This window comes from Drosophila busckii, chromosome X (assembly GCF_011750605.1).
Source record: "Drosophila busckii strain San Diego stock center, stock number 13000-0081.31 chromosome X, ASM1175060v1, whole genome shotgun sequence".
Taxonomy (NCBI): domain Eukaryota; kingdom Metazoa; phylum Arthropoda; class Insecta; order Diptera; family Drosophilidae; genus Drosophila; species Drosophila busckii.
Genome location: NC_046608.1, coordinates 9,068,151 through 9,207,309, shown reverse-complemented (window position 1 = coordinate 9,207,309; position 139,159 = coordinate 9,068,151). Strand labels below are relative to the sequence as shown.

Sequence of the window (139,159 nt, the reverse complement as noted above, 5' to 3'; positions counted from 1 at the left end):
AACGTACGTACGTGTGTGCGAGTACGCTGATCCTAGAGCTTCTCGGCTCTGCTTGTCCAATCTGCCAACGAAGCCCCATTATGGGTAATTTATAATTTGTACATTTCAATGATTACAATGCAAGGCAGTGAACACTCGACTGTCGGCAGCATGCTCAACGGACAGACAGACAGACAGACAGACAGACGTACAGACAGACGTACAGACAGACGCGTATACATATGTGCTATGTGCTATGAGAACATGCCAACATGCACTTCAGACAATTACAAAAAAAAATATACTTACATACATGTGCATGTTACCATGTATATAAATTAATAAATAATATGAAAAATATAAATATGCGCACTGATTGAATAAAGCTATTTAATATTTTAATGCAAATATTTGCTTGTTGGCTGATTAAAGCTTTTATTGTCTTAACTTGGCTGCTGCTTTTCAAGTTAATCAGCAGCAGATATAAAATTGCTTGAGCAATGATCATTATCATTTAATTTAAAAGTTGCAACATAAGCAAGTAATTTAATCAAAGCGACATGCAATTGCTTGACATGACAATGACAATATATAACAAATTATTCTTTATTATGCTTGCTTAGTTAAAATTAAATTAATACAACGCCGAGCTTTTGTATTATCTACAAACACTTCTTTAGTTTATTTCAAATAATTTTTTATGACAAACTTGTATTATTTTTCAACTAATTGTAAGCGTATTTAGCAATTGATTATCACTATTATTTTCTACAATTAATTTAATGACTTAGTTAGCTTTGTTTGTCATTACACTTATAATTTTAATCCTTAGCTTGCAGCTCAGGCAATTGCAACAAGCTTAAGGCAATTTCAAATTTGTTATATTGCTAATCTTTTTATGCCAACAATAGCAATGTAAGCCTCGCACATGCAATTAGTTGAGTTTATTGTATTCCAATTCCAAATAATTACAAGTCAAAGCCAGCAGCAGCAGCCTAAAAAGTCGAACATGCAATTAAATACGCTTGATCGAATTGCAAGCCGATTGATAACAGATTAAGCAACAAATAAGCTTGGCAAGCAGCCATATTTAATATATATATACATTATATTTATATAGACTTGAACTAGAGGCAGACTTAATTGCTTTTAATTGGCCAATTACAAAAAATTTTGCGCTTTGGCAACGAAGTTTCGCACACGTGTGCAAAATTGTAAAATTCAATAAAGTTCAAGCTGCACACACACACACACACACACTGTTGCAACTGCTGTTGAAAATGATTTTATTTTACTTTGCGTGTGTGTGTACAAAAAACATTTTGTGAGTGCTTGTTTACAGTTTTGATATCATTTACTCTTGAAATATTTTTGATCAAAAATTGCTTAAGCACTTGTGTTTAATAATTTAAGCAAAATGCAAAAAAATTTTGTTGTGGCAATGTTTGTGAGCATTGCTGTTGAGCTTGTCAAATAAATAAATGCTGCATGTTGCACAAAAAGGTGGCAAATAATAATAATGAAAATGCCAATGGAAATATTTCGCTGCAGCTCAAATAGTTTTCAAATTGATTTCACAAGTGGTAATCAAACAAGCGGCCAGGCAAGGGGTGAACTCAACTTTATTGAAATGCAGCAGACTGTTGCTGCTGTTGCTGTTGCAAGAACGTTAAAGTCTTGTAAGGCAGGCGACGAGACATTGCATTGGCTGCCACGCAACAAGGTAATCAAATGCAATTGAAAAGTGCAGCGCAAAAAGTTGATCCTTTGCCTGCGCCTGAGACGCGCTCTGGCTTTATATCTAGCTGTGCTTGTATCTGTCTCTGTGTGTGTGGCACGTTGTGCGATTTCCTGTGCAGGCGAATTTAATCAAAAGTTACAATTTCAATTGTCCGCAAGCGGGTCACTCGTGTTGCGTATTAAAAAAGTTGCAGCTCTGCTGCTGCCTTTGGCTGCCAACTGTTGCAAGCTGCGATCAGCGTGTATATGTGGCCTGATTTTAGCTGCTTAGTGGGTCAGTCTTGCTGCAACTTTCGCCAGCTTGAATTTTAAAGCGTTGCCAAGTCAACTCAAACAATCGTTGAAGAGCTTCAGACAGTCGAACAAGCAGCAGCAAATGGCAAACTGTTGTAGACTGTGCCGCTGCCAAAATTGAACATGCCTAGCCTTTATATATGTATGTGTGTGTGCGTGTGTGTGTGCAGTTGACAGAGTTTTGGTTTTTGGGGCTTACCACTTGATTGCGCGACCGCATGCAAAACCAATTTGCCTACGCCCCCAAGGAGCAGCTTAGCTTAGCTACGAACTGAACTGAAGCTTTAATAAAGTATTGAGCGAGCCGCTGCAATTATTAAACAATTTGTGCTGCAATAAATTCTCTAGAGCAAAAGGAAGCTACGTAGAACGCTACGTAAGAGAAATGATTAAAAGGCGAGCCGAAAATGCAAACATAAATGTTGCTAAGGATGCAAACGCAAAAAGCAGCCTGACTGATGACTGACTAGATGGATGGATGACTAGCTAGCTGGGGCAGGGCTGGGCTGGCTGGCTGGCTGGCCATCTGGTCTGCCTGCTCGCTTATTGTTGGCTGAATGAATGGCTAGCAAGCAACACTTGTTGTAATCTAACCCCACACACACACACACACACACACACACTCTGTTGCTGTGTGTGTGAGTGCGACAGAGACCGCGTCCAGTTGTTGGCAAGTGCATGGCTACGATAGAGTTGATGATTTGTGGCGCAAAATGCGCAACTGACAGCGGCGCTTCCGCTTAAAGGAAATTGAAATTCTTATTTTTCGCCAGCGCACAAAATTGTTGACGCATTTACACACTAAAAATATTCGGCGCATAATTAGCAGCAAAACAAAATTATACGCAGCACGCTTTAAATACAAAAAACAAAAAACAGCGCGCGCTGTTTGCAGTTTGCAGTTCGAAGTTCAGTTGCGCAAAATTAGTTAATTAATGAACAAATTGCAGTTTGCGTGTGTGTTAAATTTGCAGCTGCAGCTGCAGCGGCCAAACTGTCTGTCAACTGGCGCCATACAAAATTTGAATTTCGAGTTAGTTGAGTTGTTTAGCTGCGAGCTTTTGTGGTTGCATTTAACTGACATATGTTGATTATAGCGAACGCTGTTGTCTTTCATTAGCTGCCAAATGTTTCGGTTGCACCCCAAAACCTGCAACACCTGCTACACTTTGGTCAGCTGACGATCATTATAATGCTGCTGCCACTGCCACTGCCACTGCCACTGCCACTGCCGCTGCTGCTAATGACGAACTAACGCCGGACGACGACGACGACGACGACGGCCACAAATGTGCGTATGGACGAGCAGCCAAATGTAAAGCAAACGATGTGAAAAAATGCTATTTGCACTGACATTTTAAGCTAAACGCAGTATGCAACGATGCGCCACAACCAACTCTAACTGCAACTCAAATATCCATACCTATGCTATGCACATGCTGCGTATACTTGATATATGGACAAAAGCTCGTGTGGCTGGGCGGAATGTTTTTTGAAATAGTCGCTGACATGCAGGTCATCTAATTGGTTGCATTGCACGCTAGACAGGATATGGCAATCAACGAATGTCCAGCGGCTTATGTGTCGTATACGTGTTGTTGTTATTCTGCTGCTGCTGCTGCTGCTGCTGCCTGCGTGTGCATGTGTTTGTGTGTGTTTGTCGCTTGCAAAATTCTGCTGTGTGTTTCTCTGCCTGCAGACAGATGCTCAACCCTTCTAGCTCCCCTCGCCCCGCCCCGCCCCGCCCCGCCTTACCCTTTGTGCTGCTTTGCTGTGTGCTTCAGTGACAGGCAGCAGCTTAATATTTTTATTTTTATACATATTTTTGCAGCTCGCCCTTGACAAAGGCAAACGACGCTAAGCGACTTACTCACTCCACTGCCACTTGAAGTTAACCCTGGTCAGCAGCCATTACTTGGCTTAAACTCACTTATGGCTATAATAGAAACTAGGCCAACATTTTGACAGCTGCAATTATGAAGCGCGTAGTATTCAAATAAGTTGAGGGCCCAGCACTATATACACTTAGTATTAATCTATATACAAGTTTGCATTTTCAACATCTAAAAGGCATTAGGCTGCTCTCGCTTGCTTTTATCCTTGGCAATTACAAATTTTGCAATGCAATGAAATTTTTTATAAATAAATGAGCCAAGTCAATTAACCAGCCTTGAGCTGCATTTAAATAAAAAGCAAGCAGCTGTTAATATATAAATAGCATTGAAAAAAATTCATTGACAGTCTATAATTATTTGAAACTAGTATTAAACATTAATTAGTTTCTTGCATTTTATTTAAATTAATTGCTTATAAGTTGTTGCATATGCAGTGCATAAATGAATAATAAATTATGCATTAACTTTATATTTATTTTAATTCATAAAGCAAAGTAATTTGTAATAAAAGTTGTACTAAAAGCATTTAATGCGCGCCAAATAAAAGTCAGGCTACCTTTTTGTTCTCATACATAGGTAACTTTTTTCATAAAATGTGATTGAAGTCAGAAAACTTTTGAAACAGTTTAAATTGAATTTAAATTAAACACAAATGTGATAAAAATAGTTTTGAAATTAATTCATGATTGCAATGCAAAGCAGCGAACAATGCAAATAATGAACTTTAAATTAAAAACGTGCAGCTCGCTGTTTATATATTTATCAAGTATACGCAAGCGAGCAAGTGCAAGAGCAACATTGAATTTGAAACTGCATCTGTGGTATATTAAGTCGCCAGATTTGTAGTTCATTCAATGGCATTTTGTTGGCCATTGGCCGTTGGCCATTGGCCGTTGGCCATAAGAACCCGTTTTAATCCCCCTTTGCTGCCAATACGCCAGTGAATATTGAGCAGCTGAAAGGATTTTTGTTTTGTTTCAACTTTGCCTTTTTATGTGTGTGCTATGTGTTTGCTGTGCTATGTGTTTGCATGCCAGGTGCGTAGTTTACCAAAGGGGGGGTGCTATTGATAAATGTTTTAGCGACTGAGCCACTGATGCGCTTGGCTGAAGCTGAGCCGCTGCCCTCAACTGAGCAGCAGCAGCAGCAGCAGCTTGCTGCATATCGATTTGATGTGATTTTCATTAAAAACCCAACACAGGTACCACCAACTAGCAGACCATAAAAATAAAAAAAAAATAAAGTAACAGAAGAAGCGAAGCGACTAGCGAACGATCAATGGCTAAAAGCTGTGCTATGTGCAAACCACGTGACTGGTTTTGCTGCTGGCTTTGCTCGTTGTGGACGCAAAGGGACTGTGGCACGGCCACCAAAAAAAAAAAATAAAAACTCGAAAAATCAGCTTAGCATGGCTACAAAAATGACAAATCGCAATGGCAGGCGAGGGGCGGGAACGGGCGGTGTCGAGCATTAGGCAAATGCAGTAGGAGCAACGCCCAAGGAAATTAAAAGCAAGCAAAACAAATCGCCTGCGAAAGAGTTGAGCGCAAAAAACGTAACAAAAATAATAGTAATAATATTAAAAATACAAAAAAAGTATATATATAAATAAAAATACGCTTGTTGTTGTTGTTGCTGTTGCTGTGGAAATCTGTTTGCTGTTTTCCGTTCGATAAATTTACGCATGATTTATGACCCCGTTAACAAGTAAAAGTCTCAACGTGCGGCCGCCAGCCCAAGCCCACACACAAAATGAAAAATGAATTTCTTCAGTTTTTGTCCAGTTCGAAAATTCGTTGCCCCCCCGCACAAAATGAAGTGGCCCAGGCCCCAGCACGTAAAAACATGCTGGCTCCCGAGTCGTGCTCGCAAGCTTTTCCCTTATTTTATACCATTTTCTTTTTTCTGTTTTCTGTGTTTTGTAGCAGCTTGACGCTTCACGCTTGAGGGGGGCGTAAAGTTTGCCTAATATCAAGTCTAATTTAAAGGCAAACATTTGCTGCAGCGACAAACAAAACGCCCACAACCGAAGCAAAGGGCCAAGTTTAGAGCGCGCCTAAATCGTATCAATAGACCAAAGAGCAGGGCGGCTCTGCTTTAAGCCCACTATGCTCATTAAAAGCTTACACAGCTCAAACTCAAACTCAAGCTCAAAACAATGCACAAGTTGCTTGAAATGTATTAGATTAGTATTACGAATTCAATATTGCGCATACGCAGCTACTTACAATTTATTATACAATTATTTTTTATATATTTTTAATTCAAATTGCTTTTGCATTTATTTAATTTTAAATAATAATTCAAGTCAAAAGCAAATTACGCATACGCCGTATAAGCAGCAAGCAGCTAAGTCAGCATTTTAGCTAGCATTATACAGAATCAATTAAATTATCGATAAACGTTTGTTCTAAGCAACAAACTTTGTTTAGCGTAGAGTAACTTGAAGCTGTTCGCCTGGGGCACAACACCGGCAACTGACGCTTGCTGCAAGCGCTTGCCGCATGCCACTGGCTGCCGCATCAATCATTTTCGGGCTGCGTAACACTAACGCTAACGGTAACGGCAACGGTAACAGCAGGCCCCACGCACAGGAACTGTAACCAGGCTATGGAGACAGATACAGAAACTCGGACGCGTCACGCCGTGACGCTCGAACTCCGAACTACCAAACTCACTCCACCCCACCAAGCCACAGAGCTATGCGTTCCAATGCGTTGAGTTGCGTTGCTTTGCTTTGCTTTGCTTTGCTGTGCTTTGCTTTGTGTTTGGTTCATCTTCATAGTTTTGGCTCGCTGCCTACGCTTTATCATACATATTTTTGTTGATTTTTTTTTTTTGGTTGGTTTTTGGGTTTTCTCTTGCTTTGTGTGCTGGTCGCTTAATCTTTGTAACAGTTTTGCAAAATGATAGCATTTGTGTGGGCCGTGGGCTGACGCCTCAGACCAATTGCCCTGGGATAGAGCATGGAGAGTGGAAGCTGCACGCGTGCTGTTGATGGGCCTACAGCTGCGCCTCGCTCAGCTTTCACTGCCGCTGCTGCTGTTTGTTTGGCTGCTGCTGCTCTGGGGCGGACGCAGTGTCGTTGTCTGGGCACTCAACCGTGTCAGTTACCTGTGGCAAGCTGTTAACTAAGCGTATGGCAAATGTTTGCCAGCAGGAAGACGTTTAACCATGATTATTAAAACAGCAGTAGACCCAGCCCCACCCACTTTCATTCGCAGCACCGCTTAGCCAAACAGCACACGCAACCAGCTGCTGGCAGCGCACACAGTCGCTGAACCCGACTCGAACAATAAAGCCACAGGGGGCATGTCATACTTTTCGCTTTCGCTCTCAACGGCGATTTGGCATCGTTAGCGATACACTCTGCGCCCAGCCCAGCTCAGCCCACCCGCTTCACCCGCTCTCCACCAGCATCAATATTTATGATGTTAGTTTTAAATTAGCAAAGCCAAACAACGCGCTCCCGTTAACGTTAACATTAACGTTCGTACCCATTTTAATTCCCATTGCGTTGCCGCTTTCATTTGTCAAATATGTGAGAAATGCAACCCGTTGAGTCCAACTAAATACAACAAAAAAAATATATATATAAGCAATAAGCTCTCAGCTCCCTGTTGCACATACGCCACGTAAATATGTGTGATCAGCAATTAGAGCTAGAACATTAGACAGTCTACGAATTGAGACTAAATTGAGTCTTGGCTGCAATTGAAATAAATTAGCTAGCGAGCTGTTAAATTAAAGCTGCAATTATGCAACAATTATAAAGCATTAATTTTGAATATATTGCATATTTTATTTTGCATTCATTTACTTTTTAAATTTAAAACAACATTTTGCTTGTCATAAATTCTCAAATTGAATTGAATAAACTTTTTAAAATGCAATTCATTTTACATATATTTTCTTAATAGTTGCGGCTTTAGCTCTTAGTTTTTGCTTTATAATAATTATAATACATCTAAGCTTTTTATATCAAATTAGCGAACAATTTTGCTTCAATGTTGTTGCTGAAATGCTTCAAGCTGCTGCATTGCTTGTTTTTTTTTTTTGTATTATATGTATGTTATATTTTGATATTGTATTATAATAACAAACAATATAATATTTTGCATATTTTACTTGCCACTTTCTTTGTTCAAACAACAAGTTTGCTTAGCTTATGGATTTTTTTCATATTAAGTCCAAGCGCTCGCATTTATTGTTGTCGACAGCTTCAAATTAAGTCTCGAACATATGTTTGTATGCTATTGATAAGCAGCTATAAAGGTGAAAAGCAATTTATTAGACATGTTCAAGCCATTAAGCTTGCCTGATTTGCTATAAAAATAGACAAAAGCAAAAATAAATATTACATAAGCTCTTTGGCCAAAGTGCGAGCGTAGCTACCTAGCAATATACATATATCATCACACACACACACACACACACATACACACAGACTACTGTGTATGGAGTAAGGTCTACAATTTAAGTTTAGTGAAACTGCGAACTAGAAATGGCTTTGGCTTTGGCTTTGGCTTTGGCAGTTAACATTTTGTGGATGTTGCGGTCAAAGTCAACTAGGCTGACCACTAAACTGAGAGCTGCAAACAGCCAAAACAATTTTTACTTTAATGACTCTGACTTTTTCAAATAATTTATATACATACATATATATATATATATATATATTTTTTTTGTCTATCTGTATATGTTGCCATCTCGTTTTCGCAATTGTTTGTGCGGTTCCCCCAAACCATTTGGGTTATTGATACGTTTGCGATGCGCACCACAAATCACAAGCCAATTAAATGGACAGTCGAGGTTCAATTAAAGCTACACACATAGAGAGCAAGCTAACGTTGTAGTTGTAGCTGAAGCATGTGGCGACACTGCTGGCCAAGCAGTGGAAAACTTTGCAGCTGCCTCGCAAAACTTTTGGACGTCGCTTTGTCGCTGCTCGACAAATAAAGCTGCAGCAAAGTTGAGCGAAGGCAACGGCAACGGCAACGGCGTTGCGACGTGACTGTTGCCGAACGTGACTGCAGAAATTGCAAGTGTACACACACACACATGCGCATACTCACAAAATAAATGCACACGTATATCAGACGCTGATAATAACCGTGAATTGTGCACAGGAAGCAATACAGCAACTGCTATAATCAAATCAACATCAGTGCATATATCCTTAAGCAGTCTATAAACGAAAGCTGCCCAGCCGTAAGCCGCTCCCCCTCTCTTTCACACACTCCTGCTGCTGCTGCTTCTTACTCGCAGCATGCTGTCAATCACTTTGACAGTGCTCGGTATGCTAACATACAAATATTTTTTGTTGCCAGCGAAGTGGTGGAGAAAAAAGCGATTACACTATGCAACAAAATTGAAATTTTGAAATATAGAATTAAATCAAAATAATGTGACTTTAATACAAATAAACGCACAACATTTTTTATAGCTCAAAGTATTTGTAAATAGTCATTTATTTTATTGGAAATGTTTTGTTTTATTTTTGGCTTACTTTCAATCAATTCCAACATATTTAACAATTTGATTTTGACTTGACATAATTGCAAACAAAATAATAAATAGCTTGCCAAATTATTATTATTTTATTAATGAAAATCTACACATAATTTTTTAAGTAGCGCAGAACTTCTTGAGCAAACGCGAAATTATTTCTGCTCCATTATTTTTTCATTTCTTTATTTGCTTAATCATTTGATTGTGCGTAATTAATTGTTATTCAATCAGTTCGCTCACCTTCGATAGGAAAGTGGTTCAAAGTAGCAATGAAAACAATTAGTTATCATTAGCAGCTATGTTTTCACTTTTCGCACTGCGAAACAATCAAGTATATATCAAGTGTGCGCAAACTTTTATTTTCAACTGTCAGTCGCAGTATCAATGCGAGTTAAAAGCGTTGTTTGATTTTCATTTCAGGTTTTTATTTGGGTTAAGTAATATTGATAGCTCTGTGTGCAGCTTACAATAAATACTTTCAACTTGCCGTTCAAGCGTCTCCTCACCGCTCTCCAAACGAAACGAAAGTCTGTCAGAGAAACTTGCTGCTCGCAAAAGACGCATTTAAAATGTAAAATGAACTATTTCAACATTTGCTAGTTGCTGCTTGTTCTTTTTGTACAACAATTTTTTGTTGTTGTTATTGCGAAAAATTTAGACAGTTTTTGAACAGCTCCCAAAGTCAACGATGCCGAGAGCGGCAGCAGCACCAGCAGCAGCAGTTGACGCTGGCATCGAAGCTGGCGCTTAAAAGCGTAAAATTCATGGAGTTTATATAAAGTTTGTTGTAACAGAAAACGTTGAACTTTTTGATGTTTTATTAATTAACTTTTTGCATTTTACGCTCGGAGTTTGGGGCCGAAACTAAGGTAAAGGCAGTGCAATAGTTTTTATATATATAAAGTCTATATATTATATATATATAGAGCAAGCGTGTGGTTAAAACTTTGATGCATTTTTACTGACGTACGGCACACACACACACACTCACACAATTTACACTTAGTTACTTGGCAGCGTATTAAAATATTTATGTTAGTGGAATGCAGGCCAGTTGGCATGATTGTGCAACTTTTTTAGCACTGCTTGCTCGTTTTTTATGCCACACGTTGTTGCTGCTGCTGTGTTGCACTCCAAAATGCTTGGCAAGTACTTTCGCCATCTTTCAACTAATTGCTCGTAAAATGTGCAAAGCCCAGCACACGCACAAGAAAGAGAAAGAGAGAGAGAGAGAGAGAGAGAGTGCGGAGGGGGGCAGCTGCTAGAAGTTTTTATCAAACAGCAAATTGCAGGCAAACAAAGCAAGTAAATAAAAATTATTGTAAATATATTGCGCATACGCACAATGGCTCGGTCGCTCGGTCGCTATGCGCAAGCCAAGCCAAGCAAGCACGCGTGCTCATTAATATATTATTGAGTTGAGTGCAGATGAAGCTAGAAAAGCTGCTGCCAACAAAGCGGCAGCGACTTCATTATAAATCTTCGAAAATATGCTATAAATAATGCAAACAATTTGCGGAGCACAGCCCAAAATGCTATACAAAAGCACAAAAAACAAGCGCGCACACACGCACACACACACGCATACATATGTAGGCGCTAAAGCTGCAAAGCACAAAGAAACAAAACGAAAATATAGCAAACAACAAATGCAGAAAATTGCGCTATTGGCCGCCAAAGCAACAAAGCGAAAACAACAAAAGCGGCGGCGGCAAAAGTCAAAAGAAAGCCTATAAAAAACAGCAAAAACAAACAAACAAAATCATATATATACCCCTAACTGAACAATGGCATTGAAATTAAATGAATTTTCGGCATTGAGCGGCGGCGGCGGCTTTGATATTTTTCAAAAGTAATACAAATAAAGCAAGTGCAAAAAAGTGTAGCATAACTTTAAGCGCATAAATTTTTTTGTATGAACGAATGAATGTTCTAAGCTCCCCAGAGTCTCAATATATGTAGCTAAGCTTCGATTACAAAGCAGCGGCAGCCGACTCCAGCTCCTTGCATAGGATCAGCTTGCTTTAGTTGGCGCATTTGCTTTTGCTTAACAACAACAACAACAACAACAACAATAACAAGAGGCAAAGCGAAAACTTGAATTTTGGTGCGGTAATAAAAAAAATGTTTTGCGCTTGCTTTGCGTTGAATTAACAGACACCGAGCAGCAGCAGCAGCAGGAAAAACAGTCAAGTGGCAGCAACAGCAGCGGCAGTGTTGTTTGTGTTTGTGGCAGTGGCAGTGGCATATACGGGGAGCTTAACGACACAACAAACGCGCGCACCAGGCACGAGTACAAAAGTACAATAAAATTGCATACGAAATCAGTTTACTGCAGACGAAAAAATTAAATTAATGAAGAGAAATGGTAATAAAACGTTAGTCACGTGTATCTGCCCCAACAGCTACAGCCAACCCCCCACCACACCAACAACTTTTCCACTGCTACACTATGGACGGCGTTATAAACACCAAAGCGCAGACACTACACTGCGCGAGGCCATGAAGCCATCATAGGCGCATAAGCTAACGCTGACGCTGACGCTGAGGCTGTAGCATCTTATTCAAATTACGCTCTAAACTGAGTTGGCAAATCAAGTTGCAAGTTGTGCATGGCGAAGCCAACAAAAGCAAATGAAGTTGGCAATTTGAGTTGCCTGTCCGTGCGAATAAACTGCAAGCAGCAAGATCCACTCTAATCCATCAGACTTCAATCAACTGCATCACTGTTGGGTGCGGCTTTATATTTCTGTCTCAGTCACTCGAGATCAAACATTCTTAGTTTTCAATTTCAACATCAGCAGCAACAGGATTATTAGCAATGTGCGCTTGAGCTGTTAATTCGATTGGCACACAAGTCACTACCACAGGCCTTAAGCCTTGCCTTATGTTAATTAAATTTCAAAAAGTCTTGAGTTTTGTTTGCTGTTTACTTATAATTTTATATTTAATAAATAGTTAAACATAAAATTTGATTTTTCTATCAAAGTGTGCATTTGGCATTTGCTTGTGTCAAACTATTGGCACCTCGATTTTGTCAATTTACAAGCAACAATGAATATTAAAATAATATTTTTATTAAGTGCATTGTGCTTGGCCCACAGCAGCGCAAGCCGAGCCGAGGACCAATGCCAGCTAAGCGAGCGCACAAAATCAAATAAATATACGCAACTCGATGATGATTGCTGGGAACTCTTGCTGAAGGGCGAATGGCTGGTGGGCTTCTGTGCTCCATTCATCATTCCCTGTGTGACGTTCGATCGCGTGTGGACGCAGCTGGCCGTGGAGCTGCAGCGGGAGAACTGCAGCGTGCTGGTGGCCAGCATGAAGCCGGAGTACACGGAGATTGTGATCAGACGCTACTCGCTGAGCAAGCTGCCCAGCATATTGCATGTGAAGAACGGGGTCTTTCGCCTCCTGCCAGTGTCCTATGACTTGCAGGAGCTGAAGCAGCTGGCCTATTGGAAATGGAACGCTACGAAGCCGCTGCCGTACTGGCAGGATCCGAAGGGACTCGTCATCAGCGCCTACATTGCCTACATCAAGGCCATTGAGCACATCTACTATGCGGACTGGTGCACCATGGACTACGAGCGCGTCACTTGGCTGGTGCGCTTTGCCGTCCTGCTGTTCTGCTGCATGTTGCTTACTCTCATATGCAATGGCCTTGGCTATCTTTGGTGTAAGTGCGCTGCGGCCAGGAAGGCCAAGAAATTTCTGCCCAAGCAGTCGTCGCTAGTTGTGGAGCAGCCTGGCGAGCCAATCATTTGGATTTGAATTGATAATGTTGCCATCTTGTACAGCAAATTAATGAAATCCATATTTAGTGAATTATATTTTTTTGGCATATAAATTTGTTCAATGATGTTAAATAGTTAACTGCATTATCACGCAGCTAAATTCATTAATAAATAAATACGCAATATTATTCATAAAGTTTTAAAAATTAAAAAGCAAAGTGCGCCTAATACTTTAAAATAACTTAAAAAAAACCTTAAGCTATTTGTTAAAGACTTAAGTTTAGAAGATTCTAGAACTAAAGCTGAAATGCTCGAAAGTGTTTTAAGAAAAATTGTTTGATATTTCTTAAACTTTTCTTTATACTATAGGCTAAAAGTCGAGCTTAAGTCCAACAAATATAACGACTGTCTGTTATTTTTTTAAATTTTGTAAGCTGGGTAACTGGTAACTAACATCTGGTAACTCATCAGCCTTTGGCATCAGCGTAACCTTCGGAATGAGTTCGTCATAAACAAATCAGTCCAAAGATATTCACCGAATAGAAAAGAAGAAATGAAAGAGCGTTAAATGTGTTAAAAATGCAAATGTTGCTGCATTTTGGCCACAAGCGTTTGCATCCTGCAAATAATTAAATAAATCAGTTGTGTGAATCCTTCGTCTATTTATTGTATGCTGTTCATTTTATTAATGTTATATGCCCATGCTCATTGCATCTGCGAAGCCTGCAGCTCATGTAGGGAATAAAATATTTTTCAAAGAAAATCAAATCGCAAATTTTATTGTTGTGTAAAAATGAATTACTAACAATTGTTATATTTAAGAGCTATTTTTATTAATTTAAATTAACTAAGCTTTGTGCTTTGACTTTGACAATTTATTTGTTGAGTTTGCCTATGCCAAAACAAATTGTGATTAAAGTCGCTAAGCTATCAGCTGAGATTTATTTAGTTTAATCAATTCGAAGCCACTTTAGCCGCAATTAAGCCAATCAAGCTGCTGTAACGCACAAATTAATAAATAAATATTAGCTTTGACCACTTTTATAGATTACAATATTTAAAGCCAATTTAAACGATTACGAGCTAATTAATGAGCGCGCTTTAAACGCGCGTTAATTATGTCTACAAGGCAAATGAAACACACACACACAGACACAGACACACGCATACATATGTATGTTTGTTTGTGTTTTTCATGCTTGCTAATAAACTAATAATTTTTGTTGTTGTAAACAGTTGCTGAGCTGCTTATCGTTTACATAAATGAAACACAATTGGCCATATGGAAATACAGGGCGGGAGTGGGCGTGGGCGTGTGACTGGGTGTGCGTCTCAAATTTCCACTGTTTACACCACAAATATGGCTCAAAAGCAAATCAAGCATAATCAAATTATTTCCACTCGATTGCTGTTTATTGATAAATTATACCACATACAATATTTTGATAACATCAATTATAGTCGCAAATGGCAGCTGCAGTGACGAGAGAACATTACCCCAACTCCAAGCCGCAAACAGAACACAAAAAAAAAAAGAAAAGCTAACCTTAGGCCAGTAAGCCAGAAGAAATTACGTATACGGCATGTATAACTAAATAGCACGACAATTGAGCGAACAATTTGTGTGTGTGTGTGTGTGTGTGTGTTATACGCGCAATAAATATTTATCGGATTGTTTTTAGCGATAACTACGTTATATACTAGCTCTATATATATATGTACATGCTATTTATATATTAAATTTGCATGCTTTTCATTTGGGTCACACACATGCGCATGCTATGCAAATACCTTAATAAATGTTATGGTAATTTTGCAATATTTTCTTTTTTTCTGCCGGATATGCATTTTTTTTTTATCTGCGCTTATCAACAATTATTTGATTATAGTCACGCTCTATTGTGCGGCAGCAGCAGCGATGGCAACGGCAGCTAAAATGCAAAAACTATAGTTCATTAAACACTGCATTAATCCGAAAGGCTTATGCGTTATCAGCGTTTCAAAAAAAGGCACATAAAGAAAGGTCAGCAATGCACAGCATGCGTATACGTAATTTTCAGCAGCAACTTAAGCCAAGTAAACGTTTTTGCTGACAGGCGCAGGCACTTTCTGTGTGTGTGTGTGTGTGTGTGTGTGTGATAAGCTAGTGCAACTGCTGTGGCGGCCATAAAAACTTGTGCAAATATATAAAAATAAACAAGCTATTGCAAAACTTGTGTGCGTATGCGTAATATTTGTATGCCACAACTTGTAGCAGGCTCTCTCTCTCAAATGCCAGTTAATAAGCTTGTAGCAATAAACAAACAAACAGACAGACGGACGGACCGACAAGCCAGCATTTGTAGTTTTATGTGACTTTAATTTTGTTTATTTGTGTGCGTGTTGTTTAGGGGCGTCGTCGCCCCATATACCTATGAAAGAGCGATTTGTTGTAGCCCCATGTGTTTTTATGTTTGGCCACAATTGATTTGTAATCTTGGGTAAACAGGATTTAACAGATTAGACGTGTAACAAGCGACCGATAATCACACAACACGCACCCAAAATACACAACACAGCGTGCGAGCGAGATAGAGAGAGAGAGCGAGAGAGCGAGCGCGCAGCTACACGTGTCTGCGTAGCTCTTCAATTTTGGCTGCCTTCGTTTTGTTTTTTTTTTTTCTTTCTGTTTTTGCTTTATTTACGCACACACAAATAAAGATAGAAAGGACAGCGACAGAGCGAGAGAGAGAGAGAGAGAGAGCGAGAGATTGTATGATTGATACTTAATGCCGCTTTTAACGTCGTTAGGATATTGTGTTGTCCTGACTGGGCATACATAGCTCTAATCGCCAGCTTTACTGGTATTTCTTTGGCTTTTGTTTGGCTTACAGCTCTGGCTGCCAATTAGCCGCCTAACGAGTGAGAACTAAACGCATAAAAAATGTCGCCACTCGTCTCGCTCGCTGCTTCTCTCTTTCTCTCTCTTATTGCTATTGCAATCTGTAGCTTTATCGCGCTGGCCTACAGTTTGCATTTGTCCATGTTAATTGATGATGAGCACTCATTTAGCAGCAGTCAGTCAGTCAGTCAATTGGTCAGTCGACTGAGCGAGCGACCTTTCGTTTAATTTATGTCAATGCCTCATTTTGATAACTACCACACACACACGCAAATTTATGCAGGCAAACACACGGCAGTTTGCCTCTAATGTAGCGGCAACCTGGCATATGCATTTAAATCCATTCAAATTGCCATTAGTACATACCATTAGCAATTTAGATTATGGCCGTGAGCTACTAATTGAAAATTTATTTGTCTACCGAAATAGGCACAGCATTATTTTTACTTTCATTGCCACAACGTAAATTTAATTGCCTTCGAGTAATAGCTGTTATAATTAAGCATTCACGATAAGCAAGTCGACAAGCTTAGTAGATAAAAATTAGTTCAATAGCAATCAAAGTTATAATGAATTGCATAGCAGTTCAATAATTGCAAAAGGAACTGTCTGCAAATTTAGTACAAAATTAATATTAATTTTAGTATAATAGTAATTATATAGCTTACGTATTGTTGATAATAGCAGATTGTAAATAAGAGCAAACAAATATTTTTTATTTATTTAATGTCGACTGAAAGCGCATAAATTTAACAAATATTTAAATGAAGTATACAAATGTTTATTATATTTATTATTGTAATATTCGTTTGCTGCAATGCTGAGTGCATAATTGTCTTTAAATTAGCTGCAGGCCGTTTTGCTCTCATGCTCAGTTGCTGCCCGCCAAATCGCCCAACGTACGATAGACGCTCGCTCCACGTCGACGCTCGTTCGGCCGCCGCTTAGAGCGATCGAATGCATATGCTCTCGCTCGCTCCGACAGCACTTAAGCTGATTACAAGCATTGGCTGTCGCTCACGCTCAAGCGAGACGCTTACGCTCTCTCTCACCTTGCACTGCGATCAATTTCTGTGGGAAGTCGTGCTGAAACTGTGGGCGCGTCCACATGCAGTGAAGTGGGTGGGTGAGTTGTAATAATTAATAATTTCATTATATTTAACAGCAATCGGTTGAGTTGCAGACATTAAATAAAATGTTTTTATTTGACAGTTTAATTGCTTGGCAGTAATAATAAGTATTATAATTTAATTCAATAATTTGCATAATAAATTAATAACAAATAACAAATAAATTACTCAGCTGATATGTATGAACAATATATAAACAAATAGCTGCTGCAAATTATTTGTCAAACTAAACAAACTATATAGCATAATATATAATAAAGCAAATATATATTTATGATTAACAAGTCAGCCGATTTGTATATATATATATATTGTAATTATTTTAATTTTATTTTTGCATTTAATATATTTATATTTTTATTTAAATTTGTATTGCTTTGACGCACGCCCATATAAGTATGCTATGAATAAAAAAAAACTCATTAACTTTGTCATACGAAATTGCGGCTGCATTCAAATAGGTATGTATTAAATAGTATTGCTTTGTTCAATATATAATTGGAAGGAAGCGCAGGAAAATGTGTTTAGTTGACATTAAAGCGGATGCGAAGCGCGCCCGCGTACCTTAAAAACGGAAATAGCAGCTGGCCAGCAGTTCGACAACAAGGATATAAACACTGGCGAGCGAGGCCCATAAGCGCTGCTATAATCACTTCAATCACGTTTGCATAATTGTTCAATTATGAAGCAATTACTGCAAGCCGAAAGCTTCGTGCTAGCATGCGCAATATTGTTGTTGTCGCTTTTGTTGTTGCCGCTGCAGTCGCAGTTGCAGTTGCAGTTAGCCCAACGTCCATTGGGCCGTGGCTGTTATCAGTAATATGCCAAAAACCAAACCAAAAACGGTTGCCAGGCGGTTGCCACCAAAAATCAGCAGACGGTTGCCAATTGCCAATTGCTTCACTACCCACACACCCCCCCAACACCAAACAGTCGAGCAGCAGCCTGTGCGCTGTCTCGCTTGCAACTCATGCAACTTGCAATAGTCCCACGCAAACTTTGCTGCTGCTGCTGCTGCTGCGTGCGTGTGGCGATGTGTCATATTAATTAAGCGTTTGATTACCAGCCACACGTCGTTGCTGCCCAAATTTTCTGCGACATACGAACCTCAAATAAATGTATATATAGCTATGTAGGTATACATCATCCACTTACAGTTGCATGCATACGCACTGAAGCCGTAATTGGAGTCACACACACACGAGAGAGAGAGAGAGAGAGAGACGCTGTCGATAATTGCCTGAAATTTTTATTGCTGCTGCTGCTGCTGCCAAAGGGTAGCTCAAATTATAGCGAACGCTGATGGCTTAATTCACTAAATAAACTGCGCTCAATCAGCAAGCTGCGCAATAGAATTATAGCCCATTGACAATCGAATTAACCAGTGCATAAATATATAAAGTATACGTCGCATTGGCAAATTAAGCTGTTAGCTCTACGCTTTAAGCTCAAACTCAAGTTATTTGCTGTCTGTAAGTAACCCACTTAGGCAAATGTTCACAGCTAGACCAGAAAACTCTAAAACATATAACTTGACTTATGTGCAGGAAATTCGTTATGCGCGACAAAAACCATAAAAAGCGAAAACCCAAGAGCAACAAAAACAATTGCAAAATAGCGAATCTAAGCGCGACAAAACACGCCCAGCTAAGACATAGAAATGGAAATTCGTATAAATTGGGCAACTACGAGCTGGAACTTGTAGCTGCTACTGTGACTACAACTGTGACTGTGACTGTGACTGGGCGTTGCAGTGCGCGAAAATAAATAAAAACGTAATAAATAGAAACCCCCTTCTTTATGTTTGTCGCATGCTTATTTTTTATTATTTCCACTATTATTACTGATACTTGGATTCGGTTTTATTGCTCAAATTGTTTATGAATTGGAAAATTAAATTTCTAACTGCGCTTTTCTCTCTCTCTCTCTCTCTCTCTCTCTCTGTCTCTCTTTCATATGCATATGATGCTGCGTATGTGGCTGTGTGTATGTGTGTGTGAAAGTTTATTTGCTTGCGAAAAGTTCAATTCAAATTGCATGCTCCGCAGCACAGCACAATCAAAAAAAAAAAAAAAGAGGCAGACAGCACCCCCAACCACACCCCCACCCACAGTCAGCTTCAGCTAGTGGCCACACCCTTTACAACTTCACGCTGCCTTCATTTGAATTTGACTATTGTTTCCTTAGACGCTGCGCTGCAAATGCAAAACTTTTGTTTTTCCTTTACTGCTTGCTAGTTTGTTTGTTTGTTTGTTTGTTGGCTTGCTTGCTTGTTTGCTGGTTAGTTCGTTTGTTTGCCGAAAAACAATAAGAGCAAAGTGCAAAGAAATTTGTTGTGAGCCTGATCAACTGGCTGCCTGCCTGGCTGGTTGGCATAGGTAAGCAGCAGGCAAATGCAAAGCCAATTGACCAAGGTATGCTGCCCATGTAGACAAGCACAAATAGCAGCTGTTGATTTACAACAAGAGCAGCAAATGAGTTTTGATTCATTGAACAGCAGCAGCGGCGGCAAAAGCAACGGCAGCGGCAGCAACAAGGATCATAGCCATATCCAACTAGTTGCCAGACACACAAATCTCTGCATGCCTTGCTGGCTGTCGTTGCTATTTGAGTCAAGCATTCAACTGTCATTTCATTATTTATACTGCTGATTAAATTTCCGCTTATACTCATTAAGTTCCATTGTGAAACCACTTCCGTTGCTTCCAAAGCTACAGTGGCTGCCGCTCTGGACAGCAGCAGACGAAAGAGACAGCGCTCTGTGCGACGGACGACTGACTGACAGTGGGAACAGCAGCATCAAAATCAGTTTTCAAAATCCAAGTGCTCTAGTTAGTAGACTGGGCAAACGCCGTTGTCGTTGTCGTTGTCGTTGTCGTTCTCGTTGTCGGTGTCGGAGTTGGGCATAACAAACTAATTAAGTCGACAGCAGAGCTGTTAAGGCAAAATGTTTTGTAGGTGCGAAACTTACCAGGCACTTCAAAATTACAATTGAGCTCACAATTAACAAGATAACAGAGCACCCAGACCACAAGACACCGACTGAACTGAAAAGGGAGAACAACTAAGGCATACAGACAGAGAGAGAGAGAGAGAGAGAGAGGCGCACGTACCAACTGACAAAAGACAATCTAACTTTAGCAATGATTTCTCGGGATAACGCCAGGCACAGGTATAGAAAATCACGCTGCTCAAATTAATTAAATAAACAAAAAGCAACAAAACTCACACACACACACACACAAACACACACAGCCTAATGCAGTGAACACGAACTGCAAACAACACACAAAGTGCAGAGACAAAAAAATATATACGCGTGACAAATACAATAAGCCAAGTTTAGCTAACTTTAGAGCCTATGCATGACTTCAATATACACTTTGACATTTTTGTAAAAAATCAACCTCAGCCAATTGACAGCCCAAGCATATTATAAAGCACGCAGTATGCTCAAAAATTCCAGCAATTAATTCAACATTGAATATAATGAAAATGAATTTAAAAAAATATTTAAACTAACATTTCATTTATCTTGCGCGTGAGTCGCACATAGAAATATGTATATGGCAATAATCATAAATAATTATTAGTGTCAGTTAATTAAAAATAACAATACTTGGCATTTTATTTTATTTGAACGCTGACTGCTTTTATTAATAACTTTTGCAGAATAAGTAATTATTTGCGTTTTATTTAATTAGGTTAGTATATTTCTTTTTATTTTTACTCTTTCATATATCTTCCGTGCCATTTTGTGTAGGCAAGGCATTGTGCACCTAATCTTTTTAGGCTTGGCTCAAGAAACGACCGCATCCTATCGATGGCGAATAAACCCTTATTCTGAAAATAAATTTGTAAGATTCGAAATTATTATATTGTCTACTGTCATATACTTATTATTGAATATCACTTACCTTATCGGCGTCAAAGAGAACTCCTCGAAGTATTAACAAATTTCTCTTATCTACATCTAACTCATTTTTAACTTGAGTTGCGAGCTCGCTGGCATGTTTAATTTTTTCATTAAGAGTATTGAAGAACAGTGGAACAATGCCTTGGCGCGATTTTTGGGTAAGTATTTCGGATAGCTCAGCTCGGTGCTTGCCATAAAACCCATCAGGACCGAAATCATGTAACAGATCATGCAACATGGACTCCAGTGAGTTTTTCAAATAAGCCATATTTATTTGCACTACCCTTAATATGTCCAGTGAATCATAAGTAGTCTTTCCTTCATTCAAATATTCCACAATAATATTCCATATGGCATTTCTATCGTCGTCAGTTAAATGTACATTCAATTGACTGATGACAAGATCAAGTGTGCCGTTACCCTTTATACACCACTCAAAGACAGGACGAACACATTCTACGTATTTGATTCGTGACTTACTAAACAAATAACGTACTTCATCCAATTTATTTTTCGCCGTGCCTTGGTAGTCGAGCATAGATTCCTCAATTGAGGTAGCTTGTAACTTCTTGTAACTGAGCGAACTTTACTTTCGTGTTAAATTCACTGTGATATTTGTAAACCACATTCGACATACTATCAAGAAATGTTGTAAACTTGTTCGTTTCACTCTCGACAAACAGTACGCTGCTGAGAATTAATAGGGCTGAGAATACGATTGCTCTCATCTCAAAAAAAATATTGTTTGATTCGGCACGCGGCTCAAGCCAAACAAGACTGAGTGAGACTAACTATCTGAACTATCTGAATGGTTTATATATATATAGTTTAATTCCGGTATTTTATATCTGTTTTATGCATACAACGCACAGCCAGAAAAAAAGGTTTAATTTTTACTTATATTAAAATTATGGCGATTCCGGCAAACTGCTGATTTGAATTTAAATATGATTTAATTACTATTTAATAAGAAAAATAATATGCTAATGAACTGCTCTTATCACTTCATGTTCTTATCATAAGCTCAAGCTAAATTTCGACAAAATGTAAATTTCGTAGAAAAGAATAGAAACTAAAAGTCCCATGAAAAACATAATTCCATGAAATCATTGAATAATCAGCTTGACAACAATGGCACTTAAAAGACCAAGTGGCGGACCAACACTAATTAATTTGATTAGCAGCTACATGTGTATGTAGAAAAAAGTACAAAAAAATAAATAAAAGTGCCACACAAGGGGCTCAGTGTCATTACCCTTATAACTCAGTAAGGCTAAAGCCATTGCCAAAAACTAAAACATATACTTGTGTTTGTAGCTAGACGCACACAGACACACACATACACACAAAGAGGGCAAGACGGAAGTAGAGCCCGAGCTTTAACTGCTTGCGACGCGACGCGTCGTGACATTAGCCAAAGGTGCAGCGACTTTGTCGCTTGTCTTCGAGATGCGCAGATGTTATCTGGCGACGAAGCAATCGTTTGACTGAACCATTAAGCCATTTAATTCAAAGTTCTAGCATTAGCATCTAAATATGTTGCATTATATTTGTTTAATAATATTTTAGATAATTGAGTGAGCAAGTGTCGTGACGCTTGCTGCACATCGCTAGCGAAAGGAATCGCAGCCTCCTGCTCTGCCCATGCTCTATCTCTTGTACGCTGTCGTCGATATATTTTTCATTTAGTTTTGTTCTGATTTGCCGCCTTATTCATTGCGACAGCATTGCAGTAGTCGTCGTGCTGACGGCCTTTGCAATTGCTGCCGCTGCTGCTGCTGTTGTTGTCGCTCCTACTGCTGCTTACGTAATTTCCAGGATAAGCTGCAAAGTTACAACATTTTCAGCCTGCAGCAACCGGGAAATGGTTTTGCTGCAACACGCAAAGAGCAAGCCAGAGAGAGAACACTAGAGACAAACAGAGAGAGAGAGAGGGAGAGCGAAAGCGAGAGGAAGAGCAAGCGCCAGAGAGAGAGAGAGAGAGAGTGGGAAAGCTTTTGGCTGTGATTGCACTAAAGCGCAGGCAAATTGCAGCGCTGCTTACTGCGACGCTCTCTCTCTCTCTCTCTCTGTGCTCTGCTCTGCTTATGTTAAGTGACAGCAGCCGGCTATGTTATGTTAACAGCAGCTGTTGACGTATACTTGATGACTTGACTTAGCCGCAACATGAAGAAATAATGCCAATGCCTTGCGTAGTTGACTTTTGATTTTGAATTAATTAATTTAATTGCAATTGCAATTTCATATTTGTAACTATAAGCTAAAAATTCTTAGCTATGTTGCTTGCTGGTCAGCGCTTCAAAACTAAAAACACAAGCAATGCTGAGAAAAGAAAAAAAAGAAAACTGCGAACCAAAACTATGGTTAGAAGTGATTTATTTGATGTCACAGAAAAGCAGTCATGCATAAATATTTAGCATAACCCACAGTTCGCCAAAGATATTTAAATCAGCATTGTACAAACACACTCACAAACACACACACACACACACACACACACAGATTTACATACACAAGTACAGATGAGAATAGCAGGCACTACAAATATATCGATGGCAGGCCAAAAGTATAAAGATATGCTTTATAACCATGTAAGCTGGTGCTGGAGGAGCTTCGCCTTCAACTAGATGGTTATCTAAATGTATATGGCTCTCTCAATGCTTAATACATACACATGTCTGTGTGTGTGTGTGTGTGTGTGTGTGTGTGCGTGTTTTCTTTCTTTTTTATTGGTAGAAACAGTAAATAGACGTATGGGGGCAACTGATGTAGGTAAAAAGTTTTGTAGCTCCAGAATGGAGTCCCGTCTGGGTTTGCGTTTGTGTCCGTGTCCGTGTCCGTGTCGGCATCCGTGTCCGTGTCCGCCTACTTCAATATGCTTCACGTGGCAAGCAAAACAAGGCATATAAAAAGCCATAAGGTTGCCCTGGACCTAACCCTTTCTGCCAAGCAAATCAAATATGCGCAAATAAATAAAAATGAAAATTCAAAGCAGAGTGCATGGAGCTGAATCAAGGAAATAATATATATATATATATATATATATATATATATATTTACATGATGGTAAAACAAATTTAGAAAAAAAAAAATAAAAGAATCTTTAACTGTTGATACATTACGAAGCAAACAGCAGGGCGAATATATGTGACACACACGCACACAGAGGCAAACACATAAGTGTTTAAGGTGAGAGCATTGGCCATGCTTGAAAAACACTTTACGGCATTTTTTATAGTTTTGATATATTCATTGAAAGTGGTATGCTTTTCTACATTCTTCTTCTTCTTCGTTGTATGCGCTTGTGTATGGAAAGAAAAATGTTTTGAAATATTTATGATTCAATAATAACGATAACAATAACTACAACAACAACAACAACAATAAGGCTGCTTATCAACTGTCGCCATGCATATTGAAACACATATTTATAAATTTAAGTTGCCAAATGTTCAGTTATATATGTTTATTAGCTGAGCTTAGTTAAACAATTGTTACTGATCGATACTATTGTTGTATTAATTGTTTGAAAATTTTTAACGACTGGCAAACTGTTGGCTTAGTTGCTGTATATATATAATATATACATAAAGTATATATGTATATTCTTAATCAAGTGACTTTGTGCGATATAAACATTATAGACGTTTGTCTGTCTGAATATTTGAGCAGCAACAAAGTATGTATAAGATATATATGTATGTATATATAAACCACCAAAAATTATATTTTCTTATCAGCAAAAATAGATTTCGCAAAAACAAGCTTTAAATTAAAAGCTTTTGTATAATTCGGTTCAGTCATAAAGCAACCGCCGAGATGAACATAATTGTTGGAATTGTTCTATTCATATTTGCTGCTGGTACAGCTAATGGACAGGATTCAGTGAATAGTGTTGCAGTAATTTTGGATTTGTACAATGAAAAGTTGAATTTCTTTGATCTACTATCGCCCAGTGGACTTGACGAGCTGCGTCGTTCTACAGAAAATATAACACTGGAGACTTTCGAAAAGCTGCAATATGCTCGAATATCGTTTACATCGCTGAGTGGTGAAATTCTCAAATGGTGCACATCCTTAAATAATACAGTGGTAGTGGAGGACATCAATCTGGATTCAAGTACGGAAGACTTTATCTTAAAATATCATGTGACCGATGAATTGAAGAAGATGGAAGCATATTACGATACAATAAAAATGAATGGCATAGAGCCAAAAGCTGTTGAAGACTTGGGCGTGTTGATTACAATTAAGGGCGATGTTCTTAAAATGGAAATCACTGAAGGTCATATAACGGATCACGTAGAGCAGCTGCTGTTTGCCTATCTGCCGAAATTGAAAGAGCAAGGTAAAATTAAGGAATATATTGTGACAACCACATTTGCTGGCGAAATAGGCTATGCCAAGCGGCTAATTAACGAATCGCTTGCTCTAATTGAGGCTGGCACCACTTACGCTTATACTAGAAACGATTTAATCGCCAAGTGCAAACCTATTCTGGCTAACGTGACAGCTCCACAGTAAGTACAAATATAAATACGGTTAAGCGTAAGACTCTCATTTATTAATTTCTTAGACCGATGAGAACGCGGCTTCGCTCAATCGTCATATCAAAGGAAGACAAGTTAGTTTTAACCAACACAAAGACATCATCAGTCTGTCAAGCTGTTCTATCCAAATCGAGTGTATCTCAATTAAAAATGTACTACCAGGATGAAAAGTATATTGCAAACTTTTTCGACAAAATCAATGGATCCGGTGTGCAAGAGTGCAAAAGTCAAATGACAACGTTTATACGTAATTCTTATTTATCATGGGGCTATCTAATAATGACAGATTCGCAGCTTATGAAAATTTCTATTCTACAATCCAAGCCAGGCTCAAATCCTAATGTTACTATTGAAAACTAATTTTCGCATTTAATAAAAACGAAACAAAAATGTATAAAATTATTTGTTTTTTTTATTTTTGAAATGACTGATTTCTATTAAATTATATCTGTAAGCACATTTTATATATAAGCGCTTATTTATATTTAAAATAAAAATATTGAACTCTACAAGAATGGCATAAAATCGGATGTGATTCAGCCTCAGTATTTAAATTCTCTTTTAACCCAATTAAGTCCAAGCCAAACTTAGCTAGTTTATATATATATATATTTTTTATTATTTTTCTAAGCACTCGATTGGAAATAACAAAACTTTGAATTTTATTTTATTTTAACGCTGGCTGCTTTTATTAATAACTTTTGCTGAATAAGTAATTATTTGCGTTTTATTTAATTAGGTTAGCATATTTCTTTTTATTTTTACTCTTTCATATATCTTCCGTGCCATTTTGTGTAGGCAAGGCATTGTTCACCTAATCTTTTTAGGCTTGGCTTAACCATCAACCGCAAATGATTCATGAGGAATAATCCCTTAATCTGAAAATAAATTTGTAAGATTCGAAATTATTATATATTTGTCTATCTACTGTCATATACTTATTATTGAATATCACTTACCTTATCGGCGTCAAAGAGAACTCCTCGAAGTATTAACAAATTTCTCCTATCTACATCTAACTTATTATTAACTTGAGTTGCGAGTTCGCTGGCATGTTTAATTTTTTCATTAAGAGTATTGAAGAACAATGGAACAGTGGCATTTATGATTTTTTGTAATCCATCATGGCTAATGCCTTGGCGCGATTTTTGGGCAAGTATTTCAGATAGCTCAGCTCGGTGCTTGCCATAAAACCCATCAGGACCGAAATCATATAACAGATCATGCAACATGGACTCCAGTGAGTTTTTCAAATAAGCCATATCTTTTAGCACTTCTTCCCTTAATATTTCCAGTGAATCATAAGTAGTCCTTCCTTCATTCACATATTTCAAAACAATATTCCACATGGCATCTCTATCGTCGTCAGTTAAATGTACATCCAATTGACTGATGACAAGATCAAGTGTGCCGTTACCCGATATACACCACTCAAAGACAGGACGAACACATTCTACGTATTTGATTCGTGACTTACTAAACAAATAACGTACTTCATCCAATTTATTTTTCGCCGTGCCTTGGTAGTCGAGCATAGATGTGTCAATTAAGGTAAGAGCTTCTTGTAACTGAGCGAACTTTACTTTCGTGTCAAATTCACTGTGATATTTGTAAACCACATTCGACATACTATCAAGAAATGTTGTAAACTTGTTCGTTTCACTCTTGACAAAGAGTACGCTGCTGAGAATTAATAGGGCTGAGAATACGATTGCTCTCATCTTAAAAAAAATAATGTTTGATACGGCACGCGGCTCAAGCTAAACAAGACTGAGTGAGACTAACTAGCTGAAAAGTTTATATATACTTAGTAGTCTAATTCCGGCATTTTATTACTCTGTCTTATGCATACAAGCAAGAAAAAGTTTTTTTTTTACTTATATTAAAATTATCGCGAATGCGGCAAACTGCTGATTTCCTGTCCAATATTATTATCAGTTTAGTAGCTCTGCAACACATTTGAAGCTTTTTGTCATATATACTAATGATAATAATTCAATCAAGATTGGGGTGTGCTTCTACTCATTCTGGCTGCTAAGCACAAATCTCATTTAACTAACTTGTACGGTCCTCTGTCATTTTCTGTACAAGCCTCTAAAAATCTATAAAAAATTTGCCAAAAATAACAAGACTTGTCATTTTATTTGTATTTTAATGCTGGCCGCTTTTATTAATAATGTTTGCTAAATATGTTGTTAATTGCTTAAAAATTCGTCTAGCCACGTTGGTTGCTTATTCCGCAACGATGGGCGACTCACAATCGATTGTGTTCACAATGAAATGGGCCTTGGAAGCCAAATCCTCAAGTGTGATAAGCGCAGGATGGGATCCAATCGTCTTGGTCATTGCATTCAATCGCTGATGCTGGCACTGCTCGCTTGCCTGACGTCTCACTCGATTATGAGTGAGTTCCGGATAGTTATCGGAATCAAAACCATGCCATTTTGCGTAGGCAATGCATTGACCACTTAAGTTTTCGAAGCTTGGTTTAAGTAACGACCGCATATGATTATGGAAGAGTAAATGCTTACTCTGAAAATAGATTTGTACGATTAGTGGTTAGCTTACTGTCATCTACTTATCGTTAAATGCCACTTACAGTATCGGCGCCATTGAGAAATCCTCGAAGTGCATACAAATTTTTCTTATCTACTTCTAACTCCTTATTAACCTCAGTTGCAACTTCGCTGGCATGCGTAATTTTGTCATTAAGAGTATTGAAGAACACTTGAATGGTTTCCAATTGTTCTGAATACGACGGCTTCTTTTTTTCTCCATTTATGACTTTTTCTAATCCAGCATTAATAAATATGGCTTGCAAAGACAATGAGTGGCCAACCCTACTTTTAACAGTTATAATGATCGCATCAAAGAGGCCTGAAATGAATATCGTATAGCGAACTGCTTGTCGGACTTTACGCTTAGCTAGCTCATTTATCTCAGATCGGCGCTTGCCATAATACCCATTTGGACCAAAATCATCATGCAGATCATGCAACATGGACTCCAGTGAGTTTTTCAAATAAGCCGTTTTCATTTGCACTTCCTTTAAAATTTCCAAGGAATCATAAGTAACCCTTTGGCCATCACTCAGAGTTTTGACAGTTATATTCCAAATGGCGTCTCTATCCTCGTTATTTAAATCTGCATTCAATCGACCGATCACAATTTCGAATATGCTATTGAGCGAAACACACCACTGGAAGACAGGACCAACACAATCTTCGTATTTGAGTCGCGCTTCACTATTCTTATCTCGCACTGAATCCAATTTTTTTTTCGCCGTGCCTTGGTAGTCAAGCATAGATTTGTCAATTGAGGTAAGAACTTCTTGTAACTTAGCGAATTTAACTTTCGTATCAAATTCACTGTGATATTTGTAAACCACATTCGACATACTATTAAGAAGTGTCGTAAGATTACTCGCTTGCGTATAGTTTATACTCTCGACAAACAGCACGCTGCTGAGGATCAACAAGGCTGAGAATACGATTGCTCTCATCGTAAGAAGAATATATTTGATACGGCACGGCACGGGACGACGACCAAGACTGAGATTTGTTTTAGCTGACGGAGGCTTATAACTTATAAATTTTTGTTTCCGACTTCACACACACGCATATATATTTAATAATCTCTTCTCTTATCAATTTTGTTGAAGTATATGTATATATATATATATATATATGTATATGCCTGTATATGTATTCTTCTGCTTGTATTTAACGTTATGAATAGCACATATATATGACCGATCATTTCTGTGTTTCGTTTAGTAGCTTAGAAATAATTGAAATGAATTCACTTTATATAATACTGTTGTGCTTTGTTGCTGCTGCTGCAGCAGGAAAATCTTCAAGAAAATTAAATCATTCTCCGCAGGAGAGTCGTGAAGAATTATTACTAGACTTATACATTGATAAATTCAAGAGTTTAAAAACTTTTTTTTCACAAGATGAAATTGATGTCTCACCGGACGAGGTGCGACCAAATCTACGTTTTGCTGCGAATTCCTATACAAGCCTGGAGGGCCAGTTGTTAGAGTGGTGTCTCTCTCCCTCTGTTGGTGGGGCAATAGTTGATACTGTGAAGACACAATTGGCTCAGATAAACAATTATTTGGATGCATTGCCGTCAGTGCCAGCGAAAGCAAAAATTTATGACTTCAGAGCAGTCATCACATCATATAACGGAATTGTGCAATTAACTGAAGTTGAGGGGCAGCCGCCGCAACATCTAAATAACCATGTGTGGGAGTTAATAAAACAATTGCCCATTGGACCAATCCCGGCAAAAAATACAACAAAGCTAAATTTTGCTGACAGCTTATTGAAAGCAAATAAAATAATTACAGAGTCCCTACACAGCATTAATACATCAAGGAATGTCAATACTCTAAACATAACTCCAGCTATATATAACAAATGCGAAACGATCCACTATATATTGTTGCCACATAACCCAGGGTAATAATATTTTACTTTTATACTGATCTACTCATAAGTTTACTACTATTAATAATTTCTTTTGCTATCTTTTTATTTAGTCAACCGCTAGCAACGAGCTATGCAACTCGACAATCAACAAATCCAGAAGTAAGAAGCACTCATACAACAACAGTTTCGGGAGAAAGAAGCCAGTTAACGGCAACGCAAGATACCAACTACCAAAAAACTCACTCTACTCAACCACCGAACGTCTCGGGTACAAGAAACGGGAATAAAGGAGCGTATTATACGAGACACGCAACATCTACTCCACCACCAAACGATATTGGACGAAGATTCCCCTACGAGACCACTCCAGCAACAGATTTCTCGGTGACACGCATATGTCAATCGGACGCTAATTTGATTCAAGCAAATTTAGCGAATAATGATTTGCGTATCTTATACAACGGACCTCAACACGTTGTCAGCGCATTGAATACACAAGTCGGTGCTAACATTAATTTACAGGAATCTATCACAAGAGTTGAAAATATTATAAAGTATCGATTCTTAACTCCTGGAAAAGAAAATTGGTCATCAGCACAATATGTACAGTTTACCCTTTGTCTAAACGAAAATAATACTCATCTAACTTTTAAAATGATACCCTATTCACAATAAAGTTTGCAAATGTATTTATGTCATTTTTTATAACACTTTATTATACCAATGCAGATGCACATACATAAATAAATGAATATTGCCTACAGCCAATCTAAGTATATTAAATTTGTCAAAGCTGAATCTGTGTCAAGTAACTAAGACTAAAAAAAATTAAATGCTTGTGTTTTTAACTATAAAAGCACAAATTACAATAGTTAGCTACAAAAATGTTTAGAGTGCATTTTCAAAAAGTTTTGCTTTTAATTTGTCAATCGAATACAGCTAACTTTTTAATAGAAAAAATTATAATACAGGCATTGTCGTTCAAGTTCAAAAGGTATTGGAAACTGCCGCTGTTAAATAGAATGTTAAATCTTTCAAATTTAGAATATCGTAAAACATTTTCTTTGAGATTAATAAGCTTGAGTTTCAACCATTAAATGAGCAATAAATATTTGAAGTAAAAGTTTATTGATATAAAATATATATGTAACACTCAGATAGAAAAAAATTAAATACAATATTTTGCTTTGATTTAACTTAAATAAATTAATAATAAATTATTCCAAGTATATTTATTAAATATGTATAATTACTAGAAAACCATTTTCATTTGAATAAATCTAGATACGCAGCAGGATGTGCAAGATTAAAGGGTATCGGTTGGTTAGTTAGTTAGTTAGTATACTAAACAAAATTTAAAGGACTAAATTCAAAATAATTGCTTTGATTTAAATTAAGTAAATTCAAATTACCAAGAATATACATTAAATATATATAATTACTTATACTAAATGAATAAATTATTTAGAAACCCCATTTAATTTGAATCAATGTAGATACGGAACAGGCTGTGCCAGAGTAAAGGCTATCAGTTAGTTAGTCAGTTAGGTAGTTAGTATACTAAGCAGAATTTACCAAATTAAATAGAAAATATTTGCTTTGATTTAAATTGAGTAAATTCAAAATACCCAGAATATACATTAAATATATATAATTAGTTAAACAAAAGTGATTAAATTATTTAGAAATCCCATTTCATTTGAATCAATGCAGAAACGGAACAGGCTGTGCAAGATTAAAGGCTATCGGTTAGTTAGTTAGTTACTAAGCAGAATTTAAAAGACTAAATACAAAATAATTGCTTTGCTTTAAATTAAGTAAATTCAAAATACCAAGAATATACATTAAATATATATAATTAGTTAAACAAAAGTGAATAAATTATTTAGAAAGCCCATTTCATATGAATCAATGTAGATACGGAACAGGCTGTGCAAGATTAAAGGCTATCAGTTAGTTGGTTAGTTAGTTAGGTAGTTAGGTAGTTAGGTAGTTAGTATACTAAGCAGAATTTACCAAATTAAATAGAAAATATTTGCTTTGATTTAAATTGAGTAAATTCAAAATACCCAGAATATACATTAAATATATATAATTAGTTAAACAAAAGTGAATAAATTATTTAGAAAGCCCATTTCATATGAATCAATGTAGATACGGAACAGGCTGTGCAAGATTAAAGGCTATCAGTTAGTTGGTTGTGTAGCTCCCGGGTAGTGTAACGGTATGTTAGGCCTATACTAAGCAGAATGTACCATTAGAAAGAAAATAGTTTGCTTTTGATTTAAATTGAGATAAATTCAGTATTTAACCATGTCTTTATGCTATACTTTACATTAAATATTATTTAATATTGTTTAACATTATCAATTGAGTTTTTAGAAAGCCCATTTCATATGAATCAATGTAGATACGGAACAGGCTGTGCAAGATTAAAGGCTATCAGTTAGTTGGTTAGTTAGTTAGGTAGTTAGGTAGTTAGGTAGTTAGGTAGTTAGGTAGTTAGGTAGTTAGGTAGTTAGGTAGTTAGGTAGTTAGTATACTAAGCAGAATTTACCAAATTAAATAGAAAATATTTGCTTTGATTTAAATTGAGTAAATTCAAAATACCCAGAATATACATTAAATATATATAATTAGTTAAACAAAAGTGAATAAATTATTTAGAAATCCCATTTCATTTGAATCAATGCAGAAACGGAACAGGCTGTGCAAGATTAAAGGCTATCGGTTAGTTAGTTAGTTAGTTAGTATACTAAGCAGAATTTAAAAGACTAAATACAAAATAATTGCTTTGATTTAAATTAAGTTAAATTCAAAATACCAAGAATATACATTAAATATATATAATTAGTTAAACAAAAGTGAATAAATTATTTAGAAACCCCATTTCATTTGAATCAATGCAGATACGGAACAGGCTGTGCAAGATTAAAGGCTATCGGTTGGTTAGTTAGTTATGTCTCCATGCGACAATTCTGCGCTGATAACTTGACCTAATGACCTTGACAATAAATTTTGAAATTGAATTGCACTTAGTAATACTTTCTATGTATGGTAAATACCAATAGATAAGCAAGTGGGTCAGCAAGCTCGTTAATCAATTCCATTGAAGTGAGCAGATCGCCAGCCTTATCAGAGGCGGCGTAAACTTTTAACGACTTTCTATTGAAATGGAGCTAACCTTGAACTTAATTTTTGGCACATGCGATGCCACGCGCTGACGTCTGACTAAAGAGACAACAAGATTACAGACTCTTTCGCTGGCAACGAAACAGATTAGAAATTAGAGATTCTTTCGCTGGAAACGTTTTCTCTGTGCTCAGTGAGCACAGTCAATCTTTGACGTGCCATTGAGATGGATAGAGTTTTGATGCTGTTGGCTTTTATCGCGGCCGCCGAGGGCGCAATACTTGTTCAAAACAATAGCGCCGAAGTTGTGATTGAGCTATATAACGAGAAACTGGATTTCTTTGCAACATTTCTGTCGCCAGACGCAGTTGATGCACTAATACATCGCCCAGAGAATATTTCGTTGAATACAACAGAAGCGCTGCGCTATGCTTGGATTCCATATACAACGCTAAAAGGTGAAATCGAAACCTGGTGCATAGGTGTTGAGAATACCATTCCCATACTGGATGACAGCCATTCTCGAGTCGAGCGTGGCAGATTGCTGGCTCACCTTGTGGCCGCTGAGCTGAGCAAAATGCAAAAGCTGCTAAATGCCATAGTGTTGCGCAAAGAGCCGAGCAAGTTCTATGCCCAAGTGCTTAAGGCTCAGAGCATACTCAAAGAGGCGCTCAGTGAAATCCATGCGGCGACAAATAACATTTACAATCGAGGCCAAATGCTGGCCACATGCAAGAGATTCATGTATCCACCTCCAACGACGACGACGCCGACGACTACAACGTAAGTTGCCACATCAAAGTAATCAAATAAATATATATATAATTGATTTCTTTCTATTAGTACAACCACAACGAAAGCCCCGCTGCCGCCCAAGTCTGTAGATAAGTTGAAAAAAAGCAAGAGCGCTGCCGGACTGACTAAACCACATTACATTTTCACTACTCTTTTCACTACTTTATGCCTGCTTGGCTATTTTGCAATGTAGCAATCATAAATAAATAAATGACATAACTAATAATTTGCACATGTTTCTCTCGCTCTGTCTCTCGCTTGCTTTTGCTCTGCAGCGCTATTTGTCTCTTTTTAATGGCAAGTAAACATTAAAGCTGCATTTTTTGTAAAGACAGCTTTCATTAAAGCTTAACGGCTCTAATCTAATGCTGCACTGACGCTGCAATTGCCCACTCTCTCTCTCTCTCTCTCTACCTATCTCTCTCTTGTTCGCTACTTGGCTGAAAGTAGGCACACAAAATTTAAATCATTTACAAAATATGCAGCAAAAGGAAAATGCAAGTCAAAGAGTAAAATAATACTACACGAGAGTACAACGACAACAACTAAGCAACAACAATGCTGCACACTATCTATGTGCCTGTGTCTGTGTATGTGTGTGTGTGTCTGTCTGTGTGTGGCCTGCATAATATGCAAGCAAGTAAAACAAGAAATTATACACAGCTCGCTGCGATTTAAAGGACTACTTGATGCTCTCAAGCAAACTTGATTGCATTGCGGAAAAATAAATAAATTAATAAAAATAAGTAGCAATAAAAACATGAGCATTGCTTGCTGGGCTTGCCAACAAAAATATATATATATTAACTTTAATTTAAAACTTTATTGTATTATAGTTAAATTATATTATTAGTAAATTAAAAAATTGACAAGCAATTGTTGCTACTTAATTTTTATTTAATAGCTTTTAGCAGTTCTCGTTGCTCTTAAACAATTAACAAAAATGTTAAACAAATTGAATTTGGCGACAAAGGTGTGGCGCTTAAGTTTTTGCTTAATTTGCAAAAGACAAATGTGTGAAATAAATTGAGATTAAGCAAAAGCTTAAACGAATTACATTTGGCTTGAAGGGTATGTAAAGTAGGAGGTCGCAATATTAACTACGAAATAAAGCAGACTAAAAACTGAAGCACGAAGTTGTGTGTGTGTGTGTGTGTGTGTGTGTGTGAGCATGTGTTTGTGTGTGTGCGGCCTGACTGTGACTGTCATGTGCCACAAACCCACTAAACTAATGAAAAATGTGAAGCGACGGCACAAAAGGAAGCGCAATTTTTGCACACACACAGATACACACTCACACACACAAAGACATGCATATGTATAGAGCCGTAAGTAGATGAAGCAGAGGCCCAGCGGCAGAGTTCGTCGCCCATATGCAAAGAAAGCTAAAAAGAAAAAAAGAAATTTGACCAAAAAAAATAAAAAAAAAAAAAACAGTAATAGCAGAGCAGCTGAAGAAGTAGAAGAAATATAGAGAAAAAGCAAGCGAGCGACAAAAAGAAATGTTAATTCCATAATACTTTAAATGCGGCAGGCATCGAATGACATTTGCACTTTTGCTGTCGCACGGTGCGCACAGTGGGATCGCCCAAGCGAAATTTTAACTATGCCACACACACACACACATACACACAAACAAACAACGTGCAACGTGCTGTGGAAGTGAAAGCGTGGTTGCAAATGTATTGGTGTGCAGGCATTTGTTTATACAATGTGTGTGTCGTTAATATATATTTGTTGGCTAACACACACACACACACACACACAGACAAACAGAGCGACATATATATGCATACAGTAGGTGCAAAAAACAGGCGCAAGAATTGCACGTGCATGCAAGGTGCGAAAGAGAACGAGATAGAGAGCGAGAGAGCGCGCGCGTCTGTCAGCTACATATGTATGGACAGACAAAGACTTAAAATGGAGCAAGCTGACCGCAACATAACACACAATACAACAAAAGCAGCAAAAGGACTAACAACAAAGTACACACATAGAGAGAGAGAGAGAGAGAGAGAGGGAGAGAGCGCGCGCTATACGCAGTAATATTTATAACAAAAGAACTGTGGGCAACCTAGTCTAGGGGTCAGTTCGCACCTTCATTTTGTTGCTCTCGTTTTTAGCCCCGTTTTGGTGAACAAATGTGCGCGCTGCTTTCTTTATTTATTTTGCTGCTACTACTTTTTTTTTTTAGTCATTACTATGACAACGCTATAGAGCACAGTGCTCGACAATAGCATAGAATATGACATGTAGGCGATAAAATTATGCCCAGAGTGCAGACAAGAAGCTGCAACTTCAACTTTGATTTCGAATTGCAGTTGTCGCAGCTGCAGCTCGAGCTGTAAGGTGAGCAATTGCACTTCCTAAGCGCAAGTGTGAGCACAAGCCAGAGAGAGACAGAGAGCGACAGAGAGGAAGAGCGCAAGCGTTTTGCCGCAGTTGTGCTAATTTGTTTGTTTGTCGTTATCATTCCTGGACCTGAAGATGAAGATGGGTCACCATTGTCACAATGCCATACAAAAGCAGCTCAACGAGCATTGCTGCCATAACAATGTATGCCAAAGCGACAGCCAGCGCGAGCGAGATAGCAAGCAAGTTAAGAGCGAGCTAGCATGCGCCTTTTATGCTGGCAAAACACAATGGGAAATTTATTAGCAAAACAAGCGCCGCACTAGTCGACAGCACAAATGTGCGCAACTTGCCCATAGTACACACACACACACACACAGTCATGCAAACCCTTTGCACTCACAAGTGAGGTCAGCTGTTTTCAACAATTGTGGCTTAAATGGCTTTAAGCATTGCACACTGTTTGTCCCGCCTGCTGATCAAATTGATACGAATTGTATTATTTGCTTAGCACATTACATGTAATTATAGTATTTAGTTAAGCTAATTGTGTAATTATTAATATACAATAAATGGCTAATTAGCAGCTTTTAATCAAATACAAATGTAGCATTATAATAAATTAATAACCAAATAAATTAATATTGCTGTCGGCACTAGGCTACGAAATTGTCATTAGACAAATTTAACAAACACATATAATAACTTTTAGTTACTTTTTGCAAACACTTTAAAAAAAAACTTAAAAAAAAAACAAAGCTTAATGCTTTGTTGGCATGAAATTTAATTGCAACTTGCGATCGCTCAGCACCGACCAGTTCCTGCTAAATGCCTTGACACATGCTAAATGGATGACACTGTCTAAAAATGAGATCACCAAAGCTTTCTGTATTATTTTCTTATCAAATTGCGATCACACTGTTCATAAATATATAAAAATATATTTCGTCATAATTTTTTGTTGCCGTTGCAGCCAGTTGTATAAAATATACAAAAATTATTTAACATTGAATTAATTGCCCAGCAACAAATAATTCAATTATACAACTATATATACAGCACAAATATATATTTAAATAATTGTTGCTTCAATGCTGAGAACATAAGCTAAGACATATAATAAAAGTAAAATAGCCAGCTCTGAGACCTGAGACTGAGCAAGTGTAAATGCTTATGCCCAGCTATATATATTCTATTATTGCTAAACAGATATTTTCTGCAGCTGTACTTGACATTTAGAGAAACAATTTGTATGAAGTTCTGCTGCACTGAGTTCTAAGCAGAGCAGCCTTTAATAAGTTCTAACTTAATAAATGGAAACAAGCTTATTTTTTTTTATGAACTGCTGCACAGATGATTTGCTGACTATCATGGCACAAGTTTTATTAAGCAGCACATGCCTAAGATACACGCACACACATATATATATATACGTTTATGTGCGTGTATATGCTCGTGTACAAAAAGTATTGCCTACTTATGAGCGCAGCACTGAGCATTAAGTTATAATATGTGTGCCCTTGTGTTGCCGCTTCGAATGTGCCCAACTGACAATCTCACACACACTCTCTCTCTCTCTCTCTCTCTGTCCCCCTAGCACTCTCTCCCACTCTGTCTCGCTTGCTCTTTAGACTCTTGGTTCGCCCTGTCCAACGCTGCGGCTGCTTATTTATCGTGTATTTTGTGTTGTCGCGCATATTAATCATAAAGCGGACACGCGTCGCTTTACGCACGTTTGGCGGTTGGCGGATGCGGACAGTGCCAAGAAGACAAACCAGCGAGACAGTTGTTACAGCACCAAAGACGAAGGCGAAGGCGAAACGAAGACGAAGCGGAAACGCAAGACGCAGACAAGACAACGACATTGAGACACTGTTTGTAACCCAACTCTCGCCATTCTGTCGGACATATCGTCGCATGAACGCTGTGACGCTGTGACGCTGTGACGCTGACGCTGCGTGCGAAAGAGACAGCAGCATGCGTGTGTAAGCGAGAGAGCGCATTAGATTTAAGCGCGTTATAAATGAGCAGCGCATATTTTGGTTTTCCAACTGTAACTCATAAATCAAAATTTTCGTTTTTGGCATTTTTAAAGGCAACATGAAAAAGCATGAACAAAAAAATACGTTACCCGCTAGCCCTTTAGCAAGCCCACGGTTCAGCAGCAGCAGCAAAGATAAAAAAAAGAAACTGAGCATGAAGTAAATCGGAAAAGCGTCTGCTGTCTGCTTTTCCATGACGGATGATTGGATTTTATGTTGATTACAAAAATGTGCAAGTCGAATTTGGCTTTTGGATTCAGTTCAGATACTCACAAGTTGTGGCCTAAGTGCGGTATAAACGCCTAAATATTAAGTTAAACGCTTGCTTAGCTACAGCGCAAAATGAATTAAAAATGCAAAAAGAAAAGGCTGCAAGAAATGAACAACAAAAAATTAAGTATACGCAGTATCCAACATTTGTTGTTGCCATTTTGGCTATTTTGCTGGCTGCTCCTATTACCCAGCACTCGCCCAGCCATGGGCTAAGCATGCTGATGATTATTAGCATAATGATCATTAAAATGATGAGCAGCAAGTCCATGGTTTTATTTCTAGCTTGCTTAGCAGCCAACAGAGATTTGTTGTGCTACATGTTTGATTTATTTATGTGTTTATTTGGTTTTCTGCTTGTGCTTAGCAGCAAATATGATTATTATATCAATTCGTTGCTGTTGTTGTTGTTGTTGTTGATTACGCATGGAGCATTTGCTTTTGCTATTTTGAGACGTTTTTGCATTTTATTTGCATGGAACATAATAATTTAATTTTATTTGTTTTTGCTGCATACAACAATTCACACACACACACAGCAGAGCTTGAGAGCATTATTCCAACTGTGATGCCGATGCCGTGTCTGATGCCCAATGATTGTTTGTTTTTGTCTAATGGCACCTTGGTGGGTCGCCATTGATTGTGTTGAGGGCGTCGACATAACCAACTGGGCCTAATGCATTGCATGCGTCTATGGGGTACACTTAATGCCAGGACACGCCTATACACACACACACACACACACACACAGGCATGCAGTATAAGAGTGTGTGTGTGTGATTACAAACATAGTTTTTGCTTTCGAAATTTCTCGCATTTATTCTGATGGTTTACTTGCAACATATTTATATGCCCTGTACAGTGAGCAACAAAAGGGTTTGCTTGCCATAATTCAAACTCTTTCTCATATATAATTTCAATTTCCATTTAAGTACAAAACTCAGCCAAGTAAAAGAATTGTTTAGTTTTTGTATATTTATATTTTAGATTATAAATGAACAGTTTTGCGTTTTTCTTATTAACTACTAGCATAAATATTTAAAAATCTAATTTATCAAGCCTGCAAGTTAATTGCTTCGTTCACAAAAGATTTATCCCATCATTGCATAAACTTAGTTTTGTTGTTGTTGTTCTTGTTGTTGTTGTTCATGGCCCGCTTTCATTTAACAACGCGCACTGTGGCTTGCCCTAGTACAACGTTGAGGGTCGGGTCGACATTTGCCGCAGTCTTTGGAGAGTGGTCGCAGGAACTCAGAGGCCAGTCAGTCGTAAATTAGTAGTAACGCCACACCGCAGCAAGCACCACCTAGACTAGGCTAGGCCTATGCTAAAAGCCACAGCAACAATTGCATGTTGTATATAAGTACAATGCACATGCTAAAGCAAATGATATTATAGCAAAGCGAAAATGCCCGAAATATAAGCGGCAAGTGCAATTTAAATAAATGCAAATAAAAAAATGGATCCATAAGAAAAATGTGGCCAAATTCAAATGGCTAAATAAAAACAAAAGAAAAAGTTGCTTATGCTTAGCAAAAATGCATTTAAAGAGCTAAATAAATAAATTGTATACACATTGATAGTTTCATTATTTGATGCTTATTAAATTCAAATGCCATTTGTCTAATGATATTTTGCAACAACTTTATATCAATAATATTTACCATTTTGATATATTTATTTTGGAATTTTGAACTCGTCGCTTGCACTCTTTTGTCACTCTATAATATTTATTAGTACGCTAAATGAAATGCACTTGACTTCATTCAATTTGATGACCCACTGGCATGCACACACACACACACACTCACACAGAGAAACGAACAGACTGTCCTTAGCCTCATGTTAAATGGGGACATGTTTTCCATCGATGAATTGTCGCATGTTTGCTGGTCGAAGCGAAAAAAAAAGGAAAAAGAGAAACAACTGCAAGCGTCGACTGGACGAGAACGCTTCATTTGTCGCAAACGCGGCCGCAAATATGCAAAAGAGCAAAATGCGTCAATAATGAAGATGCCACTTGCACGCAACGGCGTGCGCGGCAGGCACAGCGCGCAAATGAAAGTGCAAAAAAAAAAGAAAACACCAAACTGAAAAAAGTTTTATTGTGTCAATGCTGGACGAGTGCAAGCGAGAAAGAGAGCGAGCGAACATTGCTGAGTTGGCAAGACCCAAGGGGCCAAAACAAAATGCAGACCGTGTTTTGTGCTCACTATGCCATATGCGTGTGTGTTAGTGTGTGTGTAGCTCATTATGCTTGGGCTGTCATTAAAAAATAAAAATAAAGAGCAAACTCAAATTAAAGCAAATGATCAAACAAAACTTTAGCTGCCTCTCTCTCTCTCTCTATCTATGTCTGTTGCGCTTAGGCTGCAACTGTCGCCATTTGTTGGACGTCTTTCGTGTGCAATCTGTTGCCAAAATGCATGGCAAACAACAAGGCATGCCACCTGCCAGTTATGTGTGCACAAAGCATCAACCTTATTGCCCCAAAATATATTGAGGTCAGCCGGCAAGAAGGTCGCCTTTGCCTCGCTTCAGCAATCGCAGTCGCCGTTTGTCGATTCAAGTCAATTCAGTGACGGCCACAACGATAACAGCCACAAATAATTGGCCACGCCAGCAATGCCCGCAAAAAAAGAAAAATAAAAGCAGCAACAGCTACAACTAAAAAAAAAACATTGAACAGCACAGAGAATAAACCCAAATTGCATTGAACGTTAAGGTTCTCTCCCATAGCTCGAGGCAGCTGCAAGCGCAAACGAGCGCAAAGAACTTGCAAATGATGGACACAGCAGCAACAACAATAAGCCTCGAAAATAATATTGAAGCACTTGCATATGTTTTATTTGTATATGCAGCTAAATAGGCTAGCAGGTCGTTGCCAATTTGGAGCGAAAAGTTTTAAGCACTCGCCGCACTTTGTGTCGGGAATCGCACATTGTGGCCAACCCAAGTCATTCGCCAGTCTCCCAAGTCTTCCAAGACTTTCAATTTAACAGCTTTAATAGGCAATAATAAAGTTTTGGTATTTTTAGTTCCCAGTCACTTTTAAAGTTAGCAGCATGAGCGTAGCTAGTATGCAAATTAGAGGGGCTGAGTGACAGTCTTCCTCCCATGCTCAGAGTCTAGCGCTCGCTTAGCAACAAAACAGCGACGCTCTCGTTTAGTCGCAGCTCAGAGCGATCGAGCGAGCGGCAGCCAAACGAAAGCAGCGCTGCTCTCGCTAGCAAAGACGGGGCCGTGGCCATGGCTATCGCTCACGCTCTCTGCGAGGCGCTTGGGCTCTCAGCTTCGATCAATGCGTGGGTGGCTGGCTAGGTAAGCGAGGCCAGTCGAGGGCAGTCGCGCTAGGATCGTTGGCGAGTAAACAAGCAACAGAATTTAGTGCAGTGCATGGAAATTTTATAAGACAACTCTAATGAGTTCTACATTGGCCTAAACGGTAAATATGTTTAAATAAGCTGAGACATAACATAAAACATATTTATATAACTTTAAAAAAATTATATGTAGAGCTTTTGTTTGCTTTTGTTTTGCAAAAAAGTCATAAGCTTTACTTTTTATGTTTAAGTTAATTAATTTATAATATTTTATTACATGTTTCTTTGCTTAAATTATTAATTTTCTTAATATCTGTTTTGGATTTTTTTTTTGTGCATTCAATAAAATTTTGTATATGTTTGCTTTGTTTTTTTGTCAAGTGATTTCTAATAATTTAAAAATTAAAAAATGCCGAGAGCTGAGCTAAAGCAGCAAATGCTGTAGAATCAACTGCCAAGCAACAAGAACAAATTGTTGCTGAGCAATTGAGTGAAACAACTGAATTGCTGCCTTAGCTCAGGCTGCAGCATATGATTCTAATTCAGGATCGGGCGAAAACTGGGAAGGAGTGATGCCGCTGGAGCGATTTGACATTTTGTAGCGCAAGCGTTTGCTGGCCACCAGTTGCGACATTTTGCGTAGCGTCATATAGTCGCGATTGAGCATGCGACAGAGCTCAATGAAGGTGCAGAGTTTGGGCGACTTGAGATCCTTGGCCAGCTTATAGGCAGCATCGAGCACCTCGGACTGGCGCTCGTACTTGCAGAGCACGGCATGCGACTTGGCCTGCAGCATGGTGGCTAGAAATTCCCAAATGATGCTGTTGCACTTGCGTGCCTCTTCAATGGCACGCTTAGCATAGACCAGGCACTGCACCAGATGATGCTGACCCATGTGACTGTCGGCGAGCTCATAAAGCAAATAGCTGCGCTCAATGGGCAAAGTGGCAAAGTACAAACGTTTCTCCAGGCGATCCTTGCTGCGCCTAAAAGCAAAATGCAGAAATGTAAGCAAAGTTATATGCGCACAAAGCTTGAGCTTACTTGTACGCCTTGGTGGCTTCAAATTGTGGACCTGAATCGTCGTAGACATAGGTGGAGCGATCACCAAACACCACTTCGATCGGCTCTGTGGGCTTGAGCGAGGGCATGCCCAGCAAATGGCACATGGCATCGTTGTCGTAGGGTGAGAGCTTTTGCTTTGGCAGCCGAAATCCTTGGCACAAGCTCAAGGCCAGATGATTGTACACCTCGTTCATGAACTCTGTTTTCCAGGGCATCAGGCGCAGCGTCTTTATCGTATTGTAATGACCCATGACATCAGACACATATTTGCGCAGGCGCTGCCAAGACAAAAGTTTAAAGTTACAACTCCTCTCAAGCTTCGACTCGTTTGACTTACCAGCGTATCCTTTTGCTTGCGTATGGAGCGTATGGTGCTCAGTATGCTGAGCATGTTGCGACGCGTCTGATACTGTATGCGATACATGTTCGCCTTGTGGAACGCATCGTTCTTCTGCCAGTCATCGATGTTCTCCTTGGTCTCATTGTACACAGGGCTGCGGCAATGCAGCATTTGGGTAAATGTCTTTACGCGATTGAAATTGCAGTTGAGATAGTTGGCGCGCTCTTGGCCGGACTTGAAGTATTTGTTCAGCGTTACGTTGGGATTGTGGCGCAGCTGTTGCATGAACGCAATGTCCACCCAGTTGCGATTAAAGTAGTGCTGATAGTAGATTTTTGCTTTGCGTTGCCGTCTGGCTGCCTGCAGTGGCGAAATCATATCCTTTTTTATCTCCAGCACACTCTGCGTATCGCACTCGTGTCGCTCGCGCAGTATTTTCCAAATGGGACGCATATCGGGTGGCTCACGCGACTTGATCAATTCCTCATAGTACGGCCGCAGTTGCGAAGAGTTCTTCAAAAAGAACGGACCCAGACTGTCGCCCACGCTGTCATTAAAGTTGGAATTAACCAGCGAGACGCGTCGCTCGAACGGCACCTTGGAGTGGCCCACACACTTGGCCATATTATCATGCAGCAGCATTTTGTGCTCCTCAAAGCGATTCAAATCGTAAAGCGCATCCGATAGTTCAATATTGACCGCTGTGTCCGTAGTCTCCGACACTGCCACGGCGCGCTTGCTATCCTCCAATGCCTCCCCGGCCAGCGCAATCGAACGATGAAATTTACTGCGCAAATATAAAGCTTGCCAATCATCACCGGCGTGCTCATCGATGCACTTGTTGAAATATATCCTGGCCGCTAAGTTCTGCCGCTCGGCAGCAAAATATTGCGCCCAGCTGCGATACATGTTCCGACGATGCTGCTCTGGCCAATCCACTAGCTCCCAGGGCTGCACATTGGCTACTAGCTTGCCAGCGGGCGCATTCTCATCCAGCTTCATGGTTGTCTTGGAATTTGTTAAAAGAAACCGTTCAAGTGATACAAAAAGAAAAATTTCCTAAAAAGTAATAGTACAAAATGGCTAAAAGGGTGCGAAATTTAACTAAAACTAAAACGTAAACTTCAAAATTAATCTAACATCTCAACTAAAATTGTTACAGCCTGCTGTAATTATATAAATTATATAAATAATAAGCTAATGTATTGCCTTAACGTTAATTCAAGCCATGTATTGTAAAATATTCCTCTAACAATATAGGGCATGCATTATATTCTCAAACAATTTTTAATGTGTTACTCGATTCAGAATTAAATTCACTTGGACTTTTAAACAAATTTACAGTTCACGTCGAAGATTTTTAAGAAGCCTTCCGCTTAAGTACGACATAAAAAACATATATAAAACATAGCTTATTGCTATTTATCCTGGAACGGATCCTTGCGAATAAACTTATCCAGCTGCGCTTCGCCCTCCGCCTCGAATTGCGATAGTTCACCAAAGCCCTCCTCATCCACAAAACAGATCTCATGACCATCTGGATCCGCCAATATAACCACTGTAACTGATGCCTTGCCAGGCGTATCCAGCTTTATAAGCGGCTTCAATATGACTCCCTTGCTGGCCTCCACAGCTGCTTGTATTTGTGGCTGCTCAGCCGCGGGCACAGCAAATGCAATGCGTCCATAGGCCTGAGCACGATCCACCTTGCCCTGCAGCTTGAGCAGACGCAGCGCAGCCTGATTATTGCCATAGCTAAGCAGCACCGATTGTTCGGTCTGCTCCAACAGTTTCATTTTGAGCAGCTCATGCCAGTACTTACGCGATGCAGCCAGGTCGCTGACATGCAGCTCCACCTGCTTAACTGGATCTGTGCCAGCCGCTGGCTTTGAATTCACCACATAAACCTTATAGCCATCCGGCGAGGTCAACACACTGCGCTCATCTTGTTTTTGTGTGGGATATGAATGTTCAGCAGCGCGCTTCAAAATTTCATTGGAATGTATTGTTAAGCCACCGAAATCGTTGCCTGAAAATGTTCATAGTTATAGCATATATTATGAAGAGTTAATCTGTAATTGCTTATGCACCCAGCTCATAGGATTTAACACCGTAATTGTAGGTCAGCTCCACTACAAAATGAGCGCTCTCGGGGCCATAGCCCATCATGGTTTTGCTCCAGCGATTGTCATAGGGGCTGCAGGTGGGTAAACAATTAATATAAGTACATACATTAACTGTTAACACTGATGCTTACCCATTGCATTGGGCCTCGCAGCCCTCTTTGAACTCCTCATGTCTCAGCACCTATGGAGAATGGCAGTACAGCGTGAGAATGTTAACAAGCAATTACTAAGCAAGAACAATAATAATTATAAATAACTTGCAAGTCATGTGCTGCTGATAAAACAATGTTCATCTGTTCTATGTGATCTTATGCGCTATCCAATGGAAAGCTACCAAGTCGGGCAGCAGTATAGGATTTTTGTACGTTTGGGCCACTTACTTGCATGCCCAGTATGGTGCGAAAGAAAAATATGTTCTTGGCACGATCTCCGATCTTAAAAACATAGTGAAGAGCGCGTCCAGTTACGTTTGCCATAATTAAAGCTTAGAAACTTATTATTTTGCTGTTGTGTTTAACATTCAAAATGTTGAACTAGAGATGGTGACACTTGTTAGCTTATTAACAGCTGTTACGCGCAGCTGTGAACTGTGAGGAGCATAAATGTTAACTTGAATTATTTTCATTTAATAGCAGCTAACAGTGTCATCGATAATTTCCTGTCAAAGCCAACACATCTCTAAACGTCTGGGTCGCTATTGTTGTGTAACTGAAACGCGTATATTTCGTTAAAAGTATAACAAACAGAAAGTTTATTATAAACAAAACTACATATTTTACATTTCTTGCAGGCGCTCAACAATGTCAGCCTCCGCCGCCCGTGGTTCAACATCGCTGCTAAAGCGTGCTTGGCACGAAATTCCCGATATTGTTGGCGGCTCTGCAATGGCCATCGCTGGTATTGTTATGGCTGGCATCGGCCTGGTGAACTACTACTCCAAGGATGGCGACAATCGTCGCTACAAGCAAGGCTATGTAGTATATCGTCATGACGATCCACGTGCCCAGAAAGTGCGCAATGATGAAGATGATTAAACCAAACTCATTCATAGTGTATAAAAATATTTTATTTTTTTTTGTTTTTGTTTTCGTGCTGCTTCGGCCGTAGCACATACATGCATACAAAACATAGCTAAGTAAAACAATTACAAATTTACTAGTATATGCGTGTAGTGTACATATCTTAGCTGGGACTAGGCCAGGTGAACGGTAAATGGCGATGCTTTACTTTATGGTGCTTCTGACAGGCCGCCAGAGTATGATAGCGCTCATCACAGAAGGAACACATGTAGCCACCGGACTTTACATCCTCCAATTCGACAGCTACAATGATATTTACATACTTATACTGGAAACCAGGGAGAAGTGTAGTAACTTACATTCATTAGGCTCGAACTTGAACACAATGTTGTCCGCCTTCGCTAGCGGCTGATCGTTTTCATCTACCACTGTATATGATGCTAAGGGCAGCGGATCCATGGCGGATACACTTGTCTGAGATTGACGACCGCGTTTGCGTCGCTGCTCAAATTTTAATGCCACATTGAACTCATTGTTGGCTGTAAGCCATTTATTATTGAATTCATAAATAATGGCTAGTTTCTTTACACAAATACGGCAAATTTGTTTCGGATAATCATCATCTTTGTTGAGCGCCGTCAATGCAGCGTTTGCCGGCAGGCAAGCCGATATTATATCCGAGATGGGTAATTTCTTGTCCAGTACCATGGCGCTATCTTCATATATATTGAGTGCCTCCAGGCAGTCGTTGCCGCAGGTCCGGCAAATATTTTCAAATATTTCCATTATAGTTTTTTTTAATAAGTAAACAAATTGATATGCATCCTTTTTGTATAAAGATGCTATTAAAAGTAAACAGTATGGCCATCGGTCAGCTCAATAACATAGCACATAACACTGTTAAGTTACTTAACAGTGCCCATTGAGTTTTCGTTGAGCCTAACTAAATTTACCAGCACTTGTGCATTAACAATAACAATTGCAGCCACAGCCAAAATGCAGCATAGGCTAATATTATACAGTGTTTTAATTACATTTTTAATACCGAACCTGCTGACCGACGCAATACAGGCACGTAGTGACAAAGAGCAGCCGCAGACCCAAGTACAGTCTGTGGTGCCCGTGCAGGCGCAAGCACAGTTAAGCTCCAGTGCGGCATCTGCATCAGGGCCTAGCTCGACTTTTAATCCGCTGGGGCCAAATGTGATGTGCTCGTTCCTACCCCGCGACTTTCTGGAATGCAAAGAACCCATTGATCATCGCAACAATGAAACAGCATTGAAGGAAAAGGGATACGGCTGTCTGCGCTTTGGCGGCTCATCTTATGAGGATGTGGCGCACACCAAGGTGCAGTGCACCGTTTTCACAGACATCGACTGTTATGGTGCACGCACATTCTTTCGGGATGGCGAACCCTGTGTGCGATATACGGATCACTATTTTGTCACCACGTTGATTTACAGCATGCTACTGGGATTCCTTGGCATGGATCGCTTCTGCCTGGGACAAACTGGCACAGCTGTGGGCAAACTGTTGACAATGGGAGGCGTTGGTGTCTGGTGGATAATTGACGTCATACTGCTCATCACGAACAATTTACTACCTGAAGATGGTAGCAATTGGAATCCCTATGTCTAAGCTAAATATAATCATTATAACAATGTAAATAAGTCATACATACATAAGGATATACTCATCATAAGTAAACAAATATTATCCATTAAGAGCTGTTTGCCTAAATGTTATTTAACAGTTATCGTTTGGTATTTTTACATGTCCATCAGTAGTGCTGCCAAGATAGAGAATTGCACTGCGCACCATAAGCTGCCAGTTGATTAAATTTCTCTCTCTCTCTCTCTCTCTCTCTCTCTCTCTCTCTCTCAAATTTATCATACTGGCTCTCACAGCAAACACATTCTCTTTCGAACTTTCATGTACTCTCGAGGATAAGAAAAAGGCGCTGAATATGAAAAGTCAGGTCAGTTCTGTGTTAGCTGTTGCTCCAAGCGCTGGTGTAGTGCTAGTCCACAGGTAGAAAGCTTCTCGAATATTGCGTGCCCAGCGAATCGTCCACAGTTCAACGACTTAATACGCTGCAAGTGGTTGCAACAAGGTTTGGGCTATCAACTTGCCATCATAACCATGCCCGAGCAGGAAGTGGGTAATATACCACTTGGGGACAACATGGAGGCTGAGTCCATTTCAGCACCAGCTGAGGAGCAGGTGGCACCTATCGTTGAGCCGCGGTTGTTACCTGTTACTGCTGTGCGAACAGTGGAGCCAATGAGCCCGGAAGAAGAGAATGATTTGTTCAATCCTCTTGACATGGGGGATGTCAGTGATTTCTATGGCTTTGACGAGCATGAGCCGCCTCTGCGTCTGCCCTCCGAGTATCACGAGGATCTACAGTTGCCGCATCTCGAGGATAACGAAACTGGGCCTGATATTTATCAGGTGATGCAACAGTTTCAGCCACCCGCAGGCATTGTGCCTGTGTCCGTCTTCATGGCCCGTCGACCAGAACGGACTGGTGGCTAGAAGAGAAGAGTACTCTGGCTTTCGCAGCTCAATTTAACCAATTAAATCTCATACAATATCCACATAATAAAGATTAGGGTTAAATGATTAAATTAAAGATAGCGATTTAATAATAGCACTGAAGGAAAAGGGATTCGGCTGTCTGCATCATAACAATGTAAATAAGTCATATACATATATGTACAAGGATATACTCATGATAAGTAAACAAATATTATCCATTAACAGCTGTTGCTTAAATGTTATTTAACAGTTATCGTTTGGTATTTGTACGTATCCATCAGCAGTGCTGCCAAGATAGAGAATTTTTTAGCTAAATCTGGATATTTTCAAAATATGCGCTTTGGAAATAATGTATGCAGTTTTATATCGAAAGAATATGCACTTGCACTAATACCATTGCATTAATTTTGTCACTCTCGAATAAAATTTTCTCGCATACACATTCTCTCTCGAACATTCATGTACTCTCAAGGATAAGAAAACGGAGCTGAGTTAGAAAAATCAAGTCAGTTTGTATTAGCTGTTGCTCCAAGCGTTGGTGTAGTGCTAGGCCACAGTTTAAAAAGCTTGCCGAATTTTTTCTGCAACGGGATTCGGGATAATACGCTGCAAGTGGTTGCAACACGGCTTGTACTAGCAACTAGTCATCACACCCATGTCCGAGCAAGAAAAGGTTGAAATAAGTGGGGATAACATGGAGGCTGAGCCCATTGCAGCACCTGGTGAGGAGCAGGTGACAGAAACGGCGACTATCGTTGAGCCGCCTGAGCCCATCGCAGCACCAGCTGAGCGAGTAAGGCGTCCATTTATACTCCCGAGAAGAACTCCGGAGGAAGAGGAATGGTTCCGTCAATTTGAGCTCGCCAACGGAGGCGAAGATTTCTATGGCTTTGATGCTGATGCACCGCCTCTGCGTGTGCCCACCGAGCGTATAGTTGATGTGGTGCCCGAGAATTTTCCCAGAATTGTGCTTCCAGAATGGGTTGAGCCATACCCCCTACCAGTCATGCCACATCAACCAGAACGGTCAGGTGGCTAGAAGGCTTTCGCAAGCAGGAAGCCACCTGGCGTAAGTCTTGCGACAGGATGGGCAGTGCTTAATTAAACAAATTTAACCCCATACAAGATTAACATAATAAAGATTTTGGTCACATTAATGAAATTGATTATTGACAGCGGTTAAATAGTATTTAAAGAAAAACGTCTAAATTTAGCTAGTTCATGTTATCGATTGCTGCCAACACTGCACAGCAATCGATAGGCTACTAATCGCAGATTTTGAAAAGAAAAAAGACAAACAACAAGCCAAGTCACAACACTAAGTCGTATTTAATTTTAATACTCAGCAGTACGCATTCATTGCTTTGCTGACAGATAAGTCAGAGCGCTTAACAATATCAACGAGTGCAGAATATTGCACATCACAAAATATTTACTTAAACAGTTAGTGCTATTTTGCTTACTCACGGCCATTTTGAGTAAGAATTAAAATGAAACTCTTCGTAGCTGCTGTGGCGCTACTAGCCACACTAGCCAACACCACAGCCACTGACAATGAGCCTCATATGCTAAGCGATGAATTTATTGAGCTAGTGCGCAGCAAGGCCAAAACCTGGACGGTAAATATAATTACTTTGAAATAACTTTTGCCTGTGCTGCTGACGTGACAACCTGAATTCTATTTAATCCATTGTCTAGCCTGGTCGCAATTTCGATGCTGCCGTGTCAGATCACCATATACGCGGCTTGATGGGTGTGCATCCAGATGCGCACAAGTTTGCTCTACCCGACAAGCGTGTGGTAATGCCAGAGCTGGTTGAAGACGATGGTGGCGACTTGCCCGAGGAGTTTGATGCGCGCACTGCTTGGCCAAATTGTCCGACCATTGGTGAGATACGTGATCAAGGTTCCTGCGGCTCCTGCTGGGCCTTTGGCGCCGTTGAGGCAATGTCCGATCGTGTAAGTAAAATAAAAAATAACAACCAAAAACACAATTAGCTGACGCAGTTCAGAAAATGCTTATCACTCTGCTTATCGATTACTGTACAATTGCGTTGCAATGCTATGTCTATGTATTTGCATGTGTGTGTGCGTGTGTGTGCTCTTTGTTTAGAATCGTAAACATTTGCTGAGTTGAAAATCTTTGTAGGTTTGCATACATTCCAAAGCGGCCGTCAATTTCCATTTCTCTGCCGATGATCTCGTATCCTGTTGCCATACCTGCGGTTTTGGCTGTAATGGCGGCTTCCCCGGTGCCGCCTGGAGCTACTGGACACACAAGGGCATTGTTAGCGGTGGCTCGTACGAGTCTCATGAGGTTTGTTAAGAACACAGCTCTGTTGTGTAAGCATTAAATACAAATTGCCATTGTTTTTAAAGGGCTGCCGTCCTTATGAAATTGCACCCTGTGAGCATCATACGAATGGCACTCGGCCACCATGCAGCCAAGGCAGCACACCACGCTGCCAGCATCAGTGCGAAGCCGGCTACACTGTGGACTATAATAAGGACAAGCACTTTGGCAGCAAGTCCTACTCGGTGAATCGCAATCCACGTGAAATTCAACGCGAAATCATGACGAACGGACCCGTCGAGGGCGCTTTTACAGTCTATGAGGATTTGATTACATACAAGACAGGCGTCTATCAGCATGTCCATGGACGTGAGCTGGGCGGTCATGCCATACGCATACTCGGCTGGGGTGTTTGGGGTGATGAGAAGATCCCCTATTGGCTGATTGGCAACTCGTGGAACACCGACTGGGGTGATAATGGTTTCTTCCGCATTAAGCGCGGCGAGGATCATTGCGGCATCGAGAGCGCCATTTCCGCTGGCCTACCTAAGCTATAAACTGCAGCTGCTTTTAATTGCTTCTTCACTTAAATACACAATAAAATAACTATATATTGAACAGTTAGTGACGATTTAGTTAATATAAATATTCACGCTTAATATACAAAAATGCTGTTAAAAATTTTTACAATCATTACAAGAGCTATAAGAATAGCTTGCTTCAAATTATATTATATTAACTTGTAGATTAAAATAATATAAAACAAACAAAATGCGTTTGAATGTGAATATGTATAGTTAAAAAATTTCAGTTGCTGATTGCTGTATCAATTTGTAGACTAGACTAACAACAACTTGTTTTTATGCTTTGGCGATTTCTAGACACGCCCCATATGCTTAATGTCGGTCGGTCATGTGATCTGCTGGATTTATCAGCATCGGCGGCACAGATTGCAATTAATCAGAGGGCATTCAATTAAACGATTCGTTGATTCCACAGACTTTAACTGGTTGTAGTTCAAGCACCCCCGCTTTATTAACTAAATAAATAAAACGCTCTTTATTTTTTCACATTTTTATTCATAATATATATAATCTTTTTCATTTTCAACATCAAATAGAACATTTTTGGCTTTTTTTTTTTATTTTTTTAATGAACCTTTTTTTTTAAATGTTTATCTTTTTTTCTTTTAGTTTTATGCACATTTAATTTATTGTAACTGCCTATCGCTTTGCTCTCCATTGGCGCAGGACATTCAACAAACAGCTAACATAGATCGAAAAATATTCTGAACTGCAATTATGAGCACTAATTCCACAAATTGTTTATTATTATTGTTTCATGCTGAAAACATAAACATACATAGGCATGTTTAAATATATATATATATGTATGCATTTATTATGGTATGTGGGCATAGTTTGCAGTTTTTGCTTGCTTTTAAATATTACAATATTTGATTTTGTGTAAATAGATTGTTTTTTTTTTAGTAATTGTTTTTCTTGTAGAATTTTACGTCAATAAATACATGTTTAATTTATGCGCTCTGTTTATTTTATGGTAATTGTTGTATACACATAAAGTCGATTGCTCGATCTAGAGTTTATTATTATTATTATAATCGCGCTAACGATGTTTTGGACTTTTGCACTTTATATAGTACACACAATACATTTGTTTAACAACTGTTGCACACATTTGTAGTATAAATATTGTTTTTCTTTTTACACATTTAGTATATAAGTTGAATGTTCTTTGTTGTTGTTGGGTTCAATTTGTTTCTGTGTGTGTGTGTGTGTGTATGTAGGTCTGTTTGTTTTTCACATAAATCGTATATATAGTATATAAACAAACGCAGCTGGGGCTTATCAGCTAAATGGTGGGTTTAAAATATAAATATAATTCAGATTCTTTTCTATTTGCGCTGCTTGCAAGCAAATAGTCCAAAGACCGTGCAAAATATGTAGCAAAGGGATTTGGGGGAGGAACTTGCTGCTTATCTTGTAAGGCAAGTTACAAAAGACTGCAATTTACCATTTGTTTAAATCTAAGAGGCGAAAATGAATAGGCATACATCTACACAGAGCTATATATTCAGATATTTTGTGTAGCCAAATGAATGTCGAGGAACTACTGTACTGTTTAAAATGTAACTACTTTGTTTTCTTTTTGTTTTTTTTTTTTGTTTCTTGGTTCCATGTGATTTCTCATATATGAATATATAGAAATATATAGTTTTGCTTGTTAGTTAACATATGTGTGGACAACTAGACAGCATATGCATGTTTGTTAGCTGTATAATATATAAATATAGGCATGTCTATATGTAGAAATGTATGTTTTGCTTTTACCATTGCATTATCAGGTCGCATAGAGTTTAGGATCAGTTTTAGAGATGCTTTCATTGTATGTTTTGGTACTCAATTATTGTTTATCACAAATGAGAGTATTGAGTTTGTTTTAAATGTTTTTACATCTGGTTTATGGTTAATTGCGAGTAGCACTCGCCCTAAGCTAAGTATAAGATATATATATATATATATATATATTGTATGTATGATTTATAACACTAACTGTGTTACTAAGCGTTTATTCTTTAAACACAAACATTTAGCTTACGAGACATTTTTGAGTAGCATGAAGAAATAAGCGTGTAACAATTTTTATAGATTTCTCATTTTCAATAGCATTAATTTATTTTTTTAATCTTAAGTAGCGAAAGACTATCACAATTATAGAGATTTTTGTTATGGCTTGCCGTAGATTTAGATTTTAGAATTAGCTGTATAGCATCAGATTGTTTTTCGAATAAACATAGACACACACAATATAATTTAACTAACTTTCAATTTAATTTTCTTACAATATTATTATTATAATTTTGGTTTTTAGAAATGCATTTAATTTGCCATTTGATTTTGCAACGCTTTTACATTTTTGTTTCCAAGAGATCTTTTGCTTTTGTTTTTATTTTTATCAACATGTATCTTTTAGTTTGGGTTTAATCTTCGAAAATATTGAACTTTGTTCGCTTGCATATGTTAACGGTTTGTTTTTATAGTGAATATAGTATTTGTAAATAATATGAGTTTGTTAGACAATATAATACACATTTTGAAATGTGACTCTTTCTTTTAGTATTAGCTTTGTTTTTTGTGTGGTAGAGTTTTTCCTTGATTTGTTTTTAAATATTTTTCAAGTGGTTTGGAAAACCATCAAACAACAGGAGGAAACAGTCTTTCTTTCCAGGTACCTGCAGCATATAGAATATAATATGTAATTAATATATAATATAGAATAAAGTGCAATGCAATTTATCCAATTGATAATGCTAGTAAGAATTTGTTGAAATTAGTCAGCTGATAAATAGGAAAAGCTTTTTCGAATATAAGCATATTAATAATTTTACTTACCGCGTGACACATTTGACTTTAGTTTTAACAATTGATTTAACTTTTGCTTTTGTTTGTATATAGTATGCAGATTATCTTATATACACAGCATATAGTTTTGCTATAGATCGCGCATTATATAGTGTTTTTTTTTTAGTTTATGCATTTTATACACAGATGCTGATGTCTGGTGGTTGCTGCAACTAATGCTGAGATCCAATTGCGAGAGATTATAGTTTGCAATGTCATCGCTATATATGCCTTGATCGAAATGCTATATATTCAGGTTAGTTCATATATGTAGTATGTATAGTAGTATGCCTATAGGGTATATAGTATGCACATATAGTAGTAGTAGTAGTAGTAGTTGACTGTATAAATTGTCCGTTCTTTTAGTTTTATAATTAACTAACTATTTAACTATGCGCGCTTTTGTTGTTAATGTTGCTGTTGCTATTGTTGTTCTTGTAGCTTAATGATGGCTCAGGTAGGTCTTGCGCTTGAGGTAACCGCTGCGTATCGGCGATGATAGGCCCGTCTCATTGCTAGATAATCATGTATTATGTAGATGATTGCGAATGAATTGTTTTTGTTTGAAATAAAGTTTGCGTTGGGATTTGTTTGGTTGGTTAAAAAGAAGAGACAGAGTTTGAATTAGGACAATATTTTTAATTGACAGCGCTTGTACCAATAAGTACCAATAAATTTTGTAAATTATTTGCATACTTTTGTTTAATTTAGTTTTTAATTTTCGGTTTTGTTGGATTTTTACTTTGTTTTTTGTTTATTTGCAGCACAACATCAATTCACTTGCAGCTAATGCTCAGCTAAAAATGCAAAATAATATCAAACACATTAACTCAATCAAAATAATAACGTTCTAGACATCACACCACATAAAAGTTCTCTTTTGTACACTGCGCGCCTTGCTGCTCTCTCGCTTGTGCGCGCTCTCTCTCTCTCTCTCTTTCACTTTCGTGGGCGGGCAGTGTGGGCTAATGTACAGTTTTTGCTCAGCTACAGTGTTGGCTAAGTGTTTTTGTTTTTAAACTTCATTCGTTGCTTGTTCATGCAGCCTTTGGGGTATATGTATATATATAGTAGTATATAGTATATGGAATATGCAATTTTGTATGTGTGTGTAATACGTTTGGTTGGTTGTAGGCGTGAGAGACGTGTGGGCGTAAGCGTTTAAGCGTCGGTATTCAAATCAAAGAACAAACAAAGAAAAGAAACAGTTTGATAACGGTGATAATAATATTATATGTATATACATATTTAACTAATACATACATTCGAATAGCAGTACTGCATGTATATATAATTTGTATGTTTTTTTTTATTTTTATTACAATAGTTGTATATAGTATGTGTGCTTGTTGTTCTTGTTAATGCTACATAAAGTTTGCAATTTTGTTCGCAGTAGTAACAATAATAATATCAATGCAAATAATACAGAAAATAATTTAGGACTACAGAATAGAAACTAATGTAATAATACGGCATTTTGTATATAAAGCAATATATAATTTCAAATTATAAATTTAACGAGACTTGAGGCTGTAGACTAGGTAAAGTGTTGCTGCTGCTGTTGAGCTTGCAGTTGCTGCTACTGCTGCTGCTGTTGCTTATAGAGCGTCGGTAGCCTAGTGGGTGAAGGGGTGGAGGTGGAAGAGTGTGTGATTAGATTCCTGTGCTATCCTTGCTCAGCATGGCAGCCAATGTATCATGCTTGGGCTGCTGCAAATCAAACGCATACTCAGCGCTAACGCTCAGTTGACGCAGCTGGCCATTATGATGATGTGGAGTAGTCGGCGTCAGCTCAAAGGCGCTGCTGATCATTGGGACCGTAACGGGAAGGAAGGATAAATACACGATGCATGATTAGCCGATGGCAGCGAGAGAGAGTTTTGCACATGAACAACAGAGAGTGAGATTCATCACAGGTTGACAGAGTTTTGTAGCAGCTTATGGTGTATGGATTGGTGGCAAGTTAGACAAGCGTGGGGTGGTGGAGTGAGTGGCATGCAACATCAGCAACACAAATTCATAAATTAAATTACAAATTAAATTACAAATTAAATAACAAAACATAAACAGAAACAAACTTAACAGCGCCTAGCATAGAATACACATTAACATATAATAAACAATAAGTTAACAATTCGTTGGCTATTAACACTAACTTTAAAATACCACATTAATATAGTGGTATATAATATACGGCAAGGATAAATAGAGGCATTAGAAATACTTTGTGCAAGTTATGTGTAGATTTTTAACAGTAACTTATTATTCAATATTAATAAGTGTTTTTTTAGCATGCGCTTATATACAGAAAATAAGGCCTGCGGCAGTCATGGAGATTTAGTGATCATTGTTCCCCGGGCAAAGTATGAAGAAAATTTGACCGCGATCCGCGCGTATAACCATGCGCGCATTTCCTTTAGCAGGACGTGAGCCACCCACTGCTTGGAGTCCAGCCAAGTGAGCGGCATAGCCCTCGCTCAAGACTGTTGCATTTGCCTGCAACTTCTTGCTCACCTGCAATCGTTAGATATATATTTTATGCATATATTGATTGTATTGCTAATTACCTTGCCCACTATAAAGATCTGTTCGGGTCGCATGCCCACATTGGTGTAGACACTGATGTCCTTGCTGCTGCCGTAGGCGGCAGTAATTGAGATTCCATGATTTTGCACAAGATTGTTAAGATAGGCGGTCTTGTGACCCAATGGATCGGTGGATAGACCGTCTGCAAATGAGATCAGGCCATGTGGAAAGTTATGCTGACTCAGCCAGCTCACCACACGCTGCTGCTGCATATCCGGCCGTCCAGTGATATAGATCAGCAGATAGCCCAGCTCCTGCCAATGCCGGCAGACATCAACAGCGCCGGCACGCACCTTGGGATCGCGACCAGTCACCGACATCGATGCCGTAAAGGAGCCATCAATGCTGAATACGACGCACTCGGTCAGCGGCGGCACCACGGCCATATAACAATCGACTGAGGTGTGATCACCACGCACCACCATCTTAACCGGATAGATGCCATAGCCGAGCGACACCTGATCGGGTATGCTATACGAGATGCGTCCGTTCTTGTCGGTCATGTCGGTGGTCAGGAACGTCCATTCGCCAGCTGGTGGATCCTTCATTATATGCACATCCACCTTCTCGCCATGCAGCGTTATCATGTCCAGCGGTCCGTACATAAAGCGCGCATTCAAGCGCTGCTCGCGTCCCTCCTGCACTATGACATCATTCGCTCGATGATTGGCGGCGACATTCTTCAGCTTGACCGAGGTGCGCTTCTTGATCCACTTCTCGCGCGGCTGGCCCGGATGAAACGAGGCGGCGTCCTTGTCGTCGTGCGAGCCCACAAAGGGTATGCCCTCGAATTTGCCAATTTGACGCAATATAAATGCGATTACGTCGGGCGATTCCCAGTAGCTGGCATGGAACAGATGCGGCAAAGCGTGCGCTGGAAAATTGCTCAAGCCCTCGGGACAATACAAAGCGTAGTCCAGACGCTTGCTGCCCCACCATTTGTTTTGAACTGCAAAGCAAAGCAAAAATTAATATAAAGTTGCTTAAGATCATTTTCAAACTACTTCCAATAACAATTCAATTTCACCGGTGTTTTCAAAAGCTACAAAAAGATAGAAAATAAAGGCGAATTTGGAAGATCTAGATCATGAAATATTAATTAGAATAGAACTGAAATTTAAGTGAATTTGGAATTGAGAACTGTGCCTAACTCTTCTTCTTTTTCTTGAACTTAAAGCCTGAGTGTGAGTGATTCATGGGCTGAAATGCGGATGGGATATTCTCTAGCTCACTTACGGGAGTGTATGGTACTTAGCGACACATTCTCAATGAGGCCCGATATGGTGCTCTGCATGGAAGCGTCGGAGAGTCGCCTACCGGCCAATAGCTGATGGCCATCATTGAAATGCTGCGGATGCGATTGGATCACCTCCACTGCAACGAAACGAAAGAGGAGCGATGAACTTCGAGTTCCTCAGTCTGATCTTCGATTCACTTACATAAATGCAGCGGCTGTCCATTGCCTAGCGGATATTTGGCGTAGCGCGGCACATTAACTGGCGAGAGTATTGAGAAGCGTGCACTGAGCAGCGGTTCGAGGCGCGAGGCAATCGGATCGGTTGGATGGAACAGATTGTACACCTGATGGCAATTGGGACGCGCTAGCGCGGCCTTTGCATCATGCAATTTACGCGCCGCCAGCACCACCGACAGCGGTGAGCCGAACATGAAGAAATCGCAGACCTCAAAGTCCAGTTTGGTGGTGCGCGAGTCGCTCGACGAGCTGGAGCGACGACGACGCGGCGAAGGCGCCACCAGCAAGCGCTTGGCATCCAAATCGGCATCAATGAAGCGCTCCTCATCGTCCAGGCGCGACAGCCGATGACCATCGCTAGCGGTGCCGACAGTGCAGCCGCCGCCACTCTGCGCCAGATTCGGCGTATGAGGATGCGCGCCATTGGAGCGACAGAGCGCCTCGTAGGCCAGCAGCGAGCCCATGGAATCGCCCAGCATGACAATTTGACCGGAGAAGCCGTGACCCTCCTCCGACTTGAGGAACTCCTGGTAGACAATGTTGGCCGACGCCACCGTCTTATTGACCGTCTCCTGGAACTCGGGCGAGGCCACCGCCAGCAAGGGTATGGCGCCAATGGGCACATCCGCTATATTGGGTATATCCGCTGCCGAGGGCGAGGCATCAAACGAGTACGGACTGAGGCTGGAGAGTATGCCCAGCGCATCGGTGCAGATCGAAGGACATGGCACCATCTTGATGGTCATGTGCGTCAATAGACTGGGATAATGCTGACGCATGACGGCCTCAAAGGAGCCACGGAACGTAGTGACATCCGACTTCTTGGCTGTCAGCTCGCTGGCGGCATCCAGCACGCTGCCCGCATGCACCACCAGCATGAGTATGGTGGTGGGGCAGGAGGGTGTGCTGGGCGAGCCCGGCGGCGATGAGTCATGGCTGCGATCAACGCTCGCCGAGCTGCGCAGCTGGCGCTTATTGCCGCGCTCCGAGGCAACGCGCATGAGAAAGTCCTGATTGAAAATGCTGTCCTCCTGCTTATGGCGATTGATGCCGCTGCCGCTGGAGCAGCTGACACCACCATGCGGCGGTGGGCTGTCGTCGCCCTCACCCAGCAGCTCCAACGAGCTCCACTTGGCCAGCGAGTTCGTTTCATTGGTATCTACAAGGAAAATGTAAGTTATGCCAAATTTGTGCCAAATAATTGCAACTTACCCAAACAATCGAAGAACTCTTCATCTGAATTGGACTTGGAGTCCACTTCGAGGCGCTCCATGCGCCAGTTGGCCACCTAAACAATTAATATATGATTAAATTGCATTCACTTTAGTTTATTACAAACAGCAGCTGCTAATTTAGCCTTTAGTCTAAAGCGTCTAAGTGGGCAAACACTAAATGCAACGCAAGCAGGCGGAAAGTAGGCGTGGCTAGTAACCGTTCGAATGGAACTTACATGTCTGTGTGCTGGCGCTGGCTTTGCATGCGATTTTTTGGCCTGCCCCCAAACGTTGCACGTTGCACGTTGCGTTGATTGAGGTAGAGTTATAGTTGGTTGGATTTTAACAATATAAGTTATATATATAAAGAATTGAATTCGTTTTTGGTAAGGCAAAAGCTAATTAAAGATTATTGAGGATAATAATAATGAGGACAGCACAAGTAAAATGATATAAAAAGGTTTTCGAAAAAAGATTTGCAAAGTTGGAAAAGTTAACAGCAGTGCCAATTAATAATCAATTGAGTTTTTAAACACTCACATGCCTGCAGCTCAAAATTTGCTAATAGAACTGAATCAAAGCGAACTTGAAGTGAACATAAATTTTAGTAGAACTTAAAGCTTAAAGTTCTTACACTTTGCATTTAAATACAAAGAAGAAAAAAAACTAAGTTGATTGCATAGCTAAATGCTAATTAACTGTTCCTCAAAGTATTTGAACATTTCCATAAATTGATTCATTGCAAAACAGAAACTTAGACAGACACATAAAGACAAACGGACAGCAGCTTAAATAACAGACAGAATGCAATTTCAGCTGCTCTCACCTGCAGATCGAAGCTGTGAGCAGAGCCCACAGGTGAATTGAGCGCACCCTTGGAGCCAAATTTCGTCTTGTTGGCCGCAGCCACTTGAATGCTCTGGGAACGTGAGCGCTGCGCATTGTTCTGGTTGGTGGCAAGTTCAACGCCGCTGCCAACATTATCATGCTCATCCTCATCCTCCTCGTCGTCATCGTCGTCCTCCTCCTGGGAGCTGTTCTCAGCGCTGGGCGGCTGTTGGGTAACAATAGGGGGTACAGCTGGCGCAGATTTCTTGCGTTCACTCAATGCTGCTGTCGCGGTGGCCGTGGAGCTTACATAAGGCTCCGAGGTGCTGTCAGCTGCAAAATCAATCAATTATATAATATGCTTTTATTTATTGTTGTTGTTGTTATTACCATCATCGCTGCCCTCGTCGCCGCCGCCCATTTTCTTGGCCAGCGCCAATTGCGTTTGACGCTCCAGCTCGCGTATATCTTCAATGGTTAGGCCATGCCATTCGTCCTGCCAGGCCCAGGCCTGACGATGGGCACGCAACATCGTTTTGCGCAATGCCACATCGTGTATAAATTTCTCCAGTTTCGTTTGCATGCCCCAATAGCGAAACTCGACACGGCAGATTTTGTAGGCCGTCATTAGCGACATGTTGCGTGCCGTTGGCTGCTTCTTGCCTTTGACCTCGCGCCAGTATTCCTCCACCCAGTCCTCGCCCAGTGGGCCGCGTCCTGTTTTGTCCGAGACAAACTGCTTGGGATCCTCCTCCTTGACATAGTCGCCGCCATACAACTGATCCTTGACAATATCAATGACATCTGCTTGTCAATTGAATTCAATTAATATGCGAATTAAGAAAATTTATTGTCAACTTGCCTACAACGCGATTGCGCAAATCGCTGCCTGAGAGCTGAAATACATTATCCTGATAGCCATTGTCCGGATGATAATACGTCTCAATGTCCAGCAAGAATTTCTCCACAAAGGGACAAGTGTAGCGTGTGCGGGTATAGGGATAAGCATTCCACGCCTCCTCCTCCACAGTCAAAGCGCTCTTGGGCAAGAGACCTGCAGAGCAAACAGCAAATTGTAAGTGAACTTTCGAAATATATTCCATGGATTTACTTACTCTTAATCCAGCCAGGCAGATGGCTGCCAACATGATAAATCTTTTTTGTATATTGACCATTGCCACCGGGTCCATCTTTATAAGGTTCATTCACTATAATCTCAACACCGCTGCCCTCGCCATGGCTCTCCTCGCGGCTCTTTTTCTATAAATATTACAACACATACATATATATATAATATGTGAAAAATTCTATTTGAACTATAAGCTCATAAAACTAATGCCCAAGCACTTAAAGATTTCGCGCAAGCTATTAATTTATTTTTAAACATTATACGCACAACAATTAAAGCCGTCAGCTGATTTTTTCAGAATTGTTGAAAACAATAAAAATATTTTATAATGTTTATAGAGCTTATACTAGTTAGAGCTATAGAAAATAGCTAAAATAATAATAATATAGATTAATTACATTACATAGAAAATAGCAATAAAAATAATTTATTATTATTGTTGTGAAGAAATATTTGAATTAAAAGCTTTGCTTTAAATAAAGACTATACTACAATTAGTATTATTATCTACAATTATTCTACATATATATATCTATTTTTATTTATTATTTTATTGAAGGCAACTTAATCTAATTCGTATCAAATTGTTTCATAGTCTTTGCTTTAAGTCAACTTGTATGCAATTGAATATAATAATAGCGAATAATAATAAGTAGTTTATTATTATTTAATTGATATAGTATTATTTACCGCTATCATAAAAAGCTGTGCAATGCGATATTCCTCAACGGTGAGGGGCAGCGGTATGCGATATTCCTTGATCAACATTTTGATATTGTTATTGTGTGTCTTTCGATTTAAATAGCGTATACGTTGTGCTTCTCCCTCTTTGTAGCTTGCTTTAGCTCTTCGTTTGCTTTCACTTGCGTCTGTGCTGTGCTATGTTTAAAATTGTGTTTTAGGAAATCATCGATTGTTGCTGTTGCCGCCTTTGTTATTGTTGTTGTTGTTGTTGCTGTTGTTGTTGTTGCTGCTGCTGCTGCTGCTGGCTGTTGTTGTTGCCGCTGCTGCTGCTTGTGTTGCGCATGGCTGGGGCGTCACTAGCGTCTATGACCTGTAAATGTGGCAAGGTTAGAATTAAATTGCTGGCTTACGTTTGCCCTAAGCGCAACGCTACGCTACGCTACGTTAGTTGGCTTCCCACCCCCTCCCACCGCTCCAAGAAATCACCTGATATATGGCACATACAATATACGATATGCAGAACAAAGCAAATAAAAGTGAATTAGCGTAGTCTAGTTGCAAATTGCTTCAAGTGCAGGCCCAGGCCGCCTGTCAATTAGAACAGAACGGCAATAACGTTAATAAGCGGCCAGAAGTGGAAGCATGTAAATGCCCGATAAGGTCAGCGGAAAGAACAATAACAATACGGAATAACAACAATAAGATTATACTATATAAAACAAGTATAGACTGGCTGGCTGGCTGGCTGACCAAAACATTTTCTTAGGTTTATCGCGCATAATTTTCGCTGCTTGTGTTACCTTGAACTGTTTTTTTACTAATTGGATTTATTGTTGACTGCTGACAACGGCAAAATGCTAGAGACATTGTGGGTGGTGGTTGGGTGCTTAACTGCTGACGCATTTACAGCGCTGCAATTGACCAAAAAAAAAAGCAAAAACAATAACAACAGCCACATGTAAATTACTTTTATCAGCTGCAGCCTTCGTGTTCATTTTCACAAAATTCGCCTGCCAATTATAATAACTACTTGTAGCCATATAAATATTTACAATTGTCGAGCTGATATAGCTGACAGACAGACGGACGGACGGACAGAGCTATTTGTGTATTTTATATGATGCGTTGCAGCAATAACTGCGATTCATTAGATTAGAGCCCCCAGAGCAAAGCAATTTAGCAAATAGTAAATTCGTTTAACGAGCAAAAAAATAATTCATATGAATTCAGATAAACGAATTAATTGCATTTTAATAGCAATAGAATATGACAAAGCAAAATTCCAAACCACAGCAGCAAATTTGTAATGCTAAAAATAATAAATAAGAAAAAATCATGACAAGCTTTTTTGCATTTGATAGAAATTATAAATAATTATTTAATTAAAATCAGCAGCAAACATCAGTAATAATTATTTTCGTTGCTTGTTAAGCATTTATACTATATACTATCTATTTATATTCAATAAGTACATTTTTACTTATATTTATGAAATTTCCTAAAGATTTAAAAGCAAATAATAGACAAGATATTAAAGCTTGAAGCCTGTTATCTATTAAATAAGAAATGAATTGTATCTATATAATAATAAATATAATTCTTCAACAATTTCTGAACATATGTTTGCCAGTGCATTTGGTTTTGCTACCCAGCGCCACCCACAAGTTGCTCTATTTGCATTTTGCGCGAATTTCCATGCATATAAATTAGACGGGGCTTTAGTTTAGCATATTGATTTAACACTCTGCAGCTCTCAATGGGTATTTTATCACATTTACATGCTCATATGCATAGTATACACTATGTACTGTATATATGTGTACACATGTTTGCTGATTACGCTATAACCAACGCAACGACTGGAGCTACGGACTGAGCCGCTTGTCAGTTTAATCTTATCATTTTATCTGCGATAAATTGTTTATGCAGCTTGTTATTATGTAGTTTTTGAGTTAGTGGACTTTTTCAAGTGCCAGATGCGCAAGCTATAGCCATAGGGCTGACCTTGTAGAGCGGACCGAGACCAGCCGAGCCGAGCCGCTGGCAATTGGAACGTAATTAATGACATTACATTGATTGACAATTCGGTCTTACTTGCATTCCTTTGAGCCAGAGCCAGTAGCAACGTAAGCTTATATACATATGTGCATGTGTGTGTGGGTGGGTGTGTGTGTGTGTGTGTGTTCGCCCTTGTTCGCTCACGTGATATGACAGTTTGCAACCCTTTGGGCGCTTATGCTTTAGCTCCGAGTGTATTGGATATGCGCCCACTTAATAATAAAATTGTGACAATCAAAAATAATGTGGGAGGCAAGGACTGACAACAACAACAAAGACTATGAGTGATATGGGGCTGATAAATTTAAATGGGCTCAAAGCACAAGGTTAAGCTTGCTGCTGCTTGAGCTAAACTATAAATAGAATGTATAATTTAGGGCTTAAAGCAGCAAAGATTAAGATTAAGGCTGTGATAACAGCACTAACTTTAATTTGTCGTTTGCAAAGGTCAGAGTCTGCTACAAATTAAAACTGTCCATCAATTAGAAATACATAATTGGAACTGACATTACAAGTGAATGGAATGGCAAAATAATAAAGAAATACATTAGGCTAATTTTTATGTAATTAGCAGTAATTATTGTAGAGCAAGTTAACAACTAAAATGCATTAAGCCCACTCTCATAATATGAATAAAGCTGCGGCAGATATTAAATTCATAGTAAATTGCTTTGCTTGCTTGTCTTATCCCCCCCCACTGTACATAGTATGTGAACTATAAACTTTTAATTAACCTGCTTCAAGTGTCAACACTTTTGCTGTACCTTTTGTTGCAACAGTTTGTAGCTAAAACGTTCAACCTTCAGTCGTGTGTGTGTGTGTGTGCGCGTCTGAACTTTTGTAGACTTTGACATAAACAAAATGTGTATGTTTATAAACGCTATAAACAAAGCAAAAATAAATACACACACACACGTACATAATGTATGTGTATGTATGTATGTATGTGTTTGTAAGCTGTGCACTTTGCACGTAATATGTTTTACCTACGGTCCACGTTTTATAGCTTGTCTGTCAGTTTACAGTTTGTTTTTATGACGCTGATCAAACCCCACACACTGTCAACAAAAGCGGACAACGGCAGAACACTGAAATTTTTTTATTTATGTGCGCCAGCGACAAAAAGTTAGCTTAGTAACTGCATAACAACCATAAACAAACAAAAAAAACAAACAACAAAAGCCGCACGTAATGCACTTATTTGCAAAAGATGTTGATGAAAACAAAGAAGAAAGAATCAGCAATTAAAGCAGCTGCTTTGCTAAATCAAGTATTACATTGTTGCTTAATAAATAAATTGCCATTGGCGTTGCTAATTAAAAAAAAAAAAAACAAAATAGCAATTGGCAATTATTGTAAACGTAAAAGCTTTTCCCCAGCCACACTCAGCAGGTGAGAGCGCCTAACGCGCGCTCGCTCTGCCTCTCGCTCTCTCCCAATTAGTGCTTGCTCATACATGATCAGCTATTTAATTGGGCGCTGCTTGGATTTTTTCTTCTTCTTTTCATTATTGCAATTCATACGCGGTAAATTACGCGCTCTTTAGCTTTGACACTGACACCATCTGCTTACTTATGTTTGTTTGTGTGCGTGTGTGTGTGAGTTTTGTTTGTGGTTCGTGTCGCTACCGAGTGGAACCGAGCAAACAAAGCACCTAAGGGCAAGTAAACGTATAGAGAGAAGTGCAAGGTACAAGCTGTAACGAGTTGAGCAACAGCCACAAAAAGTGGCAAAAGTGTTGATACAAACACACAGCCACATAAACTTATGTACACACACACACACACACACACACACATATATGCATATGTACATTGACCAAGCTGCAGAGACAGTCGGACATACATTGTAGTTGCGAATACGCAAGGGGTTCGAGTGTTGTTCGCTCTCTTCTGTGCACACACCTGTGGCGCGCTTTATGTTTATTAATAATTTATAAATATACCACACACCAGGAGCAGCCAAAAAACAACAACTAACACACACACACACACACCTACGCATACAGCAGCATACAATATGTTTAGCTCCAATGTGTGTGTGTGTATGCGCGCGCACGCATTTTATTGCGTTTGTTTTTATTTTTGCCCTAGGCTCGAGAGCTCTCGAGCAATGACAAACTTGTAGAAAAGACACTACACTTCAATTTTACATCTGGGAGCCACAATTTACCAAAGCTTATGGCCCAGTGCGTCCGTTTTAATAGCTTCAATCACACACGCGCACAAAGCGCACTAATTTCCAAGCTGGCCTGGCCATAATGTGTGTGGCCTAGTCACGCAAACTTAAAACTGTAACTGGCCAAGGGCAAACATTTTAAAGGTTTTTCCTCCCCCCAAGAGCTGCAGCAGCAGTAGCAAAAATTCTTATCAGATTGCTATACATATGTACATAGCTACGCATACGCTTGCGCTTCGCTATGCCGTTGCAGCATGTTGTTGTTGTTGTTGTTGCTCTTGTTATTATTGTGCTCCTGCTGCTTCCAAGGTTTTCATCCCAAACAGCAGCAGCAGAAGCCGCGGCAGGAGTGAGAGAGAAAGAGCGCGCGAGAGTAAAGCTCTAGCCCAGGCTTTCAGCTTACGCATTTACGTTTACGCACTCACACACCAACGCACACACATACACGCAGCTTGCAGATACTGCCAGAACATTCACACAGGCAACTAAATGCAGAGTACCGTTATCCCAATTTGCCCATTTCATTTACATATACATACATACATATATTTTCTTGCAACAATTTGAAGCAACAACCAAACAACAAATATCCGTATATATCTTCACACACACAAAAACAACACGTCCATACATAGATATAGTACAAAGATGTGCAAAAAAACTCACATATTATCTATTCGCTGCTGCTGTGCTCACACACACACACACACAATAACAAAACAACAACAAAAATAAAATAAAAACTATCTTCCGCACTTTAGATTGACGCTTTTTTATTCAACTTATTATTTTTTTCAAAAATGTATCTCTTTCGATCCGCTGCCAACAGACGCACATTCGCGTTTGCAAAAGTTTGTTTGATTTCTGTTTGTGCAGGCCAATCACTAAAACTAACGGAGGACACACACTGATAAGAGTTACAATGCAGTGTGGCCAATTAATGTAATTCAAACCGTTACTTTGATATATCTTGTATGACCGTTCGAGCTAGCAAGTCTTATCCACAATAAAAATAACATTGTGCGAGCAGGTTAGCTACAGAAATTCATTGGTGCGAGCAGGATGCAAGCAACACAACTCCAACTAGAATTAGCAAGTATTATCCATCATACTTGGGCGCGAGAGTTGTGAATGTTTAATTCACGCGCGAGCAGCGTAGAATTCAGTCATTCGAGCTTATATTAAGAGAAACATTTTTACAATATCGTCCACATAAAATTTTAATTAAAAATTATCAGCTTGCAACTATCGACAAGCGAATTTCGAATATTATGGACAGTTTTTCAAATCTTGCACACATATCGATAGACACACAAAGGCTAGTAATAAAAAATAGCACACTAATAACAGAGCTAATCGATACATGAAAATACTGACGTCACAGCTGTTCAACCGTTCGTTTGATATAAGCTGAATGAAAATATAAAGCAGTTTACTTGTAAATAAAAAAGTTTACATTTCTGCTTAGCCCAAAAACAAGTCCGGATTGTTTTTTAAATCTGAAAGAATATATTTAAATTTTGGAGCAGTTTAATTGTAATCTGGTTAACTCTTGTACTTGCGCTCGTGAGTGTCATCTTATCGATACGCTGTCAATATCGTCAACTCATCTCTAGTTTTCAAGTCAAAAATGGCGAAGTGATTGCTATTGCTCTTTTTCTTTTTGTTCGAATTTCATTTTCGCGTCGATATACTAGAGCAACCGAATAAATTATATAAAAACCGCGCCAACGCCAAACAAATTGTAAGTATGCTGCCAAATTATGTGCACAGCATTCAAAACATTAATATATCTATTTAATTTTAAAGACAGCAGCATGTGGAATCAATGGTCGGTCGGCGGAGCGGTGCCAACTGTGCCAATGGCTGGACTGCCACCACAGCCGTCCGTGCCACCGCCACTGGAAGGCAACCGCCGCCGCCACCGCCATCGGATAGTTCTTCCGCTGCTGCGCCCGCAACTGCAGCTTATCCCGTTGCTACGACTACCGCCTATATGAGCAGCGCGGCATCAGCACAAACAAGCAGCAACCCCTATGAGCAGCACACTGCCGCCCAGTATGCGGCAATGACCCCAGATCAACAGTATATGGTGCAACAACATTGGCAGCAGTGGCAAGCCTATCAGCAGGAGTATGCCAAATGGCATGCGCAATACGGCGAGCAGGTGAGTAATTGAATTTGCATGTAGATCCATTATCCGTAAAAGCTAAAATGTAACAATTTTTTCATGTAGTACATGCGGGAAACGGCCGCGGCAGCTGCCAGTGGCACAGCAAATGTGGCGCCCGGTGCGGCGGCAGTTGCTACACCCATTTTGCCTGTCTACCCACAAATGGCGCCACAGTTGCCAGTGGTGCAGCCCGCTGCTGCAACAGCCGCTGCAGCTTATTATGCACAAACGGCGCCGCCACCAGTTGCAGCTGCGCCACCTCCAGTGGCCGGTAAAATAATGGGACAGCCACATATGTACAATCAGCCACCTCCACCACCTCCACAGGGCTACCAGCAGCAGCAGCCTTACCAACAAGGTCCACCACCAGCAGCAGCTAATAAGTGGCAGCAGCAGCAGCCGCAAAGATATGATCATATGCCGCCCGTTGGCTACAATCAAGCTCAACATGCGCCTGATGGCAATATGTTTCCCAACTTGCAGCAACCACCGCCAACGTTTATGCAGCAGGCGCCGCCAAACCAAATGGAATCACCTTGGTCCAACAACAAATCCAATAACGCCAATAGAGCTAACAGCAACGAGCAGCAGGGCGCAGCCAACAACAACAACAACAATGCCCGCAACAACAATCGCTGGCAAGGCCCCCAAGGCGATGTCAGCAATGCCAGCAACAACAACAAGCCAAATCAATTTGGTAATCGTCGCAATTGGCAATCTGGCAATTCTGGTAATAACCGCAACAGCAATAACCAGGATGATCTCTCAGCAGCTGGTCCAGGTTCAGGTCCAGCAGTTGGTTGTTCGGGTAACTTTGGCAACGATAATTTTGGTAACTTTGGCAACAATAGTGGATCTGCAGCTATGGACAATTATGCTGGCAGCAACAACAACAATCGTCGCAGCAACAATAACAGCAACAACAACAACATTGGCATTAATCGTTGGCAAGCTGGTGCTGCTGAAAACGCATCCTATAACAATAGCAGCAATAATTATAATGATGCGGGCTTTCAAGCAAACAACAATAATGTAAACAACAACAATGGCAGCACGGGTCGCCCAACAATCTTGTCTCATCAGCGCATTAGTCCGCCGGAACTGGATGAGGCAAGCTTTGATCGTTTGTTTGATCAATGGGAGAAACAATTTGAGGATTGGAAGCGTGCCAATGCAAATCATCCAGATCGCGATGAATATCGACGCTATGAAGAGGAATTCGAAAAGCAGCGTCGACGCATTGCCGAGCGACGCGAACTGATGCGACGCCGGCGTCAGGGGCAGCAACAGCAGTCGCCAGACCAGCAACATCAACAGCCACAACACCAACAACAGCCACCATCATCGAATCAGCAGCAGCAGCAGCAACAACAACAACAACAACAACAAAGGCGTCCTTTTGACAATAATGAGCCTGCTGGTCGTTTTGGCAATCGTAGAGACAGAAGCATGGATAAGGATGAGCAACTAAAGCAGCCACCGCCTGCAACGAAGCCAGCCACTCAAGCTAAGCCTCAACAAGAGCCCAACAAGGATAAAGACAATGTTAAGATGCCTTTGGGCAAGCGTAAGGCTGAAGCGGTAGCCAAATCCGCGCCAGCCAAGCAATCAAAGCAGGAGCAAATCTTAACCATCTCGCTGGATGATGACGATGATGATGATGATGATTGTGTGGTGGCTGTGCAGCCGGATATATCCGATATATCCAATGACGAGACATCCAATGCCGCCGATACGCCCATGAAGAATATATTCCAGAAAAGCGATGGCATACCAGGTCTGGATTTAGTTGCTGAGGGCGCCGCTGCTGCTGCAGCCTCAGCTGAAGCTAATGATGCTGCCAAGGTAGACAAGAAAATCCCTTCGCTGTTTGATGTGGTCATTACCAAGCCCGGAGGAGATGTTGCTAAGCAGAATGAGGAAGTAGCAGCTGCTAGCGCCGCCAAAGAAAATGAAATGCTGGCGGATAACGTTAATAATGCACTCAAGGATCCGGAGTTCATGAACAATCTGTCGCAGGCCTTGGCAAAGGCGCGGCAGGCTAGCGCTGAGGAATCCAACAACAACAATAAGCAAAGAAATAATAATAAGGCTAGCAGCAACAATAATAATTACAAAAGCGATGACAATAACGATGGACGTCCTATAAGCTTTGCTGAGTGGCAGCGCAAGAAGAATAATCAAAACAACGCGCCCAATGAGCAACCGGGTCCTGGTAATGGTCCTAACTTCGGACCAAATGGGCCACCATATGGACCAGATGGCTCACAGCTGATGGGGCCAAACTTTGTTGATTTCAATGGTCCACCTGGTAACTTTGGACGCAATGGTGCACCAAATGGACCAAACTTTGGTGGCCGCAATGGACCTGGTCCAAATGGTCCATTTGGCCGAAACTTTGGACCCAACAATAATAACTTTAATGGACCTGGACCTGGGCCAAATTTCAATGATCGTGGTGGTCCCAATTTCGGGCCAAATTTCCGTGGCAACGGTCCCGGCCCTGGCGGACAGTTTCGTCCCAACTTCTGCGGCCCTAATGGACCTGGCAACGGACCAAACTTTGGTGGACACTGCGGGCCAAATGGGCCGCCAAACTACGATCCCAACTCGTTTAGTGATAATCCGTTTAGACGCAACGGTGCACCCAGCTTCGATGATAGCCCACGCGATGGACCATTTGGCCCCGGACCGCGTGGCAACAACTTCGGGCCGCCGCGTGGTAACAACTTCGGACACAATGATAACCACAACAAGAAGCCCTGGTCTGATAGGTATGTGACGTAATTTTGTTGTTATTGCCTTTATGTCTTTTGTCTTGAGTTTAAAATCCTCTTGTCAATAAAAAACGCTGATTGCGTGCAAAGGAGATTTCAACTTGAATAATGTCCCCCCAAAAAAATAAAAATATATATATATACAAATATATAGTATATATGTAGCTTGATGATCAAACTGCAAGAGTCCAACATAAACATCTTATAAAGTTAAAGTCCTTATGTCCGTTAACAAAAACTAAAAAGTGTTTTCCCCTCCCCCAGTGCAGCAATAAGTTTAATCGAAACTTCAATGAACTTTTGTAGTTTTTTAATGAATAACAATTTGTTATAGAAGCTGTATTGGTGATAGTCAAATATTTTTTTTATTTTGCATGGGTGTTCTAGTCTAAAGATAAAAGTATTATTTGAATATATCGTAGCTGAATATATTTTTAGCTTAGATCAATTAGTTATGAACAACTGCAATAAATAGTGAAAGATTAAATTTATTAAATTCTTTGAATATTGGCATAATTAAATAAGTGAAATGTGTAAATAGATACAAATTTTGGATATATTACTAGACTAGAATACATCTTGAGCTTCAGGCTGTATCTAATTTTGTTAGTTTACAAAATAGTTACAACTAATAAGTTGTTTATGATGATGATGTTTAGTTTCTTATTGAAACACTTGTTGTAAGGTCTGTATAGTCCGAAGTTATATAATTTACAAGTCCCTTGTATTCCCAATTGTAGTTTTTATTAGAGTTAAATGTGCAGGCACTTTGTTGATCTCTACGTTAATGCTGGAATTTCGATTCCATACCCATTTTCTCTTCTCTTCTACTTTTATGCACCTTCCCCATATAAAAAATATTTGCATTAATGCAAATGCAACACGAACTACTTAACTTTTTAAAAATGTCAATTGTATAATTAAAAAAAAAAACAAAAAAACAAAACCAACTACAAAAACCAAAACTGCTTATGACTGCTATACTAATATATATATATATATACTATATGTAAATAATTTATATATTTTATGCATTGGGTTCTTCTGTTGTCTGTTATAAATATAAACAGTGGTCGAGCTTTCCGCGCTGGAAACGGAGGCGGGGCCAACTTCCAAGCCAGGAATAATAGAAATATGCAGCAGCAACGCCGCTTCAGGTAGACACAGAGAGAGAGAGAGTCCGTGGGAAAGGGAGAGAAGAGAATCAGTATGACAGAGTTAGAGAGCAGCTCTTCTGCTAGAGAAGCTGAAGAGAGACTCACACACACACATACATACACACCCGAAAGAAGAACAGAAAATGATTTGAGTGCATTCTAAAATGTCTCTCCATTCATTTATAACAATAATATGCTTAGTTGTTAAGTTTAGTACCAAAAATCAATAAATACACGCAAATGTTTATTTAAATTGATTTTTATACATAAGTTTGTATGTATCGAATTCATTTATGATTTGCCATCGAATTATTCAACGACTTGCCTTAATATATCTTGTATCGTTATCGTTCTATATATATACATATATATATACATATATACATATATATATATATATATATAGAACTACACATATTATGGTTGTCAGTCAAATATTTGGAACAGATTCAATTACATTGCATACATATGAATAAAAGTGTTTTTGAGTTATGAAATAAAATTGTTAAGCTGTCATATCAACAATTGGATTTTTCTTAATTGCCCAGCAGTCTAGTCCGTTGGTCCGATCTTAGGTGTATATATGTATAAGGCAATGGCTATACTTTAGGCTAAATTAGTTTAAGCAGTTGCCCCTGGTCCCAGTTCCGTTGCCCCCAACAACATTCGAATTTTGAAGTCAAACGAATACGTGTTAAGCAAAATTAAATCTATCAATTAATTAAAATATACTAATGCAACTTCATCGGCTGCAATCCGATGTAAAGCCATTGGTTAGTTCCAAAATCAATTGGAATTAAAGCATTTTGTTGTTGTCTCTGTGTGCCGCAGTGAGTAGAATGCACCACAATAAGTATAAACAAAGTCCTGCTAGCTACCAACACCATTCACAATTGCCTACTCCTTTGTTAGCAATTAAATGTCAAAGTTCAAGTGCTTTTTTTTCACTGGTTTAATATTTGCAATATATAAAAAATCAAATCGAAAAAAATACAAAAATTCAATAACGAAAACAAAATCAACCAAAAAAAAAAAACCACAAAATTGTTAAAACAACTGATACGAAAAATCGTCACTCGTCACTCGTGTCACATCACACAACGTTGCAGCGCGGACAGCCACGCCCACGCCCATACCCAGAGCCACGCCAACGCCCACACAAAACGTGCTAAGATGTCCGGCGAGCCAATCTTTCGGCCAGTGAAAGTCTTTGACTATCAGAGCAGCCACAGCACGCCGCCCAAGGTGATCGACTATGGCCATGGCTCGGCAAGTGCAGCAGGCGGACGAATAATCAGTGCAGGTGGAGCTGGAGTTGGCATGGGAATTGGCATTGGAGCGGGAGACTTTCGACCAGTGAAGACATTTGAATATGGACACGCGGCGGGGGCGGCGCCAGTAGTAGTCGCCAATCGTAATTTGAATTTAAGCAACAACAACAACAACAGCAACAACAATAAAAAAAAGAATAAAAAGAAAAACAAAAATCAGCGTCAAAGAATGTTGCAACAGCAGCTGCAGCAGCAACAAACAGAACAACAACAACATCAGTCGCAAGTGTTAAGCGCAGCCGCTAAGGTGAGTAAATTATAAACTTAATATTATAATTAAATTAAATTATGCTTTTCCTATATTTAGAACACCAGTGGCAGTCAAGCAGCTGATCTAGAAGATATATCCGATGGCGAGGAGTAAGTTTGTAAATTTTAGAATAACAGTAATCGTTAAATGTACTAGCAGTGCAGGCATTAACTTTCAAATTTACTACAGAAACTTAACTGGCGATGAGGTGCCGCCACCAGCACCAAAGTTCAAGCAGCAGCAGCAGGAGCAGCAATCATCATCATCAACAGCAGCAGCAGCGAATGCACAACGCTGCATGCTCAACAGTCAATCGCCCTTAGTTTTAGTCAATCAAGCAACAGACGCTGCCTGCGCGGAGAGTGTGGTCAGCTCCACTTCGGAGGAGCGCAGCACAATTGCCATTGATGAGCTGCTGTTGCCGCCGGGTCGTCAGTTGCGAGCCAAACGCATTTGCATCATCATACGCGGTCCGCCTGGCAGCGGCAAGTCGCATGTGGCGCGTCTGATTAAGGATAAGGAGCTGGAGATGGGCGGCGCCAATGCGCGCATACTCAGCATCGATGATTACTTCATTATCGAGAATGAGTATGAGGAGAAGTGCCCAAAGACAGGCAAAAAGGTCCATAGCATAGCTAATTTATATGTTAAATGTTTAATGCAATGTTTATTTGCTTGGCTAGATACCCAAAAAGGAAATACTCTACGAGTACGATGAGAACATGGAGGAGACCTATATGCAATATTTGCTTAAATCATTTAGGAAAACGCTCAGTGATCATCTCTACGATGTGATCATTGTCGACTGCAACAACAACACGCTGCGCACCCTCAATGAGTTCCATAGCAGCGCCATTGAAGCAAACTTTGCGGTGAGTCCCACCCAGCGACAGCAATGGGCAGTTCGTTTTCGATGACAAGCTGTTGAAGAATTATAGCATTGATAGCTACAGATTACATTGATGATGAAATTCTAAGTAGTTGCAAATGCCAAACATAAATAATTGCAATTTCATTTCACATTAATGCTTGATTTGATTAGTTATCAAATTCACATATGCATATAATGCAGTTCTTAATTAATCAGTTTCAACTACAATTAGTTTTCCCATTTAAGTTCAAACGCTTTACAAATTCAGTTGTATGTTTGTTCAATAATCAATGGCATTTGATAAATCTCTGATAATTTTAAAATTGATTTCCCATATATCTTTTTGAGAAGTTTTCAATAGAAAAATATTGTAAATACCAAAATATTTAAATCAAACGCCTTGCAAACTCTTTAAGCGAATATTGATTAATGTCTATACACTAAATGTGTTTTGTTTAATAGTGTACATAAAACATAGACATGAATAATTAAAACTTGATTTGCTATTCAAATTTAATTCAGCTCTATCAAATTATAAAATATTTAAATCAAACGCGTTGCAAATTTATACATTGATGTCTTCAGTAAACGTTTGTTTATAAATAATTACACTTTGAATTGCCATTTCATTGATAATTGCATCGAACACTTCCCAAATTCTTTGCCTTTTGTTGTTATGGATAACGAAACAGCTCATAGATTATTTTGCAACTATTGCCATCTCGCTCTAATCGATGTTTATTGCAGCCATACGTAATTGATTTGCACTGCGATGTGGAGACTTGTCTAGGACGCAACAGTCATCAGCGGAGCGAGGCGGAGATACGCGCTGTATTGGAGGATTGGGCTGAGACGCCGCCGCATTTTAGGAAGCTGGACGTCTCGACGCTGCTGGAGAATGTCGTAGAGATGGAAGATGTTGAGAATATGGCAACGGTAACTATGCGTTAAATGCTGCTGCCGTCGTCGTAAGCGTCGCTGTTGCCCAAAAAATTTAATTAAATTAAAACAACACAAAGCTGCATAGCTGAGCTGTTGATTGTGTTCAGTTATATATAGTATATATATGGCTGGGTGAAGCGTTTAAAGCTTGCCGCACTTGTATTTGTCACTTTATAGTTTAAGCAGCTGCCAGGAATAAGTTCTGGTTGCACTTGCTGAAGAGTGAAAAGCCCTTGTATTCATAGCATAAGTTACACTGACTTACACACACACATATATATATATATATATAATAGATATGTATATATAATGCCCATGGCTTGTGTAAAACTTATATATTTAGCTTGTAGTATGCGTGCACTAAAATTATAGTTATTACTACTCGTATTTCGTAGTTTGTAAGCAACAATTTAAAACTCTAAGTAAAGTCAAAGATAGAAAATAGAAATTTGCTGAATTGCCAAGCTGAAGCTGTTGTTGATTTATGGCGGCTTATATTTATTGCAGGACGATAATGCCAACACCGAAGAGCAAACTCAAGAGTCGAGCGTTGACGAACCTCAAGCTGTTGCTGCTGCTGCTGTTGCCGCCGCCGCTGCTGCTGCTGCTGCATCTGCTGCACTTGTGCATGAAGACGAGGATAGCAACAGCGCCGACGCTGCCAATAATGTAAGTGCAACATCAGTCTCTGTGTGTGTGTGTGTGTGAGAGCAGCTGTTATGGCTTAGTGTTGAAAACTGATGTTGCACCTACGATGCTAATTCTTTTGTTTATACGTTGCATGTGTTGATTGTTCTCGTTCTCGTTGTTGTTGTTGGTGGCTTATGCATTGGTTTAGTGCGGCTTTCTGAAAAGCAAATGGGAGAACGATACCACTGAAGACAATTTGGGTAAGTGCTGCCAATGCGGTTTGCTAACAAATGTACGTTACTTATACGATTTTTGCTTTTAGCTCGTTTGGATGGCACCAAGCGGCTGCTGCTGCATAAACGCAACAGCGCTGCCACCAGCATGGAGGAGTTTTTGCAGCTAGACGACTGGCAGCCACCCACAATTAATGCCGCCGATGGCAAGAAGCGCGTAAGTTGCCCACAACACTTTGCTCCACATATCATTTGGCATTCAATGCATTGTTCGTTTGTTTGCAGGTGCGCTGGGCGGACATTGAGGAGAAGCGTGCACAGCAGAAAATGCGTGCCATTGGCTTTGTGGTGGGCCAAACGGATTGGAAGCGCATGATGGATCCAAATGCGGGCAATCGTGCGCTCAACAAAACCAAATACATTGAGCGTGTTAATAAGCGTCGCTAAGCTGCAGCTGTCATTGGATTATTAGTTTATATAGTGCAACCGATTATTAACAATTTGTGTGTGTGTGTGAGTGTGTGTGTGTGTTGCATTGCATGCAACTGAGCTCTGTAAGCTTTTGAATTCCAATACACCTAGTGCTCAATTTATCTGAAATATATTTGTTTTTGGTTTGCATGCTCATAGTATTTTCTATATATATATATCATTATAGTTATTAAGTCATTATTTAATACGTTTCAACACGCGCAGACAGCAGCGTGCATTACTCAAATGTTTATTGTTTAACAAATCAATTTTGTTTGAATAACTTTGTCAGCAAATAGTTTAGCATGCTTTTTATTTTAATTTTTTGTTTGTGTAAATAAGCATAAGTTATACAACAACTTAATATAAATCAAAAGCTCGAAAGTACAAATTAATGAAAGTATTGTGATTTTGTTGCGGGGCTAATAAAGAAATTTATAATATAGAGAACCGAAAGTTTTGCACCTTTTGATGCTGGCGCTTTAATGTTAAAGGCTGTATGAAATATTTGTTATGAGAGAGCATAAGGAAAATGTCAAATGCAGCTTTGGTGCGTTAAGAAAGTTGCACAACTCCTGTGGCAAGTGGCACGCATAGTTTGCAACAGTCGCCCACCCACCCAGCCAGCCGCTTGCCTTTGCTGCATTGCTAGCGGCATGCGCGTGAGTGCCAAAAAGTGGAGTACAAGCCAAAAGGACACACACACACAGTTACACCCACACATACGCACACACACACACACACACACACACAGCTCATAGAGCAATTGGCATTTGGCATTGGGGCCGAAGCCAAAGCTAAAGTCGTGGCCACGATTCGCAGCTGCCCGTCAGTCGAGCAACGTAACTCGAACACAACGCACGCTCAGCAGCGCCCCACGCCGCGCCACAACTACAACAAATTCCAAAGTAGCAGCAACAACAACTACAGCAGCAGCAGCAGCATTAATAATAATAACAGTCGAGCAACAACTACAAAGGCTTGACTAGTGTAAAAAACACGTTGGAATCCTTTTCTTTTTTTTTTTTTTTTTGGTTGGCCATGCTGCGGCTTTTACAATTTTACGAAATTTATGCCACATTGTAATTTTTTTAAAATATTTTTTTGCTGTGGGTGACCATTGTTATTTTTTTTTTTCTTTTTGTTTTGGTTTGGGCCATGACGTTGAAGTTACGTCAAGACGTCAGGCAGCCTTTGGCGCCTACTGGTCACATTTATTTGTTGTTGTTGCTCTTTTGTCTTGCCCCAACGCCTTTGCTGATTTATTATTGTTTTTGTTACTGCTGCTGCTGCTGCTGCTGCTGCTGCTAACTGTTTTTGTTCTTGTTTTTCTGCTTTTAGCCGGCAAAACGTTAAGCGTCAAAACGCGGCTCGTGCACGAACGCTTATGTAAAGTGTAATATGGAAGCATGTCTTCCACAGCCAGCTATGTGCTAACGCTGTCATCGTTCAATTTATTATTTTTCACCCAAGGTAAGTCCACACAGCAATAACAATAACAATAACAATATTTTGCTTTCTCTGTTGTTGTTGTTGTTTTAGCTCTCGGGCTTTACATAATCTCTCAAGTGTAAATCGATCAAATGCATTTACTTTGGCATTAAATTGCATGAGCATTTGTTGCTCTCAGCCCTTCTGCTGCTGCAGCCAGTTGTTGACATTCTGTAAACATTGCTGCTGCTTGCTTGCATGTCCTGCATCCTGGTGCTGCTGCTGCTGCAGCTGGAGCTGGGGCTTATCCAAAGCCACACAGACAGCTGTGCTCAAATATTTGATATTAAAATGTTTGCCACAATTTATGAAATGCAAAGCGTACGCTTTTGTACTTAAGTTGAAAGGGCTAAAAGAGGCGTGGCATGCGAGCCAATTCGGACTGTTTAAACGTATCTTATGATAGGCTGATGATCAAACTGTTGTCAACAAAATTTGGCGCACGAATCGAATGCAGCAAACAATTTGTTAACTAGCTAACTTTAAAGATTTATACAAAGACTAAAGATAATTATACTAATCACAAGAGAGTCATTGAGATAATTATAAACAAGAATTAAAATTAAAGAATTATTTATTTGTTAAATTAAAGACTGGAGCATTCACTTTCTTTAATCACATAAATAAATAGTAATAATATCCATTTGCTTATTGCCCAAAATTCAGTTCATGGAAATATGTTCAATGTCACGTTCATAGGGAGTATATTTTTTTATTTACTAGTAAATTGACTTTTTCCATTTATTTTATGTACGTCACGTGTACTCAGCTTGTCAGCTTAACTTTCTTAAAAAAGTATATACTTGTCCATGGCAATGTTTTGCTTATCGTAACCAAGTTGTTTAACTTTTATGAGTTAGTTATAACTTTTAAGACAGCCCGTGTCGCAACTGTCATTAACTTTTTATTATAAAAGCATGAGATAAATTTGGCATAACAATGTCAACTGCATATACAAAATAATAAATAATAAAAATAGCCATAAATTTGTTGAAGCTCTCAAATAAATCTTATTAAAGATGATGAGCAGCACATTATTTTTAGTCGCTGTCAGTGCTTTTCTGCACAGTTTATTTTAGTTAACGATTATGTTGATTAAATGTCACAACCTTTAGCTCAATGAATTTTGAGCGCATTGAGCAGCGAATAAAGATTCACATTGTTGTTGTTAAGTTAGTTGTGTTATTTAGTGCTTAATATTTTACAATTAATTGGGTTTGTTGAGTTGAGTTGCTGATTAACTTTGCATTACTTTAGTTGTTGCTGCTGTTGTTTGGCCATAAATCTCGGCTAGACAAGCAGACTGACTGACTTCGCGTAGCTCTTGCATTCCTTTCGGCTAAAACAACTTTCACCTCTTCAACTCGATTTGCATGCAAATTGCGTATAAATCCTTGAGTCCCGTGTCCCGTGTTTGCCTCAGCCTCAGCCTCAGCGTAGTCTCATTGTTATTCTGTTGTGTGTGTGTGTGTGTGGGTAATGCAACGATGTCACGAACCGGGTGCCAGGACATCAAGTGCTGTTGTTCCATTATGCCGCAATTGCTACCTGCAAACGTGGCATATTTTCTGCTTGTGGCTTTAGTCATCAACTTAAAGTATGAAGAACTTATGAACTCACTAAGCGTAGCTTTTATTACTTAGCCTAGCCGTCCAATGCTGCGCTCTCAAGGCCTGCAGCTTGATCTATCTATCTAGCGTGGTCTAACGTTTGCTTTTAATTAAAACAGAATGAAAACAAAAGCAAATGCTGATTGCAAAAAATGCAGAAAATTCAATTTTCGGCGAAAAATGTGCAGAATGTTTGTGTTTGTCTTGGCACTTTAGCAGCAGCAGAGGCAGCAGCAGCAGCTGCCACACTTAATTAGTGTGCATTGGAGCGTTGCCACGCTTGCTCAAAAGTTGCAGCTAAAGCGACTTTGAGGGCTACAGGACTCAGGATCCGGCACTGTTGTGGCATAAACTTTGTGCTGCAGTTAAAGTTGGCAATTAAATAACTTAGTTGGTGCTGCTTGCTTGCTGGCTTTAATTTAATTGTTTGCTTTGGCTTATTAACGCTGTAATTAGTTAACTTTTTCGGTAAGCATTTCTCTTTGGGGCGCTGGCCGCAGCATTGACAAAAGTTCGGGCGATTTAACAACAAGTTAACTTAACTGTGGCATTGTCGCTGTCGCTTTGGCAAGATTTTAATTAAAGTGCGCAAATAAGAGCATAATCCCACAGGCATATGCAGAGAGCCAGCGCCAGAGCCAGAGCCAGAGAGCTATTGTTATTGTCAGACAGCAGCACTTGAAGCGTTGTTTTAAATATTTGATGACACTTGAATTCTGACTGCAGCGGCGCCGGCAGTGGCAAGTGCTGCAAGCCCTTTGCATACAGTTTTATGGCAGTTAGTTCGTTTTAGTCATGTACATTTTGGCATTCATTATTTATGCATGAGCTGGAACCAACAACACAGCCTAAATAATGGACAATAATAACAAGCAAACAATTGAAAGCTGTCATAGCCAAGGGCAGACTCCTCAGCCCCCATCCGCTCGGGACATCCGTGCCTTGCGCTGCGGCTAACAAACTGTTGTGGCATGCCACAGTGTCAATCATAAAGTGTACACGCATCCATAATATGAACACAGCCAAAAACCAATCTGAAGTGCGTTTCAAAATTCAAACAATTTTGCAAAATATTGTATACTTAGCTTTGTTCTCTATTCAAATTCAAAGAGTCAAGTAAGTTAGAGCTGCTGAGTAATAATTTTATGTACAATTATGTCAAGAGTATAATATTTAATTCAAAAGTTAAGTTATATATTAATAAATTTGAATTGGCTATAGCTAAAGTCAATTCAAATTGCTGTTAAGCTAAAATGTCTATTAAATTTGTTGCGATTGAATATTTAATGAAACATTTATTTAAATGCACTTAATATTAATGCACTTTGGCCATTTGGGTGTCAAAAGTTATTTAGCTAACGCCGATTTATAGGCCAAACAGCCAACGCGAACATAAAAACAGAAAAACCCAGCGTGAAATAAAAAGCATCGCTTTTGGCTACAGTTGTGGTTGCTATTGTTGTTGCTGTTGCTTTTGTTGCATGCCCCCAAAAGACCAAAGGCAACACGTTGTCTATTTTTAGTGGCAGGCGCAGGAGCAGAGCAGAGCACAGCACAGCACAAACAAAGCGCAATTAGGACCTGACGATGCATCGTCACCCCCGTAAATAGGCACGCGTTGCCGGCAGCACCTGAGGCTACTTTTCAATGCCAACAAGCGCTAAAGGTTAAGTGTCATGTATCAACTATTGTGTGCTTTTCCACTAAAACACACACACACGTGTGTTGTGTGTGAATTTTCGAGTTTGCATTGATTTTTGGCTCGATGGCTGCAAGTGCAGCACGCAAGTCTTAGATTGCTATCGAAACTTTTGTTTATTTATTATAATTTATGCAACTGGGTGACATTTAAAAGGCAACAGAGCACTCTCGTTGTTTAAACAGTTTATAGAAATGAGAGCGTGCATCAGATGCGCTTATTTCATTATAAATGTTTGGGCTTAACATTTAACATTGCTAGATTATAATTGCAAATTGAGTTTGTGTTTTGTTCTATCAACTTTGCTATACTTATATGCCAATGAAGCAAAAATATGCGGATAGACTCAAATAAAATAACTAATCAAAAATATTGCATTGCATTGTTGTAAATCAAATGTCAGAACATAAATCATCAGCTCTGCGCTTGCCTGTTTAGCTTAAAATTTCTGTTCTTTTTTCGCTTTTCTATTCTCAAACATTTAAAAACATTGGCTTGTTTCGCTTTTATTAAAAGCAAATGCATTGAGCGCTCAAAAGTATGCAACGCTCAACGAAAAGTTGCAACAAACATTTCAATTCATTGTAGCGTATACGCAATATTGTATGTTGAGTGTAACATTAGGCATACGCGCTATGCTGTGTTTGCCGCAAAGCGTTTAATGAGAATTGACGCTTAGCCAGTGTGGCACAGTGGTGCCCGGTACGCGGCGCTGTGACCTCGACCAGCCACCCAGCTGCCAACTAATTATGAATTTTAATGAGTTCTGGCACGCCTCGTTGACGGCAAACAGAAGTGTAGCAATTAACAGTGTTGCATGCCACGCGCGTCAGCTACAATATTGCTGGAGGCACTTGGCTGCCATGGCCTGTCGTTGACCAGAGACGCCGCATTTCAATTTCCATGTCAAACGCAAAAATTCATAACAATAACAATAGCAACTTATTTGTTGGCTATGCGCAGCAAAAGCTCTGCCAACAACAAAAACGTTTGTCAAGCGTTGGGGCCAACAAAAGACGCAGATGCCAACTGCAAACTGCAGTGGAAAGCTGCATAATAAAAAAGAAAAATCAACTAAATATAAAGAAATCGAATGCGCGTGGCGAGAGCTTTGCATTAAGTTTCAACGTGGGCGCAAGGTAAATGGAAAAATATTTATAAATAAACCGTGGCCGCTTGTTGTTCACAGCTTACGGCCAGCGCACACGAAAATTGCAAACGGCAGCACGTTATGGGCTAATAAATATCCTTTTCAATTTGAAATGCTTGCAAGGTTAGCTAGGGAATGCCAGAGATCTTGATTATATATAGCAGGCAATGGGAGAAATATTTCAGCAAGCTCAGTTCGTAGCTATTCGATGGTAATAAATTATTATTGCATGCGTTTATATATGAAAAATAAGTGTCAGATTAAATAATAGTAGCTGCTTCAGCATATAAAAATTCAAGTTTTCTTTTACTTTAATAAACTTACGAAGCTTGCTAAACGCGCATTAAGTATACGCAGCGCATGCCGCATTAGAGCGCTAACAATGCAATGTGTACAGTCAATTAAACAGCTCGATGTGCGAATTGAATGCGAAGCAATGTTTTGGCAAATTGAATGACGGCATTGGCCTTGCGGGCAGCTTAGCAACCAATGTTGGAAATAAACTATATAATGGTCAAACGGAGGCGACCTAATTAAGCTAACGCGTTAGCTAATGAACGATTGACTTGACGGTTTATCAAGACTGAAACATCCAGCTATAACTGTAGCTGACGTCAACAGCGCACCCAATTCCCAATAGCCGTAGTTGGCCCTTGCATGCTCAACAATGCATTACATAATAGCACATGCATGTGTGTGTGTGTGAGAGTGTTTTTTTTTTGTTTGTTTAGTGCGCTTTTACTTTTGTTTTTACCAAATGCAGCGAGGCATGAGCTCAGAGTTTAGTCCTTATCGGCCAGCTAAGCTGCCTGCCTGCATGCACTTTCAACTTTCTATGAAAGGCGAGCATGTATATGTATGTATGTGTGTGTGTGTGTGTGTGTGTTTGGGCAGACCGTAGCATATCAAACATTCCAAAGTTGTTATTACTTTTGCGGACAGACTCACATTAGTAGGTCACACGGTCCTGCTATCAAACTAGAGTCCGACTGACTGCATGATTGAATGCATGTGCGTAAATTTGTGGCAATTTGTTTAGTTTGCTGCCCCAAATTCAATTTCTCAGCATGCCATATAAAAAACCGAAACTTGTTTTCAAACAATATTATTTAGCTTAGTTGCGTGCTTGCCATGCATTAAGCCAACGTGATTAGATCTTGATATACATATACGCTATATAGTTGGTTAGTTTGTTTGCTTGCTCAGCGCTACGAACTGCAGAAATATGACCAGTGATTCCACGATGAAGATAAACATCTGTAAGCAATAGCAAATGCAAGTTAAGTTAATTGCAATTGTTTGTCGCTTACTCCAGCCAAGGTCTGCAGATTCAGCTGATAGATGCTGCAGATGTTAAATTCCAGCGGACTCTGCATGATCTGTAGCGTAAAGTCAAAGCATAGGCTACGCAAATGCGCGTTGATGACTACGCCCGGACGTGCTGTTGCCAAATAAGAAGCGTTGTTCACCTGCCAGAGCAGTCGCTGCGTCTGTTGAAAGTCAAAATAATAGTTACGCGCTTCATATATGTGAGAGTGAGAGCTGAGCACTTCTTAATTATAAATATAGAAATAAATAGATACATATTAAAATGATTTCGATAAAAGTAAAGCAAAAACAATTGAAAACAATAAGCTAGATGAGGTTGTCTGCTGCTCTCTTAAACTTAACAACTGATGCTCGCTCTACTCTTAGCATAGACATCTCGCTTTCGATTATGCGCTGAGCAAATAAATTCAAGTCAGTCTTGAGTGAGCTGTTGGGGTCGACAGTCGCATTGGGTCATAAACTTAATCAACTTAGAATGCTGCTTTCATTGCATATTGCAATTATTATTGGCGTGTTCGCCTTGCTCCAAACTTTGCTATAAAAGTAAAGGCAATAACTATAACTATAACAAAGGGTGTGCTCGATATAAAAAATCTGTGGCTGTGGCTGTGGCTGCTACTCACTCGTCTCACGCAGCTGTTGCATGTGGAGCAGAGTGTCCAGATTTTCATGAGCGTCGGCAGCATAACGTAGATGGACTGCCACAGCATGAGCCAGCTGAAATCAATCTCTGTCAGCTCGCGCAGCACGATGATCACATAGCAGACGACTATGAAGTCGCCAATGCAAAGCGCGTTCATCCAGAGCAGCGCGGGGCCATAAAGCTGCGACAGCTGACGCGACACTTTGACTATATGCGCATATTTGCAGCGCAGTTGGCGCCAGCAGCGCTGCTGCTGCTGCTGCTCGTTAGCCGCAGCCAGCTGCTGTTGCAGTTGCAGCAACTGCGCGTCCAGGCGCTCCACCAGCAGCGCCATTTGCAAGTAGCGCGCACGCACCGCCTGCGTGCAGTAGATGTAGCGCAAATTGGACAGCAGCAGACCATAAGTGTTGGCTTGGAGGACGCACAGCATGACGGCCGAGCCGCTCACCAGACACTCCATGACCAGATGCAGATTGGTGTTAATCAGCGGTCGCGTACGCTCTGTTAGCGCTGGCAGCTGCGCCAGCAGCCGTCGCTCTTTGTGCCGCCAGAGCAGCGCCAGCGACACCATCAGCAGATGCGTTAGCAAATAGGCCACATTCATGGCATCGATTATCTTGACGTACGACTTTAGCTGCATGCGATGCTCCAGTCGAAAGTCATTCATCTGCCAGCTGTTCTGAGAGTAGCGATACACTTGATAGAGTCCATCGCCCAGCACAAGCGACAAGTAGGCGCTCAGCAGGCTCTGGCCAGCGCGCTGCTCCAAGCAGGCGCTCAACGCCAGCAGCCGAAAATAGACGCCCAGATAGCGTTCCGTGCGCCTGGACATTGCTCACTGCACTGGCATTGACTGGCAGCCAATGGCTTGAGGTTTGAGCTTCAGTAGCCTATCCAACTAATTAATCGAATTGGTTGCTCCAACTGTTGTAAGTTCCATTTATGCAAGAATAATTCCATTTGGCAATCTCTGATTGCTGCAGTTCAAGCAGCTTGCATATAAATTAATAAATTGTTTATCCAATGCATTCATAACTATTTATAGCTGCCACAGCAATTAAAATTATTGAACATTTCATTCAATCAAAAGCCAACTCAAATGAAGTATACAAAATGTATGCCCGCATTAAAAATTTATTTAAAAATACTTCCGAGAGTTGTAAAGAGCATAAAAGTTTGCACTAAGTAGCAGACTTTGCATTAGAATTTCTTTGTGGCATAAATAAGAGCGCGTAATATTTTTATTTGATTTATTTGTACAGTTGTGTGCTTATAGTTTAAACTAAGGCTACAGCGAGTTATTAGACATAGTGTAATATAAATTGCTTTGAAGGTCTATTGATTGCTTTTCGAACTGCTGCGTTTTTTCTTTTAGTCATGCATTAAGCAATTTATATACAGGCATCACCGATTTCTCAGCAAACCCTTCTATGCACAACTGGGCAGCTCTCCAACTCAATCTCGAGCAACAATTTAAACAGCCTCTAGCTGCTGCTGCTGCTGAATGCGGTTGGCAAACTGCCCAAGTAGTCCCAAGTAAAAAGATTTGTTGGCTCTTATAAAATGTGTATTTTATTTTATAAAATATAACAAACATATTACTAATACACAATATGCTTGATACAAGCACTAAGCTGCAGCTGTTCTCTTCTTATTAATTGCAGTGCTAACGGTGCTTAGTATCACCATCAAGTACAACGAATACGCAACGGACAAAGGCGGCAATGTCAGCATTCCGTGCATAGCCCAGGGCAACATAATGTGGATTAAGGAGCATGGCAGTAATAGCACTATTATACAGGTACGTGTAGCTCTTGTTAGCAGCAGCAGCAGTTGGGAATTGAATGTTGTTATTACGCTTTGTTTGTTTCGCTGGCTCACGTGATTCTCATTTGCAGACGGGTCGTGTTCTGGTGCTGCGTAATGTAAGCACTGCTGATGGTGGCATATATGTTTGCTTTGCAACGCTGCCACGCGCTGCTGCAACAACAACAACAACAACAGCAGCAACAATAATAACCACAGTGATAGCAGCAACTACCTCAGCGCAGCAGGAGCAGCAGTTAGAGCAGCCTGAGCAAGTGTTGCAGCAGCCAGAGTTGAGCGAAGGCACGACGGCGGCGAATCAGGCGGAGGAGCAGGAGCTGGCCTATCAGGCAGTGCAGCGTGTTAAGCTAACGGTGCGCACTACGCCCGGTCCAGTCACGCAGCTGTACTTTAAGGCGTCGACCATATTGGGCTTTCTCATTTGGCGCTTCAACAAGACGCAGTCGGGCGGCTATCCGGTGCGCAGCTTTACGGCGGAATTTCGCAACGTCTCGTACCGCACACCGCCGGCGAATGCCAGCTACGAGCATGCCTGGATTCGCATGGATCCCATTAACATAGCACCCAATGTGGTAGGTGGTTCTCACTCAAGCAATTTTCTATTTGTATTTGGCAATTAGCCAGCGTATTGACAAGCACTTCCGCTGTTTCCGTTTCCGGTCAGCGTCAAATGGAAGTTTATCGGCTGGCGCCCAACACGACATATGAGTTTCGCATCTGGGCCAACAATGAGCTGGGCAGCGGCGAGGTGGTGACCACCAATGTGACAACATTGCCGGAGACCAAGGAGGAGGGTAAGTCAAGTCAAGCCAAAGCCAAAGCCAAAGCCAAGGCCAGATGGCCGATGCCAAGCAAATTGCAATTTGAATACTGTTGTTAGTTGGAGAACAAGTGAATTAATTTGCTAGTTAATAGCTAGTTAGGTAATTCGAATCAATAATCGATAAATCGATAATTAATTGTTGCTATCGTACATCTATCGTACATACATACATACATACATACTATATGTATCTATTATCAATGTGTAGTAGTTACTTTTTGTGTCAACTGTACGCAACGCAGAATTGCGTAGCAGCAAATCTGCATTGCGTCTAACTTCTCGCTCTATCTCTCGCTCTCGCTCTCGCTCTCTCTAGCGTTTAACGTATGTATGGTAGACGTATTCGTATTGAAAGTATTTACTTGGTATCATTTATATTCATTTCTTTGTATACTCTATGTACGTAAATTTCTGTTCAATTTCGTTTCGTCAACTCTCTTTTTTCTTATCCAAAAAAATAAAAACAAACCAACCAAAATCGACGACATCATGCGCAGATCTCATACGACTTATAAAACCAGACTTAGATAATTTCGATCCACGCATTTGGATAGTCGCCGTCAGCATAGTGCTGGGAACACTTGTGATATTAGCCATTGGACTATGCATTGTGCTCTCCAAAGAGTGCTACCAATCAACGCAAATGGGTACAGCCAATACACCAATAGCAATAACAATAACATCATTCAAATCATCATAAATCTCCACACTCACACACACACCAACAACAACAGCGCCACCTGTATGTCTGCAGTACGAACTGTTAGCAATTGTTGATTAAAATTAATTCGGCAACGCTTAACTATTGGCAATTTGTTTAAAACCAGCAAAGAAACAAAGCGAGTGCTTGCTGGTGAATTGCTGATAATTGCTACTGCAGAGCTACCAATACTACTACTCTATATACATATACATACTGCATCTGATAGATATTATGATTTGTGATACGATTGGAGTTCATGTTGTTGTTATTGTTGCAACAGATTTCCAAGCTGCTGTTTTGCTGTGTGTTTTGCTTTAAACTGCTTTAAACATTTATATATTTCATTGTTTATCGTTTATATATATTATATATATATATATATATATATAGCTGACATATTTTAGTTGCTTACACATACACATGAAACATAACTATACTGCTGATGTTGTTGTTGTTGTTTGTTTCACCCTTAAACGTTGCTTATGTTCGTGTTCATTCAAAGCTTTTTAAATCAAAATAATTATATGAATTTTAAACACAATATACTAGTACATACATATATGTTATACATAAGCTTACCCATATATACTATCTATATACATATGTGTGTATATATTAATGTTATTCACACAGCGGAGAAGTGTTGCTTGCAAATAATTTGATAATTGATAAACGACACTTCTCTACTATTTGTTTTCTTTTTTATTTTTAATAGCAATAGTTAAGATATAGACGCTGTAGAGAGCTGTCGTCCTTATAGATTTGTAACAAATTTCGCTGTCTTTTTGAACCAAATCTCTTGCATAGCGACCAAAGTTTAATATAAAAATTGGGCACAAGCTAAATAACTTTGTTAATAGACAAAGATATTTATAAACTTTTGCACATTCGATTGTTCAATTATTTATGCCAAAGTGCAGTCTTTAAATCATATAAAAGCCAAGCTGATACAGCATTTGTTTATGATATAGCTAAATAAATAATGACATAAATAAATCAATTAATTAATGCAAATATATTTAGTATTATTAAGAAATATATGCTACTTCATAGTGGTTTTATTTGTTTGATTTATGATTTATGGCTTTGTTTTAGTTAATTGTTATTGCTGTTGTTGTTGTTCTTGTTGTTGTTCTTCTAAATGGGCTCTGTGTGTGTTTGTACTGGCTTCATAGGCATAATTAGTAATTTATATGTATATTTTGAATTGTATTTTTCGTTTTGTGTTTATTAAGCGGCACGCCAGTTGAAATGTTTTATATTTTAAGGACAAATATATCTATGTTAGCTGTACACAAAATGCACATAAAAACACGCAAACACACACACACACATAAAATACATTAACATTGTAAGCTAATATAACGCATACGCAGTGTTGTACGCCTGTTGTAAGTGCACTTGGGACTAAACTGTTGCCCATTGCTGCTTGCTAACTGTAAATAATGTGAATACACGCAAACAACACACACACACACACACACATATATAGACACATATATACCTATTTTCTTTTATTATGTGTTGTGTGTAATTAAAAAATCTCCAAGGTAATGTAATCAATATGAACAAAAAAAAAAAAGAAAAAACCATCTAATGCTGTTGCTTTTGCATTATGTTGTTGTTGTTGATGTTGTTGCTTTCGTTTTTGTGTTTTGTGTAACTCTTGACACTGCTCTAAACGTGTAATATTTTCCATTTCCTCCTGCGCCTAACCTGAACAACTATCTAATGCGTCTATCTTTGGCTGTATCCATCTGAATCTTACTCTCTTTCTATGTGTGTGTGTTTCTCTCTACTTGTCTATGTGCTGCGGCTGCCTAGAACTTCAAGATGGTTGGGACAACATTGAGCTTATACCGAATATAATCCTTAATCCCGGTTTCAGTGAATCCGACGATCCCAAGATCGAGCCAACAACCCAGGCCGCCTTCTCACGCACGATCATCTTTAGCCACACTGGACAGCAGCAGTTTGCCAATCAGAATCGCAATCTCAATCTCAGTCATGGGCATACGATGCGCAATGACGATGACTATGACGATGATGAGGATGAGGACACTGACGTTGAGCCCACTATGGAGAAGTTTAAGCGAAAAGTTTCGGTATTCTTTACAGGTCCCACCATCAAGCGTATTTGAAAGTACAAAGCTCCAAACACATACACACACATAGATACTCACTCTCACTCACACACATACAATGTTCATTTGGGTTGTTGTGCACCAAGCATTGAATATATATATATATATATATTTTGTTTAAGGTTATGGTTTCATTTGCCATGAAACTCATGTACTAGCTGCTATTTAAGATATGCTTCGGATAAGGTAAACGCTTTTACCAACTGATACTATTTTTGTAAGAATTAATTTCCATGCGTTGCTCACAGAAATCGAATGCGAATAGTAGTAGACATGGCAGGCGGAGTTTAGTTAGAGGAAGCGACACGAATTTCAATATGATTTCAGATATGGTTGAACTTATATACATAGTTAATCTACTATAACTATATTGTGCTACAATTTTCAATACTCTACGTATGTGTGTTTTTTATATAAAGCCAATGAAACAAAAATCATAATAATACTAATAATACTGACAAATATATTGCTGTGATAAATATTCAATTGAAGGACATTGTAAGGATTTATTATAAAAATAGCGAAATCAAATTGAGAGACAAGCCAGCCCATAACAACAAATTATTTCAAACAAATTGCTGAAAACTCATGTATTTTTTCTAGATTTCAGTTCAATAAGCCAGTCCAGTCCCCCTACCCCCCCCAAAGAGAAAAATAATCAAAGCAAAAATATACCAATACTAACTACAAGAAAATAAAACTAGTTTTGAAACGTTGCTTAGCGCTCTTGAATTTATTACAAATAAAATAAAACACACACAACATGTTGAATTGCTTAAAAATTAAAACCAAAAAAACAAAAACTGTGAATATTTTGTAACTAAGCAACTATTTTGCACTGTAGCGCGCACCAAATGAAAAACGATAACGTATAATTTATAACATAGAAAAACAAAAAACTGATTGCTAGTAACATAAAAAAGTTTTTTAAATATTTTCAATATAGCATAGCTTTAGTTTTATTTATTGAAAAGAAAAAGAAAAGCCGCAGGAGATATTTAATAAATAGGTATTATGCTGTATATAGTTAAAAGTAGAACTAACAAAAATTTTCAAATTCAATATTGCTTCCACACAAAAATAGAACAACAATTTAATTGTTATAAACACTTGAAGATCAAAGAACAAGCACACCAGTGAGATATACTAATTGGATAATTATACACATATATATATATATATTGTATAACTTAAGAAAGACTGTAGCTAGCTTATAAGACACTTGGCCCCAATGCATTGCTTTAGCCGGCTGCTATAATTTTTCAGTTATAAATTAGCCATTAACCGCTCGCCTTAAAGCTAAAGAAAATATAAATAGGATTAGGCTCGGTTTGATGCCTTAACAATGCTATGTGAGTCAATAATACAAAATACGCACTTGCATATACTACGATATACAAAAATTTTGTTGAATCTTTAAGATACGTGAGCGAGCAGCGACTCTAAAAGAGAGCACAAACAAAAGCCCATAGCTTAGTAGTTATTGCTTCAAGTTTATGGTACACACTCGTTGGGCAATAACGTTGCATCCCCCCCTTTTCTCTTTCCGCGGCACAAGACCTTATTACAAGAGTTGAAGGACATACACACACACACACACACAGACACAAATATTTCAATAAAATTAAGTTTACAAAAGCAAATATAAAATATGTTTTTTACTGCTGAACAACAAAATGAGAAATAAAATCTCAATGTTGGTGTTTTCTTGATATTTTCTGTAACTTTTTATTTTATATTTGTAATAGACTTGTAATTATTTCCTGTTGTATTTTAAATCGAAATAGATATACACTACTATTACATACATATACATATACAAATATAGCTGATTAGTTAACATCGGTTGGCTAGGCCCAACGGACGCGGCTTAGTCAGAGCGCATAGTGCATACACATATCGAATACAGTACTGAATATGGTATGCAACGAGCTTAGTTAGTTAGATTAGCTTAAACTTAACACATAGTAAAAGTATGCAAAAAGTATTTTGTCGGTTTTAAAAGTTAGCCATGCCATACACAACTGTCTGAGCTGTTTGGTTGCTGATTGCTAAATGGGAAGTGGGATGGGGTTGGGTTTGGGTTTGGGTTTGCGGGGAATGCATTACATTTTGTAACCAAAAGTGTGTTTGCAACATGGAAGTACTACTGTATGCTTAACTAAACGTAAGTAAAGCGCATTAGTTTATGCTTAGTTTTGTAGTTGCGATTTTTGCTGTTTGCTTTTTGGTTTCAACAATATTTTCATTTCACTTGTGGCAGACACGAGACGCGCTCGCTCGCTCGCTCGTCGTCGCCCGCAAGCTAAACACTAATACATATTGTAGATTAGTTAATAATTATAATATTTTTGTTCTCAATATGCGAGACGCATTGTCGGAGTGTGGGGATGTGAGAGTTGTTTGGAGGAGTTTGCTGCTGGCCCTGCCACTTCAGCCCTTGGGAGGGCTTTCCGCCTGGGCCGGCATCCTGTCTCACATGGACATCTCGGGCATAATGTTGTGCTTCAGATTGATTTGCACACTCTGGGAGAACATTTTAATTACGCCATATTTCTCATTGGCATAGACCTTCAGAAAGCTTGGCACATTCTTCTGCAGCAGCTCGTGACAGAATTGTGGATACTTGCGATACGCCGGCTGCTTATCATCCCAAATGGACAAAATGTCACAGTCATCGCTGCAGCGTGCATGGAAAAAACAAAAATAGACATTGTAATCAAAATATAAATAGGTACGGCGGCGGCGGCATCGGCTATGCAGCTATAAATAGAATCTGTTTGCACTTGAAGTGCTGATAGCTTACCGCACTTCATTGGTGCATTCGTCTAGCGATATGATCAAGTATTGGATTCGCAGCTGTGCGCATTGATTGTAAATATCCGAAGACTGTTGCCGACTGTACACAGAGTAAACGTGCTCCGTGCGCTCGCTGTGTTGTTGGAAAGATAGAGTCACATTTGGTCACATGGCAACATGACAAGCAACAATTGTCATAGGTACTTACGACATTTGACGCATTTCAAGATGCGCATGATTGACTATCGGACGTTTGGTGGTCAAGTGCACAGTGCCAATGATCTCAACAGGGCCAGCGAACACTGCATCACGCTCCGTATTCAATTTAATCCACTCAAGCATACCCTCAAGATCATCAGATGTCTGCATACGACGGCTGGGAAAGTACTCCTCACGTATGTTCTGTGGGAAAATCAATAGTTAGTTCCAATTAGCAATAATTTCCTCCATAATTTGTTATACGCACCACCAAGCCCGGATCGAACATGCTGAGCAGAAAAACGGCCAGCGACACAGACCAGAATATATTGCGCTGCCGATGGTACCAGACCTTGGAGCAGATTGTCGGCGCTATGACACAGCCCTGTGTGAAGCTTAGAAAGAAAAGCTTCCGCACAGAGAGGCCAAACAAGGTGAAGATCAGCATCTGCATGAAGCTGTACATGTAGTGGAGATTTAGAATCTGTGGATTGGCCGTCGGCACCACAGAGTCGCGACGCTTTGTGCTGCGACGCTTGCCGCCATTGGCTGTCTCCTTTTCCTTATCCTTGTTGTTGTGACGCTCTTTGGACGGCAGCGCCTCATCATCTGCATCTGCATCTGCCTCTGCTTGTGCTTCATCATCGGCTTTAGCATCTGCTTCAGCCTTCGACTCGGCTGTCTTTGACTTTGTCTTTGGCTGAGCAGTTTCTGCTGTTGCATCTTTGGCATGTGGATCGGTCGCCTGCTCGCGCTCCTTGCGCTGCTTGTCGCTGTTGCGATGTATCTGCGCCTTCAAGCGCTTAATGTCCTGCATAAAGTCCTCGCGCTCTAGTGGCGGCTCCTGCTGCATTTTGACCTTCTCACGCTTGTAGCGCTCGTAATCGTGATCACAGCTCTCGAGCATGGCGAAGCATTGTTGCAGCTGCTGTTCGGTCTGCTTGTTGGTAAAGTCGCCCATGGACACATGATGCTCCTCGAGAAAATCTTCAAGCACATAGTTGCGTGCGCGCACCACTTGCTCAGCGCTGGGGGCCGAGGACGCATTGCTTTTGCGCCATTTGCGAAAGAACATGGCCAGCATGACCACGCCATACATGCAATAGGGCTTCACAATTAGCGTCTTCACCAGCTGCCAGAGCTCCGGCCACTCAACGCGTTCATAAAGCGGATTGCAAGCGGATAGATTGGTGACAAAGTTGAGCTTGGCCTGCAGCACCCAGTGACCCATTAGCTCCATGTAGTGCATGTCTGTTGCGCTGTGTTCATTTAGCAGTCCCGCCTTGTTCATTACATCAAGCAGCTTGCCCTGCATGCTGCCCACAAACAGCAGTGCCAGCAATATGAACTTCAAGGAGAAGTAATTGCCCGGCAGCAGCTCATTGGAGCAGCGTCGACTGCGCACCCGTCGCACAATAGTTATCAGGAATAGGCTAAGTGAGATGCTTAGTTGGCCATTGAAAAGAAATAGATTGTTGCCATGCGACAGCGCAAAAGCCATGAAGCTGCCCAGCAAATGGGAGATAGAGTAGTCCATGGCAAAGGAATTGGTAAGACCCGCGGGCATGGAGCTGATGCTCCACAGCGTCACCATTATGACTAGTTGAGTGACAAATAGAAAAGGCGAGAATTGCCAGGAGAGGAGAGCGCAGGTTGTAAACAGTGACATGGCAAAAATCTAAAAGCAAAATGTTTATATTACAATTATTAACATATAGACATAACACTGACTGACTGACTCACCATAAAGAGACGCGAGCTGTGCTTTTGTCGATGCAGCAGGCGTCCAATGCAAATGCATAAATAAAACATTTGTAGGAATATAAAAGGAAATGCAAAGTTTTCACGCGCCATCGGGCGCTCATAGATCTTGGCTGCAAAGCTGTGGAACATTAGATATGAGATCACGCCGTAAATGCCACCGAATACGTTCTCGCTCAGCAGCGTCCCATAGAGATAGAGCACCAGCAATGTTACACCGCCCATGAGCCAAACAAACTCAAAATAGAACAGCATTGGCTGCACGCCCGGATTGAACGCGCGCACAATGTGGAAAAAATAGCTGCAAGCAATTGCAATTGCAAGTGCAAGTTGGGGTTGAAACGAGAGAGAAAGAGATAGCAAGCTTGAAATATCGTTTTAATTGAAGGCTGGGTGCGGCGGCATACTTACGCCGTCATTAGCTCTGGCAACACGTAGAAGCGTTGCAGCACATTAACGCTATGCGGATATTCAATGTCTGTGACATTTTTTAATTGCTCATAGCCCTGCCAAAAGTCTGGGCTGTCGGCCAGCTTCTTGTAGAATGTGTAGTAGAGCGCATCCTCGCGTCGTAACATGGACTCGCGCTCCAGCTGATTGAGATGCCGTATATTGGTGCGCGTCTCAAATATAACGCGCACATGATGCATATACAAGAAAAAGAAGCCGGAGCCTGCAGAAATTGCGTATATACATTAACAAATCATAAGGCGGCCGGCCTATTATCATTTGGCATTGAACTTACCAATTAGCGCATGCGATAAAATCACATATATATTGGGCTCGCGCATATTTGTGCGTTTGCTTTGCCGTCAATTTGCTTAAGAATGTCTCTTGATCATTATATATTTGATTATATATATGTTTTTGTTGATCTTTTTTTTCTCAATGCAGCTCCCTAAGCCTGCTGCGAATGGCAAAACGCGTTTTGTTTACTATTACTATTATTCATCTCGACTATTCACTTGTGTGCGCAAATCTTGAGCTCTCAGCTGCTGCAGGTTTTTCGATACAGCTGGAAATTTCTTAGCATACAGCTGTTGTGCGCAGCTGCTAAAACGATTTCTCAGAATTATCGATTGGTCGATAGCCTTGAAAACTGCCTATATTATTTGGCTCTCTTTCTCGCATTCAGCTCGCCTACGCATTGACTTCTTGCTGCACTGCTTGCTTGTGTGCAATGTAATGGATGAGGGTTGTTTGCTTTCGCGCTTGCTATCGTTCGAGCCTATCAGACCTCTCTACCTGTCGCTTGGCCTGGCAAAAATAATATTGAATACAAAAAGTGTGAAAGCAACTGGTGCATCATGGACCGCTATGCGGTAAGCTCGCTCATCGGCCAAGGCTCCTTTGGCTGCGTGTACAAGGCGTACCGACGCGAGGATGATAAAGTTGTGGCCATCAAAGTCATATCCAAGGTATGTATTCATTTTTCTTAAGCTTGTTTTTGTTTTTGTTTTTTTTTTTTTTTTGCTTGTGAGCTGCATAATGAGCCATTTAATTGCAGCGCGGGCGCTCAAATCGTGAGTTGAAGAATCTACGACGTGAATGCGATATACAGGCGCGTCTCAAGCATCCGCATGTCATCGAAATGATGGAATCTTTCGAATCGAAGTTTGATCTGTTTGTGGTCACCGAATTTGCTCTAATGGATCTACATCGTTTTCTGTCCTTCAATGGTTCCATGCCCGAGGAGGAGGCACAGCTTGTTGTTTGCCACTTGGTGTCGGCATTGTACTATTTGCATTCGAATCGCATTCTGCATCGGGATCTAAAGCCACAGAATGTGCTGCTGGACAAGAATAAGAATGCCAAGCTATGTGACTTTGGCTTGGCGCGCAACATGACAATGGGCACACATGTGCTCACTTCAATCAAGGGCACACCACTCTATATGGCGCCGGAGCTGCTGGCTGAGCAGCCGTATGATCATCATGCGGACATGTGGTCGCTGGGTTGCATAGCTTATGAGAGCATGGCGGGACAGCCGCCCTTTTGCGCCACCTCCATACTGCACTTGGTGAAGCTGATCAAGCACGAGGACGTCAAGTGGCCCAGCACTTTGAGTAGCGATTGCCGTTCCTTTTTGCAGGGTTTACTTGAGAAAGATCCTGGCATGCGCATATCCTGGACGCAGCTGCTCTGTCATCCCTTCGTCGAGGGCAAGCTGTACATTGCCGAAGTGCAGGCGGCGCAGAGCTCACCATTTATTAATCCACAGCTGCTCAAGAACAAAAAATTGCAGCAATCCATGTGCGTATAAATTTTGAATATATAAACTGTATAATTTAATTGCAATTTATTGATTTGCAGCTATAAAGGCGCAGATTTGGGCGATGTGCTGGCTGCACTACGGCTCAACGAGGGCCACAATGATAACTTAATCAGCTCCCGGGATAGCATCAATGCCATAGCGCCCAGCGACATAGAGCAGCTGGAAACGGACATGGAAGACAATGTGCAGCAGCTGGTGGTACCTTTTGCGGAGGTATCCTACAACAAGGATATGCTGCCCAATGTGGCAGCTGCTGGCGCTATGCCACTGGTTAATTCCCAAACTTGCTTTGTTAGCGGCAACAACAACATGATACTCAATCATCTCAATGACAATTTCGCCTTGGATGCGCATTCCACAAATGCGGCCAGATGCAGCCAATCAAAGTCCAAGCTAAAGCTATCCCAAAAGCAGTCGCGCAGCAAGGATTTGGAAAAACGTAAGCTTAGCCAGAATCTGGACAACTTTTCGCTGCGTCTGGGCCAAAGCATTGACACCGAGGCGCAGCGTAAGACAACGGAGATGCTCACACAGCAGTCACAGGTGCAAAGAGAGCAGCAGCAGCAGCAGCAGCAAAATCAATATCAACAGCAACAGCAGCAGCAGCAACAACAGGAGAAAAAGTCACAGCAGCTGAAGCAGTCCATGCACTCCACCAACGAAGAGAAGCTGAGCAGCGAGTAAGTTCAGTTGCTGCTTGCTTTCCATATTATTATTTATGTGCTATTTTATTTGCAGAAACTCTCCGCCTTGTCTGCTGCCCGGCTGGGACAGCTGCGATGAATCACAGAGTCCGCCCATTGAGAACGACGAGTGGCTGGCCTTTTTGCATCGCTCCATGCAGGAGCTATTGGATGGTGAGTTCGACTCGCTGAAGCAGCATAATCTGGTTAGTATTATTGTCGCACCGCTGCGCAACTCCAAGGCCATACCCAAAGTGCTGCAAAGTGTGGCCCAGTTGCTTTCGCTGCCCTTTGTGCTCGCTGATCCCGAGCTAACGCTGGAGGCCATTAAGAAAGTGTACATCGATGTCAAGCTGGTGCCGAATCTCATGTACGCCTGCAAGCTGCTGCTCTCCCAGCGTCCGCTTACAGACTCGGCAGCATCACTGCCAGCGGTCATGGGCGCCTCGCTCAGCCGCACGCTGCGCAGTGTGAGCGATCTCAGCGCCGAGGAAATGAGCACCGCCTGTAGCTTATACGAGCTCGTCTGCAATCTCGCCCATCAGAATCAGCAGTTTCTCAGCCAATTTTGCGATGCAGTTGCTATACTGGCGGTCAATGATATGTTTATCAACTTTTTGACCCATGGTACGTCCCAAGCGCCAAGTCTTAGTCCTCAACTAAATGTTTCATTTACAGATTTCAGTAATGCGCATAGCGTGCGCTTGGCCAGCTGCTTGCTCGCGTTGTTCTGCTGCGTGCTGCGCGAGCTGCCCGAGAATGCGGAGCTTGTGGAGAAGATTGTCTTTGACTCGCGGCTGCGTCTAGTGAGTCTGCTCCAGAGCCGTCATCAGTTGCTGCGTCAACGCGCCTGTCAGCTGCTCATGTTGCTGGCGCGCTTCAGTCTGCGGGGCGTGCAGCACATTTGGAGCGCAGAGCTGCGAAGCGCGCTGCAGGCGCTGGCCGAGCAGGAGAATAATCCATCGCTGCAGCGAGACGCTGCCCAGACACTGGACGAGATTAGCCAATTTACATTCTTTGTGGCGCAATCCTAGCAGTTTTTCTATAAAGTGCAATCTCGATAAATCCATGTCGCATTAACTCGATTAACTACGATCATGCAAAGTTTATAAAACTGTTGTCTAAATGTTGCTATTACATTTATGAATGTCTAGAGTTTAGAGTTTAAGAAAACAAAACATATATATTTTATATATATATTTTAAGTTTTACATTGACGTTGCATTCAAAATGTTTTAAACAAGACTCGCTATTTTGTTAACTAATACTCATAGCCTTAAATGTTTGCCTTTATATTGAATTCTATCAGCAGCATTTTAAATCTGTTAAGCCATAGTATAAATATAAATGTTGCATACTTGGAAAATAATTAATCGAATAATATATATATGTAAGTAAAGTTGTTAAGGGATCGTAGTTAATCGAATTATCGTGATTGTACTTTATAGATACAGTATTCACATAGAAAAGTAAGATTATAAAATAAGATTTTATCTATTAAGTTGTACATTTTTTTTTTTTAGCGTGCGCTACCGAAAGCGGTTAACTTAACGTAGCTAAACGCAACTGGAGTAAAACCCACAGCAAGTGTGTCAACTGTTGAGATTATATGTTATATATAAAAGCATATTAACTACTGTTACATAATCACTATTATATAAGTATGAGCGCTACGCACGAATATATTGAATGTAGTGAAAAGTAGCAAAAGACAACTCGAATTAGCGAGATTTTCAAATATCAATATTATATCTTATATACAAACATACATATATATATATACATATTATATGCATAAGAGATGCGCTAGACTGTCTTGTGGCTGGCTTGAAGTGGAAAAGCGACAAAGTGTGTTAATCAAGTTCTATTTTATATACTATATAAACATTTATATGTATACAGTTTGTTCCATAATTAAAGTTCTCAATGTGCACTAACCAAACAAGTCTGCTAAGTTGCCTTCAAAGTAGTCCAACAGCTCGTTGAGATAGCCGCCCAGGCCAAAGCCATTGAAGCTGCCGCAGTCCTGCTCATACATCTCGTTCAGCTTGGAGATGTCCTTGTCGGATAGACCACGTCGCTGGCCCAGCGCTGCGTACGGATCCTGCAAGCAATTAGCGTATTAGCAAGCGCAATGGATCAGAGGATCAGCTTACCAGTGGTTCTATGGTGGGTTTGCCATTCCTGCTGAACGCCAGCGCGCTGTAGTGCATCACGCTTTGGTAGTCGTACTCCACGCCAAAGTTGGTGATGTGCGTGCGCGCGTATTTATTAAAGTTGTGGGCGTGGCCATCGAGTATGTTCTCCCAGTTGATCTTGACGTACTCATCACGCTCCGTGGCGCTCTGCTGATGATAGAAGCCCAGCGCATGGAGCAGCTCGTGCACTACAACGCCATGGGTAACGCACTTGGGCGTGTTCAGATTCAGTACTTGACCGCCCTGGCGGCGACCCACGCTCGACCAGCAGCCCGAGTAGTTGCCCTTGATGAGCAGCCAGTGCTTGTCGTCCTCCTCGTAGGGACGAAAGCGTATGCAGCTGCGCTCATGATACTCCTTGAAGGCCTTGAGTATGATCATCGTCTGGTTGACCGCTGTGTGCAACTATAGAATGTGCATTAAGCCCTAGACAAAGCACTTGCCACTGCAACTACTCACTGAAGTCCTGCGGATCAATATAGAACGGCACCACAGCCTCGGGCCAAGTCTGTCGCTCGTTCAGCAGCCCGTTGCGCAGCAGCTCGCGATGCAGCATTATGTCGCCCTCAAACAGTCCACAGTGCTCCCAAATATTGCTATCGCTATTCTCTGTCCAGTAGTCGAACGCAGCGCCTGCAATCAAAGCCATTTGGCTATGCGTAACTCAAGCGGCTCCATCACTTACTTACTGTTGTGCCTGCGCAGCATTTGCATGTTGGCGCCCCAGCGTGGCGCTGGCGGCACGGCCATCTTCAAGCGCGCTCGACTGGCAGCCGCTGCAGTCATCGCTGCGATCAGACCCAGGCTCAAGCTCAGCGTTAGCAGTGAGCATTGTCTGCTTGGCATTGTGTTGACAAAAGAAACGCCGGCCGGAGCGCCTCAATGCTTTTATATATTCATTTGGACACTGGGCGGGGGCACTGGCGTGCGTGGCGACGTGACGGAAGCAGCGAAGTTGGCGACAATTGAAAGTACTCAGAGTACGCGACATTGGTCGTGCCTACGACAAATACCAACGCCCACGCAGCTGGGACTTAAGCATACACTTCCTAAATAAAATGATGTCAACTATAGCATAATATATAACATAATCATATGAAAACATATTATAGAATTAATGCAACGCTTTTGCTTTTTAATTTACTTTAAACATATTTAGTTGCTTTTAGCTTTTTTATATTTCAATCGTTTTGAAATTTAGTTAGTGTATTGCCTCATGCGGTGTTAACGTAATTGTTATTATTTCTTGTCGAAATAATTGACGAATTAGCTCTCTCTCTCTCTCTCTTTCTCTTATTCAAATTCCCTTGGCTTTTACGGCTTTTAATTTCATATTTAACTGGGATATTGGGTTATCAGCGGCAACAGTGCGCGCATATGAAAATAGCACAAGACACCAATCAAGGTGAGGTACACACTTCGTTTTGGGCAAGTTGCATGCGAGTTGGAAAGTTGCATGCAACATACTCAAGCAACTTGCCGCATGACCATACACAAGCTTTGCCTTAACTGAAAAAGAAAACAAAAAACAACGACAAACAACGAAATGTTTTTAATCACATTGAAAGCTAAGCTCTGCATATGTAATTATGAAATTATTAATGCTTATATAATTGCTTGTATACAAATATCAGATTTATTTGATTTTTCATTTGCATGCTCACATGTTGTTATAATCGACCAGATGCCCTGTAGCTGCTTTGTTAATATTTCTCTATTTGTATTCAAGTTTCTTTATTTGTATTCTTTTGTAGTCCTTATTAGTATTTGTGATAATAATATTTATGTTTGCTATATTGCATGCCTTTAGGTTTAGTTGTAAGGCTAAGCTGCTAAATTGTAGTATTATTAACAAAACCCTTTGGCAAAAAATAAACAATTATTATACAGAATACAGGCATTTCAGCTTAGCTGGCAGGACTATTCGAAGGCGCAAAAATGCTGATGACTTGAGCAACGTACTTGATATATGGTCAGCAAGTTCGTTGCTCAAGTCTTTTTTACATTTTGTATGCGAAATTTCCGTGCATAAAAGCTTTGCATACTTGCAAGATGAACACTTAGCGGAGACAACAACCAGTTCCTGTACAAATACATTGCACTCAATATGAGCAATATATATCAAGCAATTTATTCAAGAATCGGACGATTTTTGACCAATATATGGCTAAAAAACAAATGCTGTGTGCTTGTGTTTTATTTAAATTCAAGGTTTGACAAGCTGTAACCCTGCCATCGCAGCTGCGGCTTAACTGTTGCAAACACAATTCAAATGAACATAAAAATTAATTATTTGGCAAAGCTAAAAACAAAAGAGTGAGCAAATTAGAACATTTTCTGTCGAATATCCAACTTAGATAAGCTATAATTCAGAGAAACGGCGTCCGATTTTAGAGTTTAATGCTTTGTTAGACTCGTGAGATGCATCATAACAAAACTGCATTCAAATTTGGAAAATCTAAGATTTTCGATATTTTGGCAAAAAACGTGATGTAACCCCTTTGAATTTTTGCCAAAAATGATGCCGTCTTCATTTCATATCACTTTTAAACTTTGAGAAGCTATATCTCGTCCAAAAAAAATCGGAGTAAAGAGTATTTTGGCTTAATTTACTCATGAGACTGTAAATAAACAAATTCTGCTGTGTTTGATTGATAAAAAATTTTTTAGACTAAGTTATGGTAGTAAAACCAATGCTGATGAGCTACTTTTTGTTCAATTTCAAGCTTTAGAAAGCTATAACTCGGCTAAATAAAATCTTATCCAGATGTTTTATACCTCATTATGTTATCGTGAAAAGTACAATTAAAATGAGCATAAATATGTATGAATTAAAAATTTTTTGACAAAGATATAAACCAAATGATAAACAAAGAAGATCAATTTCTGTGAAATATCAAGCTTCGATAAGCTCTATATTAGCGAAACAATTGTTGTTAACGTACATCACAACCATTAGATCTTGATGTACATGGCCATTGGTTGTTGATGTACAAAGAAACAACCAATGGTTGCTGATGTACAAAACAATCAACCTTTGGTTGCTGATGTACAAGACAAACAACCTTTAGATGCTGATGTACAAAGCAAAAAACTTTTGGTTGTTGATGTACAAACAAACAACCAATGGTTGCTGATATACAAACAAACAATCAATGGTTGTTGATGTGCAAAACAGACAACCAATGGTTGCTGATGTACATGACAAACAACCTTTGGTTGTTGATGTACAAACAAACAACTAATGGTTGCTGATGTACAAACAAACAACCAATGGTTGCTGATGTACAAACAAACAACTTTTGGTTGCTGATGTACAAAACGAAAAACTTTTGTTACTAACGTTTTTACATCAACATCCAATGGTTTTGTTGCTTATGAACAACAATTGCTGCTGTGTACATCAACAACCAATGGTTGTGTTGCACGTTTGCAATAATTGTTGCTTTGTACATCAACAACAAATCGTTGAGTTGTACGTACTAAGAAAAGAACTAAGTTCAAGTTGAATGTAACAGTTTAATTCGAATTGGGTATAACTGAAAGCTGGATAATAGGCGTAGGTAAGTCTGGTGGACAAACAAGGTAAGTAAGGTAAGTGTTTTCTCATTGGCAGACTGCAGCGAACGACAATCTTAACTGGAGAAAAAAAATAGAGTTACATCAATAACTAAAATTTGTAACATCAATACCAAGCGGTTGCGTTGTTCAAGCTTTGAAAGGTTGAAGTTCAGCGACAAAAAGCCCGATAAAACTAAGTTAGACCATTTTATATTGGCGTTTCAAATACAATTCAAATGAGTATAAGCATGTTTGATTTAAGAATCTTTTACTAAAGATATAAGCAAAAGAAACAAAGCAAATTTCTGTTAAATATCCAACTTTGATAACAACTAATTCAGCAAACGGCGTCCCGTTTCATAGATTTAATGCATTGTTACTCGTGAGATGAAATCTTAACGAAACTGCATTTCAAATTGATATTTGTCAAAAACGTGATGTTACCCTCTTTGAATTTTTGCCAAACTGATGCCTGTCCGTCATTTCATATCATTTTTAACTTTAGAACTATAATCTCGGCTAAATAAAATCCCCGGCCAAAAAAAAACAAAGAAAGTGTTTTTAGGCTAATTTACTCATGAGATACTAAATAAACAAATGTTGTGTGTTCGATCAATAAAAAATTGTTTTTGAAAATAGTTAGGGCAAGAAAACCCAATGCCTGAAGATAACTTTTTTTCATTTCAAACTTGCAAAGCATAACTCAGCTAAAACAATATCGATCCAAAGCTTTAGCGTCTATATGTGGCGTGGAAAGCAGCAATTAAAAATTATTTGGCGAAGTTATGAACATAATAGTAAATAAACAAGACAAATTTCTGTGAAATATCTCACTTTAATAATTTTGCGAAGCGGCATCCGATATCAAAGTTTTCACGCCTTGTTAGACTCGTGAGATTCATTCAAATGAAACTGCATTTAAATTTGGCAAATATTTTGGCCAAATCGAATCGGATGACAATTATGAAAGTTACATCAATAACAAAATGTTGTTACATGAAGAACGAAAGGGTGCGTTGTTCAAATGTCGCAAGGCTGTAACTCAGCGACATTCAGAGTAAGTTAAGCAAGTAAACGTCGCTTTCAACTGAAGAATTAAATAGAGTTACATCAATAACAAATGGATGTTACATTAATAACAAACGCTGTAACTGCCGACAGGTGCTTCCCCCTTAAATTACACCCTAGCTACGCCTGTGTTAGCTATAGTTGTTGTCTTTTGAAGATTGATGATGTTTAATAGTTGTTGATCACGTCGAAAGGTGACGTCTTGAAAGCCTAATCAAGCATCGAGCCACGATAGTGAATGGACGCTCGGAGAGTTCTTTGAACCTGCTGTTGACAGTTCGCTTGATGAACGCACTCATTGCTGCAGGTGTCAGTCAGTCAGTTGGCCAGTCAGTTGGTTAAGCATTTCAATTGAAACGATTGAGCAATCAATGGCTGAGTACAATAAATTTATGCTGGCAATTGGTGTTGGCTTTGCTGATGTTGTTCTTGGTGTTGGTGACTGTGGCAAAAGTGAACACTCACCGCAAACGAGTTCTCCCTTTCTCTGACCCAGACCCGCACCTCATCGCAGCGATCAGTAGGTCAGTGTAGACGAAACCTAAATATGTGGGTCGCCAGCCGCCAAGTCCCAAAAATTACAGCAGCAGCAACAGAAGAACTGACGCCCACCAGTTGGCGCAGTGACCCCAAGCACAGCGGTACATTGACCTGTTGTTGCTGTTGCTGCTGCTGTTGCTATCAGCGTAGAAGTTGCTAAAGCTAAGACTGTGGCGGAGGCTGAAGTTGCCGTGGGAAATGTAAATGTTCGCTTGATTGCTTGCTGCCAAATTGCGAATGGGGCTCGTTGTGGCTGCTAGTTGCACGCCAGCGCACTTTCACTGCAGCAATCAGCGACTAACAACAAGGAAATTGCAATGAAAATCTAAGACCAAACATTTTCGAGAACATTTTGGTCATGGCAACTGCAATTGCCCCCAAACAACTGCAGCGCAACAGCAGCAACAATAGCTGAGCGGCAGCTACAACATTTGACGTACTATCTAAGATGTACTTGATCTTTGTCGAAAACTTGACACACTTTTTTCGGTCAGCGACTGGCGGTAACGACTTCCAACCAACAAAAAAAAAAAAACAAAACCACAGCTCATAGCTCCAGCTTTTTTTTTTTGGTTCCAGTCAAGCGGCTCTGCGAAGCTGCGGAAAATTCGAGGGAAATCGCTGCAGTTGCTGCTGCTGCTGCTGTTGTTGTTGTTGTTGTCATCATCATTCAAGTGAAGTTTCAATTGAGAAAGTTTTAAGGCCAAGGATTGCAAAGTAAGCAACTCTTTGTAGGATGTCCAAAATTCTTAAAAGCGTTAATACCAAACCTAAGAAATTAGGTTTTGAATTTGTTTGTTAAAACAATTGCAGATGTCACAATGCCTGATTTGATTAGTATTTATTTGGTTTTTCGCCAGTTTGCGGTAAGATTTGTATGGCTGTTGGCTCAGATTTCTCCACTTCCTTTTAGCGTGCACAGCAACAGCAAGAGCAATAAATAACAAAGACCAAACAACAACAACAATAATGCCAACAGCAATGGCAATATTAACAACAAAAGCGCATCGCTGCTGACACAAAACTGTCATCAACATATCAGCTAACGTTGAAGCCTTACAGCGAATGTCAAGTGCAACAGCAACAGCAACAGCGATAGCAATAGCAATAGCAATAGCAATAGCAATAGTTGCTGCCGCAAAAAATAACAAGCTGTGCGTAAAAAGTTAACAACAAAACAGCAAAACAAAAGAAACTTATATTGTTGTTGCTGTTGCTGTTGCATGTTTTCTTTATGATTTACCAGAAATGTGTGAAAATGCGATAAATTTCACTGAGCGTGTGCAATTGTTATGGTCTAATGAGGCTTTTCACTATTACGACACCAAAATGCAAAGTGCAACAGCAGCAACAACAGCACTGCCTGAAATGAAATCAACAACAACAGCAGCAGCAGCAGCAGCAGCAGCAACATCAATCCTAATGCAAAAGCCCCAATAAGCAAACCAGTTGCGGCAGTTTCCTTCCGGAATTCATTATTTTTCACTTTGCTGTATATATATTTTACTCATTTTTCACGTTCATGGTCATTGCAAAAGCAGCAACAGCAACAGTAATTGCAACAACAGCAGCAACAGCAGCAGCAGCAGCAGCAGCAGCAGCAGGCAATGCAGAGAGTCAGTGTGTCAGTAGTGAATGCAGCAAGCCGCAAGCAGCGGCGCAACGCCGCTTCATCGTCCATGACTGACTGCAATGACTGTGGGCCTGTGGCAATGATTTGCAAGCTATGCAAGTTGTTGCTTTTGATTGTTGACTGCTATAGCCTGTTGCCAATGTTGTTGCTTATGGCTGGTTTAGCTGTTTTGTGTGTCTTTTTATATTGTGTTTGAATTAAGTATTTGTAATTTTTCTGCTGTTGCCGGTAGCGATCAGTCAATGCGACTTTTCCCATTTTTTTTTTTTAATTTGAATTTTTATTGCATTGCCAGAACTTTAGACTTTCGCTTGATTTCAAATGCTTAGCGTACAAACTTTGTGGCAGCAGCTGCTAAAGGGAACTTAAACGAAAGACTTAGGCAACGAACTTGCTAGAAGTAGCAGCCGCAGCAGCAGCAGCTATAGGAGTCGCTGCTGTAGAAGAAAAGTGTGCAGCAATTTGCAAGCAGAGCGAAAGTTATCATGCACTTGATTGATTGATTGATTGATTGATTGATTACCAACTTTCTACTCCTACGGATATTATAATATGTACAATTTGAAAATGATTCTGAAGCACTTTGCTGTAGAGACAGCAGCGAGAGCACGAGCGGCAGCAGCTTGTTGAACGTGTTATTAAAGCTGCTGAAATGTGGCAGAGCGAAAGCAGAACATTTGAGTTTTGCTATGCGAAAATTTGCTCAATGCTCCTTGGCAAATGTTAATGAACTTTGCATGCATAAATTGCAGCAGCAGCAGCAGCAGCAGCAAGCGTAACAACAACAGCGGCCACAGCCAGTGGCAATGCAAGCAATCGTAGCTACAACATCCGCCTTTTGCCGCCGGTTGCACTCTCCATTAGTTTTGCATACGAGCAACGTTTTCTATTTTTTTTCTTTTTTGTTTTTTTGTTGCTTTTTATTGCTGTTGTGCCAAATTTCAAAATGTGGGACACACTGGGGGCGCTCGCTGACATTGAAGCGGATGCGGCTTTGGCTTGAGCTTCCTCTTACCTAATGCAAATGCTGGCAGCAGCAGCAGCAGCAGCAACTTTGACTCTTTGTGTGCCACTTTTGTGCTGCAGTGTGCAGTGCATTGCGCATACGCCGCATGGTACGCGCGTCGACCTGCAAAAACAGCTGTTCATGCTCTTTGCACAGTCAGCAGAGCAGCAACAATCTCTCGCGCTCTCTCTGTCTCTCGTGCTCTCTTTTGTTGATCTTTCTCTCTCTGCAGTTGCTGCAAAGTCGCAGCCGCAGCCGTTTGAGTGTTTTTTGTAGCAAGTTTAGCTCAAACATGTTTGAGGCTGTTTGCAGCCGCTGCTGCTGTTGCTGTTATCACTGCTGATTAAGCCTTTGCAATATGCGCACGACATTTGGCAGCGCAACGTTGGCAGCAACAGTTGCAGTTGCAGCTGATAACAATAAATGCCTTGCAGCAGTAGCAGCAGCAGCAATAGGATCATTTATTTTATTGATAGATATTGCTGCTTGCTTTATACATTTTGTTTAAATTGTAGTAACTGTTGCTGCTGCTGCTGCTGCTGCTGCTGAGTTCAACGACATTTCACCCACTTGTTATCAAATTTTACTACGTAATAAAATGATTTTGGTAGCTGCTTGAATTGTTTATTTTACTTATCCTTGCCTGCGCCTTGTCTGTTGTTTGAAGCTGTTGCTGCTGCTGCTGTAGCATTAATATTCAAAAGCTCAGTAGCTGCCATGCACAGCAAATAAATGTACAAAACTTTCTAAAGTGTGAAAAAAGCCGTTTAAAAAATAAACACATACAAAAATATATTAAACAAAAAGCTTACAACGCTCGTAACTTGTTGTTGTTGTTGTTGTTGTTGCTGTTGCGCAGATTCTGCAGCAGAAACACAAAACTGAAAAAGAAATTTTACGGCCTATTTGTGTTTGTTGTTGTTGCTGGCGTTGTTGCTGCTGCGGATTGTTCCAGCTGCTGTTGTTTGCCGTCAAGGGCCTGTCTCTACAATTCCAAGTCTTAGTTGTGCTTGCTGTTGGACAATCCGTTGTCCATTTAACCTACCAAAGTGTCGCTGCTGCTGTTTTTTGTGATTATGGAAAATTTTTGGTAGGCAATTAAAAAATAAAAAAAACTGTCTGTCTGTCTGTCTGTTGTTTGTTGTCTGTTTGCTTGTTGTCAGCTTGTTTGTTTGCTGTTTAACTCTTGTTTGACCAACAAATTTCCCGTTTTTTAGGCCTATGGCCCCCAGACTTTCTCAAGCAATTCAAGACAGTTAGCTACGCTTAGTTAGACTACTCCTGCTACAGTCAGTCGGACGGACAGTCAGTCAGTCAGTTCGACAGGCATGACCTACCTTTAGTTGTTGTACAATTAAGTTTACTAAATAATTTTGTCAATTTTATATTGATTAATATGCTGCTGCTAATTGTAAAGGTACACAGCATAAATACAGTTACGATTGATTGAAATACAATTCTAAATATAAATAAAGCCGCATGTAAAATTGTTTAAAAATCTCAAATAGATCTCATATGAAAAATCGTGCATAAAATATTTACAAAAATATTCTTAATTGCTTATACAATGAAATCTCAATTCAGCTGGCAAGCTAAATTAAATTAATTAAATATATTGTTGTAGTTATAGACTGCAGATATACGCCTTGAATTCTAGTTGCCGCTGTTGATTGTTGTTGTTGCTGCTGCTGCTGCTGCTGCTGCTGCTGCTGTTGAGCACATTCATATTTTACAACTTTCGGAGATGCTTTCACTTCCATACCAACAATTTGGCAGCAGCCAGCAACTAGCAACTGCTGCTGTTGCTGATGTTGTTGCTGCTGTTGCTTATGTGGTTCACGAGCGTCTTCCGTGTGCTGCAGCAAGAGCGGCAAGAGCATGGGCATAAATTGCATATGGATGGGGCAAGCAGCGAACGTTGCACGTTTCACATTTCAATTTTCAGTTCAAACTGCGGCGTAACTGATGAGCTGATAATGAAGTGTGAAGCTAAAGTGTCAAGCGATTCATAATTGATAAAACACACACACACACACACACACACAGACATACACAGACAGACACTTATGTTTATTTATAACAATGCATAATTTAGTTTGGGGGGTGTGTCCGCTTGGGGAGGTGGGGCGCTTGAGAAAATGTAACAAATTATGGATATATGGACGCGGCCAAGCGCTTGGCGTTTAGTTTGGGGCGCTTTATAGCATGTGTGGCAATAAAAAGAAATACAAGAAAACGGAGGCAAAACCGAACCAAAAGCAAAAGCAAAACCAACAACAACTACAACGTGAATATTATCATTAGCATAAATAATGGTAAAAAAAAAATACAAAAAAAATTAAACATATACACAAGCGACGCACTGAAGCGCTCTTGTGTGTGTGTGTGTGTGTGTGTGTGTGTTGCTGGTTGTGTTGTGTGTGGTGTGTTTACAAACACATTTCCAAAGTCGGTGATGTGGCCTGAGTTAGTAGTGCGTTTAAGTACGAAACGCCGCCGTCAGACGCCGAATGCGACCGCGATGGAACAGCACGGCATCGGCAACAGCACTGTTGCGCGCAGTACAGCCACGCCGGCAGCTTGCGTGCGTTCTCTTCTCTCTCTCTGGTGCTTTGGTCTCAGCTGCTGCTGCTGCTGCTGCTTGAAACCGCAGCCACTGCCTGCAACAAAGCAGCAGCGTATTAGCGACAGCAAATTAGTTGGGCACGTTTGCATGACATTAGACAAGCCATCATTGAAGGTCAAATATCAAATTTGTATATAATGCTTTAATGGCTTTTCTTTTATTTATTTTATTTAATTGCACGCAGCGTCAAAATGTGCAAAGCAAGAAAGAGAAACGTTTAAGATAAAAAAACAGATCAAATCGCAAATCGTGTGCTGGCTGCTGCCTTTTCGTATTTTTGGTTTTATTTACTTTTTTATTACTGTGTGTGTGAGTGTCTTTTTTTTTTTTTTTGGCAAACTGACAAGTTTATTGAACTTTTCACAGTTCTCAGGTCTTTGGGTCTCAGCTGGGCTCTCGTCATCGTTGCCGTGGCCGACCATAGAGCAGACGGCTGACGGCAACGCAGTCGCAGTCGCAGCTACAGACGCTGGGAGCGGTGTGGCGAGGGCGATGCGAGACTTTCTCCACAATCGTCATTAATTTATTAATTGGTTTGCCTTTGTCTTTGTCTAGTTTGGGCCCAAAATCGTTATCGTTCGTTATCATATAGCAAAGAGAAAGAAAAATGAATGGAGTATCAATTAAAGATTGTCTATTTTTAGTTTACAAACTTATCGCCCGCCCTCTCTCTCGCTCTCGCTCTCTGAGCTAGTCAAATATTGTAATCAGTTGCCACACAGTTGGAACTTCAGTTGCCTCAGCTTCAGCTATAAGATCCTCCAGCTGCTGCTGCTGCTGCTGCTGCTGCTGCTCGCATGCTTAGTCTCGTGCGAGTTACAACAGCAACAGCAGCAACAACAACATTTGTCAATTGATTGCGTATACGAAACCGAAAGAAACGAAACGAAAGTCAGCCGACAGATTTGCAACACGTTCGATAATAATCAAAATTTAAACACGCAATAAATTAATACATAAATGTTTATAATTTCACTATGGGGGGGACCCTTGCTGTTAAACATTTTGTATGTTTTCATTTATTTCAAGTGCTTGCAGTTTTTGCTTTTTATTTTTGATTTCTTTATTTTTATATTTCGATGCTTATCAACAACTGCGAGCTGTTAACTGACCGAACTGCGATCAGTATCAGCGCCTCGCCCAAGTGCTACTCGTATATCTTTAGCCGAAAAAGTTGGTCAAAATGCGAAATGTTTGCGCGACGACTGCGACAAATATTTGTTTAAACGCAGCGGCGGTAATTTGAGCACTTGTCCGCGTGATAGCCGCCAGAGCTGAAGCGGCGTGGGCTGGGGGGGCTGATTGGAAAGCTTGGGCCGAGCGCTTCCCCTTCCAGCGGATTTTTATGTTTTTACGGCACGTTGTTCTACACAATTGTCGCCGAATTTCCGATGTGTATATATATATATATATATATGTATATATATATATATGCAAAAGTTGTGCACTCTTTCATTTCAATATTGCAGTTTTGCATTTATTGCCTGCCAAATGTTTTCAATTGCATTTAAAAAGTTTTTGTAAATAAAAAAAAGCTTAGCTTAGCTTAAAGTTTTGCTTCAATTCGCAGTTGCTGCAGCTCATCAGTACGCCGAATATTAATCTCCTGCTGCTTTATGTGCTCTCAGCCATTCAAGCCGAACTGTCATGTCGGCAACATTCCTTGGCTACTGCATTTGTCGCTTCAGCATAGGCGTTGTATATTCCTTAAATTGTAAGCATAGAAACATTAAATAAAGCAAGATGTTACTTAAATTGCATATAAACGAGTTTTTATTTATAAAGAGCAAAGGATGGGACTTAAACTTAATTTATTTATCATTGGTAGGTTAATTCAATTCAATTTAATGTTATTGCTATTATAAATTAAGATTAATGAAGCTGAACTAAACTGTAAGCAAAATTAAAGTAGACAAAATAGAATTATATCTAGATAGTTATATATAGATATTTTATAGATTTATGTTAAGCATGAAAGCCAAGTGCTATCTGTAGAATTTCTCGACTACTGTCTTAATTTAAATCAATTTTATGTTACTTAAATTGCTTGCTTGCTCAAGCTTATACTTTTCATGAAGATTAGGGTTAATAAAAAACTCAGATAGATACTCAAGCTTAGCAATTGCTTTGTAAGTTTAAATATATAAATAGATTTTTAATGCATGTTTCACTGAAAGTAGAAAGCTTGCTCTAATTTTTTCGCAACACAAAAGTATGCTATAAATTTTATGAATTTAATAAACTAATAGTTATGATTTGCATATAATTGTAATAAAGTGTAGTTGGCATTGCATAAGCTCAATTCTCTCTAACGCTGCTGTGTGGAAAGGGATCAGAGCGTGTATGGAGTGGAGTTTGGATTGCTCTTTGGTTACGCCAGGCCCAAAAAACAATTGATGAGCATCAGTTGTTGGCTTTTTGGGCTCAGCGATTATGTGACTAAGTGACGGACTGGCAAAGTTTTTTTTTTGGTTACAGGTAAATAAAAAGCGCACACAGTGGGACAGGCAGACATACGGACGGACGGACGGACGGACAGACGGGCGAGCCCAGAGAGACAAGCTGTTGAGTAGAAACAAAAATTTCACCGCATTTTTTTTTTTTTTTTTTGTAAGTTAACGAGCGCTGCACGTTCAAGGGCCTTACGTAAAACAGTTTTTTATATTTTATTATAATTTTGTTGTAATTTTTTAAATACTCTGCAGTCACAGTCACGCTATATGCAATTATATATATGAAGATATTGAGCACAAACTGATTACAACACGCTCTTGTTTCATATGTTGTAATTGTTAAGCTTGCTGCACTCACTGCTGTGGCCATACCTGGAGTCTAGAGTATCGAAGCTGCGGCCTGGTCAAGTGTAGAGAAAAGAAACCACGCAGCCATGAAATGGGCTGGGAGTGGGAGCTTAGGCCCTTTTGTTTGGCTGCGAAACAAACTCATTGAATGCCATTCCATTCGATGATTGTTACAAGACCCTACAGACATACCCTGATCATTATCCAATAAGCAATGCTATATAGTCGATCTATGAAACATATGACAACATTAAAAAGCGCATGCGAACGACCCCCGAAAAAATTAAACAAAAATCAAAATTAAATTTAAAAAAAAAACAAAAAAAAATGAGCACAATCGCAGATCAATGTCCGCACTGAATTTAAGCGAATCAATATTGAATTAAAGTTTTTTGATTTCTTGCATCGTAATGAGGCCCTTTAAAATTCAGTATTTTCCATGTTTTGCATAATAAAAATGCCTATCAATAAAAGCAAGACACACGCACATAAAAGATTAATGTAACTGGCGCTTGATTATTTTTTTTTTTTCTTTTTATTAGCTGTATGCGGTTTTTTTTTGTGTTTTTTGTTGGGCAGTTATTGTGACATGGTTTTAGGGTCGTCTCGCCTACAGCGTTGACTTTTTGGGCAATATTTCTACTTTGCATAAGTAGAAATTTAGTTGTGTTGTTGTTGCTTTTATTTGCATTTCGTTTGCTGGCATTGCGGTCATTAAATATATTTACACTCACATATATATATAAGTTTTGATAGCAAACTGGTTCGCTGGGGCTCTCAAGTGTTTGCTGTTGTTTGCCGTTTCTTGAAACTTGGTTTGGAGCTGTTCGTCGACCAAAATTCATAATTTGTCATCATTAAATGCGTTTGTTAACGCCAAGCCAAGCCAAGCTTAGAGCTAGCCAAGTCAATGCCAATAGGGCCTCCATACACACGTGTTATAAAATATATATATATATATATATATATGTATATTTAGTTGTTGCTGCATATGAATTTTTTGTTTGAAATGAAGATTTTTTGTACTTTCACCAATTGAAACTAAATTAACTATGCACTTTTTGGAGAGTTCGTAAACTATAATTTGGATTTTTAATTAATTATTATGCACTGAGTTGAATGCAGATATGAACCCAAATGTTTATTATTTCTAATTATTTGTTTATATAAACAACTTCAATTAAATTCTTATTTAATACTCAGCTAATTTAATGAAAATAATACTCTAAATCAATCGATATGTGTAGCTAAATTAAGTTTCAACATTAAAACATAATGCTACTGAAATTTGCTTAAATATGTTTAGAGTTTTGCTCTCAAACATACAATGCTTGAAATTCTTATTTTTTATTTAAACTTTAACTCACTAAACTTGCAGCGTATTTAAAGTTCGGCTTGCGCTTAATAAAAACTTTCGCAGCCATAGAACCCTTTTGTTTGTTAATTGCTCGTAAATTCGCATAGCATTTAAAATTCCGAAATAAACTTTATGATACCCAAAAAGCAAAGGCGTTGCAAGAAATTCCAAATCCATGTTGCAGGATGCCCGATCATAAAAAGGTTGCATGTATTTCATTTTTTTTTGTTTTAAAACTTAAACTTTTATTTTGTTGGTGCAAAGAAAGTTGGCACTTATTATAATTAGTTGGAGCATATGCAAAGATGTTGTTTCTTTTTGGGTTTGGGTTTGGGTTAAATGGGTCAAGCGGTCTTTTGATTTATGACTTAGCGCGTATTGAACCATAAAAAGAGTAAATTAATATTAAGGATGAATGCGGATGTGGCTTTCTAAAAGCTTTTTATAGAAAGATTTTATAATTCTGAGCTTGCAACTTTCGCAAAAAAAAAAAAAAACAACACAGAAAAAATTGCATGGCCCTTTCCGGGCCAGTCCAGTCCAGTTCGATGCAGTTCAGTTCGATGCCAGCTTGGCGATCTCTCATATCGTATCTCGAGAGCTGTGAGCTCTGAGCAGAGCAAGTTGTCTTGGCACAGCAGTAGCAGCAGCAGCAGCAGCAGCAAGTTGAATAAACTTTGCAAAGAGTGTGGCTACAATTTAAGCGCTTGAATTAACGTTTTGAAGGCCATTTTATGTATGAGAAATGAAATGAGCTGCGAACGGGGCTAGCTCTGGGCATGCGCAATAGTCGTTGGGTGGGTGGGCAGCAGCAGCAGCAGCAGCAGCAACTGGAAGCGCGGCTACCAGTTGAGCAGCAATGCGAGCTGCGAGCTGCGCGCTAAAGTTTTAAATGCAGCACAAAAGTTCAATAAACTAAAGTGTTAAATGCAAAGCTGTGCGCCTTGGCGCAAATCCTGCAGGAATTGCAGCCTTAGAAAGTCCACAGGGCAAAAGCCTATGAAATATTTGCTTGAGCTTGAGAGCTGAGAGCAGCAGCAGCAACAGCAACGAAACTTTCTCGTTTGGGTGAAATGGTTTATTTACCAATAGTTAGCCCGGTAGCAGCAGCTGCTATTGGCCATTGGCCATTGACGTTGGTTAGAAAGAATCTTGGGCTTATTGTTGTTGCTGTTGCCGTTGCTGCTGCCGGCGTCCAAAGGTTTGTCGAACTTTACTCGCTTTCGTTTTTTTGAGCAGCTGATTTTGATTCTATGCGGCAAGTTGCGGCTCTCGCTTCGCTCTCTCTCTCTCTCTCTCTCTCTCGCTCTCGCTCTCTCTCGTTCTTGCCTTGGCTTTCTATGCAGCAATTGCTTAAAGAATTGCACAAGCGCTCGCAGGCAAAGGCTTTCATATTTAGACTTCAAATCCATATATATGATATATCCACATGCTAATGCTTTGACTTAAGACTTTCGTTGATGACGTTTTCGTTGAAACGTTTGTCTCTGGCTTTGGCCTCGCTCGCTTTTGGCTCACAGCTGTTTGCCCTGCTGTCTGTCCGTCTGTCTGTCTGTTTGTCTGTCTATTAGAAGTCGCAGCCACAGCGCCGACGCAGCGTTCTCTGTCGCTGCTGACGCGCGCGTCGCAGTTTTAGTTTGGCAAAAGTGGGCTGCTGCGCCAGCGACGACGCCGACTGCGGCAGTGAGCAGCAGCATGTTGGCTTTAAGCCAACGGCATCGAGTTCGTTGACCGTAAAGTTTTATACAATTTTTTTCTTTTTTTTTTTTTTTTGAAGTTTATTGCTGCGTCTGTTAGTGGCTTCGCCAGCTGGCCGCTTAGCCGCTTGGCCGCTTTCAATCAGGCCCAATATGCAACCAGGAACAACATGCATGTGTGTGTATGTGTGTGTGTGTGTGTGCTTAAACTGAGCTCAGCTGTTCTAAGCCGCTTCCGCTCTTCCTAGAGTCTGGGCTAGGTCGTTGGCGAATGGCGTCAGCGTCAGCGTCAACGTCGGCGCCTCTTTATTGAATTTATATTTAGAGATTTTCGTATTATTTGTTTCGTTATTTTTGGCACGCTTCCGGTGCGACGTCGTTGACCTTTTCCGCACGCCTCCACGCCTCGCGAACTGGCCAGGGCCAATGAAATGCTATATAACTAAATTCACACATATCTTATTTGTATGTATGCTATATGGATATAAAGCTAAATGTTTGTATTTGCTTGGGGTTGACAACCTCAGATCAGCTGTTTGACTTGACTGTTGTTGTTGCCGGCTGTTGTTGCTGTTGCTGCTGCTGCTGTTGCTGCTGCTGCTGCTTATTATGTAATACAGATGGGCAGCGTTCGCAATTTGTTGTTGAAAAGTTTATTGACTGCTCCAGCTGAAAATTTGTTCAGATGCTGCTTCTGCTGCCGTTGCCGTTGGCATTGGTTGCTGCTGCTGTTGCTGAGGAAAGTTTTTGACCCCTGGACGAGCGGCAGTCCCGGCAGCAGCAGCAGCAGCAGCAGCAGCAGACTAAGCGACCGATCGACCGACCGATCCGCCCGCCTACCCGCGCTACAAAACGTGAAAGTTAAACGAAATAAATATCAGCAACAACAACAACAGCTAAATTCATTGTATAAAGTTTATTGGCTTTTGATCCCAACGCATTATTGTTGGGGTGGGTAATGGTTTTTGTGTTGTTGCTGCTGCTGCTGCTGTTGCTGTTGCTGTTTGCGCAATACAATTCACTGCTGCTGGTGCTTTGACTGTTCATATTGCATACGTAACGGTATCGACAGGAAGTTTTTTTTATCTTGTCTGCCATGTTGTTGTTGCAGGAACCGTTCAGCTCGTTCAATGCCATTGAAGTCGCCACGTTTTGGGGTTTTTTTTCATTCGTTGAACTGACTTCGGTTGGAATATGATTTAACATAAGGCGGTAATTATCACGTGCTTAATTTGAAATGTGATGGACTAATAAATAATATAATTATCAAACTGTAGAATATAATGAAATATATTTATTTATATTAATATTTGCTATTTTGCTTAATTTTGTACGCGGCTAGAAAATGAAATTTCTGTATGATTTGCAGCTGAGCTAAAATAAAGTTCGTGTCATTTAAGTCTTTCATTTTTTTTTTTTTTTTTGTAACGTTTCGTTTCTAATGCTTCAAAGTTAAGAGTCGGGAGCGTGAGCTGGGAATTCCGCTGCCCGTCGTCTTACTAACAGCAACAGCAACAGCAACAGCAACAGCTACAACAGCAACACAACACACATGCGTGTGTGTGTGTGAGTTGGTGTGTGTGTATTTTCTGGTTTGACAGCTGCTTCAAGAAACCAACACGCAGCAGAGTCAAACACACAGACAAAGACTGAATGAGTGAGAGCGAGCGCACACAAGACAGAGAGAGAGGGAGAGAGCGAGCGAGAGAGCGAGATAAGCATACAGGTACAAGTGCGAGGCGTCGCTATTGACGCGCTTTTACATTTGTATATGTAGGTCTACGTCCGATTTTACTTTCACTTTTAAAGGTTTACGAACTTTTCTGTTTACAAGTCAATGCTGCTGCTCCCGGCAGCGGCAGCGACAACGTCGACGTCACCGGCGCGTCGCGTTGCGTCGCTACGAGCTGCGCGCCAGCGTCGGCGTCAAATGCTTTGCGGACAAACAGACGGAGGAGCAGACAAAGAAACGGACAGCCATACACTTGGTGGTGGTGGTGGTGGCACAGTGGTTCAGGATCGTTACAATTACCATCTGTGGCAATTTGGCTGCTGTTGCTTAAGCTGCGCACCACGGTGATTGGCTCAGCTCCTCAGCGCTGGCGGTTGAGTCATGCCTTTGAGACGTATACGTTATATTTGCTGCTGCTGCTGCGTCGGCAGCGACTGTTGCTGCTGCTGCTGCTGATGCTGTTGCTGTTGGTCGTGTGCAGCGCATAAGGAAGTTACAGTTGCTCAACTTCCTTGACATTGAAGCAGCAACTGCTGCAAGCAACAACAATAACAACTTTTGTATAGATAAATTTGGAAGGATTTTGTAGTTTAGAGTTGCCAAAAGTGATTGCTGCCTCGGAAGTGACAGCAGCACGCCACTAGCAACGTTAGCTGTGCTGCTCGCAGCGGCAACATGTAGAGCCAGCCATGAATGTGTGTGCGTGTGTGTGTGTGTGCGCTTTTTAGTCGGTCGGTCATTGACCGTTGCAGCTGAGACGCATTGACGCCGCTTTGGAATTGGCATGGCGGTTCCTGGTGGCGGCGGCTGCTGCTGCTGCTGCTGCTGCTAATGAGGCGTTTACGCTTATCCTGGCTAACTAAACTTTGGGGCAGAACAATAATTATGCTTAAAGCGAGACAGAGAGCGAAATACAGAGTGAGAGAGAGAGAGAGAGAGAGAGCGAGAGCGAAAGAGAGAGTCGCTAAGCGTCGCTGCTGCTGCTGCTGCTGCTGCTGCTGATGTTGCTGCGTCGTCTACCCAACTTGTTGGACAAGTTGACGGCCTACGTGAGTGGCGCGTTATGTGCATTGAATTGGAGTTGGAGGCTTGTGCGCTTGCGTTAAAGTCAATGAACTCCACACTGCTTGATGTTGACGCTTGATCCGCTTGCAGCGCTGCTGCTGCTGCTGCTGCTGCGGCTGCGGCTGCTGCCGTTGTGGCTGCTGCCGTGGGGGCGTCGCGTCTTGTGTGTGCAATTCACACCAACACAGCTGCAATTGGGAATGTAGGTAAGCCACTTGCCAGTCAGGCCAGGTTTAGTGTGATTGTTGTTGTTGTTGGTCAACAAGTTGCGGATGCTGTTGTTGGTTATGCTGCTGCTGCTGCTGCTAATGCTATTGTTGTTGTTTCTAACCTTTTTGCAATGCGCCGCTGCGTTAGGCAATCGCCTCACTGTCAACACTTGGTCAGCCGCATCAGTGCGTTGATCTCGCCACGCCAACTCTCTTTGCCTCTCTCGCTCTCGCTCTCGCTCTTTCTCTCGCTCTCTGTTTGTGTTTGCGTGTTGCTGTTGCTATTGCTGTTGCATGGATCGCATGTGAGACAATGTCGTTGGCACAGTGACCGGAAAACTGATTGACTTAATGACTGACTTTTCAAAATCAATGCTGCCAGCATTAGAATGCGCGATAGAGATAGCAATAGAGATAGTGAATGAGTGAGTTTAGTTGCTGCTGCTGCTGCTGCTGCTGCTTATCGCAGTTGTGGGCGACTAAGGGCAATGCAGTCTCATTGAACGGCAACCAAATTGCGGTACATTGTGCTTTAGCCTACAGTTGTAGGCCAGCGGTCAACGACCGACCATCGACAAGAGACGAAAAAGTAGCAGCAACACCAACAGCAACAGCAGCAACACCAGCAGCAGCAGCAGCAGCAGCAGCAACATCAGCTTAGCTTCAAGCCAACCAGTTGAACGACCCACTGAACCAACTTGTCATTTGACCATGTCGCCAACTTGCAACGCTCAGAGTTCTGTTTGCTGACTAAATATACAAACACACACACACACGCACATACACACACATACGCATTATATATTCATATACAAATTACTTTTTATAAAGCATATCCTATACTCTGGGCCAGAGGTTGAGCTTCAGTTTGAGTTTTCAGCTTTGAGCTTGAGCTGTTCTTGTCTCTGGGCTGCTTTACCGTTATTTGCCAATTATATATATATATATACATATATATGACTGCAGCCGACTAATTGCATTTCACCAATTTATCAACTGAGCGCACATAGGTGGTGGCAACTGTTTTTATTTTTATGCATTCTGAAATTTTTAATGCGCGACATGGAAATGCATTTGCCTCATCGGTCGTCGCTGCTGCCGCTCAAAATTGATGTCAATTACTTTGCGAAAGTAGCAAAGACAGCGCAACAATAAAAAGCAACGAAAATTGACGACAAAAAAAATAAAACATAATAATAAAATAATAATGAGAAAAGCAACACGACACAGACACAGAATTCGGCAATTATTGAAGCAGCCGCCTGTTGCTGCTGCTGCTGCTGCTGCTGCTGCTGGTGGCGACTTTCTGTCCGTGGTTCCATACCAACGTTTCCAAATGTCCGTCCGTCCGTCCGTCCGTCCGTTGGCCACTTGGCAGCTGCTCTCATGCACAGTTGCCAATTTTCTACATTTCATACCGAACGTTGTCGTTGTTGCAATTAAATTTGGCCTCAAAAAAAAAAATCTCATCGTGTATACAATTCTCTCTCTCTCTCTCTGTAACGCTCGCTCTCTTTCTGCCGCTCTGTATGTGTGCGTTTAGCTATAAGGTGAAAATCGCCTGCAACTGGAAATGCTGGGACCTGATAACCAAGCAGCCAGCTCGCCAGCTCTTACCAGTTGCCCATCCAGGCATCCAGCCATGATATGAGCTTGGCTCAAACTGTGGGGTCGACGGCAGGCAGCAATCAACGATCGCTGGAGGTCAAGAATTCTGTTATTAAGTTGCATGCAACATTGTTGCACAGCCAGCAGTGATTTACCCCAAAAAGAAAAAAGAAAAACAAAAGAGCGCTCATAAAATATTGACAGTCCATTCGTCCGTCTGTCTGTCTGTCTGTCAGTCACGTGTCCTAATTGATCACGTGTGTGTGCACCTCCCCCCGCAACAGCCCAGCCCAGTAGGCAAGTGAATTTACATGCACAACGCATTTGAGATTTTATTTCGTAGTTGCATGTTGATTTTGTTTAAAATGCGTCGCGAACGTCGCCGTTGATTTCTTTGAAGTTTATCACTTTATATAACGCGCAACGTTAACTCGAGCGTCGCTGCCGCTGTCGACGCCGCTGCCGGCGTTGACAGTTGTGCTTCCCCCTCGTTCAGGGATACGTCTAATTAGCGTTTGCCAATTGCAATTGCACTTGTCACAGCTTTTTAAGCCATAGATCATTCCTAGCATACAAAGTCGAATCGTTCAGAGAGAAAAATCACAAGTTCTAAGGTGATTAGCCTTAGGATCAGCTCAAGGCTAAGCTAAATTGTGATGCAAGCAAATGTGTTAGCATACACAAGAATTGAAAAGTATTATACAAATAATCAAGCGCTTTTAATTGTTGCTTAGCCATGCTCAACTTGATTGCTGTTTAATTCGATTGAATTAATATAAAACGTAAAGTAGTTTTGTTCAAAATTTAGAAGCTGGCGCTGCAAAAATTTTAAATGTTTGAATTTAGTAAAAGTTAGAAATCAAATTGAAGTAAACTTTGAATACAATATTTGTGTAAATAATTTAAAACAAAATGTAGTCTTGGAAAAAATGTTTAGAATTGCGTTTCAAATATTTATATATGAAAATATAAATTTTTGTTTGTGTGTGCAACAATTATTCGAATTAAGAATAATGAATAGTTAACATTTAAGCAAGCAATAAAAAAAATGTAATAAGTAACAATCAATGCCACAAATGTTGCAACTGATTGTGCGTAGTGCATCTATATAAATAAATGTAATTTATTATTATTTGGTGAAATGAAATCTTAAAACCAAATGCAATGAAATTTCCAATTGAAAGCACAAGCACGAAAGCGACATTGAAGCAATGCAAACAGATGAAGATAAACTAACTAACTAACTAACTTACTAACTATTAGCTATGATAGAGCTTTGGCTCAACTTTCTAACAATGACTTTGATTTCGCGATTGCTTTTGTTCGTTCGTTCTGGTTTACTATCCAAGCTACTGCACATAGATTTGTTATTCAAGTATCGCATTTAGAATTAAAATTTATCGCTGTAATTGAATTGTCAATGGCTGACATTGCAATTGCTCAAGCGCAATTCATGTAAATAGAAATGACAGACGGACAGACTGCGAGATGCATCACATATTATATATTATATATATATAAATGAACAGTGGGTGCGTTACACAATCAAATCGGGTTTGCATTGAAATTGTCAGCGAGATAATGCGATCGATCCTGTCTGGCATTATCCAATGCCTAGTCCAAGGCCTTAGCATTAACATATGATCAATATGTTGATATAAATTGAATTTGAAGTGCAGTACAAATCGATTGAGCGTCGTATCAAAACAAATAAATAAATAAATGTGTTTGTTTGCTTGGCCCTTTTCCGGCCTAGACTTATATCTAGTATAAGCTAGATCTGTCTGGCCAGCAAGCGCTGCGACCTTCGAGCTGCGAGAACAACTAACCACTGCCCTAGTAGGAAGCTGGGCATTAGTTCAGCGTCATTGGCATTAACTATTATGTAACGCTAGTCGCCTTGGCTGGTTTTCCTCTGGCATTGAGCTGAGAATGCCGAAAACAAAGTCTAACTAAACTAAAAGCAGCATCAATATCAATGCATACATCAGTGTTAGTTACATCAGTGAAGAGTTCAATGAACGCTTTCAATAGGAAATCGAAAACGAAATTGAAATTGAAAACGAAAAACAAAGCGCAGCAGCAGCAGTCGCAGCAGCAGCAGCAGCAGCAGCAGCAGCAGCAGCAGCAGCAGCGATTCTCTATTTTATATAAATGATTGTATCTTTATTATAATTATTTTAATTCGTTGTTGATACTGTTGTTGCTGAGATTAGAGATTGAGCTACATACGCTGCTGCTGTTGCTGCTGCTGCCATTCAATTCAACTCAATTCGACATCGACAGCGACATCGACATCAAATCGATACGAATCGTTGACCCAAGCCAAGCAGAACCTTGGAATTAGCATAAAACGTTGTTGCTCTACATAAGTCCGGCCTCTGTCTCTCTCGCTCTCTCTTCCCAAGCTTAGCTTAACTTGGCCAACAGACGACTGGCTCTACACTAAGCTACCAACCTAACCGCTCGCTAACTGTTTCAGTGCAGTCGAGTGTATCTGCATTTTACCTGCCATTGTATTGCTTTGCGTATTGAGCAGCGGCCAAGTTAACTTGCCAAAAAATTAGACACACACACACACACACACATACAGTTGTACAAATTGCTGCGTCATTATTTGTTATGAAACAAACCAACTAGAAATGGTGACAAGCACTAAAGTTTCAAAATTGCAGCAACTGCTGCCGCTGTTGCTCTCATAACTTGCCACAAAGGGTCGCTGGCTAACAATTGAGCTTTGATTGCTGCTGCTGCTGCTGCTGCTGCTGCTGATTCTAACATGGCATAAATTTTATAATATATGATATCCCTGCAAATCTTAAAAGCAATTTAAATATTTATGAAACAAGCAATGCAAACGCTTAAACGTAATTTTCCATTTGATGACTTCATTTAAATGATAACCGCCTCTAATTAATAAACATGTGTATGCATGTCTGCGTGTGTGTGTGTGTGTGTGTGTGTGTCGAGCAGGTGTCGAAACAATGTGTGGCGTACAATTTAAATTAGAATGTTGCCACATTCATTAGACGATTAACAACAGCAACAACAAATGTCAGAACAAGTTAAGTTGGCAATTTGTCAGCCGGCAACAGCAACAACAGCAACAGCAACCGGCTAGACATACGGCCTGGGCCTGGTCTGCATTTTACATTCGAAATGCAATTCTTTTTTGTTTTTTAAACATTTTTGTGTTGTTTTTCTCATTGGCATCTCACAAAGATCGCGCAAAAAATAAAAGCAAAGTCTCCACCACAAAACGAACTCGAACTCGAACACGAAATTTCCGTAAGCTCTCAAAGATTTGATTAAAGCGGCAGCGGGCAGCTTGACAAGCTTGGCTAACTGGCTGGCTATGAAACGCTGTGTGGGCAGGGAGGGGTGTGTGTGTGTGTGCGTGTGTGTGTGTGTGTGTGCGGGTGAGCGTGAGTGCCCATGTCCATGGATTCGTTCATGCACAAGGTTTTTTTCATGCTGCCAAAGCTGCCGATCAAACTGGCACTGGGCCAGGCGAGGCCAGGTTGGTGCACCCCCAATGAACAGTCTCGCTCTCGAGCTGGCTAACTGCTTAATTGTTAGATCGGCCAGTTGTTGCATATACACATACGCTCAGTTGTTGCTGCTGCTGCTCAGTTGCTGCTGCTGTTGCAGTTGCAGCGGGGTGCATTGATCTTAAAATGGCGCAAAAGCCATTGAACTGTGCGAGTGCAACAGCAGCAACAGCAACAACAACAACGACTCAGACTACGTCTTAGCTTTAGCTTTAGCTTGAGCTTCAGCTTCAGCTTCAAGCTCGGGGCTCAGGTCTGCCCAGTTTACCCCACAGCAGCAACATGGGGCAGAACTTTAGCAGCAGCAGCAGCAGTTGTTAATGCTAATTTTCGCAGCTAGCCAAACAGTCTCTATACACATACATATGTGTGCGTGTGTGTGTGTGTGTGTGGCAAGCCATGCGATAACTTGGCCCGGCTTTTGAGCACGGCTGCGCCCATGCCCGTGCCCGGCGTACCCGGCGTATTGCTATTGGGTGCATTGGCCAGCCATCGAAATCGAGAATGAAATAAAAATGTGACCAAATGTAAATGTGTGCTGTGTGTGTGTGTTTTTTTTTATTGCTTGTGTTCTTAAGCTTGGACACTTGACTGTTGCTGCTGCTGCTGTTGTTGGATGAGTTAAATGAACGCTGGCTTGGTCTTTGAAAGATGTCAAGGTACAAATTTTGCAGTTGATTCTATGCGCTAATCGCAATTATTTAGTTATTGTTGTTGCTTGTTGCTGCTTCTTTGTTTAGCTGTTCAGCTGCACTTAGTTTTAAGCTAGCCCTATGTTTAAGTTTATATAATACACGCTCTAGTCTTTGGGGCTCGTCACAGTGCTGACCTTTTACCTTTTACTGTAAGCAGAACACATTACTCATGGAAATTTTAAGCGCATTGGCGTTTTTACAAGAATGTTTCTATATCAATTTATGCTGCCCTATGAATTCCAAGCCCAATTCCATGTGGTCGAATTTTGTATGCACTCCCATTAATAAATGATGCTTTAAAATAGAAGCTGGTGAAATTAATTAGTTAGTTAGTTTGCTTTAGCTTTTGTCTGCTTTGCCTGTTAGCTGCAACATTTAAATGCTTTGAACTGCACTCTAAGTTCAACTCTGTGTGGGCTTTGGCTGGCTGGCATGCAACCTTGGACTTTGAGCACTTGCAACTTGAGTTGGGTGCAAGCTTGAGCTATTGCGTTCGCTTTTCGCAGACGCTGCATGTTTCAATTGGCACTGGGGGCTTCGAGTTTGGGGCTTGGCTTACAAGATGACCAAGCGTTGGGCGCTGACACGTGCGCACAATAGAATAACGGTAAACACACACACACACACACACACACATACATATTGAGTGCGCATGTGTGTGTGTGTATGTGTTTATCAACAGCAGCAACTGAAAATTGGGTTAAGAAATAAATAAAAGCATGCAAACTACCTTGACACATTTGTACGGCTGTTGTGCTTTCGAAATTATGTATTTATATTTATTTACTTGCACATAGCATACACACACACACACACACACACGCACGCGTATATATGCGGGGGGCAGTGTGGGGTTAAAGTTGCTTTGGGTGCCGTGTGTAATCAACAATTGTTGCTGCTGCTGCAATTGTCATTAAATATGAAATCAATATCAATATTAAGAAAAATACATAATAGTAATCACGATCATATAATAATGATGACGATCAGCGTCATCGACAACGCCAACGCCGACGATGAGGAAAAAATGCATAGTATTCGTATAAAGAATGCTGATATGATAAGCAGAACGCGCATACGCCACGTGAGCCAAACTTGTCCCCATTTATGAACCGAAAATAAATCGAAATGAAATTTTTATGCGCAATGCGCTGATTAGACATTAGACTATGTGTGTGTGTGTGTGTCTATGTGTGTGTGTGATGCGTTTCAGCACCTGTTGATTAAATGCGAAATGACTAAGTCAGCTCAAATAAATATAAATAAAAGCAAAACAAATACATTTTAATGCTACGTGCATTTGTTTGTTAAACAGCGCGCTATAAATAAAGACTTAATATTATTGCTTGCTATTTATTTCTTGTAGATAATCACTTGTTAGATTGGCTTATATATAAAATATTTAAAACTGAACTTACCCTTATAATTTATCAGTTTTCTGCGCCAATATGTGAAACTGCGATAGCAACTGAAAAAAAGCATAAATAAAACATTAATTCAGCTGCTAATTGGACTGATTGATTAAAAGTGGAAGCCTGTTTAATTATCTTTAATTTAAATCTAAATATTGATCAAGCAAAGCTTTGTTGGCTTAGCTAGAAGACAAAACGTTGCAGCTGCTGGCAAAATTTAATGAATTAAAAATTCATTTTAATGTTTAGCAGCATCTAAACCAGAATCTATTTTATAAATTACTAACTGCATTAATAATAATACATATAGTTAGTTAACTCAATAAATTGTAGCTACATTTAGCTTTAATTTGGCTTGAAAATGCAGCAAGTGATCAGCACTGTTAATGCGATTGTTGTTGCCTTTTGCGGTTCATTGACAGACAGACAGATAGTCTGTCGTTTGGTTATTAAAAATGCTACTATACCTACAACGTGTTCTTGTTGTTGCTGTTGCTGTTGTTGTTGTTGTTGTTGCTAGTCCTTTGTGAATGTATTGCAAGTCAATGGCCCGACAGTTTCCAGTTCTATTCGAGGCGCATGCGTTCTTGGCCCTGAACTTCTTTGTGGGCCCATTGTTGAAATCCCAAGCTGATGACTCAGCGGCAAGCAACGAATTTGTACACGCTTGTTGGCCATGCAAAGTGTATAGCAAGTTGGCTATGTCCAATGTTTCGCACAGAGGAACTGAACAAAAGCAAAAAAAACCCAAATCAAAAATGCAGCTGAAAGTAAAATTCTAAATACATATATATACATATATACATATGTAGGCAGCATGTTGGACAAAATTTATGCAGGCAAATTGATCAACATACCAAAAAAAAAAAAAAAACCCAAAAGATCTCAATGGTTTTCCATTACAAATGCGCATATGTATGTGTTGTGTCTGTGAATTTTGCACAGCGCGTAAAAGAAAAGTAAAACCTAAGCTAAGTTATGTAAGCATTAACATACATGTGTGTGTGTGTGTGTGTTCTTGGGCACGTTTCAAATTTGTCTGTGGCGCAGTTAATGCAGAGCCTCGCTCTCGTACGGACGTAACCAAGACATGAGTGAAAGCGAAAATGTTGCAGGCGAAGGATATGCAGCCTGGCTGGGATTGGGCGCCTTTGTGGGCCTGCTGCTGCTGCTGGTCTCGTGCATTTGCCAGCGGCGCAATGCGCGCTTGTTTGGCCGCTTGCCGCCTGGGCCTTGGGGATTGCCGCTGCTTGGCTATTTGCCCTTTATGGATCGCCTGGCGCCGCAGAAGACGCTGCAGGCGCTGGCCCAGCGCTATGGCAGCATTTATCAGCTGTATATGGGCGGAGTGCGCACTGTGGTGCTAACGGATGCGTCGCTGGTGCGCGAATTTCTGCGCCACGAGGAGCTGACGGCGCGTGCGCCGCTTTATTTAACACACGGCATCATGGGCGGCTATGGTAAGTGCGCTCGCCAGTTGCCAGTTTAGATTCATTTGCTATTTGTTTTTTGCAGGCATTATTGGTGCTGCGGGCACCATTTGGAAGTATCAGCGGCGCCAGCTCATCGACTGGCTGAAGACCTTGGGCATGACGCGCAAGCAATGCGAGACGCGTGCGCAGCTGGAGCAGCGCATTGGACGCGGCGTCAACGAGTGTGTCCAGGTGAGTGCAGTGATCTTTTCCAAGAATTATGAAAGTGAATGTACTGGCTTGTCTTCACAGTAGTTGCTTTTGTTGTTGTTGTTGTTGTTGTTGCTCTTGGTACATTCACTTTCCGTTGTGGACAGCACTCAGCTCAGCTCAGCGCTCATCCGTTTGTCGCTTGAGCTCTGCGCTCGCTGCTTTGCTTATTGCTCTTTGTGTGCGTCGCATAAATTATAAAACAAAAAAAAAACACAAATCATAAAAGATATATGAAAAAAAAATGTGCAAACTTTTGGTTGCTGTTTTTACCCTATGGGAAATTCGAGTTCTCAATTGCAATCTGAGCCTTACAAAATTATTAAATGACCTGAAGAGCAGCAAAACTTGCACAAATTAAAAATATACAAAGGCGAACATTAACAATATTATGCAAAATTAGTTTTTATAATTTTAAATACAACTAACAATTATTAAATAATTTGAGGCACTAAACATTAATACAAATATGTATGATTGTGATTTTTTAATTTGATACTTACCATACATAAATATTATTAAAAAATATTTTAATGAGAAACAGCAAAGCAGAAGATATTCTTTAAAATATACAAATTTATTTATATTGATTGATTAATTGTTAAAATTTTGAATACTATTAAGCACAGCAAAATATTTGTCATGCACTTATGTATATAAAGAAGTTGTTAATGCAAAAATGAATGCCCATTAATTATAATTTCTATATATTGCTATATAAATTTATTATATTCTAATAACAAATTTAATTTTATAGCATTTATTATGCTTAAGTGGCATTTTAATTAAAGTTGCAGAGCATATGAAAGTCGCTTGATATTTTGTAACTAAACTTTACTTATTTTTTATTTACTTTCCTTTGTGTGTGTTGGTCAGGCCTTTGAGCGTGCCTGCGAGTCGGAACTGGAGCTGGATCCGCTGCCCGCCTTGCATCACAGTCTGGGCAACATAATCAACGATGTGGTGTTTGGAGTGCGCTATGAGCGCGAGGATGCCAACTGGCTGTACTTGCAGCAGCTGCAGGAGCAGGGAGTGAAGCTTATAGGCGTGTCGGGCATGGTTAACTTCCTGCCCTGGTTGCGCCATCTGCCGGCGAACAAGCGCAACATACGCTTTCTGCTCGAAGGCAAGGCCAAGACGCACAAGCTCTATGATCAGATTATCAAGCGATGCGAGCAGCAGCTGCAGCAGCGCAAGGAGCAGCAGCAAGCAGTCGAGGGTGAGGAGCAACAACAACAGCAACAGCAACAGGAGGAGGAGGAGCAGAAGGAGAGCTGCATATTGGAGCAGTTTCTGGCTGAGCGTCAGCCGTACTCGGAGCTGTACTGCGATGAGCAGCTGCGTCATCTGCTGGCGGATCTCTTTGGCGCCGGCGTGGACACGTCGCTGGCCACGCTGCGTTGGCTGCTGCTTTATATGGCGCGCGAGCAGCGCTGCCAGCGCCAGCTGCAGACGCAGCTGCTGCAGCTGAGCGAGACGCCCAGCTTGGAGGAGCTGGAGCCGCTGGTCTATCTGCGCGCCTGTCTGTCCGAGGTGCAGCGCATACGCTCGGTGGTGCCCCTGGGCATACCGCATGGCGTGGAGCGCGAGCTGAGCGTGAATGGCTATCGGCTGGAGGAGGGCACCATGGTGCTGATACTGCAGTGGGCCATACACATGAATCCGGAGTACTGGCCACAGCCGGAGCAGTTCCGCCCGGAGCGCTTCATCAATGCCAATGGCGAGTACGCGGCTCCGGCGCAGTTCATTCCCTTCCAGACGGGCAAGCGCATGTGTCCGGGCGAAGAGCTGGCGCGCATGATGCTCACGCTCTTCGCCGGACGCCTGCTGCGGCGCTTCCACGTGCAGCTGGCGCCCGGACAGGACGACTTGAGCATGGAGGGCGAAACGGGCATCACCTTGACCCCGCAGCACTACAAACTGCGCTTGAGCAAGCTGACCAAACCATAGAAATAGTTCATTGCATTTAATTGTACTTTTTTTTTTTTGGTTGATTGCATTTTGAATTTATTTGTAATTAGTTTATTTTCTTGCAATTTAATAATTTTGCTACATTGTTTTCTCTTTTTTTTTTGTTTAACAAGTTTGGTACTTTGCATAGAAAAGCGCAAATAAATAATTAATCATCATTTTTTTATAAAATGTATTTTTTGGGACTTTGTACAATTAACTAATTAAAGATTCTATTTTTTGTTTGTGTGTTTTGAATTTTTTTATATCAATTTTAATTGGCACATTTTAGTTATAATTTAATTTTTGTTTTGTGTTTTTTTTTTTTTTCATATAAAGCGGTGTTTTGTAAATAAAAAAAATAATTATATATAAGGGTAATATTAATAGTGATAATTAGTTATTTTATGAGTGCTTCATATGAATATACAATATATTATAATATGTATAAAGTTATCATACTAGTCAACAAGCTCGACAATGTCCTATATTGTTGTTGCTAAATCAGAACGAGAGAGGTGTATCATACAGACTCTCTATAGAGACAAACTCATTTCAATATCGAAAATTGTTTCCGTGACTTGCTTCTACAAAGTTGCTTGTTATAAGAGCATAAAGCACCAGTTTGTTTTGATAGTTATGATTTGTTGTCTTAATTTAAATGTGTTAGTTGTCCTATACGAGCGTAAAATATAAGATATGAGAAACAAGTCGCTCAAATATATAACAACTATATATAACCTATGTCTAACTAAGCCATAATTACTGTATATTCGCTCATAGCTACTCGACACTATGCTATGAATATCACTGATCATCTACTCGACAATGATGTGAGAGTATAATTAAACTACGACACTTACGAAGTTATGCGGCTAATTAATAACATTTATGGACAATCAAATTCATTTACGCACAACAGCTTCTGAGGCTCATATATTACATACTCTATCCGTTTTGAGCATCCATCGATCAGTGACTCTCGCTCAAGCCTGCGGCGTAGAACGACGACAACTGACTTTAAAGAATTCAACTCATCTACTCCAATTTGAGAAAAAACAATGAAAAATTGAGCGTGTGTTTTTAGCTGTAGAAAAATTATCTATAAAAATTAATATAAATAGTGCGTGATATGTATAATTCATTATGTCGATTAAGCCTATGCATATCAAGAAAAACTACTGTATAGACTATTATCAATATAAACAACCAGACAAAAATTGGCACATTTTGTTGTCTCTATCGCAGAGCAACATGCTTAGTAGTATTTGTGTTTCGCGTGCAGGTTTTCTGCCATTATGATGATTGATTCAGCAAATCCCTGGATGAGGTGTAGTCGAGGTTGTGATTGTGAGGTGGGTGCTATAACACATGAGAGAAACAACAACGCATTCGCGCTCTCCACAAGTAGGATAGTACGGCACTTACCGCTCCAGTCTCGCGGCCACAACGTTAGGCGACGGACGCGTGTGATCGGTATTGCGTCTAGCTGCTTGTGCAGTAGCCGGGCCGTGTCGTGAGCGTTGATGCTGACGCGCTTGTGAAAGGTTAAGGCGTCTGGGAGTAATATCGAAGCAGAATGGCGTCCTGAGCTAGTGCCCATTTGAAGAGATGGTTCATGAGGCAACAGCGACCAGATCCCATCAGCAGCATCGTCTCACAGTCCGAAGCAAGTGAGCATGAACTGAGGCGATAGTGAGAGAGTGATAAGTGAGGCTCTCAATATGCTCGGGTCGAGTCTATAAAGCGTGCGCCAAGACGAACATGCAGACAGGTATTCCAACACAAATCGAAAGAGCTAATGGTTATACAAAGTATGGTCTTCTCCGGCGCACCTGTCATTCTGACATATCAGATAAACACGACTAGTGGGTACGCTAACGACTTCCTCCGGCTTTCTCCATCACGAATGGATGTATATATGTCGACTCCTCGCATCAGAGCTCATAGATTGATTGTCTCAATCGCGAATTTAGCGTAGCGTGAGCCCGGTTTTCCGGTTTAATACTCGGCAGTCTTTATTTGTGTCTTAGAGTATATCCTTCAGTTCTTACGTCTTGCGTGTACTGGACACATCAAATATACAATATATGAAGATAAATGCAGAGTATGAGGTAATCGATATGAGCTACGATTGGCATTTGTGAGACCGCAGAGCCAGAGAGTGCGAGGAGACGTTCGAGATATGAACAGCTCTGACGTGCTTGTCATAGCTCCGTATAATTCTATATGCGACGGCTGCGTCTCTAGCATCACGGAGCTGAAAGGGCAAAAGGGCAGCGGAGTGTTAGGGTGGCGGTGGCGCTCCTTTGATACCCAGCAGGCATGTGTTCTCTATGGACCGTCCCTAAGTGGAGTGTTACGAACTCCAATAGCGTGCATCAAAGCGTGCGACTGTCACAACGGCGAGCTATGACCAACGATTCAATGCTAGGCAGCTCTCGAAGTTGTGCTCGCTATTTAACCGTGCGCTCGGCATTGATGTACATTGCGAGCAATGTGGCGACCCAGCGCTGCATATTTTGACAACGAAGCGCACGCATGCGACACGATCGCATCTGCAGTGCTCCTCATATCGTCCAAATCGTGGTAAAGACCTCTGAGTGAGTTCAGGTGATCTTGCGGCAAAAGTGATTGGCACACAGACCTGTTTGCTGTCGTCATTTCCTCAGATCTTAGCGCCGACGCAGCAGTAGCTGTGAGCGTGTTATCTGCTCTCTCTAAGTGGCTACCGATTCTACTAGAGAGAGCGAGAAAGAGGGCGATTGCTAGGAGCTGCGCAACGCGTCGACGAGTAGACTTCGAGCCGAGAGTGCGTCGATCTACAGTAGTGAGGCTATTGTGGGTGCCACAGCTCAGTAGTCAAGGCGGAGGCATTGTTCTAGCGCCACACCAACAAGCAGGCCAGAACTGCCTGCGGAGCCGACACGACCCAGTTGATCTCTGCATCGTATGTGGATTCTGTCACTGAGCAAATACTGCAATCCTCAATGGTGAGTGAGCGCGCAAGTCGAGCTCCATAAAGCGGCACTCTCTTAGCGTCATCGCAGTATGTTAGTCCTGCACCACGAGCTACAGTCTGCTATGCTGAGAATGCTGCGCGCGCACTACAAGCGAGCCATCTTCATAGACACACTAGCATCGTCATGTGGTCCTCAATCTGACTGTTCCTATGCAATGAGCGTGCGTGAGAACAGATTGCGAATTGAAACGTGCAACCTTGACCACTGATTGTGCCTCCACTCTATAAATGTGACGAAAACGAGAAAATTGCGTCATAGAGAGACAAATAGGCCAAGTATAGTTAGACGCATTGCGTAGCATATAGTTATGGCCACAATAAATCAATATCTAGCGACATATAACAGTATAACTAGTCTCAAATCATGGGTCCACTATATAGATAATCTCAATGCCGCTCTTTACATCCTCTCTCCTGTTAAGAGAGCCCTATTCATTCATCGGCGAATCTGAGATCCTATCAATCTCACGAGACCAGATTCGCTCTATCCGTTTTGCCCTTTCCGGTCCTCTTCGAGAGGCCTCTGCTCGATCAAAGCTCTTACTACCAAGTCCACAATGAGTCTTCCGTCAGTCAGCGAGTGCCAGCATCGAAGCTGCGGCTTGTGCGTCAAGTGCGGATCGACTAGTCGACTGCGGAGCTTAACTTTTGCTATGCGGCACTTGAGACCGATCTATCTGCAAAGTCTGTTATTCTGGCAGTGGCTAATGTGACTGGGACAAGACGCACTCTGGCGTCTATGTTAGAGTCGCACCGGTCTTGGCACTTTCAGAGCGACAAGCGACCGAGACGCTGCCGCTTCTCTTCGGCGGTCTAGAAAGTGTCGTAGAGCCGAGCGCATAATTAAGTTGCAATACTGTCGGATTGGCTAAAGAGGCGTGTTCTTAGCGAGTGTGCGCACTGCAGTTATGACATTGTGCCCTCACATCAGCCGAAATCACAGCGAAAGTAGTGCCAACATCGAGGCACAAGTCTGAGCTTCTGGCTCGCTATAGCGCCAATGAGCCCACATCGAAATTCTCATTCTTGCTACTTACCTCGGTTCTACGAAACATCCAATGAACTCAAAGGGAAGCGGAATAGCGCGAACCGGTAGCCCGATGAAGCTGTGAGAGACTTACTGGGTTTGAGTATGTATGATTCGCTATGACTCTCAGAGCACGATGAAGAAGAGTACTTTACTACTAACTTGGATGTATATGGAATTGGAGAGAGAACATATTCTGATTATTGAAAAAGCTTAAAACCACTTATTTATGTCGATATCTGTCTTGCGATACTAGCCTGCTCTCGAGTGCTGCAACCATTGTGAGCTTTCGTGAGAAGCCAAATCTTCTGCGTCTAAGCAATAATGTGCGTGCCGAGGAACTCGACGCTGCCTCATTATTGCCGAGCAGATGTCGCCGTGGCAGGCGTGCTGTATAATGCCTGGTCGAGATCGCAATATAGAGTGAGGCGTGTGCAAGAGAACTCGTATTCGTATAATTATATATGCTACTCTCGTGTTACTTTTATATTTTATGACATTGAGCTGCTGCTTGACTGCTCCTCTGCTCTCATATGCCACCGTCCATATGTTGACTAATACTCTTCTGACTTGTGCGACATGTAACATAATCTTCCGAAGTCAGAGCTGCACGCCTGCAGCAGAATACCAATGAAGAAAGACAACTCACACAACAAACCAAATAGTGCGCCAAAATATATCAAATAATGCGCTATAGACATAATATATCGATGCATAAGTATACTAAAACTGTATACTATTCTTCTTCCCTTCACTCGCGGTTAGACTAATCGATAGAGAAATCGACTATGGCTTGTCTATTATCCATTGTGTAATAGAAAATATAATCATAGAGCAGCATGTGCTCCCAGACCCAATCAAGACATGACTCAGCAGCATTGCTGCGCTGACCAGAGCAGCAGAATAAATTTAGCAAAGACAGCAAACAAATAAAATGTAAAACTGCCAGTCTCTCAGCGTAATGAGACTGGCAATTCAACTAAAGTTCGTAGTCTTATCTAATTGAAATTATGTTTCCTTTATCTGCACTGTAGCTTGGAGCTTGTATGGCATATGGAGATTGAATTTCAAACCTCACAGATCAGCACACTTGAGCGTCAGTGCATAACGGCGTATCCCGCTCTCTCATGCAAACTACCTAACGCGACGACAAGCCACATCGCGCGCCATATCATTTTGTAAGTCCCTATACACATCCACGACGGTCGAGCTGGTTGCCCAGGCGCGCGCTATTGAGTGCCCAGGCGCGCCGAGAAGAGCGATCCGTAGCGCTTGGCCAGCTCCATGAAGCGCGTGTGCTTCTCATTGCCCATGAAGAGCAGATAGCCGATGACGGGCAGACCCCATGGGCCCGGCGGCAGTTTGCGTAGTGCGCGTATCTGGCGCAGCAGCCACTGCAGGCCGCTGATGAGCGTCAGGAAGCAGAGGAAGACGAACAGCAGATGCTGTGCATCCTGTTGCTCCTGCAGTTGCAGTTGGCGTAGCACACACTTGATAAGATATGAATCGCTCTCTCTCTTTCGCTCACTTGCTATACTAACGCATCATTTCTCTCTCTCTCTCTCAGCTCACTCTCTTACCTGCGCCTCTGACTACTAATACAACGTGGTGTGTTGCTCTTAGATGATCAGTGCATGTGTCTTAGCCGTCGGGCTTGGATTAAGTCGCCTCGCGGTGAATTGCGTCGCATGCGCATTTGCCGACTCTCTTGTGCCGCGTGTACTCTCGTTGATTAATTGTTGCATGAATGAGTCTATGCTGCCCTGATTGTTAAATTTTATTTATACCGGCTGGAATCCATCTCTCGAGTCTACACTAGCTTGTGTGTGCTTTGATCAGCGCGGTTTTGGGGCACGTAGCTTCAAAACAAAATGCACGCATATAAATACTCAACATATAAATCTTTTCCTCTGCCTCTCCAGTGGTCTGTCGTTTTGTGTGAGTCAGTTGTGTTAGTTTTTTTTTAGAGTTTGACTTTTGATGAGTCTCATTGTCGCGTTCCGCCGCCGCGTGGCTAGACTCAAGTTCAAGACCGCGAGAGGAAGTCAAAGCGCCCGCTGACGCCTACACCAGCGCCAGCAATTTAGTTGATCGAGTTATTCACAGTAGCTCTCCCAGAACTTGAACAAGCGCATATCCATAACGGAAGTCGCACCCTCCAGAGACAATCTAAGAAAAGACCCAAATAATACAGATTAGCCTATGTCACTAGATTGTGTAGCTAGGTGTGATAGCTAATAGGTGCCGCTGAGTCCGGTGTAGTTGCTCTAGTCGCGTCCCACGTACAAAGTAGACGCTGGAGACTGAGATCCGACGATGAAGCACCGAGATTTCGCTGCAGATGCCAGGAGTCGGATACTGGTCACAGATATATGATTACTCTAGCTGAATGCTAGCTCGTAGAGTGATGCCATAATGCAGCGAGCTTGTACTTAATAACTCCTACTGGGTAATCGGCCCGCCGCACTGACTTTCTCGCTAGCTGGCCAGCAGATGAAGCGCAATTCTGATACGAGCCTTACGGAGATTGATAATGATACATGCAGTCAGCGTCGCGCCCGCTTTAAGAGCGGTGTGCGGCCGTTCAGCGTGTCCATCAGTTCCCACACAACGCACAAGTTCCCAGGAGTCCAGAGACACGAGCCAGACGATCGTGACTAGCGACGACGTACTAGCGACCAGAACGCGATCGACGACGTGCGACGTGACTGAACGGCGTACTTCAACAACTGGACACGACACATGGTCAACGAATCTTTGCCGGCGCACACGCAGTGCCGACCCGGCTCTAGGACGGCATACGACGGCGACGCTACTGGACGGCGTGCCAGACATCGAGCGCAATCGGCGCCGCTCCGCTGTACTGACAGATGCTGTCCTTTTGAGTCTGTGTCGCGCAGTTCGTCTGCCTCCGCGCAGCGCTCGCGTTGCGCTTCTTTGAGCGCCTGATGGCTCGACTAAGCTGTCTAAGCGCTGCACTCTGAATGAGCAACTCCGACTGTGCCGGGGGGCAGCTGTTAGTAAAAGCTGCGCCCACCTGGCCTTAGACGGGAGGCGACTGTGGACCACACTCGAGTTCGACTGCTTGATGCGCTGCTGTCTAGCTGCTCTGCTGTAGTCTAGAGCGTGATGTTTGATTACTGCATCCAAGCTTATGCAGATCGGCTCTTTTATGATCAGATAGGATGTCCAAGCTCTTGAGAGACTGTGTACGTTTAACTCGCTAGTGAGCAGGTCTCGCGTGACTAGCCCACACACTCTATCCCCCGTGCGACATCACCGCTATTTTGTGACAACTCACTATCTGACGGTCTCCAAATACCACTATGAGTTTCGAAGACTCTGAAAAACATCTGTGGCGCTCTGCGCGTTTGCGTTTTCTAGGATTGGTGCAATTCCCGAATACCCCTGATGTCCTCCTCAACAGTGCGCGCAGGCTCTCAGCTCCTCGCGAGCTTTATGTGTTTTTATCTTCATCTATGCTTGCTTTTGCCCCTTTTGCTCAAAACGCCGAAGCTCAGAGTATCGACGCCTCGCAACTATGCTGTCTCTCTTCTCTGTCTCTCTGCTCTTCTCTTACTCTCTCGGCTTCTGTCCTCCTAACCCCTCTCTCTCTCGCTCGCTCGTTTTGAGGTAGCACTCGCGTTTTAGATAGGCCGAATGCTGTGACCGTCACTTGGGGTCGTTGCACTCTCTCTGCTGCTCTCATGCAGCGTAAGCAGTTCAGTAACATGAGGAGTTCGGAGTCACCACCAAGCTGTTCTAAGCTGAACCAATTCTCGAATGGTCGGTCGAAATCTAATTAA

General features: G+C 40.6%; 19 protein-coding genes across 23 annotated transcripts; 11 read left to right on the top strand and 8 right to left on the bottom strand.

Moving 5' to 3' along the window:
- The first annotated feature begins 12,473 nt into the window (after nt 1-12,473).
- LOC108605316 (thioredoxin-related transmembrane protein 4-like) lies at nt 12,474-13,196 on the top strand. The gene has a single exon (XM_017994986.1). It carries the CDS (start codon nt 12,474-12,476, stop codon nt 13,194-13,196), a length of 723 nt encoding a protein of 240 aa, XP_017850475.1.
- An 11,709-nt stretch (nt 13,197-24,905) lies between these two features.
- Nucleotides 24,906-25,996, top strand: LOC108605317. Its single transcript, XM_017994987.1, has 2 exons — nt 24,906-25,606; nt 25,663-25,996. Exons 1-2 carry the CDS (start codon nt 24,906-24,908, stop codon nt 25,994-25,996), a joined length of 1,035 nt encoding a protein of 344 aa, XP_017850476.1.
- A 1,803-nt stretch (nt 25,997-27,799) lies between these two features.
- Nucleotides 27,800-29,146, bottom strand: LOC108606104. Its single transcript, XM_017995949.2, has 2 exons — nt 28,236-29,146; nt 27,800-28,168 (listed from the first exon to the last, which is right to left on the bottom strand). The coding sequence occupies exons 1-2, from the start codon at nt 29,136-29,138 to the stop codon at nt 27,869-27,871; spliced, it is 1,203 nt and encodes a 400-aa protein (XP_017851438.1). The 5' UTR covers nt 29,139-29,146; the 3' UTR covers nt 27,800-27,868.
- Nucleotides 29,147-29,431: 285 nt separating this feature from the next.
- Nucleotides 29,432-30,747, top strand: LOC108605318. Its single transcript, XM_017994988.1, has 2 exons — nt 29,432-30,102; nt 30,183-30,747. Exons 1-2 carry the CDS (start codon nt 29,432-29,434, stop codon nt 30,745-30,747), a joined length of 1,236 nt encoding a protein of 411 aa, XP_017850477.1.
- A 2,683-nt stretch (nt 30,748-33,430) lies between these two features.
- LOC108605319 lies at nt 33,431-34,192 on the top strand. The gene is made up of 2 exons (XM_017994989.1): nt 33,431-33,987; nt 34,048-34,192. The coding sequence occupies exons 1-2, from the start codon at nt 33,431-33,433 to the stop codon at nt 34,190-34,192; spliced, it is 702 nt and encodes a 233-aa protein (XP_017850478.1).
- Nucleotides 34,193-42,395: 8,203 nt separating this feature from the next.
- LOC108607118 lies at nt 42,396-44,497 on the bottom strand. The gene is made up of 3 exons (XM_017997751.1): nt 43,389-44,497; nt 43,031-43,329; nt 42,396-42,972 (listed from the first exon to the last, which is right to left on the bottom strand). The coding sequence occupies exons 1-3, from the start codon at nt 44,391-44,393 to the stop codon at nt 42,504-42,506; spliced, it is 1,773 nt and encodes a 590-aa protein (XP_017853240.1). The 5' UTR covers nt 44,394-44,497; the 3' UTR covers nt 42,396-42,503.
- Nucleotides 44,498-44,609: 112 nt separating this feature from the next.
- Nucleotides 44,610-45,993, bottom strand: LOC108607119 (glyoxalase domain-containing protein 4). The gene is made up of 4 exons (XM_017997752.2): nt 45,898-45,993; nt 45,649-45,698; nt 45,482-45,588; nt 44,610-45,420 (listed from the first exon to the last, which is right to left on the bottom strand). Exons 1-4 carry the CDS (start codon nt 45,991-45,993, stop codon nt 44,810-44,812), a joined length of 864 nt encoding a protein of 287 aa, XP_017853241.1. The 3' UTR covers nt 44,610-44,809.
- A 172-nt stretch (nt 45,994-46,165) lies between these two features.
- LOC108605684 lies at nt 46,166-46,580 on the top strand. Its single transcript, XM_017995476.1, has 2 exons — nt 46,166-46,250; nt 46,308-46,580. Exon 2 carries the CDS (start codon nt 46,318-46,320, stop codon nt 46,549-46,551), a length of 234 nt encoding a protein of 77 aa, XP_017850965.1. The 5' UTR covers nt 46,166-46,250; nt 46,308-46,317; the 3' UTR covers nt 46,552-46,580.
- A 19-nt stretch (nt 46,581-46,599) lies between these two features.
- LOC108605683 lies at nt 46,600-47,344 on the bottom strand. Its single transcript, XM_017995475.2, has 2 exons — nt 46,896-47,344; nt 46,600-46,839 (listed from the first exon to the last, which is right to left on the bottom strand). Exons 1-2 carry the CDS (start codon nt 47,320-47,322, stop codon nt 46,700-46,702), a joined length of 567 nt encoding a protein of 188 aa, XP_017850964.1. The 5' UTR covers nt 47,323-47,344; the 3' UTR covers nt 46,600-46,699.
- A 106-nt stretch (nt 47,345-47,450) lies between these two features.
- Nucleotides 47,451-48,247, top strand: LOC108605682 (TM2 domain-containing protein CG11103). Its single transcript, XM_017995474.2, has one exon. The coding sequence runs from the start codon at nt 47,533-47,535 to the stop codon at nt 48,172-48,174; it is 642 nt and encodes a 213-aa protein (XP_017850963.1). The 5' UTR covers nt 47,451-47,532; the 3' UTR covers nt 48,175-48,247.
- A 2,150-nt stretch (nt 48,248-50,397) lies between these two features.
- LOC108606983 (cathepsin B) lies at nt 50,398-51,994 on the top strand. Its single transcript, XM_017997557.1, has 4 exons — nt 50,398-50,696; nt 50,776-51,036; nt 51,227-51,394; nt 51,457-51,994. The coding sequence occupies exons 1-4, from the start codon at nt 50,568-50,570 to the stop codon at nt 51,925-51,927; spliced, it is 1,029 nt and encodes a 342-aa protein (XP_017853046.1). The 5' UTR covers nt 50,398-50,567; the 3' UTR covers nt 51,928-51,994.
- A 2,302-nt stretch (nt 51,995-54,296) lies between these two features.
- On the bottom strand, nt 54,297-67,823 carry LOC108606590 (protein retinal degeneration B). The gene is made up of 15 exons (XM_033294398.1): nt 67,610-67,823; nt 62,714-63,077; nt 62,010-62,154; nt 61,757-61,948; nt 61,285-61,698; nt 60,893-61,227; nt 60,303-60,344; nt 60,065-60,140; nt 58,818-60,011; nt 58,615-58,752; nt 57,360-58,327; nt 57,174-57,306; nt 55,814-55,838; nt 54,784-55,307; nt 54,297-54,623 (listed from the first exon to the last, which is right to left on the bottom strand). Exons 2-14 carry the CDS (start codon nt 62,789-62,791, stop codon nt 55,235-55,237), a joined length of 3,813 nt encoding a protein of 1,270 aa, XP_033150289.1. The 5' UTR covers nt 62,792-63,077; nt 67,610-67,823; the 3' UTR covers nt 54,297-54,623; nt 54,784-55,234.
- A 749-nt stretch (nt 67,824-68,572) lies between these two features.
- LOC108606701 (uncharacterized protein DDB_G0283357) lies at nt 68,573-78,223 on the top strand. Its single transcript, XM_017997076.2, is given in 13 exon segments — nt 68,573-68,687; nt 68,753-68,848; nt 68,851-69,110; nt 69,180-71,890; nt 74,160-74,628; nt 74,689-74,741; nt 74,821-75,253; nt 75,315-75,503; nt 76,250-76,438; nt 76,952-77,113; nt 77,283-77,334; nt 77,397-77,524; nt 77,593-78,223. Coding segments are annotated over 12 exon segments (4,896 nt in total). The 5' UTR covers nt 68,573-68,687; nt 68,753-68,760; the 3' UTR covers nt 77,755-78,223.
- A 383-nt stretch (nt 78,224-78,606) lies between these two features.
- Nucleotides 78,607-92,101, top strand: LOC108607263. Of its 4 annotated transcripts, none has more exons than XM_017997951.2 (7): nt 78,608-78,686; nt 79,120-79,251; nt 87,365-87,501; nt 87,599-88,099; nt 88,192-88,321; nt 88,848-88,997; nt 90,878-92,101. In XM_017997951.2, the coding sequence occupies exons 2-7, from the start codon at nt 79,188-79,190 to the stop codon at nt 91,192-91,194; spliced, it is 1,299 nt and encodes a 432-aa protein (XP_017853440.1). In that variant the 5' UTR covers nt 78,608-78,686; nt 79,120-79,187; the 3' UTR covers nt 91,195-92,101. The 4 variants fall into 4 exon arrangements, with proteins under 4 accessions (XP_017853442.1, XP_017853440.1, XP_017853441.1 ...); XM_017997952.1 differs by lacking the exon at nt 78,608-78,686 and adding an exon at nt 78,747-78,768; XM_017997953.2 differs by lacking the exon at nt 88,848-88,997 and having other exon boundaries at nt 78,607-78,686.
- An 829-nt stretch (nt 92,102-92,930) lies between these two features.
- On the bottom strand, nt 92,931-96,958 carry LOC108607162 (C-mannosyltransferase dpy-19 homolog). The gene is made up of 7 exons (XM_017997812.2): nt 96,701-96,958; nt 96,367-96,628; nt 95,938-96,256; nt 94,463-95,872; nt 94,205-94,398; nt 94,004-94,129; nt 92,931-93,877 (listed from the first exon to the last, which is right to left on the bottom strand). Exons 1-7 carry the CDS (start codon nt 96,744-96,746, stop codon nt 93,673-93,675), a joined length of 2,562 nt encoding a protein of 853 aa, XP_017853301.1. The 5' UTR covers nt 96,747-96,958; the 3' UTR covers nt 92,931-93,672.
- Nucleotides 96,959-97,182: 224 nt separating this feature from the next.
- Nucleotides 97,183-100,108, top strand: LOC108607099 (serine/threonine-protein kinase fused). 2 transcript variants are annotated; one of them, XM_017997723.2, is made up of 5 exons: nt 97,188-97,373; nt 97,463-98,208; nt 98,269-98,910; nt 98,969-99,540; nt 99,592-100,108. In XM_017997723.2, exons 1-5 carry the CDS (start codon nt 97,263-97,265, stop codon nt 99,945-99,947), a joined length of 2,427 nt encoding a protein of 808 aa, XP_017853212.1. In that variant the 5' UTR covers nt 97,188-97,262; the 3' UTR covers nt 99,948-100,108. The 2 variants fall into 2 exon arrangements, with proteins under 2 accessions (XP_017853213.1, XP_017853212.1); XM_017997724.2 differs by lacking the exon at nt 99,592-100,108 and having other exon boundaries at nt 97,183-97,373; nt 98,269-98,914; nt 98,969-99,042.
- Nucleotides 100,109-100,846: 738 nt separating this feature from the next.
- Nucleotides 100,847-101,957, bottom strand: LOC108605320 (zinc metalloproteinase nas-14). Its single transcript, XM_017994990.1, has 4 exons — nt 101,801-101,957; nt 101,571-101,744; nt 101,070-101,506; nt 100,847-101,017 (listed from the first exon to the last, which is right to left on the bottom strand). The coding sequence occupies exons 1-4, from the start codon at nt 101,955-101,957 to the stop codon at nt 100,847-100,849; spliced, it is 939 nt and encodes a 312-aa protein (XP_017850479.1).
- Nucleotides 101,958-128,762: 26,805 nt separating this feature from the next.
- Nucleotides 128,763-131,304, top strand: LOC108605321 (cytochrome P450 306a1). Its single transcript, XM_017994991.1, has 3 exons — nt 128,763-129,132; nt 129,188-129,336; nt 130,231-131,304. Exons 1-3 carry the CDS (start codon nt 128,763-128,765, stop codon nt 131,302-131,304), a joined length of 1,593 nt encoding a protein of 530 aa, XP_017850480.1.
- Nucleotides 131,305-136,582: 5,278 nt separating this feature from the next.
- LOC108605494 (cytochrome P450 18a1) lies at nt 136,583-138,097 on the bottom strand. Its single transcript, XM_033294397.1, has 2 exons — nt 138,026-138,097; nt 136,583-136,870 (listed from the first exon to the last, which is right to left on the bottom strand). Exons 1-2 carry the CDS (start codon nt 138,095-138,097, stop codon nt 136,583-136,585), a joined length of 360 nt encoding a protein of 119 aa, XP_033150288.1.
- Nucleotides 138,098-139,159: the final 1,062 nt, after the last annotated feature.

Excerpts from the sequence above, each read along its gene's own strand:
- LOC108605316 (XM_017994986.1), top strand. The coding sequence starts at position 12,474 with ATGAATATTAAAATAATATTTTTATTAAGTGCATTGTGCTTGGCCCAC.
- LOC108605317 (XM_017994987.1), top strand. The coding sequence starts at position 24,906 with ATGAACATAATTGTTGGAATTGTTCTATTCATATTTGCTGCTGGTACA. Across the intron at positions 25,607-25,662 it reads GCTAACGTGACAGCTCCACA|ACCGATGAGAACGCGGCTTC; the intron begins GTAAGTACAAAT and ends TTAATTTCTTAG.
- LOC108606104 (XM_017995949.2), bottom strand. The coding sequence starts at position 29,138 with ATGAGAGCAATCGTATTCTCAGCCTTGTTGATCCTCAGCAGCGTGCTG. Across the intron at positions 28,169-28,235 it reads TTCTCAATGGCGCCGATACT|AGTAAGCATTTACTCTTCCA; the intron begins GTAAGTGGCATT and ends ATCTATTTTCAG.
- LOC108605318 (XM_017994988.1), top strand. The coding sequence starts at position 29,432 with ATGAATTCACTTTATATAATACTGTTGTGCTTTGTTGCTGCTGCTGCA. Across the intron at positions 30,103-30,182 it reads TTGTTGCCACATAACCCAGG|TCAACCGCTAGCAACGAGCT; the intron begins GTAATAATATTT and ends CTTTTTATTTAG.
- LOC108605319 (XM_017994989.1), top strand. The coding sequence starts at position 33,431 with ATGGATAGAGTTTTGATGCTGTTGGCTTTTATCGCGGCCGCCGAGGGC. Across the intron at positions 33,988-34,047 it reads ACGACGCCGACGACTACAAC|TACAACCACAACGAAAGCCC; the intron begins GTAAGTTGCCAC and ends TCTTTCTATTAG.
- LOC108607118 (XM_017997751.1), bottom strand. The coding sequence starts at position 44,393 with ATGAAGCTGGATGAGAATGCGCCCGCTGGCAAGCTAGTAGCCAATGTG. Across the intron at positions 43,330-43,388 it reads GCAAGCAAAAGGATACGCTG|CGCCTGCGCAAATATGTGTC; the intron begins GTAAGTCAAACG and ends TTGTCTTGGCAG. Across the intron at positions 42,973-43,030 it reads GAAGCCACCAAGGCGTACAA|GCGCAGCAAGGATCGCCTGG; the intron begins GTAAGCTCAAGC and ends TTTTGCTTTTAG.
- LOC108607119 (XM_017997752.2), bottom strand. The coding sequence starts at position 45,993 with ATGGCAAACGTAACTGGACGCGCTCTTCACTATGTTTTTAAGATCGGA. Across the intron at positions 45,699-45,897 it reads GCACCATACTGGGCATGCAA|GTGCTGAGACATGAGGAGTT; the intron begins GTAAGTGGCCCA and ends CATTCTCCATAG. Across the intron at positions 45,589-45,648 it reads TGCGAGGCCCAATGCAATGG|CCCCTATGACAATCGCTGGA; the intron begins GTAAGCATCAGT and ends ACCCACCTGCAG.
- LOC108605684 (XM_017995476.1), top strand. The coding sequence starts at position 46,318 with ATGTCAGCCTCCGCCGCCCGTGGTTCAACATCGCTGCTAAAGCGTGCT.
- LOC108605683 (XM_017995475.2), bottom strand. The coding sequence starts at position 47,322 with ATGGAAATATTTGAAAATATTTGCCGGACCTGCGGCAACGACTGCCTG. Across the intron at positions 46,840-46,895 it reads CAAGTTCGAGCCTAATGAAT|CTGTCGAATTGGAGGATGTA; the intron begins GTAAGTTACTAC and ends ATATCATTGTAG.
- LOC108605682 (XM_017995474.2), top strand. The coding sequence starts at position 47,533 with ATGCAGCATAGGCTAATATTATACAGTGTTTTAATTACATTTTTAATA.
- LOC108606983 (XM_017997557.1), top strand. The coding sequence starts at position 50,568 with ATGAAACTCTTCGTAGCTGCTGTGGCGCTACTAGCCACACTAGCCAAC. Across the intron at positions 51,037-51,226 it reads TTGAGGCAATGTCCGATCGT|GTTTGCATACATTCCAAAGC; the intron begins GTAAGTAAAATA and ends AAATCTTTGTAG. Across the intron at positions 51,395-51,456 it reads GCTCGTACGAGTCTCATGAG|GGCTGCCGTCCTTATGAAAT; the intron begins GTTTGTTAAGAA and ends TTGTTTTTAAAG.
- LOC108606590 (XM_033294398.1), bottom strand. The coding sequence starts at position 62,791 with ATGTTGATCAAGGAATATCGCATACCGCTGCCCCTCACCGTTGAGGAA. Across the intron at positions 61,949-62,009 it reads TCTGCCTGGCTGGATTAAGA|GTCTCTTGCCCAAGAGCGCT; the intron begins GTAAGTAAATCC and ends TTTGCTCTGCAG. Across the intron at positions 58,328-58,614 it reads GCTAAGTACCATACACTCCC|TTCAAAACAAATGGTGGGGC; the intron begins GTAAGTGAGCTA and ends TTTGCTTTGCAG.
- LOC108607263 (XM_017997951.2), top strand. The coding sequence starts at position 79,188 with ATGTCTTCCACAGCCAGCTATGTGCTAACGCTGTCATCGTTCAATTTA. Across the intron at positions 87,502-87,598 it reads GTAATAGCACTATTATACAG|ACGGGTCGTGTTCTGGTGCT; the intron begins GTACGTGTAGCT and ends TCTCATTTGCAG. Across the intron at positions 88,998-90,877 it reads CTACCAATCAACGCAAATGG|AACTTCAAGATGGTTGGGAC; the intron begins GTACAGCCAATA and ends GCGGCTGCCTAG.
- LOC108607162 (XM_017997812.2), bottom strand. The coding sequence starts at position 96,746 with ATGCGCGAGCCCAATATATATGTGATTTTATCGCATGCGCTAATTG. Across the intron at positions 95,873-95,937 it reads ACAGCTCGCGTCTCTTTATG|ATTTTTGCCATGTCACTGTT; the intron begins GTGAGTCAGTCA and ends TTTTGCTTTTAG. Across the intron at positions 93,878-94,003 it reads GAATGCACCAATGAAGTGCG|CGATGACTGTGACATTTTGT; the intron begins GTAAGCTATCAG and ends TGCACGCTGCAG.
- LOC108607099 (XM_017997723.2), top strand. The coding sequence starts at position 97,263 with ATGGACCGCTATGCGGTAAGCTCGCTCATCGGCCAAGGCTCCTTTGGC. Across the intron at positions 97,374-97,462 it reads CCATCAAAGTCATATCCAAG|CGCGGGCGCTCAAATCGTGA; the intron begins GTATGTATTCAT and ends ATTTAATTGCAG. Across the intron at positions 98,209-98,268 it reads AAAAAATTGCAGCAATCCAT|CTATAAAGGCGCAGATTTGG; the intron begins GTGCGTATAAAT and ends ATTGATTTGCAG.
- LOC108605320 (XM_017994990.1), bottom strand. The coding sequence starts at position 101,957 with ATGCCAAGCAGACAATGCTCACTGCTAACGCTGAGCTTGAGCCTGGGT. Across the intron at positions 101,745-101,800 it reads AATGCTGCGCAGGCACAACA|GCGCTGCGTTCGACTACTGG; the intron begins GTAAGTAAGTGA and ends CTTTGATTGCAG. Across the intron at positions 101,507-101,570 it reads TATTGATCCGCAGGACTTCA|CGGTCAACCAGACGATGATC; the intron begins GTGAGTAGTTGC and ends AGTTGCACACAG.
- LOC108605321 (XM_017994991.1), top strand. The coding sequence starts at position 128,763 with ATGAGTGAAAGCGAAAATGTTGCAGGCGAAGGATATGCAGCCTGGCTG. Across the intron at positions 129,133-129,187 it reads CGGCATCATGGGCGGCTATG|GCATTATTGGTGCTGCGGGC; the intron begins GTAAGTGCGCTC and ends TGTTTTTTGCAG. Across the intron at positions 129,337-130,230 it reads GCGTCAACGAGTGTGTCCAG|GCCTTTGAGCGTGCCTGCGA; the intron begins GTGAGTGCAGTG and ends TGTGTTGGTCAG.
- LOC108605494 (XM_033294397.1), bottom strand. The coding sequence starts at position 138,097 with ATGTGTCGTGTCCAGTTGTTGAAGTACGCCGTTCAGTCACGTCGCACG. Across the intron at positions 136,871-138,025 it reads CGATCGCGTTCTGGTCGCTA|AGAGAGAGCGATTCATATCT; the intron begins GTACGTCGTCGC and ends AGTGAGCGAAAG.